Here is a 144,179-nt window from a genome sequence, read left to right as displayed (position 1 = left end):
AAAAAAAAGGGAGCAAAACTTGATGTATCACAATCCTAGATTTCAAGATATACTACAAAGCTATAGTAATCAAAACAGTATGGTCCTGGCACAAAACAAACCTATAGATCAATAGAACAGAATATACTCCAGAAAAAAATGAACACTTTTATGGCCAGTTAGTCTATAACAAAAGAGACAAGAATATACAATTGAAAAAAACAGTCTCTTCAACAAATAGTGTTGGGAAAACTGGACATTTACATGCAAAAGAATGAAATTGGACCACTTCCTAAACCATATACAACAGCAAATTCAAAATGAATTAAAGACCTAAATGTGAGACATGAAACCATAGAAGTCCTAGAAAAAAAAAAAAAAAAACATAGGCTGAAATCTCTTTGATGTCAGCCATAGGAGTATTTTTCCAGGTATGTCTCTTTTCACAAAGGAAACAAAAACAAAATTAAGCTATCAGGACTACAGTAAAATAAAAAGCTTCTGTACAGAGAAAGAAACTATCCATAAAAACAAAAGAACAACCTGCTGAATGGAAGAAGATATTTGCAAATGATGTATCCAATACGAGGTTAATATTTAAAATATATAAAGAACTTATACAACTCAATCCCCCAAAAAGCAAATAATCCAGTTTTTTTAAAAAAAAGGGCAGATAATATGAATAGACAATTTTCCAAAGAAGACTTACAGACACAAGCAAAGATGCTCAACATCACCCATCATCAGGGAAGTGCACATCAAAACTACAATGAGATACCACCTGTCAGAATGGCTAAAGTCAAGAACACAAGAAATAATAAGTGTTGACAAGGATGTGAAGAAAAAGGAACCCTCGTGCACTTTGGTGGGGATGCACTGATGCAGCCACTGTGGACAATAGTATGAACATTCCTTAAAAAATTAAAAATAGGATTACCATATGAGAGTAATTCCACTACTGGGTATTTACCCAAATAGTTACAAAAACACTAATTTAAAAAAATATGTGCACCCCTATGCTTATTGCAGCATTTTTTTATAATAGCCAAGATATGAAAGCAACCTGAGTGTCCATCGACAGAATGGATAAGGAAGATGTGGTATATACATGCAATGGAATATTACTCAGCCATAAAAAATGAACTCTTGCCATTTGCAACAACATGGTTGGATCTAGAGTGTATAGCGCTAAGTGAAATAAGTCAGAAGAAAACAAATACCATATGATTTCACTCATATGTGGAATTTAAGAAACAAAGCAAACAAACAAATAAAAAAAGAGACAAGCAAAAAAACCTACTCCCAACTTTAGAGAACAAACTGATGGTTACTGGGGGGAAGGGAGTAGGGGGGGTGGGAGAAATAGGTGAAGAGGATCAAGAGGACTTTTATTATGATGAGCACTGAGTAATGAATCACTATATTATACACCTGAAATTAACATAACACTGTACATTAATTATAGTTGGATCTTAAAAAGTCTTAAAGATGAGTTCTTTATGAATGCAACTATGTCCTACTTTTCAGAGCAGAAAGATAATGGAGGGGGATCTGTGTGGCTCAGTTAGGTACCTGCCTTCAGCTCAGGTCATGATCCCAGAGTCCCAGGATTGAGTTCCGCATCGGGCTACCTGCTTAGTGGGGTGTCTGCTTCTCCCTCTCCTTCTGCTCCTCCCCTGATCATTCTCTCTCTCTCCTCTCTCTCTCTCTCTCTCTCCCTCTGTTTCTCTCTTGCTCACTTACTCTCAAATAAAATCGAAGAAAGAAAGAAAGAAAGAAAGAAAGAAGGAAGGAAGGAAGGAAGGAAGGAAGGAAGGAAGGAAGGAAGGAAGGAAGGAAGGAAGAAAGAGAAGAAAGAAAGAAAGAAAGAAAGAAAGAAAGAAAGAAAGAAAGAAAGAAAGAAAGAAAGAAAGAAAGAAAGAAAGAAAGAAAGAAAGAAAGAAAGAAAGAAAGAAAGAAAGAAAGAAATAGAAAATGGGGTGGTGTGGCACTGTGCCTCAGTTGTACAAACTTCTAAATCATTCCTGCATCTATCACTCCAGTTCTAGGAAAAACTCTGTATAAAATAGCCTATTCAGGGGCGCCTGGGTGGCTCAGCGGTTGAGCGTCTGTCTCTGGCTCAGAGCATGACCCCGGGGTCCTGGGATTGAGTCCTGCCTCGGGCTCCCCACAAGAAGTCTGCTTGTCTCTCTGCCTATGTCTCTGCCTCTCTCTGTGTGCCTCTCATGAATAAATAAAAATATTTTTTTAAAAAATAAATAAAATAGCCTATTCATTTCTGGTTGATACTTTATTTTAGAACGTATTCATGTCCTGTAAATTTTTGGTAGCTTTTCTTTCTTGTACCAGAGTGAAGATAGAACAATAAAAGTGCTTAAACGACTATCTTGGGAAATATATAAGAGCAAGCATTTCCTCCGTGCCTTCAGCTCATACACATTTCTCCCTAATTCTCTAACCTCCAAAATTCACCTGTTGTTGTTTAAGAGGGTTCATGAACTCCTGCTTTAAAGCACATTAATATTTTCCATCCAATAAACTTAGGGGGGAGCAGCATATGCAATTTAACAAATGGTGGTTGAATGATCCTTGTCTTATGAGGCAGTAACTCTGAGGACATCACAAGACTAATCCACAGGCTGTCAGTCTGGTGAGAAATGCATGCAAAGAATTCGAAGACGCAGTATAAGAACCAGAATAGCTTTTATCAGTCGATTTCCTTAAAAGTATGAGAATAAAAAAAGTTGATTTGGAGTTAATGTGGGAGAAGGAGAATTGGGAAAACTGAGAGGGACCATCTATCACAGGAAAGGCTTCTCTCCCATCTAAGGGCTTGGGTAAGGACTGGAGATGGGAACATGTGAGGGCCAATCCAGGCAGCACCCTCTCTAGGCCTACAGCTGGGGGGACCCAGGGGAAGCAGGGACAGCTGAGAACTGAGTGCCCAGCCTGGGAGCAGAGTTGAGGGCAGAAATCCTTGGGCACAGGTATCCCAGCTTTGTGTACGTTCATGTTAAGCTTTGCTTTTACAAAGACCTGTGTTAGTACCTGGTTTTGCTAATGGAAGGAAATCTGAAGAGGGTTTTCACTTCCTGAGCATGGGGAGCCACCCTGCCCGCTCCTTCCCTGGGAACCACCCTCAGCATCCCAGCATCAGGCCGCCAGAGCTTTGAGCTGCGTCCGTGGGCATCTGTGCCTTATCTCCACTGACTTTGTGCACCTGTTAGCAAGATGTGTCCTCAGGTTGCAGAAAAACCTAAGAAAGGTGCTTTGGGGGTCTAGGAACCCTCAAAAAATTTTCCGTGTAAATTAATGGTAATTGCTTCTTGAGCTTTATGCCACTTTAGTTTTTGAAAGCGTTCATAGGAACGCTCTCCTTCCAGCCAGATAGCAAGGGAAACCTGGTACAGAAGCCCTGGAGGTGTGGAGTCAGTCAGCGGGACCTGGGATTCACTTTTCTGGAAGGTGACTGACCACAGAACCAAGACTTGGGAAGCTGAGACCACAAGTAGAGACCAGTTAAAAGGAAGGAAGTTAAAAGGCTTTTGCAACAGTCTTGGACAGATAGCCTTGGTGTGCTAGAGAGAGGGACAGAGAGGCAAGGAACAACCAGTACGAACAGCATAGAATATTCCCCAGGGGACCACCGTCACAGTAGAGAAAACGGCATCACACTAAGAGTAACAAATTGTGTTTTACTAGATTGGCTACTTAATCCCTTAGCAAGTGGTCAGTAAATATTGTTGAATGTTTCTTTCTTTCTTTTTTTTTTTTTTTTTGTTGTTGTTGAATGTTTCGATCAATTAACTGATTGACTGAATTTCGCTCATCATTATGTGCCGTGTAGGTCCTTTCACCCTCTTCAGAGTCCTCCTGCCCCAACACCACAATCCTGGGGTTCCCCACGACATGTCAGTGTGCTCAGGGATGTAGCACATTCAGTAGCCCTGTGGAGTGCTCCTTTCTCCCCTGGCCAGCCCCCCAGGGCCAGGAGTGGCACAACTCTGAGGACTTATAAGCATGAAGAACCATGAAGGCACAGAGTGGATGCCCCACCACTACAGGTACTGCCTAAGGGTGAATGTCCTAAGCCAAAGCCATACCGTAATGGAACCTACACTGTCACCAGCCACCACCCTGTGCTGTAGCTGCTATCAGTGCTAACCTTCCTGGCCTCATCCCCCTAACCTTCCTGGCCTCAAGCCCCGGCCTACGAACATCCCCCTGCCCGGATGCTGCTCTATTGCAATGGAAAGAACGTCCTCCCCTACCTGGTACCACGCCCTGGACTCTCCATGTATCCCAGGGAATGTTTCTCATTGCCTTCTTCTCACATGCCTCAGGCCCAAGTCCATAGTGAGATCCAGTTGCTCTAGGTCCACGACATGGACCACTCAAAAGACTCTAGTCACTCATCTGTCATAGAACTGAACACCATTGCATGACTCTTTTCCCTTACAATAACTCCACTTGCTTTCGGATTTGTTAAGAGGCCCCTCAGCCTTCAGCCCAAGAGACCCCTGGCAAGCCCATGTCACCATTTCTGGAGCCCTAACCAGACACATCAGAATCCCAAGACCAGTAGAGTTGAGATTCAGATGGGCCAGTCACAGCCTAAGTGTACGTGGCATCTCAGAAGCAGAACTGATAAATACCTGTGGTTATCCATATGGCTTTCCAACTACTTTTTTCCAGCTGCATAAGCCGGTCAACTTTATCCCTTCTCTTTACCTACTTGCTATTGCCCCCTGTTTTTGAACCAATCTTCCTTACATTTAGGTTAAAATGTAAATTCCTGCATATAGTACATGTGTTCAAAGTGTATTTGTGGAATGTCAAGGTGAAAAAGTATAGAGAAATTCTTCATTGGTGCCTCCTGTTCTTCAAGCTATCCTCCAAACCAGATCTTCAAATAATGTGTAAGAGAGTAACAGGATCATGGTAGAGTTGAAATCGTCATTCAGAGGCTCTGCTGAATTGAAGTGATATGGAATGGATTAGCAACAGATAAAGTACTTATTGTCTATAAAGGAAATTGAATTATTTGTTTTGATCTTGAATATTTAACTGTGTTTCCCTTATTTTTTGTTAGTGAAAGGATGGGAGCACCATTACATATTTTTCTTTCTTTTTGTTTTTTTAGAGGGGGATTTGGGAGGAGGGACAGAGAGAGAGAGGGAGAGAGAGAATCCCAAGCAGGCTCCATGCCCAGGTTGGAGTCTGACTCGGGGCTTGATCTTACCACCCTGAGGTCATGATCTGAGCCAAAATCAAGAGTCAAACATTTACCTGACTGAGCCACCCAGGCACCCCAAGAACACTTACATTTTTTAAAAAATAGTCTGAACCTCTTTCCTTCTTAAAGGACAGAAAGGTTCTGCACACTACCATAGAGGGAAGAATAGATGTCAATGGATGTGGCAAAAGGATGTCTTTTAGAAATACTTCACAGAGCCAAAGAGATGATAGAATCAATGGGTTAAACTGAGAAAAGAGAGTCAGGGACTGAAGAAATAAGGACTCAGAGCACACCAAGATTATCTATAGATCCTAAACCATAATATTTAATCTTAACAGTAACACCTTCCATTGAAAACAGTGCAGAAATCCCTACAATTACCCAAAGATGAAACTAGACTCCTACACACATACCATCTAATGAGTTCTTCACTTCTCTTGAAATTTTACCAAAATCTGAAAAAGTAACATTGGACAATGATCAGATCTCATTCAAAGAGTGACTGCATTCAGATTATGCCACATATGGGACTGTCAGCTCTGTTCCATCCTGTTGGGATAGACAACAATCCCAACTCCCAACCTGTACAACTAGGCATTGGAAGCCATAGAGCATTCAAATATGTGGCCCATTAGTCAGTAGCACAAATTCCTACCTAAAGCACGGGTCAAATGCATAAGCATGCCAGGTAAAAATAACCAGGTGTGGCTGTTCTAAATAGAGGATACTATTCAGGGCACCTATCAATTAACTTCCTGCTTATCGTTCTACTTGGAATGATAAACACTTGAGCAAAGGCAAACCAAATTAATCAATATTTGTTGAACCCATTTCACGTGCCAGACTACGTGGGTGATGCAAAGAAATGTACTTCTAAGTAACTCCAACTGAACAGAGATATGAGAAGAAATAATTGGGTAAATTGAGGAGAAAAAAAGATTTAGATTTAGTCAAATAAAATAAGAGTTGACTCCAAGTATGGGCTGCTTAAGTTCCAAGTGACTATTAAGATTTGCAAGAGTTCCAAGGAGGGGATAATTAATTCCGATTACATAGTGATAGGAATGTTTTATGAAGCAGACAGAGCTCAAGCTGGGTCTTGAATGGGAAACCAGATGGAAACAGGTAGAGAGGAGGAAGGAGCAGGGGTGGGTGCAGTCTGGGATCATCCTGCATGAGCTGCTTCCTTCCTCCACCCCCAGGGGTGTGCTCTGATCCGTCTTCACCTCCATTTTGTGATGAAAATAATAATACCTATAGCAGAGGGTTATTGTGGAATGTAAGTGTGATGATACCTATAGACACCTAAAATAGAGTTTGGGACCTACTCGGTAAAAGCTATTGTTAGTATTTCAAGGGAGGCTACATGTTGTAAGGGAAAATACAGGACTTAAGACAGGAAAGAAAGCACATGTGCATATAGTAGAAAATTTTTCAAGGGAATTAGTAGGTATTGAGGCCAGAAATAAAAGCTGGGATTAATTCTGAACCTTAGGTCATGGAGACTTTGACATTTCTTTTGCAAGTGAATTAAACAGCACATAGAAATGGAAATATTTTAGGAGCACATACCTGGCAGCAGCTTGTAGGGTGAGTTAAAGACGAAAACCTGGAGAGAGACCAGTGAGAGGACAACAGGTAGGAAATTCATTCCCTGTTAGATAACTATAGGTAGGAAACCCCATCCCTGTTAAAAATTTGAGGTTTTCAAATGCAAACCTCTTATTAAAATTCGTGTTCACCATAACACATTCACTAATGAATACAATGGAGGTATTTCTTAGAAGCCACTAGAGTTTAGCAGAAATACAAGCGGGATGTATCCCTTTATTCCCAGCTGACAGACAACCAAACTGGGTTGCATCCTCTTTGCCATACATCGTGCTGGACACTGGGCTCGGGTGGGAGTGACAGGGTCATCCTCCAAGGTGAGTGAGACAGCATTCCTGTCCTGTGCTTTGATCATCTCAGAATCTAAGGGGAGGCTAAGCAGATGCTCTTGGTCCGATGTCAAAGGGTATGGCTAAAGATCTGAGAAGGGGTCGTGGCGTGGGTTCCAGGAAAGAGCAGCCACAGGATGCCCTCTCCAGGGGGAGGGGAGATCTGACTCAAACCCTGGGGAATGCGGAGAGAGTCCACTCCCTGAAGAGGTTCAGCGTCCCTTGAGTCCCACCAAGATCAGAGTCTACCGTCACATTCAAGCACAAAGAATGTGTCTTTCCTGATTGGGAAAGTCAAATCTGTGTTACAAGTACTTCCTCCATAACGCTTAAGTCTTTTCTGGTTCTCTGCATCAATATTTTTTCTCTCTAATGTTCCAGGAATAATTCAGAGTATTTCACATGCATTATTTGACTTAATTATTGCAATAGCCTTCCAAGGATGTACTGTTCGTGCTCTCATTTTACAGATGAAGAAAAAAGTAAGATACCGGAGCATTAATTGTCTAAGGTCACAAAAAAATCGGAGTCTGGAAACAGGCATAGGCAGGCTGATCTCAGAGTCAGCCCTCTTAACCACTAGGCAACGTTGTGCATCCTGTCTTCAAAGTCTAACAGCTAGATCAGGGGAAGGCCTATGTTTGGCCTGCCACCTATTTTTGTAAATAAGGTTTTATTGGAACAAGGCCACTCACACATTTAAGTGTTGTCTGTGGTTGTGTCAAGTTACAATGGTTGAATTGAGTAATTGCAAGAGCAATCATGTGACATTTATCTGGTCCTTTACAGAAAAATATGCCAAACATTGGTCTGAATAATGCAGAGTGTTTAGTCAAAAAGGAATCTTGAGTGCAGGCAAAGTGTCTCTGACCTGATATTCTGTGATGAGCTGCAATGGGATGCGAAGGTGGCTTCTTGCTCTCTCCACTTCAAATAAGCCACATGCTTCTCTGAGCTTTTGCAGTTGACTTTCCTCATAAGTGGAATCTGTTCTGTTCCCATAACCAGTATTAGGATGGCTTTCCTGTTTACAAGTCCTCAGGATCACTGATGCCTAGTCACAGTCTGAGAGTAACAATTTGTATATGAATATTATTATTCCAGGTAGAAAACTATGTTTATATCTGCATAGAAGTAACAGGGGTGGGATGGGTGGGGAATATTTGGATCCACACAATGCTTCTTCTCAGGGCTGGACCTAATGTAGGGTAAATGGAGCACCCCCCTGGGATGAAAATTTAAGGCGGCTCCAAAAACCTCAAGTCATCAACAAAATTTTAATCCAATATTTTTAAAAACCAAATCGGTGCAAAAAGTCCACAATGGCAAATTGATATTACTCAGCCATTAGAAACGACAAATACCCACCATTTGCTTCGACGTGGATGGAACTAGAGGGTATTATGCTGAGTGAAATAAGTCAATCGGAGAAGGACAAACATGGTCTCATTCAATTGGGGAATATAAAAAATAGTGAAAGGGAATAAAGGGGAAAGAAGAAAAAATGAGTGGGAAATATCAGAAAGGGAGACAGAACATGAAAGACTCTTAACTCTGGGAAACGAACTAGGGGTGGTGGAAGGGGAGGAGGGCGGGGGGTGGGGGTGACTGGGTGACGGGCACTGACGGGGGCACTTGACAGGATGAGCACTGGGTGTTATTCTGTATGTTGGCAAATTGAACACCAATAAAAAATAATTTATTAAAAAATAAATAAATAAAAAATAAATCTTAAAAATGCAATAAATAAATAAATAAATAAATAAATTTTTAAAATGTAAAAAAAAAAAAAAAAAAAAAGTCCACAATGAAAACAACATCAAAATTTTACCAAAAGACAGAGCTGGACGTTATACTTGCCCAACTCAGCTTCCCCTAGTCCCAACCCTGTTTCTTACTTTACAAGCATTTGACACAGTTTAGTATTGCCTAGGTATTTAAATGGTCCACAAGTCTACAAACACAAACCTGGCTCTGTCTTTCGCCTGTTAAAGACTGTGGCAGGAGGAAGGACACATGTAGTTAGCATGAATGCAGAGTACCTAAGATCCCCCTTCCCAGGGAGCAGATTTTCAATTGTAGTCGTGGCAAGAGGGAGGCCTCCACCATGAATCATGAGACAGTTTCTGAAAGGCCACAAAGATGAGCAAAGCTCACTCCCACTTCCACTTCTCTATAGCACCATCTGGGAGCTGAGAAAGCTAGCTTGGTGTCCAGCAGGCTGGATTTGATCTGGGCTCCACCATGCAGAGACTGAGAGACTTCCCCTCACAACCTCAATTTCCTAAAGTAAACAGCAGGGCTGATTTTCATACCTTCCTCTTTGACTATTGTGAGGTCTAAACAGGGGGTGACTTGTACCATCGGCTGCCACCACTAATATCTTGACTCAGTGGGTGACCTCACGATCCATTCCCCCAGCTCTCCCAACTGACCCAGTTAGTTTACCCACCATCTATCATCCACCCGCTTGTCCAAGCTGGACCCCTCAGTCTTAAATTCTCCTGGAGACCATTTGCTTCTTCCCTTGATATTTAAATGTTTCTCAAACATTTGAACACGATGTCCACAGGCTTGCGTGAGGTCTTTCTTGGTCTGGACTCTGCTCACCTTTCTGACTCCATCTGCTTGCATGACACCCTCACCCGAAACTCTGCAGCCACACCCAACTCACCCAAGTCGGGCTGTCCCCACTCGTCATGGCTGCCTCTCACCTCTGACCTTTGCACACATAATTGCATCTGCCTGAAATCGATCCCATCGCTGCCATGTCCCCTGACACACCCTCTTCCCAGCGGTTGCCTTAACTCTTCTTGACTTGGTCGAAGTGTTACTTCCCCCATGAGCTTTCTATGACCCTGGCACAAACACCAGCCCCCCCTAAGCAAAACCTGGGGTTGGGTCTTCCTGCATTTCCATAGTACCTCAGGTTGCTCTCAGCCACAGCACTTAGCACATTACATAGTATTTCTCATTTACTTTTCTCTCTCATCCAGGGCCAGGAGCCATTGCTGAGCACCTTTCAGCCCCAGCATCCAGCACTGTGCGAGGCACAGTGAGTGAGTGTCATCCTGGAGCCTGAATAGACAGATAGATGTATCAGTGGGACAGAACAGGAAAAAGATGATACCTAGAGACAGATTCATTAAAAATTACATATATAATTATTAACATTATATATAATTTTATGAAGAAGAGAGCCCCTACCTATCTAGCATCATCTCTTGTTTATAAGTAACAATAGCAAGATACAGAATATTATATATTATCTGATACTAAAGAAACAAAGAAGCATTATAGAAGAAGCATTGTTTCTCAGAGAGAAATAAGTTCCTAGCCTAGAGGTGAGGGAGGTTTAGTGGGGAAGATGGGATTGAAGCTGAACCCATGCCACCTCCAAATGATCTTAGGTGGGTTCAAGAGGCAAAGGAAATAGGACCTAAAAAAATAGCTAAAGTCCTCCAGGCCCAGACCCTTATCTCCTAGGTATGGATGCTAAACGTATACCTCCCATAGCAGCAGAACAAACACAGCAACTTCAAGACTGCTTCTAGAGACTAGAAGACCCCTCTTTCCTTCCAGTGTGAAGTGTTGGCAGACAGTTACCTCCCACCAGGAATGAGTTAAGTAGCTGTCACCTGGATAAGCAGAGAATATGCCCTTGTACGGCCCAGAAAGTCCTCTGGGTGCTGAGAAGGAACTTGCTGGAACGTAGTTCTCACCCAAGAAGCAGGGTTTGAGGACCGCCTGGCAGTGTGAGGAGCATACAGACGACAGCACACATGTGCATGAGCTTGGGAAGACAAAAAAGGGGGAAGTAAATGAACAAGGAAACCGGTCTAAAGTCTGAGAATCAACTTAGTACAGGAAAAGGATTGTTGGGTTTGGTGTCAGAAAAACCTGGGATTAAATCAGGCTTTGTTAGCTGCATTTCTTTCAGTGAATTTCTTAACTGCCTCAACCTCAGTCATTCGATCAATGAAATGGGTCTAATACAGCTCACCTAGAAAGGTCGTCATGAGATATAGAAGTAGCCAAGTGTGTAGAGGGGGACCACCCATCCTTTCGTTTCTGAATGGACACGGGGGCAGCAAGCAGGTGGAAGAAGAGGACCCCTCCTCTGCCTGCCGCTGGATGGGCTGGCAGCCAGGGTTGGCCCTGACGTCCCAGAGCGGCTCCCCTCCTGCTGCTGAGTGGAGTCATCCCATGCACTCGGCATCTGGGCAGCAAGAGGTCCCCCCCACCCCCCAGCCCAGGGACCTGCCCTGTGAGTTTGCTGCACAAAATCGGCAGAAGCGGAGAGAAAATACATCGTTGTCAGAGGCACGGCCCAGGATGCCAGCAGGAACCAGAGCCTCAGAGAACCTTCCACGGAGCTCACGCTCCGAGCTGGGGCCCAGTCTCCCCAGAGACTGCCCAGCACCGCAGGGGCCACCCGCCTTCTTCCTCCCATTGGGGCCCCATTTTTGATTTCTTAAATAAGTTTCAAGAAATGAAATCTCATCAAGTCAGGGTTTTTTTTTTTTAAGATTTTATTTATTTATTCATGAGAGGCAGAGAGAGAGAGACAGAGAAAGAGAGAGAGAGGGAGAGACAAGTAGAGGGAGAAGCAGGCTTCACACAGGGAGCCCGATGTGGGACTTGATCCTAGGACCCTGGGATCACAGCCTGAGCAGAAAGCAGACACTCAACTGCTGAGCCACCCAGACACCCCTCAGGTCAGCTTATTAGGACATTTAAAACAGCAGGTGTAGACAGAGAAACAAAAGACTGCACACAGACAGAAAATTCCCAAATGGCCTAAAAGCAGGCCTGAATATTTAGAAAAGATAGAACATCCCAAACAAATAAACTCCTAGGCTTCCCCCTTTGCCCAGCTGTCTGCCCAGTGGCTCTTTGGTGGCAGCTTTGGTTCACGCTGTCGACTGGGGCAAATGTGTGCCAAGTGTGGGCAGAGGGAGATCAAGGAGGACACAGCCTGAGGCCCAGGAAGCGTGGGGGGTGGGGGGGAGCTGGTGACAGAGAGGCCACGGGAAAGGAGTAGGTGGGTGAGGTGAAGCAGTCTTACCGGCAGGACAGAGTGGCCTCCCCGGGCTGGATCCTGGGGGGGAAAGGGGGGGCGGGGGCGAAGCCGTCCGGCCGCCTAGGAGCAGCACTGCTTCTTGCAGCAGCACGTCTGCTGGCAGCACTTCTGCTGGCAGCAGCCCTTCCCGCACCCACAGGAGCTGCACCCACAGGAGCTGCACCCGCAGGAGCGGCGGCAGCAGCAGACCACGGGGACACTGCAGCAGCCCCCACAGCAGCCGCAGCAGCAGGGGCAGCAGGACGAGCAGCAGCCCACCCGGTAGCACCTGCAGGTGGTACAGCTGCCCCCGCAGCCCCCGCAGCCCCCGCAGCCTCCGCAGCCTCCGCAGCCCCCGCAGCCCCCGCAGCCTCCGCAGCCTCCGCAGCCTCCGCAGCCACTGCTGCAGCCTCCGCAGCCTCCACAGCCACAGCACCCCATGGTGTCAGTAGAGAGGACTCAGGACAGGTGAGGAGGGCGATCAGGAGAGGTCGAGGGGGATCTGATGCTGCCTTCTGGTTGGGGGACCCCTTATATACCAGCCCCGGGGGTTGCAGCAGGAAGACACATGACCACTTCCCTGTTGTGGATTTCAGCTCCTACAGGAAAACTTCAGGCTCTTCTTTATTTCCTGGCACCCTCAGCCTCACTAAGCGGCCTATTTTCAGCTTAGCCAAATTGATCTCTGTTTCACCCAATGGGACTATTTAGCAAAAGAACCTCCCCGCCCCCACCCGCCCCGCTTTCAAATACAGCGGGTCTTGGAATCCTGAGCTGGGGAGACTCATCTGCCCACTGATACTTCCCCTGCTCGCCAGCATTTTCCCAGGGGGAATTATTATTTCCTTGCAACCTCTTTTAGGAAAATTTTTTAGAGATCCTTCCAGTAGGGGAAGGAGAACATAGAACCTTAACTATAGGAGATGCGTTGTAACAGGTACCAGGGTTTCTACCACTGGTGGGCACATCACAGATCAAGGAGGCCACAACCTCTGGACCAGCAGAGGCGTGTATTTCTCCTTCCCGGGCTCCATGCCCTCCCTGCAAATGGTGAACTCACTCAGCAAATTATAAAAATCATCCTCCCTGGAGAAACCCACTGTCTCCAGATCCACCTCCAGGACCTTCACACTCTAGAATGTTGGCCTTGTCATTAGTTCTCCTCGCGTGAGTCACACGCGTAGCTTCAGCCTTAGTCACAGCTCCACTGTCCCCAGACCCTCCCTCATCTGCTGGCTGCCTGCCCAGCGTTAGCATTAATTTATAAATAACACTCTAAACCCATTACTTGCTCATATAATAGCATTTTGGGGAGGGGGGGAAGAGCTACATTTCCCCAAAAAACTTAGTGAACACGGTGACACTGTTTTATACCCTTGCAAATCTCTTTGATGTCTGACTTAATCAAAGACGACCGGATTCTCATTATCCATCTTCCATGTTTTAACTGTTGTCTTGTGTTGTTTTGGTTGAGGCGCACAAAGAAAACCCAGCCTCACACTGACACATGGTTGGAAAAAAGATGGTCTTACCAGTCTCAGGGCCCCCGTGGGTCTTTGAACCACACACTGAGGACTACCAGAAGAGAGATTTGGAAAATTTGAGTCCCAAAGGAGAGAAACTATTTAAAAATGTACCCAACTATTGACTTCAGCCTATTGGGTATAATAAATCTCTCCACAGGGTTGGTGTGTGGTATAATGATGGCTCAATGTCATTTAATGAAATTTTACTGCTTCTATGTTTAAAAAAAAACAAAAGACAAAAACCCTACTTTATGCTGCTATATTTTCCAGTACTGCACATTTTGTTCCTACTCAACAGTCCTCAGCCGGTTGCCTTTGTCTCTAAACTGAGAGTCCAGACTCACCAGTAACAATCTGGCTTCAATTTGCCTTGCAGTTGAATCTTCTGTCTGGGGCTCTAGGGTAACCCAAGGCTGCATGAGAAGGGAGAGCTTGGTATTTCACACCAGTACTACTCATAGTTAATCTTCATGGTACAGGTACTCTGCGCTGCACAGTGTATGAAGCACTTAGAAATAAGACAGAGACATTAACAGTGAAACAGGCAAGATTGAGCACAGAAGGCACTGGTGTCCACAGAGCAAAAGGTCCTGTGGGATGAAGGTGATGACACAGGGCAAGGAAAACAGGCAGAAATGGTGTTGAGTAGGAGGACAATGGTGAGTAGCCCCATCCTCACTGGCGCCCAGGAAACTAGCTGGACCCTCTGCCCTGTCCTCCTCCACACTCACCTCTCTTCTCTCGTCAGCTTGGCTCCCCTTCCTCTAGGAATAACCACTTCCAATCTCATCCCCTTTCTTCAGCTGCTCCACCAGTCCCTTCACTCTGAGAAGATACTTCCTACCGCAGAATCTATAAACCCATCCTAATCTGTGTGCTCTTTCTCACTTTCTTGCCTTGAGTTACAACCAAGGAGGTGCACGTACTCCTGTGATGGAGTACTCCTCCAACCACGGGCCAGCCCCCTCCATCTGTGCTCTGAAGACCACCTCTCTGGCCTTTTAAGTCTCCTTTCTCATGCACTTTCCACCTCCACAGGCATTTATTGAGCACTTACTAAGTGCCCACCCTATGAGAGGCACCACAGACATAGCAATGACCTCCCTCTGCTTTCTGGACTCTTCTCAGCAGCATCAAGACCTCAGGATGGCATTTCTCCAATCTTCAAACAAGAAAGCACATCTATTAGACCCAGTCTGCCTCCTGCTACTGTCTCTTGTCTCTCCTGCCCTTGACAGCCATGCTTGCAGAAAGCAATGTCCCCAAACTAGCTCCCTCTAGATGACAGGCAGGAGTGACATTTGAAAACAGGTATTGGGGATGCCTGGGTGGCTCAGTGGTTGAGCGTCTGCCTTCTGCCCAGGGCATGATCCTGGAGTCCTGGGATCGAATCCTGCATCAGGATCCTTGCATGGAGCCCGCTTCTCCCTTTGCCTGTGTCTCTGCCTCTCTCTCTCTCTCTCTGAGTCTCTCATAAATAAATAAAAACAAAATATTTTTTAAAAAATGAAAACAGGTATTGACCTTTTACATCATATACCTAAATGAAATCGTCATGTAGTAAACTTAGATATCTTACACTTTTATTTGTCAATTTTTCCTCCGTAAACATGGGGAAAAATAAAATAAAATAAGGATTCAGCCAGGATCAAGAATGTGAGAAAGGACAGCCAGCAAAATATGCATAATTATATATAATAAAATGCATTGGCAATCTTTTAACATACCGTTAAATATGTAGAAACAAAATATTACACATAATTTCACTATTTAAACATAATTACTGATAACCTAATAGCACACAAATGTATATTTAATACAATTTTTGCTTTTCCTGATCAAGAAAGCTATATATGTGTTCATCGTAGAAAATTTGAAAGATGCACAGAAATACAAAGAAAATAAATATTACCTACAATCACACATTACTGAAATAATTACTGTTCACTATAATTTTCTCCCAGAATTCTGTATATATATGCATTATTCAAAAACATAATTGGGGATGATAGTGTGTATCCTGGTGTTATTTTTTTGTTTACTATAATAAATAAAAAATCTTCACCAAGAGCTCCAGAACTTTGCCACTCCTCCCTAAACAAACACTTCACTGGATCTGCTCTAGTTCAAGTCTTAGATGGCCTCCATGTGGTTAAATCCAAAGTATGCTCTTCAGGCAATTTACAAAATCATTTCTCAGCACTAGCAAATCTCTATCTCTTGACACACTCTTATCTCTTGGCTTTGATGAGACAAGATCCTGTTTCTCTCCTACTGATTTTGCCATTCTTCCTCAGTCTACTTTGCAAAAAAAAAAAAAAAAAAAAAAAGACCATTTAGGAGGCTCAAGATTTGGCGTATATTCTTGCTTTGTGTTGCCTCTTTAAGAAAAGTTCACTTCCTTTATAGCTTATTGACTCCTTTGTTGAATACTCTAGATTTTATTATGTAGATCAACCTTCTTTCAAAATCTGATTTTTCTGAAGATGACTTTCAATCTGCAATATTTTCAATAATATTTGCGCAAATATGGGATCATCTGTTTCTCATTTTCATGGGAAGGCAGGGGGCATATCACCAGGTCTTCTGAGAATGATCTGGATAATTAGAGAGCCATAACTCTTCATCCACTGAAGTCTAGACCAATACTGACCAATAGAACTTTTGGCAATGAAGGAAATATTTTACTCTGAGCTGACCAATAATGGTAGCCACTTAACACATGGGGCTACTGAGTATTTAAAAAATGACTAATGAGGCTAAAGAACGAAAAATTCTTTACTCATTTAATTTTGATTAATCTAAATTTCAACAGCTATACATGGTGAGCAGCTACTATATTGGAGAGCACAGCTCTAGACTGATGACACCTCAAAAGAAAGGACCTCATCCTCCTTTGAATCAGTTCACCAGAAGTTCGGTAATTGTCTCCTAGATTCCAGACACTGTGTAACAATTAGAGGAGTAAGGTGAGTGAGAGATGAAACCGGCCCTAAAAGAACATAGATAGTCCATCAAAAAGAGACAGAAGTAAACCATAATAATGTAATATGGAAAGTTCTATAACAGAAGGCCAAGTGAAAAACATGCAGAAGATCAGTTAATTAAATTCCCAACACCTAGCATAATTCCTGATACATAATACAGCCAGCTCTGCTATAACACTTGTTTCAAAAATGCAAATTTGTTCCAAGGAGGACATTATGCTAAGTGAAACAAGCCAGACATAGAAAGACAAATACTGCATGTTCTTACTTATGTACAGAAACTAAAAAAAGTCAAACTCATAGAAGCAGGGAATATAAAGGTGGAAGGGGCTGGTGAGCACGGGGCGGGGAGGGCGGGGGCTTTGGGAAGATGTTGGTCAAAGGTATAAATTTTCGGTTAGATGGGTAAGTTTGGGGAATTTAATGTCAACATGGTGACTATAGTTCATATACTGTATTTTATCCTAAAATTTGCTTAAAAGAGTTAGTCTTTTTTTTCAATTTTTAAAATATTTTATTTATTTGAAAGCAGGAGGGAGCGGTAGAGGAAGTAAGGAGAAGCAGACTCCCCACTGAGCAGGGAGCTCAATGAGGAGCTGGATCCCAGGACTCTGAGATTGTGACCTGAGCCAAAGGCAGACGCTTAACCTACTGAACCACTCAGGGGCCCTAAAGGAGTTAGTCTTAAATGTTCTCATCACAAAAAGAAAAAAAAAAAAAATAGTACCTAAGTGAGGCAATGGATGTGTTAATTAACTTGTTTTATGATAATCATTTTACAATGTGTACATATATCAAATCATCACATTGTACACCTTAAATATATATGTAATTTTGATTTGTCATTTATACTTTAATCAGGCTGTAATCCTTCTCAGACCCACTTCCATAAACACACTTCACATATTTCTCAAGGTAGGGTGCCACATTTCTTAGAAAATATACTTTTAACCATATGAGTAAAGATGTTTTCTTCTCTTTCACGTGTTTTGTCTTTAATTAATGTATTCCTTTTATATTTTAGGAAATACTTTACTAATTTGAAGTCATAGAGCTCATTTTCCACATCTCCCTAAAATGTCATATTTTGCTTTTCACTTTTTGATCTTAGAAATCATCTGGAACTTATTTTAATGCATAGTATGAAGAAAGACCCTCATATTATTTGTATCGATATAGATAGCCTGTTATTTCAGTACCAATACTGAAGGGCCAGGATCTTCTCCTGATTTGTAATGTTTCTGCCCTATCCGATACCAAATTCCAAAGTTTGTGTGACTTCCTCTCTGTGCTCTCAATTCCCATCCACTAGTTCCTGTCTCTCTCAGCAACAGAATAGCACACTATTTAAATGATCATAGCTTTAGAATAAGTTCCAACATATGACGGGTGAACTTTTCTCCTCATTCTTCTCTTAAAATGTCTTTGGGTGCTTGGGTGGCTCAGTCGGTTAAGTGGATGATTTTTTATTTTGGCTCAGGTCATGATCTCAGGATCCTGGGATGGAGCTGCCTCAAGCTTTGTGCTCATCAGGGAGTCTGCTCAAGGATTCTCTTTCCCTCTCCCTCTGCCCCTCTCCCGGTTCACATGTGCTTGTGAGTGCTCTCTCTCAAACTCATAAATAAATAAATAAATAAATAAATAAATAAATAAATAAATAAATCCTTTTTTTAAGTGTCATTGACGGGCAGCCCGTGTGGCTCAGTGGTTTAGTGCTGAGTTGTGATCCTGGGGGCCCGGATCCAGTCCCGCGTCAGGCTCCCTGCATGGGGACTGCTTCTCCCTCTGCCTGTGTCTCTGCCTCTCTCTCTCTCTCTCTCTCTCTCGCTCTGTGTCTCTCATGAATGAATAAATAAAATCTTTAAAAATAAATAAATAAAACAAAATGTCATTGACATTCTTGGCCTTTTGTTTTGTCAAACATATTTTAGGGGAAGCTGTCCAGTTTTTTTTTCAAAAGTGAACAATGAAACAATGAAAAGAGACCAATATTAAAAATCTCTAAGGGTTTTTAATAGAACTGCAATGAATTGATTCATTACTTTGGGAAAGATGGACATTTTCATTAATCAGTGTTCTCCAGAGAAACAGAATCAATGGGATATATAGATATAGATACAGACATATAGATTTACTACAGGAATTGGCCCACCTGATAGGGAGGCGGAGAAGTGTTATGACCTACCATCTGCAAGCTGGAGAATCAGGAGAGCCAGTGATGTACTTTAGTCTAAATCTGAAGACCTGAGAACCAGGAGCTCTGATATCTGCAGGCAAGAGAAGATGGATGTTTCAGCTCAAGCAAAGAGAGCAAATTGGCACTTCCTCCACCTTTTTGTTCTATTCAGACCCGCAGGCACTGGATGATGCCTACACACACTGATGAGGGCCGTCTTCTTTACCCAGTCTTCCAATTCAATTGCTAATCTCTCCCAGACAGACACACATGGAAAAAAATGTCTTGCCAGATATCTGGGCGTGCCTCAGCCCAGGCAAGGGGATGCATGAAACTGACCATCACAACATCGTTTCAGTATTGAGAATTCCCATCTATAAACCCACTACATTTTTCCATGTATTTCCTCTTTTAGGTCTTTCAACAAAATTTAATAATTTTCTTTCCAAAGATCTTGCATATTATTAAATGTATGCACTATTATAATTTTGTTGCTGTTTTGAATGTTTTTTAATGACATTTTTCAATTTGATGTGTAAGAAATTTCTTTATTGCTGAAAATTGATTTTTTTTTCCCCTTTTTTATTTTCCCCTCCAGGTTTTTTTATTTCCTCTGCTATGTTAGTGCCAACTTCCCAAATGGAGACACACTATACAGCACTTCCTGGGCTTATTCAATTATAAATTCCATTTGAATGGAGACTATATATCGAATTCATTGCCTTTTTAAGAACAATTAGATGAGATAATGTCCATAAAGTGCATAGAATTAGAGTCAGATGAAAGATAAGATAAAATGCCAGTCAGGCTCTCTCCTCTGGGAGGTGAAGGTCTGCAGGAGAAGAGGGAAAGCTGGATCTCCACAGTTTCGATCATCTAATATCAATCAAAAGAATTGCACTCGTGGGCAGATGTATGGGGTGGGGAGGCACTGAGTTATTAACTATTTCAGTCAGTTCTGATTCCACTTTTGAGATAAAAGTGAATTTATCTGAAATTGAAAGAATATTAGGCCATGTGTACTCATGAAGAAGTAACAGGAAATAAGCACCCATCTCACAGATGGGTCAAAACGGGCAGGGGGTGAGTGCACACCTGGTGTGAAACCTCCAGATCCAGTATTTAAGGGCCCCTCGCAGAGGCAGTTATCAGACCTCCCTCGCCTCCCCGCCCTCGCCTCCCTGCTCACCTCCACAGAGTCCTGTCTACTGCCATCCTGGGTGCTGCACCTGCTGAGGTTGCAGTGGCTGTGGCCCCTGTGGCTGTGGCGGTGGGGGCAGTGCCAGAAGCAATGGCCTGCTGGCGGGCAGCTGGCCTCTCCCGGAGTGTGCCCAGATGGCACTTGCCTGTCGGTGAGACTCTCCTCCAACCTTCCCCGTTTGTCTTCCCACGACCTGGCAGTCAGTCCTGGCCCCTCAAGGGCTGGAAGCGGATACTCTCCTCTGTGTCACATCACAAATCGGGTAAATTCCAAAAAAGACCCTGCTATTGACGGGAGCAAAAGACCGATGAAAACAAGACACAGTCCAGCTCCTGGAGTCAATGCACATGCTGCACGAACCGAACACGGGATCATAGTTACGAATTTATTTTTGTTTTTCTGAAATCCTTTCCCTCAACCCCGATGCCTGCATGTCCTGTGCCATTCCCACGATATTCATATAGACCCAGCAGTTCTGTAAACCAAATGTGCAAACAGAATAATGTACCATAGGTTGATGGCTAAGATCTCTTTTTTTAATCTTTATTTGTTATCTTGCTATGAAAGGACCATTTCTGATCCATAAATCCATGCAAGCTAAATAAAGAAATCCTTGAGGCCATGTGGGTGGCTCAGTGGTTGAGCATCTGCCTTTGGCTGGGGTTGTGATCCCGGGGTCCCGGGATCGAGTCCCACATCGGGCTCCCTGCAGGGAGCCTGCTTCTCCCTCTGCTTGTGTCTCTGCCTCTTGCTCTGTGTGTCTCATGAATAGATAAATAAAATCTTTAAAAAAAAGAAAAGAAACCCTGTTGGGGAGAACATCCCCTAGTGTAGGAGTTGGGTCCTTTACAATCACAGGGCACTGGTCTTCATCACAGGCCAACACCCAGGGCTGCTCAAGCTCCAGAGGAATGAATAAGACCCTAGAGAAAGGATGTGCTAACCACAAGTCTTGCCTTAAGACCTATTTTCCAAAGAAAGGAATTGATGCGTCTTGCTCTATCATGTTTTGATGAACATGCCAATTCCCACGTATAGACCCTCAAAAGAATTGGATTTGCATGCCAGCCTCCACTCCAGGCAAGCAGCTCCGTCCCTGGGCATTGGTGAGCCCCTCTCATGGATGAAATTTTAATTTTCATCTTTAATCCCTGCCACAGACTATGTAGATATTGCTTTATTAATCTTTAGTTTGAATGCTCTCCTGCCTCCTAGGGGCACTCAGGATTGGGACTGGCTCCATTTCTGGTCATTGAAACTTGGCTTTCAGCTACCTGGCACCTGCTTGGGGGTTATCTGTGACCCAGAGGGCAAGGGGTATGGGCTGTAGTCTGAAAGCCCTCGGGAAGAGGCACTTCTCACCACACACTAGTTACTCTGTGCCTGACAGAGCAGGACCTTTCCTCTACTTTTGAGAATCGGAGGTGAAGAGATAGACCACAGCCATGCCCAGGGTTGTGCAGTAAAGATTTTTCCCTCTTCCTGCTGAGGTCACTTGGAATAGGAATTCCATCAGGAAGCCCAGAACTGGATATCTGCCTTTTCAGAAAAAGTATTTCATTTTGCTTTGAGGTTTGGTGTCCTTCGTGTTACCCTAAAGCCAGGGCAATGTGTCAAGATGCACAGTGAGGTATCAAGGTAACTCTGAAATAAAAATCCCTATGGGATATTCCTGAACATAAACTTTTTCTCTTTTTTTTCTTTATTAAAAGAGAAAAATCCATGAAGCCATTCCTTTCTCCAGTAAGAATCTTTCTCTCCCTGTTCACAGTCACAAACAGGTCTAGAGCAGCCTTATTTACACAACTTCAATGTCACCTCTCACCATCTGGGACACTCAGTTCTTTGAAATCAATGGGATTTTATTATTCTTCCCTAAAAGGCCTACAACTTGCCTTGGGTTGAAGGAGCATGATCCCAATTTGTGCTGTTATCGCTCTAGTAGAACAGCAGGTGTTTTACCCCAAATCCGCCTAACTCACCCCTGAAAAGGACATCTTAGGACAAATGTAATATACCTACCAATCTTCTTTAAGTCTTTCCATTTCAAATACCAATCGGAAGTATGTGGCCTTTGATGCAAAACGCTTATCACCGAGAATGATTTGTGGAAGAGTTCATGACCCGGTCATGCAAGCGCAGGCATTTAGCTCTTCCATAGAATGGCTCTGTGCTGGGATGGGTTGAGAGGCACTGAGAGCAGGATTGTATACAACTGCTGTCAAAGTTCACTGATGCCACATTAGGCCTGTACCTGAAAATTTCAGTCCCAGTTTCTTCATTCTTACTCTGGCATTTGTCTTAGAAATGGTGAAAATAATTTTGCATTTTTCAGCTTCTGAGAGCGATTCTTCACCTCATTTTCATGAGAACAAACAAAGTAAGCGTGCAAAGTAGATCTAAGATGTTGACCAAGGATCTCCCCACCCTCCCCAATAATGTTTCTGTGCATTCATGAGCGAGAAGATGAAGACTTTTGAAATCTCTGTGTGACATGGACATGAGGACCCCAATGACTCTAGCACGAATATACCTACCATGAGTGCCTGATTATTAAGACCCGGAAAGATTCTCCTCCTGTGTAACTAGGAGACTACAAGTCAAGCATAAAGAGAAAACAGTTATACAGTTGAAGAATTTAATTACTACACCTAGTAGATTTAAAAATTGGAAAGAATTAATCTACACCAACTTTGCAGCATGTCCTATATTTTGAGAGACTCAGTCATTTACCCTTAGACGAAGAACTTCCAAGTAATTCAGGCAAAAAATGTCCTGGGGCCTATTTTCTTTAGAAGGACTCAAGGTATAGAAAACCCATGCTCTCCTTTGTTGGTCCCAATGCACTATCACACCAGTACTTAATGTCTTCTATATCTACAACCGAAATCCACTCTACTTTACTATTTCTCCTTTCCCCTGGAGACCCAAGAGTAACATCCAGAAATCTGCTCCTCTAAAGTTTTTATAGACCTGAGGACAGCCATCAATCTTTTCCTTGTCGAATCTAACAACCCCAATATTTTTGCCTTGGGTGGAGTGAAGAATAAACTATATTCCATCTCAGACAGGGGCCCTGGCACCAGCAGCCTCAGCATCATAAGGGAACTTGTTAGAAATGCACATTTCAGAGAGTCTGGGGGTGGGCCCTGGAATCTGTGTTCTAACAAGTCCTCCTGGTTATTCTGAGGCATGTTCCAATTTGAGACTTTTTGACTGTGTCAATCTAGAGGAAGAAGCTAGTTTCCATTTGGAGTTGGAGTGTCATGCCATCATAATAGAGACCTCATTTGCTATTTGAATCCCATCTTTCTGGAGAAGATGTTTTAAAAGTAGAGAAGATTAAAAATTTTTTTGAATTTAAAAAAATAGAGAAGATAACTTTTTACTAATTTGCATCATCCGCTCACCTTTCGTATGCTTACTTTGCCTTGAGGATTTTCTTTCCATATCTTTTCTTAGACCCATGAGTCGATGAAGTCTATGATTTTGAAAGCAGCATCTTTTCTCACTATGGTTGCATCATCTGCTAAATTTGCACAAATATAACCCAAAATGCAGGGTTCCCTAATAATCACTCGGTGCTTCCAGGCTCACATCTCAATATATGTATTTCAACACATATACAATTTTTATATCAATAAATAATAACTTGGAACTCATTTAGTCAACTCTAATACCCAGTTTGGAGTTGGGAAGTGTGATCTCCCTAACAAGACCAAGTGTTGAACATTTTTTTCATGATGTTGGTCAAATATACAATATGAAATAGGATAGCTGTCCTTGGATCACAGCTGCCAGTCAGGCTAAGCCAGGTGTGTTTACCCTTTTCTGTGACCAGTGCTGCCATCCTTTGAGTTACATATTTTGATATTAGTTCTTAGACTAGTAAGTGAAGAAAATAGAAGCATGTTATTACTGCAGGTACATTCGGTACTTTCCAACAAAATATAAAACTCAAAGAGAGTGAAGTAAATATAGCTTGTATGAACGTTCTCTCAGGCCACCTGCCTAATTCTAAATAGAGCCAAAGAGCAAAAAATAGCAAACACAAAGAGCAGAGTGATCGCCTGAACAACAGAATCCCTTTCCCTGGAAACCGTGCTCCCCTCTTCTCTGACACACACAGACTCGCAGTGAATCCCAACCAAACATCACAAGCTTCCATGGAGGTAGAGGTGGTCTAATTCTTACCCAGATGAAGATTCAAGAAAATCAGGATTGAAATCGTGTTTGGGAAATTGCAATTCCAGGATGCGTGATTCTCTTAGAGATTTATATTTGCTAAAAGGTGCAATCTTTTACCTGAGAACAGATGGCGGGGTGGGAAGAGGGGGAAGTAGAGCAAAAAATAAGCTACATGCTAACAACAACTAACAAAATACCTGTGGAAACAGATTTAAAACAATACCATGTAAAATCACTCCAGAGAAAATGACACTTAGATATAAATCTAGCAAAACATGCCACAGAATCTACATTCTTAGAGCAGGTTACGTAATGCAGATGGAAGAAATCCTAGTCGACCTAAATAAATGGAGAGATACATCAAGTTTGTGGCGTTTGAAGACTCAACATAGTGAAGATGCCAATCTCCCCCACCTCCAAACTGGTCTGTAGCTTTGATTCCAAAATCCCATCCAGGTGTTTTTTTAAAAATAGACAAGCTTATTCGAAAGTTCGTATAAAAAGGCACAGGACCAAAAGAGCTAAAACAATTCTGAAAAAGGACAGTAAAGTGAAAGGAATCACTTTATCTGACCCCCAGGATTATTATACAGACACAGAAATCAAGACAGTGTGGAACGGGAAGAGAAACAGACTTACAGATCCACAGAACAAGACTTAGGGATCCAGAAGAGGACCAACACCGACATGCCCAGTTGATTTTTGAAGAAGGAGCAAAAGCAATTCAGAATAGTCTTTTCAACAGATGCCCACTGGACCACTTGGACATCCATAACCAAAAGAAAAAAAGAATCTCAACCTGAACTTCATACCTTATACAAAAATTAACTCAAAATCAATCATGAGTTTAAAGGTAAAATATAGGGATGCCTGGGGGGCTCAGTGGTTGAGTGTCTGCCTTCAGTTCAGGTCGTGATCCCAGGGTCCTCGGATTGAGTCCCCTCGTGAAACCTGCTTCTCCCTCTGCCTGTGTCTCTGCCTCTCTGTGTGTTTCTCACAAATAAACAAACAAAATCCTTAAAAATAAAGAAATAAAGGTAAAATACAAAGCTATAAATTTTTTAGGGAATAAAAGGACATTTTTAGAAACTAGAGCAAGGTGGGGGTTCTTTGACTTAACGCAAACCATAAAAGGAAAATCGATTAGTCAGGCCTTGGCCAAATTAAAGTATTTGCTCTGCAAAAGGCCTGCTTGACAAGATGAGAAGACAAGTGATGCACTGAGAGAAAACAGGTGCAAGCCCTGTATTCAGCAAGGGACCTGTTTCAGAATATGTAAAGAACACTCAGTGGTAAAAGAAAACAACCAATTAGAAAACGAACGGGAGACGTGAACATACTTTTTTCACCAAAGAGAATTACAGATGGCAAGTGAACACACGGAAAGGGGCTCAACAGTAATTTTTGAAGTTCCTAAAACTGAAAGGCATCCTCAAAAAAACCCTTTTTACTTATAGCTCCTTCTTCATAAAAAATATATATTTTATCAATATGTAAAACATCTAACATCAATAGATATATTAAAATATAAGTTTGATATGTGACTTTAAAATTTACTCCTTATCACATATTTCAAAATTTATGCTTATGAACATAGACTAATTACTATTATTATTTGGCTTTATGCATTGAAGTAGTCATGATTTTGAACTAATAAAAACTACTCATCTTAATAACATGCCATATGTTATGGACTGAATTGTATTCACTCAAAATTGATATGCTAATGCCCTAACCCCCAAAGTGACTATATTTGGAAACAGGGCCTTTAAGGAGATAAAATTAAATGAGATTATAAAGTTGGGACTTTAAAAAAAAAAAAAAAAGGAAAGGGGCTCAATAACCACAGCCCATTGGGGAAATGCAAATTAAAACCACAGGGAGCTACCACTACCTACCTACGAGAATGGCTAAAACACGAAATAGCGCTAACACCAAAAGCTGGTGAAGATGCTGAGAAACTGGATCGCTCACACTTTGTTAGCACGAATGTCAAATGGCATAGCCGTTCTGGAGAACTTTGGGCAGTCTCTCACAAAGCTAAGGTGTAGTCAAAGCATTCAGCACGTGCACTCTGGGGCAGCTAGCTCTCCCAGAGAAACGAAAACTCAGGTTCACAAATGTTCATAGCCTCTTCATTCATAGGAGCCCCAAACTGAAAAAGGTTTCAGCTTGTCATTCAACAGGTGAACAGCTAAACGATGGCACGTGCCTCGCCCTGGAACATGCGAAACGTTGGATGATCTCACCAGAATCATGCTGAGGGAAGAAAGCCTGTCTCAAAAGGGTCCCTACCGGATAATTCCATTTATATAATATTCTCGAGCTGCCTGGAGTCCAGGGACAGAGCACAGGGGAGGGGTTAGTAGGGGTTAAGCCAGGGGAAGCGGCTGGGTGCGATGCCTCGTGATGGAAGTGATCTGGATCTTCGCTGTGCTGTGGCCCCACGAGTCTCCACGCGTCATAACACTGCTCGGGTGTTCACAGGTGCAGACGAGCGTGTGCAGAACTGGTGAAAGCTGCCCACAGCCCCCCTACTGTGTCTCAGCTGTGGGATCCAACCGGAGTTGTGCAGGGTGTGACTACTGGGGAAACTGGGGGGGGTGGAGGGGGTGCCGGACTCTCGCCAGCATTCCTTACACGTGCCCACGAACAGACAACCATCTCCCAATAACATTAAAAAAAAAAAAAAAAACTGCTAGAAACACTTTGGATTAATATGGCATCAGGGCACAAAAATAAAAAAATTAAATTAAATAAAAATAATATATAGCATCAGGAGGAATGGGATTCCCCAGCTCCCCCGTGTTCAGCTCCTCCCTGGTCACTGGTCGGCCGCTCCCAGCCCGGACCCACCGCCCTGTCTCCCGGGCCTCCCTTCCCCTTGCACGTGCGCATCCTCTTGCTCTTCTGCAAACGTGCATCTCTTCCTCCAGCACCGCCAGCCCCGGGACCAGGCACCGGGTCCCTTTTCTGAGCTCCCCGGGTAATCCCCCCACCCTGTGGCTCCTGCCTCACTCTTCCCCCGGCTGCACCCCATCTTCTGCACAGCAGCCAGGGTCTGGACCACAGGACCTGCCTGCCGACCCCCCACCCAAGGGGGCTCCCTTTACCCTCGGGGTTTGTCGGAACCCCTTAGCCCAGCTCAGCAGGTGCCGCGGGGCCCTCCTCTGGCCCCTTCATCGGCCTCGCCACCTCCCCGCCGCTCTTGCTTTCTTCCCGAATCTCAAATACAGGCAGCCTGTCTCCACCTCAATACCTCTGCCCTCACTCTTTCTTCTGCCTGGGATTTTTTTTTTCCCCCAAATCTTTGCACAACAGACTGCTGCCTAATCTCCAGTCCTGAACTTCAACCTCACGGCCTCAAAGTCATCTGCACGGGTCCCCGCAGCTCCTAGGTTAGTTATGTTGTCGGTGAACCCCCAAGTTTTGCTGGCTAGTTGGCCCTTATTCATTTCTCTCTCCCCCCCCCCCCACCATGAGAGCTGAACCCCCTCCGCTCATCTACACCCTCGGGGCTGCGATCCCGCTGCTCATGGCAGTGCCAGGCACATGACTCGGCAAATGCCCGCTGAATACATAAAAGGAAGCTCTGTGAGCCTCTCTCTGCCCATCTCTCCTCTCCCCAGGTCACAGTCGTCTCTCCCTCACCCGGGGGGGGGGCACCTGCTTCTTACGCGATCTTATTGGCGCATCGATGCAGACACGCACAAGCCTGTTTACAAGACCTTGAAGTTTCTGAGGTCGGGAACCGTGTGCTCGGGGCTGCATTCCAGGCTCCCTCACCGTACAAGGCATCCATTAATATTTGATGAATGAATGACCTCATCATCCTCTTTGCAGGGGTTGACACCAGGTGGTCACATCACCAACAATCCACTTAAAGCCGTTTACAAGACCGGTGGTGATGGATATTGACTGTGCCTTCTGTGGGGCGAGCGGGTCAGGCACGGAAGACCTGACGCTTCCCTCCTCCTTCAAGTCCACGACTGTGCCACGTCATTAAGCTTTTGGCCAAAGACCTGTTTCACAGAAAACACACACAAAAAAGGAGCAAAGCCGCCAAACCTAAAGCACAGTTGTATCATCTAGAAATATTTTGAACGGAAACACTTTTCCAGAAGGCACATCACCTAAAGCAGCAGAGAAGAGAAATACATAATAACATACACCATAATAACAATACACCAAATTTCATCCAAATTCAAATCAGTGGTTTGCATAAGGGGTGTTCAAGTGGCCTCTGGGGATTACTAAGCTTCTGGGAGGTAACCGAAGTGGAGGATGGAACCTTGGAGAATAAAGTCATCCTAAAAGCAGACATGGCTTTTTAAAATCCATGCTATTATAAGATCACGTTAATCATCTTTTAAAGACACATTTATATAAGGGAAGGGAGAAGAAATGTGTGGGAAAGTATCAGAAAGGGAGACAGAACGTAAAGACTGCTAACTCTGGGAAATGAACTAGGGGTGGTAGAAGGGGAGGAGGGCGGGGGGTGGGAATGAATGGGTGACGGGCACTGGGGGTTATTCTGTGTGTTGGTAAATTGAACACCAATAAAAAATAAATTAAAAAAAAAGACACATTTAAACGATCCCCCAATTCATCTAGAGCTTTATTGTCATTGTGGCTTTTATGGTTTGTTATAAAAATGTATAATTAGATACAAGCAAAACTGAGCTACCCCCCCCCCAATATAAGCCAAATAAAAGAAAACCTTTGGGGTGAAGTACCTAAAATGTCTGATCTTTGTGGATGTTGCATAATACCCTCGATCCACGTGTCTCAACTAGTTTTCAACAGGCTGGAACCTCAACCCCCAGAGAGAGGCCTTGCTCCCCGGCTGCCTCCCACCCAGTCCACACCTGCAGGCCACGCTGCCCCCAGCCACTAGCCCCGGGGCTCGGTGCCTTTGTTCAATTCACCCACCAGCCTCTTGATCCCGGGACACAAAGTTTTGCCAGCAGGAGCGAGACAAGAACCGAGTGACACACCTAATTCCCTGGGACCCAACGTCTTCAAAACGGCTTTTAACTATTTTTCAAGGAGGATGTTAGTGAATATTCTTTCCCCTTTGAGTGATTCTGACACAGAACAGAATAAAGAATTAGAAACTAAGAGCCATTGAAGGGAACATAAAACAGGTGTCTGGGAAACATTGCTAACCCACCAGGAGCCAGCAGGTAAGACCAAAATCTCATCAAACGCTTCTCGGTGAGAGCCATAGGATATGGGGCTGAGTATTTCTACCCAGAAATAACCAGCGCTGTAACTGTTCATTACAATGAACTGTAGGAATGTAGGGTGGGAGGCTATGGTTACCACTGGCAGCTCCATGAAACTTTTCGAACTGGAGGTCACAAAAGAGCCTGGGTGTTGGAAGGTTGATGAACTAGAATGAGTCAAGAGGGCGTGAGAGATGGAAGACGTTGAGACTGGAGAGCTCAAACCGGGAATGGCATAGAGAGAAAACCCCAGGGGCAAGTGGCCACAGTCACTCTTTGTCTTTTCCTTAAGATGGGAATTGATGCCTTGGAACAAGCATTGAGGGGGAGCGGGGGGACAGTGTGATCTGGTGTTGTCCATACCACTGGCCAGCCCTCTGCCTATCCATGAGTCATTGAACCTCTCTGAACAGCCTTTCTTCCCTGTAAACAGTGGCTCAGACACCTCCCCCCCCCCATGGGTCCCGTGAGCGCTGACATTCTTTAGTGATGATTCAGAATGGTCCGTTTAACTAGACAGTCTTTCCCAGATACGTGCTTCTTTAGGGAAATACTCATTTGTCTAAAGAGTGTGAAAGGAGTTATTTTTATTGGATCTGAATTAAAGTTCTCATTCTTATTTGATGTGTACAATTAATGTGTGGACTTATTTCAATTAAATTTCTTTTCATGGGAATCCCTGGGTGGCGCAGTGGTTTAGCGCCTGCCTTTGGCTCAGGGTGTGATCCTGGAGACCCGGGATCGAGTCCCACGTCCCCACGTCGGGCTCCCGGTGCATGGAGCCTGCCTCTCCCTCTGCCTGTGTCTCTGCCTCTCTCTCTCTCTCTGTGTCTATCATAAATAAATAAAAATTAAAAAAAATTCTTTTCATGATGAGAGGCTAAGGAGGTAATGCTAAAATTGTAATTTAAATTAATATAAGCATATAGACCCAATTTTCTTTCTTTCTCTTTCTTCTTTTCTTTCTTTCTTTTTCTTTCTTTCTTTCTTTTTCTTCTTTTTCTTTTTTTTTTTTTTTTTAGATTTTATTTATTCATAAGAGACACAGAGAGAGGCAGAGACATAGGCAGAGGGAGAAGCAGGTTCATTGCGCGGGGCCCAATGAGGGACTCGATCCCAGGACCCCGGGATCACGACCCGAGCCAAAGGCATATGCCTAGCCACTGAGCCATCCAGGTGGCCCCAAATTTTATTCTTAAAAATTAGGTCAGACCGAAAAGAAATTTTAGACCCTGAACAAGTAAAAACTTGAAACTAGAGCAGTGATGATCACAATGAGGATAAGAGCTAACACCTATGGGGCACATGCATACATCAATCTAAGTTAATTCTGATGATAGTCCTGAAGGATCAATATCACGATCCACATTTTACAAATGGAGAATCATTCAAGGAAATTAAATAAGCTGCCAAAGGGGCAGGGCTTTCTGAGGAGGGGAGCCGGAAATAGAATCCAGATGTGAGGAATTCTACAGCTCATGTTCTTGGTTACCTTGCTGCGAACCCCAGCAGAGTCTCGGGAACGGTGGGTTGCAGAACAAGGACAAACGACACTGGGGTTGACTAGATGTCTTTATGTATTTTAGCAGTGACTACTGGCCTTGTTCATTCTCTCTGGATATAGAAGACCGATTTATCAAGGTCTATTTGAAGGACAACTAAATTTTTTCTTGACTTGAGCAATGTCAGTGCTCCATCATGTTAAAAGTAGCACATAAAAGTAACTATCAGGCTCTTTCTAAACTGGAGATGGGGCCATTTTCCATTTGCACCCAGGCTGGTCCATCCCTTCTCTCACTGCCACTTGTACTTCCTCTCCCTCCTCCCATGGCGTCTCAACCTATACCTGACATGGTGGTAATCGGATGCTTTCACTGCAGAAACATCCCATCCAGTTTCTTCATCCATGCTGTCCTGGTGTCCTATGTGAAATCTTAGAATGATCATTAACAAATGATCCCATTAGGAGTAGGCCACTCATAGCACATCACTTGAGCAAATGGATAATATTTGGTAAGTGGCTGATGGCTTCCCTCCAGGGGAAGCTGTAGAATCACCAGCAGGGAAAGCAGCCACATCCCCGGGAAATGAGTCATAGGGACCCAGTTTTATCACCCCTGGGAAATGAGTCAAAGGAATTCAATTTAGGATAACGTATGTATTTAGTTCACTTGTCTAATTGCTCAAAGGAGAAAAAAATGAGTGCCTCGGAGGCACTGATCTGGTGCTGTGGATTCAGATGAAGTCCTCTAGTCCATTAGGGAGGTTGCTTATTTGTATGACTTATCCATACATAGCTTTTGCTTTTTTCAATTTTTAATGGAGATATAATTCACCTACCATACAATCTACCTTTTAAAGTATACGATGGTTTTTAGTTTATCCATAAAATTCACTATTTAAGGTCAGAACATTTTTATCACCCTGAAAAAGAAACTCTACACCCATTAGTGGTCATTTCCCGTTCCCATTCCTCCCTCCTCCTAGTCCCAGTAACCCTACTCTACTCTCCATCTCTGTGGATTTCCCTGAACACTTCATCTAAATGAATCATAAATAGGTGGCCTTTCGTGTCTCAATTAGTTCACTTAGCATAATGTTGCCAAGGTCCATCCATGTTACAGCACTAATCAGTCCTTCATTCCTTCCTATGGCTGAAAATGATTCCATTGCCTGGTTAGGCCACATTTTATTCACCCATTTATCAGTTGAGACATTTTGGGCGGTGTCTACTTTTTGGCTATTATGAATAATGCTGTGATGAACATCTGTGTACAAATCTTTGTGCAGACATGTTTTGCATCATTTTAAATTTCCACCAGAAGTAGATGAGGGTGTGTTTCTTCCCATCCTCGCCAACACTTACCATTCTTTTTTTTTTTTTTTTTTTTTTAAATCACAGCCAAACCGGTAAGTGTGAAGTAGCATCTCATTTTGGGTTTGATTTGTATATATATATATCCCTGATGACTGACGATGTTGCACATTTTTCCCATATGGTTATTGGCCATTTGTATATATTCACTGGAGATATGTCTGCTCTGCTCAGATCTTTTGCTCATGGTTTAGTTGGGTTGTCTTCCTTTTTGTCAGATTTTAAGAGTTGCTCCAGTTTAAAATACAGAAAGGAATGCTGTACACTTTATGTTAGACTTTAAAATACAGGTTTGGAACTCACATATAAGCATATTTTTGTTCTTTCAAGTTCAGCAATTTTTTTACAAATTGACATTTAGGAAATTCAGTTCTAGCCACAGTTATCATCAAAAGGTAAGACATGCTAAAAGCCCTACCAACTCTTAAATAGATAGTAACAAAGAAAAAGTGCCAATGAACTTAGATTTTATTGTAGGAAAATAATTTCTCAACTGCCATGATAGCCAGTCACCTGCCAAGCTCTTCACTTGTAAACTGTCCACATGACTTTTTCCAATGATAAGCAATTAGAGAAAATTCTGTTATAGCTGCCTGAACTAAGATTATACACATACATTGAACCACAGGTCATTAAATTGGGAAATTTATTGGGAAAACAAGATTTTAAATACCTAAATTGTGTTCTATAATAGATATGCAATAATTTACTAAACATCCCAGCTTGCATTAATACAAATATTTTAATAAAATATCCTTATACACAAATCGGTGTGTACATATAGTGTTACCTTTTGTAAGATTTCCAGGAATAGGCTTACTGGGATTGATCTCCTCAAGATTCTTACTTCCTATTACCAAAGTCCCTTCCAAGAGATTTTTTTTTTTAAAGATTTTATTTATTTATTCATGAGAGACACAGAGGGAGAGAGAGAGGCAGACACAGGCAGAGGGAGAAGCAGGCTCCATGCAGGGAGCCCAAGGCGGGACTAGACCTCGGGACTCCAGGACCACACCCTGGGCTGAAGGCAGCAATAAACCGCTGAGCCATCCAGGGACCCCCCCCCCCCCAAGAGATTTTGCCAAGTTTGCACTTTTACATCAGGGTGTGGTCATCTTGCTTGATCTTTACTGATGGGGAATTTTTAAGTAGTCTTTAGTATTGCTATAAGCAGAAGATGGTATCTCACTGTCTAAATTTTATTTAAACTGCTAGAGAAGCTATTATTCCAAGTCCTATTTGCTGGTTCTAGTTCCTTTGGGGTGGGGGGTCAAGGGGACTTGTCTATTCACATCCTTAGTGTGTTTCTTAATTATTTAGTAAAGGAACATTTTTTCCTATTTGGAATATATTCATTGTTCAAGATCTATTCCAGAGATTAGTTTATGGGACTGCAGTTGAGCAAAGATGCTGAAAGTTGGTTCATGACTAGAGAACACGAACAGCCTAAAGGTCCCCCGGGGCAGTGGGCCAACTGTAGCCTCCTGGCCTGGCTCTGTAAGTTGTGTCACTAGCACACAGCCCAGCTCGCCCATTTATATAGGGCTGCTTTGGCTCTGCTGAGAGTGTGTGCCCAGCAGGTGGGGACGGGAGACTATTTGGCCTACAAAGTCTAAATATGTACTATCTGGTCATTTAAGAGAAGTGTGCAGACTCCTCACCTACAGAACTAGTAAAGAAATTTATGGTCTGACTAAAGGAGACAGTTATTTCCATCATTAAAAATGACTTTATATACCACTAATGATGGGGAAGGAGAATTTTCAATTATTAAAATGTAAAAGTAGATACACTATTTACATAAATTGTATACCAACCCCCCCCCAAAAAAAAACCCCAACCAAACAAAACCCCACCCCCATTATAATTCTACCCCGAATGCGGATACTGGTGATCTCAGGGTGATGAAGTTATTCTTCGGAGGGCGAGGGGTTCTTTTCAAGTTGTCTTCAGTGAGATTTTACTTTTGTGAAAATGCAAATAATTCATCTATGAAGTAACTGCTTTTAAATTTTCAAAGGTAAAAAAAAATATTTCAAAGGTAAATGGTTAGGGTACATGAAAAGATGGTTACATCATTTCTTGAAGACCATCGTAGGAACCACTGCCCCTCTTTGGGCAGCAGAGGAGGTGCCACACACAGGATCCCCATCCTTTCCACCAGTGTTCTTCTGGGCTAACTGCTCCAACGTGGACTGGCATGGTTCAGCTGTCTCCACCAAGAAACACCTCCAGTGTCCTTAGGTGCTTCTGTTCTGTCATCTGCAGAGCCTTCTTCCCTTTCCAGTGACCGGCTTCGGTGACAGTGAAAACGGTGTCCTTCAAATTCCCCTCACCCACAATACCCGCCGAAGAGAATGGCTTGCCTCTTACACACACACCTTTGAGAGCATCGCCTGATGCCTTTGTGTTTTGAGGTCAACACTGGTACATGACTTTACCAATTCTTTTTTCAGTAGATAAAATACCCTCTGCCCCGACTCCTAATTCTGAGAAACAATGAAAACGGAGTATGTTTGAACGGGAACTGAATCCAAATGTGCTTTTACATAATTTTTGGTGAGTTTTTCTTAATCTCCCTTCTTAAAATTCTCTAGGGCAATTTTAGCATAACCAACTTATACAGATTTAAAAAGCTAGATGCAAAAATTATTTCTCTTAACATAGATAGGACCTAAATCAGAGCATCTCGATCTCTTCAACGTGTACAAATGTTACAATGCAGATGCTGACCTATTACCGGGGGCTGAGATTCTGCATGGCTGACAAGTTCCCAGGCAACATGAAGGCTATAGGCCCCCAGGCCACACTCAGAGTAGGAAATGACCATGATCGTCTGTAACACAATAGGTGCAATACAGATGTTGTAGAGAAGTCCAAATTACTACTGCTTTGCAAAGGGAAGTATTTGCAACAAGTGTTTCTACACAGACACACACCCCCACACACCATCTTTCAGTCTAATGCTCTAATGCCCTGGGGACAAACTGGCCCAAGTGTTCCTAACAGCTGCTTTTCTAGCAGTATGAAATACCCACAACCCAACCTCCTCTTCCTCCTGCTTCCTTTGCTTCTTCTCAACCTTACCCCAGTCTTAAATCCTATTCTTTCAAAGGCTACCACTCCTTCACTGTCTACATTATGCAGGGTTGAATCTTTTCCTACTCTCCGGAGCCCCTTTCCCTGCCCTTATTTGCACCCATCAGACCTCCCCTGGACCCCTCCTTGGCACCCCCAACCCCCATCTAGATGGTCAGTTCCTTCAGGGGATTGTAAAGTGGTTCTGAGCACCTGCTGCAAGTCAGAGCTGGGTTCAAAGCTCAGTTCTGCTACTCACTGTACCTGAGCAAGGAAACCACCAACTCTAAGCCTGTTTTGTCTTGTAAAATACGACCTATATATAAAGTTGTGAGGATTACAGAAAACAATGTTTAAAAATCATTCAGCAATGTGGCACCAGAATAGCATTAAATGGGAGCTACCATGACAAGGACATAAAGTATTCAGTGTATTTTACATGGGTTTTTCTCACACATCACTTAAAAAGTCAAAATTGTTATGCATTTTAAAGACATTATTTCTAAATAGGAGAAACTCAAAATATTGGAAGTTTCTGAATGGCCCAGGATTGGCAAGTTCCTCCATTCTGAAATTCCAATAGTTGACTTGGGATGTTGGATATCTTATCTGGAAGATGTGGCAATTCCTCACTTCTCTCTTTGAGAGCTACCCAAACATGTTTAGTAACTGAAAATAAGGCTTGAAAGGAACTGTACTGTTCTAAAATCATAACTAATGTCTTCTATAAATACACAATATCCTTCTGTGATAATTTCATGGAAACTTAGTCTGAAATTTTATTTATAACTGTAAAGACTTTAATGTTTAAAATTCTAGGATTACACAGAATTTTATTTAGTTCTTTCAAAACCTTAAAAATTACTGTAGAAGAGCATACAGCAGAGATAACATTTAAAGACAGAATGATCAAGAAACTTCCAGAACTGGTAAAAACAGCAACCCAGACTCGAGGCCCATCAAATTCCAGGCACAAAATAAACACTTATATCCAGACACACCACAGCAAAACTAATACATCCCACAAAATAGCCATTTCTGCATGTAGCAAAAGCAGGTAAGGGAGAAAAGAGCTCGTGAGCCAGTTCCACTAGGGGATCTGAATAAGTAATCCTCTTCTGATCTAAAAAAACCCCAAACATTATGGAATTAGAAGGAATTTTAGCAGTATTGTAGACTTGAAATCCCATTACAAATGAGGTTATTCATTCTAAATGACATCATTAGCATTAGAAAGGTTCTCCTTCGTGTCTCTGTAATCCCCCAACACAGAATGTGATGAATAAAAATATAAATTTAGGTGACCTAATTAATATTTTTAAATTAACTTTTAAAACAATCCATATGTGAGAAAATGCAACTAGGAAATCCTGGGGAAAATCAACTTCACCAGGAATCAAAGAAAGGAAAATAAGATGAGGCATTATTTCATATCCCTTAAATTAGCAATCATTAAAAAGAATTCCCTCTGGCAACTGGATACTGAAGTGAAAATGGGCCACATGCCTTTCTGGTATTTGTAAAAATTAAATCAATCCCTTTAAATAGCAATTTAGTTGAGAGGATAAAACGTTAATTCTTATAAGCCATTTGTGTGATTTTGTAAGAATTTATTCCAAGACATAACACAAATGAAAAGTTATACACAGCAAGGTATTCAGTTTACATTAAATTATGAAAAATGATAAATGACCCAGATACATACAATTGCTCACTCAACAACTCCATTTCTAAGAAAACATGGTGCCCTAAGTGTGTAAAAGTGTATGTAAAATTTCCAATGTTGGAAAATTAGAAGCAATCTCAATGTTCAGCATTGGGATGCAAACCCCAAATAATGAAACATCATTGGCAGATAATGTAGATCTGTTTGAAAGAAACCCATGATATACTGAGGAAAAGATTACAAAATAGTGAGCATAGCATGATTCCACTGAGGAAGAGGTCTTTATATTTACTTATACATGGTACAGAATCCAGAAGTACTTAATATATCTACAGAGTATAGTTTAAAAAATAATTTTCCATATTTTCAGATTCCTTACAATAAGCCTATTACTTTTACAAGCAGGAAAAAATAGTAAATGTATTTCCAGTTTGGAAGAACATAGTTATGTGGGGAAAGTATCTTAAAAATTAACTGGCTAGGACTACAATGCAAGATCTGCTATGGGCAAGGAGCAAATATGGACGGGAAAAATAAAAATCCAAAACTAGATGACCTAGGATAAGAAGACTTTTTTTTTTTTTTTCACTTTCATTAATGTTAGCAAAATAGGTTGTTTCTTTAAAAATTCACTTATTAAAATTGCTGGAACCAGAAGCTTCAAAGCATGAATATAGGAGAGAATGAATTCTTAAGTCAGAGAGAATTCTACTGCTGCCACTTTCTAGATAACCATCATCTTGGCCAAACACCACCTAAATATCAACTTTTCTATCACTAATACTGCCCGGAAAGTTGTTGTGACTGCTAAATTATAGCAATTACATGAGATGCAGGTCACAAAACTGCTAATTAACAGACAGTGGCCAAAAAAACTAAACTGTATGATGTTGACACCTGGTATTTTTGATCTGTAAAAACACCCAATTTTGAGCTATTATTCTGAAACATTTAATTTCAATTGCCAAGGCTAATTGCTCTCTAATTTAAACATGTGTTCCAATGACTGAGGGGAATTTTACTTCATCATTTGGAAGAGGTCTCATTTTAAAGTTGAGAAACCGGAAGGATCTAAATTAGAGGCCTGAATGCCAGTTAATGGCAGAACTTAAGATTTGAATGCGGGAAATTGGACTCTAGGTTCTTCTACCAGAGCCCCAATCAAGTTCAGTAAAAACTGTCAGCATACCATTTAAGCGGAAGAAAAAGGGGGGAAAAAGAAGTAATCTTTGCTCATTAAATGAGACTAAAATAAACATTAGTTTTCCCGTGGGAGAAGAGGAAGTATTTCTGGTGGTCATGGTGGAAATAAGGATTCTAAGGAGAGTAAATTTTCTTCTGGGTTCTGGTGATAGTTATTAACAAAAATGATTTAAACAGAAATGTATAGGATAATCAGGATGGATACAGATAATAGTGATGGCTACCACAAAGACTGGCATGTAAAAAACTGGGTGGTAGTTTACCATTTACCGGTTAGATGTTCTATAGGTCATGGAGTGAGTAAAACCCAATTACAGTAAATCTGTCTTAAAATCAAGCTAGGTCAACATGTATCTCAAGAAAAAAACATCTTTAAGGGGCAAAAAAAAAAAAAAAAAGGTATTGGAAACTCAGTAAAAACACATCGTTTAAAAAAAGTTTCATAATGTAAAAAGTAGACAAAAAAAGTGAAAAATGTTACTAATGTATAATTAATGGAATAGAAAAGATGAAGATGGAATCAGATGCATGAGCTGTTTTACAGAAAATAATGTTATGTGACAATTAAAGAGGCTATTCTCAGATGGTACACAAATTGAGAAGTCTTTATTTTGAAAAAATTCTTCCAACAATATTTTACAATGAACAAAAACTCAATAACCATATTTACCTACTATACTAAAAGGTTTCAGATATGAATACTGAAATCAGCCTGTTACTTTTTTGTCCAACACTTAAAACCACCTCCTGCTTTAAGACTGGTCTTCATAAATGTTGGCATATCAAATACATCTTCCAAGGCATATTAAATTTGCCTTCCTGGCTAAAAGGATCTTTCTTTCTTTTTCTTTCAGACTTCTCCACAAGTCCTCTCCCTCTCCATGCTTAGCCTGAAGGTGCTGCAGTACCTTCCCTATCAGCTGGGAGAGCTGATATGGGCCCTCATAAACAATTTCAGGAAGCACATCCTGTCTTGACTAATGGTAAATGCATGTTAAGAAATCCTCTGGGCTCTAGTCTTTTTGAGGAATAAGAATCATAACTTGAAGTTATTACCCAAATCTTTTCTAAGGCAAAGGGAACTAATTTTGAAGAATAAAGTACACGGCTGTGCCAAAATAGTTTGCCATAGTAAATCTATACCTTTTCTTCTTAAATATAAGGTATATTTCTAAGCTAATGTCGATAAGGAAAGGTGCAACACCAACAAGCAGTAACAGGAAATGGCCCCAAAGCGCACTTTTAAAAACTTCCAGAGTCATGGGTAGGGACAACAGAAAAATTAAAGTGCAAAATGGGTATGAACTTGCAAAACCTTTCAATGAGCTGACTGAAAACCTTCGAAGTTCAATTAAAAAGCACAGGATTTTTCAGCTATCTTAAGATAGTCAATTTGAAGGATCCCCCAACCCCCCCCCCCCCCCCACACACACACCTTAACTGGAAGAATTTCCCTAAATAGAAGCATAAGATAATAAACAGCTGGTGAGCCTCAAAATTGGATGAGGTCTGTTTTATTGAGTTTCCAGTCAGGCAGAGTCAAGACTTAATTCTTCATATATGCACAAGGATGTTCTCAATTTAATTGTTTTTAGTAGAAAAATCTATACAAATACTCTTCAAAAGGAACATCCATATAATGAAATCCTGCAGCCATTAAAATAATGAGTTAGAGTTGGATGTGCTAATATGTAAAGATAACCAAGTTAAATAAAAAGAACCAAGTTACAAAATTGTACATTTAAAATAAGGGACGACAGCAAGAGGAGTATATATGTATACAGAGGCATATAAAATAAATGATAACATTTCTGAAAGACTGTACAAGAATACAAGAAACTATATTCCCCTGGGGCGTGGGAAAGAAGTCACAGGAAGGAGACAAGACATAATTTTTCACTTTACACCTTTTATATATTGCATAATTTTTAAAAATCGTAAGTACGTATTATTTTATAACATATATAAAAAGTTAAAGTCTTTAAAAAACCTGATTGTACCCACAGCATTCTATGAAACACTGACTGTATAACATCAGTTTACAATCCTTTGCTTCCTTTTATTTAATGGTCAATGAGTCAAAATTAGAAGGCTCCTTGGGTGTGTGCTTCCTCTCTCTCTCTCCACTCAAGATTATGGGAAAATTTAGAGTTGAGTTTAAATCTTAACTCTCATTGATTAAACTGTAGCTTGGATGACACCTAATGAAGATTCCAGAGAACCAACGACAAAATTAACCAATGAACATTTTAATCACTAATTAAAATATCTTATCCAAGATCACTTCTCCTTTTTACAAGAGCCTGAGTCACAACATTTCTCTTTTCATTACTCCACAGTCCTTTGAGTTGGACAAGCAGATTTCAAAAATACATTTAAACACATGTTGAATTCTAATCTAAGGCCATAAAATCGGCAGAATACATAGATGCTACAAGTTTGAAAAGGAACACGTTCTTAGCAAAAGTCTTCATTTAAAAGTAATACCATAAATTCAAATCCTACAGGATTCCAAAATCAGAACAATGAGGTGGCATAAGAGCCCTCTTACCTAGACACGGGATTTGCCAATTGGAAGATCTTAAACAAACATCTGAATGTTTGAGGTTAAGAAAATTGGGATTGGTAGATTAGTGGCCACCTTAAGAGTGCATGCTTTAACGCTATTCAAAATCCAAGTTTTTAAAACACTGTGCTGGTCAAACAAAACAAAACTACAGACAGAATTCAAAGTATCTGTCATGGTAGTGTGTTGCAAGCCCTACCATTAGCACAATAACTGGACTTTTTAATAGCAGGGTTTACAATCCTTGAGTCTTTCTCACCTCAGTGCTCTGTCCACTTCTAAAAGTGATTTAGTGTCCAAATACTTGCAGAATTAATATAAAACAAAAAGCTCTTCAAATATTGGATACAATCACCAATAAATTTAATGAACAAGTTGTGGAATTTTGAGCACTGCGCTGGAGCTGGCATGCAAAGGCTTGGGAGCCAGGTGCACATCTCTTTCTAACTCCAAGTTAAATGACATCAGATTGATAGGTGACATCAGCCTTAGTGAGAGTCTTTATACAACAAATATCAGTTAATAGTACAAAGCAGGGCACTTTTTCATGAGAGAAAAAGAGTCTCATTAGCACAACATTAAGAATTACATCTTGGTCATATATTCACTTATCCAAATATACAATGCAAAATTTTAATGATATTATAATGTTTAAAAATATACAAAGAAAAATTTAACTAATGAGGACAAATTCCATACAATAGGCTAATTTAACACAAATTTTAATAATGGCCTCCTTTGGAAAGTAACCTTTAAAACTGCCTAGGGCATAAACGGTATCAATCAAAGTTGGAATGTTTCACAAAACAGGAATCATTATGATACTTCAGATGCCGCTTTAGTTTAAAACAAGCTCCCCTAATTACCCCATTAATTAATTTGTAAAGTTTAAATAAAAGCCTAGTGAATAAACTGTACTGATTTCATCAAATTATGAATGGAACTCAAATAACTAAGTTTTATTAGGGACAGGAGAATTTTTAAGACTTTTCAAAAAGGCTACTTACACATAAATGTGACAGCTGTTCAATCCAACAGTGAAATATGTGCTCCCCAGAGCAAAAGCTGTCATTAGCTTAACCTCCCTATGCCTCCTCACCTTCTTTCATCCTTCAAGTATGCATCTACTTTAAGGACTGTATTATACATGAAAAGCACTTAGCAAGCATCTCATACATTTAAAGGGCTTAATCAACTATACCCCATAATACCACCACATTACTCTGAAGTCATTACTTTTTAAAAAACATATCTTCACAATGGTCTCCTAGAGATTAATTTTCTGATAGAAGTCTGAGACTGCCGGTGGAGGCCAAAGATGAGAGGAGTCTCTCTGAACACAAGTTCAGTGAAGGAGCACAAACAGATGGACAAAGGCCCAAGAAGCAAGGCAGAAGGTCTGCCTGGGGATGGAACAGTATTACCTCAAAAAAGCATATTTTACAGTATGCCAATAAGAGGGGCAAAGAAGCCAGTTTGTGGTAACTATTGTAAACTATCTTTTAAAGTCACTTCCAAAGAATTTTGAAACATTTTGTTTAAATGAGAAGCAACAGTTTCTCCTTAAAAATGAACACTGTATAAAAAGACACTGGTGGGAAAACCACAGCAAACCTCTTTCTCAAGAAGTAAACACATTCCTTTAATTGTAATAGCAGATTTTCTGAAGGGTAGGGATTTTTGTTAGAAGAATCCATTTTTCATTTAAAAGATTCAACTACAGCTAAAATTATTAACTATAAACAGCAGATAAGAAACTATTCATTTTGAACTTTTCTTCTGCAAAATATTTTTTTCACTTTTAAAATAGCTATTTGATAGCTATTAAACAATGACACAATTTCAAAGTGGTTGGAATAGTAAACAATTCCAAAATAAACATCAATAACCATGCATCAGGTCCTGATACCCTTGAAGGACTATTCACTAATGTCATCATTATTAAAATAATTTCAAATAAAAATAGAAGAGCCCAAAAACAGTATTAAAAATGTCTGCAGTTTCAACTCAACTTTCCATTTTTCCCACCAAGCAAAAGAAACTACTTGGAAGTTCAAGGAGCAGCAGGTTTACCCTAACCACACACTATTATTTTGGAAAATAGAAATTTGAAGTGTAGTGCAGTGGTTTTCAAAGTGTGGTCAGAGGACCTCAGAGAGTCTCCAAAAGCCAAGTGTCAAAACTATTTTCATAATACTACTAAGATGTCAATGGTCGGTCTCCCTCATGTGTTCACAAGTACGCAGTAGAGTTTCCCAGTGCCCACATGACATGTAATAGAAAATAACTGCAATGCCCAAGCAGCAGGAGAGTCTCCCTGCTTCTCAAGCCGGTGCTACAGGGATGTGCAAAACATAAAACAATTTTCTTCTTAATTAGTTGTTTTTGGAAGACAACTAGTTTTTATTAAAAAATTGCATTTACGTTAACATGCAATGGGTTTATTACTGTTATATTTAAATGAATGAACACGTTTTTTAAGTATCTCAGTATTAATTTCTAATACAGTTATTACTGAGAGATACAAGCTACATAAACAAAAGCTCTTTGGGCATCTTCAATAATTTAAAAGCTATGGTCCTGAGACCAAAATGTTTGAGAACTGTTAGTGCTGTCATACAAAAGCAGCCAGTTATTCTTCTCTCCATTTCCCCAACTTCCAGGAACTGTACCAAAGAAGGTGTGTGCTGGGAGCTAGGGCAAAGCACTGAGGCGCTTCTTCAAATTTATACAAGGAATTATTTTAAGGAAGAAGGTGATTGCCTAATCTCTACTGTCACAAAAATGAGAATAAAATATGCCTTTAAACTGTATCAACGATGTTTGCCACTCTAAAAGAAATTTCTTTCGAGAGCAAAGACAGGAGAGAAGATCCCATTCAACCAGTAAGCAAGAAAACTTGAAGGTCTTCAAGCCCTATCACTTTTAAGGATTTCCTCCTGTTAGGTACTCAACACACTTCTGATGGGTCTATACAGAACCAAAAGCAAATCTGAATATAAAAGTCTAACAGAAGTGGATTTAAATCCACATTAAAGCTGGATCACTTTTTCAATTTTATAAACACTCATTTAAATCAGTAAGAGTTCTTATTTAATTATAAACTTCAAGATTTACCCAGAAAAAAAATAGTCTTTAAAATTATTTTAATAACAGCTGTTTAATTTACTTATTTCTTAGATGGAAAGAAAGCCTGGTACGTTATTTGGGTAATGGCCTACAGTTATATAGCATAACTTTGTACACATGAATTGATTGGGACCCAATATAATCTAAAACACAGAAATTCAAAGACATCTCTTAAGTATTCCCTCCGTGAAAAAGGGGCAAGAGGGAGACCCCCAAACTGTACTTCAAGTATACACACACACCCCTAAACTTTTGTAGCATTCATTCAATTTTAAGAGAAGAAGCATAATGTCCAAAAAGGGGCAGAGATTTCCCTGTCTTCTTGCTCATCAAAATAGTTAAAATAAACCACACACTGAGCTGGAGATGCAATGGACAGCAATGCTTTAACAAGTCTGGGAAGCTACACAGACTTTAAGATTGTGTAACAACTCATGTAGTCACCACTGGAAAAGGTATTCAACACAAAATGTTTGAAGAAACTGATGTTCATTTTTTTTTAATAACAAAGCTTTTAAAAAAATGTTTAATCATTGTAAAGATAAAACTTTTCAAACATGTATTACATATTTGTATATGTAATTTTACCTTTTCTTGATGACACAGAGTCATAGTACCAGACTATTATCAGAACATGATGTAATACTGATGTCTTCTAGGCTGGCCTGGCTGTCCTTATACTAAATGGTCGATGGTTTTTCATGCTTTTTCTATCTCCTTCCAAACCATCACATCTGAACTGCTAGGGCTGGCAAATCAAATAATCAAAATTTCACATAAAAACAAACATACAGAGACTTTGTGACTTATGTGGGCTGCTTAAAGACATTTAAAAACTATTCCAAGTTTCTCACTTGTGTTCTGTTTTAAGGAGACTGCTAGATCACGTCTTGATGAATGAGGCATTACTGTACATAAATACTTAAACAAGTTCATCTGACTATTAACAAAAAGATATAACTAAACATTAGTATCACTGTCTTTTTAAACAAAGTATTCTATAACTTTAAGGTAACACTGGGTTCCAGTTTGTTTCCCCCCAGAAATGAACATAAATAAAAGTCCTATTTCAATAATGTTTGTCCAAACAAAGGAAAAAAAAAAAAAACTGAGGTGCAATCATGTCACAGTTAATGCATGTCTGCTTCCAATACATTCAAAGACAATATTTTTGTTTAAAAATCAATAGTTAAAATAGGACTTCTGCAGTCTGAGAGTTCAAGATATTTAAAAAAATTTGTAAATACACATACATGCAAATTCTCATATATACAAATTTTCACAAAATTAAGAAGTTGCAAAGAAATTAGAAGGATTATGGTGACTCTGACAAGCTACATTTAAATGCTTTACCACTGACATATTCCTGAATATAGCAGTCATGGTAGTTTTAATAAATTTTCTACATGGCCTTTTTATAAAATTTTCTCTTTTAGACATAAAAGTCACTAGAAGTCTTCTGAAATTCTAATTTAAGAATTCAAGATGTTCTCAATTCACTACTCGTATTTTAAGGCCACTTTGGTAAAGGCATTGCAGCAAGAACACAAAAACAATAGCATATTTTCTAATATTTATTTTTTTCACCTGCAAACTGTAGCAAAACATGATCAGCTGTATTATGCAGACAGGTATCCCTCTACATTTTTAAAGAATTTAGGTATGTATAAATAGAAGAGCTCTTTAGAAAGGAAAAATTCAAGAATGAATAAAACCTTCCAATTTTGACTTTGTAACTTTCCAGTAGCAATGGTTAAAATGATTTTAGGTCATTCATTCCAAGATATATGACAGCACCTTAAAAGTGGCTGATCTATTTCCCCAGTAACATTTCTCACATAACAGTGTGTTAAAGTTACAAATACTGATATGCACAAATAGCTAATTTCTAAGAAAAATATGTACAGTACTGCAGCATAATGAATGTGGTATCTGCAATAACTTAATATTAGCCAATTTTTAATATACATGATACCGCTACCTTTTACTGCCAATTCACAGGTTAAAAGTTGTTACTGGAGCCCTCTGTTTTGCACATATTACCTGGTGTTTAATACACAATGCAGGCTTTTTAAAGACTTCTCTTGTGTTTAAAGCTAAGATCAGTGAAACAAGACAACAGTGCAAGAGGCGGAGAGATGTAACGTGACCACGTCAAAGTTCGTTCCAGTAAAGTGTCTATATAAGGCTATAAGAAAGGATTGGTTGATGAGCTTCCTGTTGGAAATTGTCCTGTTGGTGCACCGGTCTAAAGGAAAACATAAGACAAAATAAATAGACAAGTAAAAGTGATATATGTGGGAAATTTTGAAAATATCAAACTTTCATTAAATTTTATTTAAACAATATTTAGATTAGAAATTATTTTATAATGATTGGCAATCATTTATTCATTAGTGTTATTAGCAACATAATATGATAAAATTATTAGGTGTCAGGAACTGTTTTATGGCCTTTAATATCTATTATTTCATATAATTCTGGAAAAAGAATCTAAGAAAGGACTTAGCCCTTAAGAAAATCATTTATGATTCAAACCAAATCTCTAACTCCAAGCTCTTTTCACACATTCACTAAATCTATAGCCTCTAACTCCAAGCTCTTTTCACACATTCACTAAATCTTTAGACTAAAACATTATTTGGACAAGAGAGCAGACAAGTTTCATGCTATACAAAAGCTTATTTATTGTCAGTGCTTTGATTTGTAACTGATTAACATGCATGTGCATTGTCTTTTTACATCAAAAACGGATCGTACATGATGGCTGCCTCAATCTGTAAAATCTTACACTGTCTCATCAGAAGAGCAAAGAGCATCTAGGAAAGTCATATCTTGCTTTCCCCAATTTGAAAATAACACACAACAGCTTGTAAAGTGCTTAAAATTGCATCTCACTTACCATAAAAGGATTACTAGATACTCCAGCAGCTGCAACTTGACCAAAAGGGGTCACCACTGGCTTTGTTTGCCCAAATGCTGCAAAACTTGCACCTTGTTAAAACAGAACCACCAATTATAACCCATACCTTTCAGAAACAATCTGATGCTTGTAGAGCCTCATAAGGAGTTTCAGAGAAATTCCTACCAGAGCGACAATAAAATATCGATGTTAAATTGTTGAGTCTCATGCTTTCTCAAATACCAGAGACAAACTTTCCTCTGGCATATGTAAAGGAGCTTTCATATAGCTTTCTCAGAAATGGTTAATTCTGATTTGTTTCAGCTACGTAAGCTGCTGACATTCAAAGGATGGAATTAATGATGAGCCTGTGACTATTTGAAAGGGGCTGAGAACAAAACACAAAGGCTTCATGTGAACAGCACAAATTCCTTAGGAAATATTGTATCATTATGGCTCTGCCATGGGCCTTATTTCCAGATTTTTTTTATCTAACCACAGACATTAAAAAATAGATATGCAACTGTAATTTAAGAATAATCTTCAAATCTATGGAGGATTTGCAACATCCACAATAGTTTTCTGATGCAAAACAAAAAAATACTCAAGATCTACAAGGTTTCTTTTTAAAATTTAGAGGCGTATTAGAACATGCAAGAGAAATTAATAAGAAAAACACTCGAGGAAGGCCTGGGTGGCTCAGTCAGTTAAGCATCCAACTCTTGGTCTCGGCTCAGGTCATGATCTCATGAGTTGTGATTTCATGGTTGGTGAGACTGAGTGTCTCCTCTGGTTCCACTCTTAACAGGCATCCGTTTGAAGATTCTCTCCCTCTGCTCTGCCCCAACTCATTACACAAGCTCTGTCTGTCTCTTTCTAATAAATAAATAAATCTTTAAAAAACAGAAAAAAGATAAGAAAAGACACACATTCTAAGAAAGGGCACTCTTTAGAGAGTATCGGATTCCTCCTAAGTCTATAACCTGGTCACAAAAACTTAACCAAATCATTCAGTTTTCTAAGGCCCAAATCATAAAAGGTATCTGTTTTGGGGTAGTAAACGTTTAGCAGATAACGCCACAGCATTCTCTGAACAAGCCTTTCAGTCCAAACATAAAACATTATCATAAAGGATATCTGAAGTGGACAAACAGCTAAGCCAAGTGTCAGATCTTACCATTGGGCTGTTGAGAAAAAGCTGTCTGTTGAGGGAAAGTTGCTTGGGCTGGGAAGGCAGGCTGCTGGAAGCTGCCACTGAAGCTGGTGGGAAGACTATAGGGAGCAGGAGTCCCGAAGCCCGCGGGCATGCTCATGGAGGCGGTGCCAAAGGTTGCAGCTGACAGGAGAAAGCAAGAGCTGATCACCGACACAGGAACAAGCAGGCTTTGCTCCTCATACCACATACTACTGAATGATTTCACTTGAAAAACATTACATTGTACACTAAAGGCACTTTAATTTCCAAAACACTAAGTTAATAGTAAGTTTTAGCACTATGCAGTTTAACACAATCTATAAAATGTTCTCCTAAAACCCAATGTCCAGAATGACACTAATAAAGCTATCATTTGAAATAATAAAACTTCTCGGGACACCTGGGTGGCTCAGCAGTTGAGCGTCTGCCTTTGGCTCGGGGCATGATCCCAGAGTCCTGGGATCGAGTCCCGCATCAGGCTCTCTGCATGGAGCCTGCTTCTCCTCCCTCTTCCTATGTCTCTGCCTTCTCTGTGCCTCTCATGAATAAATAAAAAAGGAGAAGGAAAAAAAGGGAAGGGAAGGGAAGGGAAGGGAAGGGAAGGGAAGGGAAGGGAAGGGAAGGGAAGGGAAGGGAAGGGAAGGGAAGGGGAAAGAGAAAGAGAAAGAAAGAGAAAGAGAAAGAAAGAGAAAGAGAAAGAGAAAGAGAAAGAAAGAGAAACAACTTCTCAAAGTAATTTAAAAATCTAAACAGCAGTCAAGCTTTTAAATCCCATCATCAACCAAGTCATATGTATACTAATATACATTGCTTTTAATTTTGTTTTGCTATATACAGTATAAGAGCTAAAAATGGAATTTTATCCACTAAGTTATGTATGTTATGTATAAGTTAAGTATGTTCCTAACAAAAAAGTTTCAAAACCTCTAAAAATAGTTCACTGAAAATAACAACACTTATAGGAGAAATAGGGTTTTAGAAGCGGGTCTCCCAAAACCTATGCAGCTTCGTAACCAATGCAGCTTTGTAACCAGAGCCCAAAAAGGGGCCAGGGTGGGAGAGGACTTTCCCTAATAAAACTACTAACACAATTAAAAGAACATGTGAGGTTCCTAATACATCAATTCGAAAAGAAATATATGGACCACCATATCTTGTTTGACAAACAGATAGACTGCTTTGGATAAGGGGTTTAAGATTAGGACTGCTGAATTATAGAGATTAGGCAAAATGCATAAACATTGAAAAGGTAGTGAAATAAGCATTCTTAGAAAAAAATAGATGCAGGGTAAATGGGCAGTGTGATCAATACTGCACTGAAATCAGTGTGTGAACAACCACTACACATGTGGTACACTGCCATCATTCCCCCACTTATGAATTAATTATAAACTAATTTGCGTTATAGAAACATGTTGTAGGGGTGCCTGGGTGGCTCAGTCAGTTAGGTGTCCAACTCCTGATTTCTGCTCAGGTCATGATCTCAGGGTTTTGAGACTGAGTCCCACATTGTGCTCTGTGCTCTGTGCAAGACCTGCTTAATATTCTCTCTCTGCCACTCCCCTACCCCTCTGTCTTAAACAAAAAAGAATGTAGTAGCAAAACAGTATTACTTATTGCTAGTAAGTATTAAAAACAGAACCATCTGAATATATGTTCTAGAAAAAGTCCCAGTAAATTAAGAGCCAATAATGGTGCTTTTAACTCAGAATACTAGCAATTATAATAGTGAAATATTGTTGGCATGCTATCAAAAACATGATAATTAACTGAATTTCTTGATTTAAAATTTTTTTTTTTAATTTATCAACAATCTCTGATTCAAGGCACAGGAATTAACACTGAAAATGTTACACAAATTATATATTTTTTTTTCACAAATTATATTTTACTTAAAAAAAACAAACAACTGAAAGTCATGTTATAGATACTACCCAAAGTATGATCAGAGGAAAAAAGAGTAGTAATCCTCATAATCCTATTGTTTATAATCTACAGTGCATTTTTTCTCAAAGAACCTAGTTAGAATGCTAAATTTTTTGAAATTACAATTGGTGAGAAAACAAGAGAAACAAGCCACTAGGAAGCAAGTCAATTAAAGAATAAGAAGCACACTGCAAGGGTAACAGAAGGGTTTCATAACAGACAACAATGCACTGACAGACTTTGACAAATCACTTTTTAAGAAAGCACTAAGAAGCGAAACTCGTATACAGTTAAGCAAAACCAAACTCCATGGAATAATGTGGTAAAATGGTTTGGTATATCGAAAGTGTCAAAGTACTATGAATTCAAACTCAAGAAAAATAATCAAAAAGGCTATTAACATTCTAATGTGACCATGGAGGTAAGCGATAATGCTTTTCAGCATTAAAGCACAAATCACCACAATCTTCACATAACTTTAAATAGAATGTAATACCGATGCCGCACATCCATGCCCACTCCATTGTTAAACATGGAAAAAACTTAATTCCACATGCAGGGATCCAGAACACTAGCAGAAGCTTCCACAAGCAGCTAGACAAATTGCCACACAAATCTAGATACAGTTGTGGCCACCTACCAAAATGAGCGTGAGGAAACACTTGAGAATGCATTGCTCCAGAAAGGCCTTATGGAAAGCCATAAAGAGACCAATGTCAATTAGCTTACGGATAACTATTGTCAGAATAAAAGTAAATTTGTTTTGTTAAAAAGTCCTAAAATTAGAACATACTGTTATAAGGTGGGTAGCATAGGAATACATAATAAAAACACATCCACAAAGTCTTTTAATTTCAATGATATTCATGACACTAATATTTAACCTGTTTGAAATAAAGGGGAAATTAGAATAATAAATACCAGTGAAATAAACACCAAATGAAAAAACCCTTTATGAAGCCCATTTTTAAATAAACACTAACATCTTTTTCATGTCAAAATACAACTATGCCCATAAAAAGATTCTGTAGGCCTCATGAGTTACATTAAAATATGCTGTTCATAGGATTATCTAAAATGACCTAGAATCCACCTTTTGCATCTAAAAAGTCAAATCTTGGCAGAGAGGACCTTAATGATGTCTGATTGTTTTATTTACAACTCTGTACACTAACTAGAAATAGAGAACTCAAGTGAACTAATTAAGTATGATCAGAGGAAAATTATTCAGTGTAGATCATTAGAAAGGTGAGTGCAACTTTCAGTTTACAATGTAATGGCTGAAAAGAGTAAAGAAAAATGCATCTTGTGCAAATCTTACCTGGCATAACTGAGGTCAGAGAGGTGTTACATATAAATACATGTAATGAACAGAAAACAAATTTAGGTTTTTAATTACTAGAAACTTTTTGTTTTAACCACCCGGAGTGGAAAGGTTTCTAAAGTATATGTCCATGTATTTTAAATTAGAATACTTAACCAATTAAATGTGGGAAAACAGCGATTGAGAGCTAAGAGTGGTTGGTTACGAGTCTTGGTTCTGTCATCTTCTAACTACAGGTTATTTAACAACCACAAGCTTCCGTTTCCTCATCTACAAACAGGGGGCAGAGAGCAGGGATAAAAGTACCTATTTGACAAAGCTGCCACAAAGGTAAATTTAACAATAATTTTTTAAAAAGTGCTCTAAGTTGTTTGCTAACAACTTTAAAAGATGTGTACTTAAAAGATACATCAGTACTGTGTTCTGAATCCAACAAAAGGGTAACTGAGTGAGAAGGGTTCTATAAATTAGGTCACTGTATATTTATCTCTTTTCTTAAAACTTCTAAGTCTCTTAAAAAATCCTGCACTAATAATAAAGGTTAAACTCTTTATAGCAGTGTTTCTCATATACATTTGGGCATAGAACCCTTTTCCATGGAGTATTTGATACCATCTTAAGAGATATGCTCTACAAAATATACTTTGGTAAAAACTAACCTTTAGTCAAGAGTGACAGTGAACCAGTGTTAACTACTATAATGATGATAATGATGACAATGATGCCCTCTCAAGCTCTAGTCCTGGATTGCTATAAAAAATTTTTTAGGCCTTTTAAACAGCTTTTTTAGATATAACCCACATTTCACACTATCTGTTCACTTAACGTATAGAACTCAAGGACTTCTATCATATTCCCAGAGTTGTAGAACCATCATCACAATCAAACTGTAGAACCTTTTCATCCCTGCCCAGGAAAATTCCATACCTCTCAACTGTCATCTCCCTCCCACCTCCCCTCCCTTCCATCTCTACAGACGTGATCATTCTGGACAGCCACCTTACAAATGGAATCACAGGTTCTATGTTATACTGTGACTAGCTTCCTTTAGTTAGCTTAGTGTCTTCAAAGGTCATCCATGTTGTAGCATGCATCAGGACTTCATTACTTTTAATTACCAAACAAATTCCATTGTATGATTATAACACATTTAATTTATCCATTCATCAGTTGATGAACATATTGGGTTGTTTCCACTTTTTGGCTATTATGAATAATGTTGCTATAAACATTGTTATCAGTTTTTACATAGATGCACATTTTCATTCCTCTTAGGTGTATATTCCTACTGAGTACAGTAAGTGGAACCTGTGGGAACAGTGCTGGTTTAAAAGAGTTCTGGGTGCAAATATTAAATTAGTCATTAATTAATTTTGAAAGTTTAAGACAAACCCATCAAATTGGTCTCCACCTGGGTAATACAACAAGGATACTGACCTAGATGCTACTAGGAATTTTTCATCTCTACATTTCTATTAACTTTATCTTCTTGGGGGTTAAAAAAAAAATCTTTAAAATCATTCATTCATTCAAATGAAGTTAGGGAAATAAAGACTATTCATTCCATAGCAAAGGAGAGATTTAAGAATTATAAGAGAATTTCATAGTAATTGAAAATTGTTATTAACTCTGTTAGATTTAAAATCTCAAAAACTCTGTAAAAAAGAATGCTATTATAGAATCCTAAAATAAAAAAGGTCTTAGGCCATATTGGCTAATATCCTAATGAAGGTTTCTATGTAACATGGTAAAAAACAAACAAACAAAAAAAGCCCCAAAGCTTTATAAATGCGTAAGAAAAATTATTATTAAAGTATGTATTTAGGAAAGAAATGTAGCAGTAAAATGTAGTAAATTTTGCACAGAACTATCATGAAATGCCCTCTTTCAAAAGCTACCTCAAATGGAATAAAATATCTAAAAGCAACAAAAAGTATTTCCTAAAGAATATTAATTTGGACATTGGAAATTCCTAAGCATAGTATGTTTATCAAAATACTGTTCATATTTCAATATTAATAGAAACAGATGTAGTTAACATTTACTTTTAAGCATTTCTATTACAACTTAAATGAAGGTGATCAATGTGATAAATCGAAAACATTTTTTACCTTGAAATAAAAATTTATGAACACAGATTTACCTTTCAATAAATTCTGTCTAGCCTAATATTAAAGATTACCTTGTAACACCTGAACATACATCATACCTTCTATATGCATGTACATCCTATGTAGAACCTTAACTTTAAAGACTTGGATACTCTACATAAAATAAGCAAAAAAAGCCCTTAACTCTATATGACAAAACCAACTTGTGGAGGTACACTCATGAAAGGAAAGTAAGAGGAAAGACTTGGCAACTATGTAGATTAATGCAAAGACCATGCACACTGATTTGTATCATCTAAATTCTCACAAAGACCCTGCCAGTAAAATATTGTTCACATTCTATAGAAAGGCTGACAATAAGGCTCAGACAAGTTAGATCAATACAAGCTTAGTCAAGGTACAATCTGAGTTTCCATCCTTCAATTGTCAGGTAGGGTTATAACAGCTATGAAAACTGTAACTATCTTGCAAACAAGTTTTTAAACACTCAACAAATGTTAGTACATCCTCCAATTAACATATAAAAAGATACCTTAGGTTTACTTCCCATGTAAATACTAAATCACAATTTGAACACAAGTCTGGCAGTACCCAAAACATATTCACTTAACTTTTCTGAGCCTCACTTCCCTCAGCTGTCAACATGTATTTGATAAGAGTTAAGAGGACTAAATGAGACAATGTACAGAACCCTATGTGCTCAGAGACATTTTACATATTCATTCCATCAAGTCAAAATAACTGCTAAGAAATAGAAATGCTATATATATTGTTAAGTGATGAATATTTCTATCGAAACACAACAGAAATTAATACAATCACTGATCAGGTACACTTGAACTAAAACAAACTATTTTTAAAAAATTATGTGTGAAATTAAAATACTTATTAAACAACTATTATGCGAGATACAAATTATGACTGAAGACATTTATATAGGAGGAAAGTTATAGTTTCAAACTTCTACTACCACAGTTCCTAATCTTGCCAATGACACAGATTTACTAATAATTACCAATTCTTAAGGCAATCATTATGTTACAAGCACCTTACTCTTTCAAGATTTCACATCAATATATGCTCTATGCTTAAGGCTTTAGTTCTAAAATTATTTGGACACGTACACAAAAACAAAGCTGGCCAACTTTAAACCTAATGGGTATCAGGCCATACCACATACACTTGGTGACACCCCAAGGTACTGTCCAACAGTTCTAGTGTTCAGGGTGATAGAAAAAGGAGAGGATTAAAAAATTATCAAGAGAAAAGACTCAAATATTATACCCCAAATCAAATCAGGTTTGCACAACTTAAAACATGTGAACACCCAGAAGAGAGAAGCACTAGAAAGGACAGGATTGCTAAGACCTCCTGTAATGAAGCTCATTTGTTCCTCGCCATCTCATGAAGAGGAAAACACAAAACAAAACAAAACAAAACAAAAAAAACCTTCTCATAAATTTTTCCTATTAAGCTTGAATGAGTAATAACCAGTAATTCCAAAACCAGACCACCAAATGAGTCAGAATTACTGTGTTCAAAAGTCCTGTTTCAGTCACAAAGTGGCTGTCTCGCCTACATGCTTGGGCTTCCTCACCTGAAGAATGAAAGCTGTGACTGAGCAGTGGGGGCCGCTAGACAACTTCTAGGGTCCCTCTCAAATATGAAAGTCCAGGATTTTATAAACTTTCAGCTAGTGTACGTCTTTATGGACAAACTCTTCCATCCACTTCCCATTCACTACAGTAAAAAAGAAAAACTTTATTTTCTGATATTCTTCCTGTGGTATCTTTGCAATAAACACCTTTCCCAAAGTCTTCTGTGCTATAATCTCTATTTCTTACCTGTCGCTCCTCTGGCATTGGTCTGAAATGGATTTGTAGAAGATGCCACAGAAGGACCAGCAGCAGCAACAAATGGATTTGTGGAAGGCGTAGCTTTAAAAAATTACAAAATACACTATAAAATCCTAAAATATTTGTATTCAATTATTAAAAATATTTGTTCATACACTTATGAAGATAGAAAATTAGAGCTTAAAAAAAAAGAAAATTAGAGCTTTATGATAATAAACTGTTGCTTTGATAGCCTTCCAGTACTTCTAAGAAAATGCAATACAATAATATATACCTGCATTTACACCAGAAACACATACCTCCAAATGGAGCAGGCACACTTGAAGACGCAGGCTGTGTCTGTGCAGAAGCACCCACTGGCACTGTTCCAAAAACATTGCTGAAAACAAATATAGAAAGAGGTCTTTTCAGTTTCTTTTTTTTTTAAAGCTTTTTTTTAAAGCTATTTATATCCTAGCAGTTCTTAAACTTTATGTCTCAGGATTCATTTACATTTTGAAAAGTTACTTAGAACCCCCGCAAAGAGTCTTTGTGTAAATATACTGTATACTAACACTATGTATAGTACAGAAATTAAAAACAGAAGTTTTTAAAAATTTCATTCTTTTAAAATTAACCATAAAGCCATTACATGCTAACGTTAAGTAGCATTTTTATGAAAAAGAACTATACTTCCTAAAACCAAAGGAACTTAAGAGTCACAATATTTTTGCAAATCCCTTCAATGGCTGCCTTAATAGAAAATCAGTCTGTTGTGGTATGTTGTTTAGGTTAAAGCACAAGAAGAAAAACTGCTCTCATAGACATTTAGCTGAAAAAACTAGGAGAATCTGAATAGTTTTTTCAGGTTAATTTTGAGTACTTCCCTTGATATCATACTCAAAATCACAGTGATAAGTTCACTAAAGGTTAGCTGCAAAATGGGATCTGAAATCGTATCAATGAACTCCTTTGCGCTCTATTGAAGTAACATCTACTAATCTATCTAGCACTTTAAATGAATCTTTTACTCATTTTATAGCATTTGGAAAATATCTGATGCAAATCTTCCAAATGTCAACAATTTCCTAATGCAAAACTAAAAAATTTATACTCATAATATCACCACTCATCAGAAACATGTGAAGCTGTCATGCTCATGGTGGAGTCAATAAATTTTCTAAATTTCTAGTATTTGCTCAGAAGTGTCAATGTTATCAGTTATTTTCCTTAAAGTGACAGACTTAAATATTTCATTTTTGAGAAGATGTCTACCAAATATCCAAATTTGAATAACCATGGAATACCAGTCTTACTTTTAAGGAAAACCAATGTTCCATAAGACCAGTGGCTGGTTCATTCTATGACTCAACCACACAAGCTGACTTTCCTCAAGCCAGCCACCATACTTTAATATGCAACAGAAACTACTTGATACATGCCTTATTTGAACACATATAAAGAAGACATTATTTAAGGGTCAAGATAGAATAAAATTAAGTTTTTTAAAAAAGATTTATTTTAGAGAGAGAATGGGGGAGGGGGGGCGGATAATCTCTCCCTGCCAAGCTCAGTGCCAAACACGAACCGGATCCCACACTCCTGAGGATCACGACCCAAGCTGAAAACAAGAGTTGGACACTTAACGGACTCAGCCACCCAGGTGCCCCAATAAAATTAATTTTCTTTACTGTTTCATTAAAAATATTTGTATGAATATGTAAATAAGTCATGGGGAAGTAATGTACAGCATGACGTCATGAAGTAGTCATATGTAGTCAATAATATTGTAGTGCATACTTGAAGTTATAAAGAGTAAATCCTAAAACTGAGCTCTGTATGGGGACAGACAATAACTACATTGACGTGATCATTTCACAACGTACACAAACATCATCAAATCATTATGTTGTACACCAGAAATTGATGTTATATACCAATTACACCTCAATAAAAAAATTAAAAAGAACATTCCTAAGAAAAACTAAATCAAGACTATCACAAGTAAAGCTGAAAGTATGGTGGTAAGAAATATAACAACTATTAGATGACTACTAGTACAGTTTGGTGTCGTGGCCTTAATTTGTGACAAAGTACTGGAAGGTCTGTACTCGCTACTGTTTCTGTGCCATCGATACAAATGTCAAATACTGAAAACACAAATAACCTATCAGAATTATTATGACCACAGTTTTAACTTTAAAGACTCCCTGAAAGCGTCTCAGGGTATCCCAAATGTTCCAAGGACCACACTGTGTGGACCACTAATATACTGTAATATAATTTCAACAAACCATTTGTTATGTATACCTACGTTTCCAGACTCTATGGTCACCTTGCTATAGCTCACTATTATGTATGTCTAACACAATCTTAATGAAACAAAATATACATTAATACTCTAAACTTTATTCTTTGGATTCAACTTTTCCTATTTGGCACACAGAAAATCAAGTACTGGATAATCCAAGTAGTTGATGTTACAATCCTCCCATTTCTCCCTAGAAAAAGTGCTGAAGGGAAACAAAAACCTAGTCAGATAACAAAAGAAGAGACAATCTGCAGGATGGAAAACAAAACGATGGACAAAGCACTCTATGATAAGTCACCTGTACTTCTAGATCTGTTTCCTTCAGAAATGTAGAAGTTACAACTATAAGAGTTTTTAAAGATCTATTGCTCTTAAAATGTGTTAAGACTTCCCGCTGCTAAGAATTCCCTCACACCAGTTATATCTGAACACAGTTCACGGATATGTCTATGTGTTAATACCAGCAGGACACTGACGAGATACAGAACTGGATCTTGGGTTCTCTTGCAAACATTCCTAAAAATGTTTATTTACAACTAAAACTACAACATGTTACTTTCAGTGTTTAGTCTTCATAACTAAAAACTGTACCTTAAAAGTATATAATTTGCTAAATGGATTCTCTGGTTCAGTATAATTAAAACTGTATATAACTCCCCATTCTGAGATGTGTACATACTCAATTACACTTCAGTGTTCAAGGAAGAGAAATAACAAGACCTTTGATTAAATAAAAAGATAAAATGGCAATTACTCAAGAATTATATTTTAATTAGCAAATTAAACTCAGATTCTGCAACTATAAAAAGATTTGAGAATTTCAAAAATATGTCCCCTGTCATTATTTAACATTGTTATTCAGAGTCGAAGAAAAAGATCAAACACAAAACCAAGAACAGTGACTGAGACAAGGTACCTGCTAGCATTACTTGTGGAAGTATATGCGTTACTGGAAGTGGCTGCAGAGCTGAAAACGCTGTCTAGTTCTGCCAAAGCTGCGTATTTGTCTGAGGATGTACTCGACTGCCCGGGAACTGAAACCACAGAACCAACAGGAGCTTTACCTGTGGCCCCAAAGCCACTCCCTTGATCACCGCCTATAAACACACAAAAACAAATTACACTGAAAACTTAGTTATATTTTCAATTTATCAATTTAGTTACGCTATCAATTTATGCTTTCAAATTTATCAACTTGTTTAAATTTTACACCTTTTTCATTTGCCATGAAAAAGGTGTAAATTTAAAACTGATTTAAAGCTAAGCAAATAAATGGACAGAACTCTAGTCTTACCTAATAAACTACCTAGAAACTATCAGACAAGATTAGTTATTATACATACTACTGTGGTAAAGACAAAATGCTCTTTTTGTAACAAAAACTAAGACTCTCTACCAATAACATGTCTAGATTATGCATAAAGAACAAATTCTCAAAGTGCTACATTAACATCTCTAAAACCGGTGCATCTCATTCAAGTGAACATACAAACTTATAAAATGCCAGACCTAACGTGAACCCATTAATAATACCATTTCCCCAGGGTTAATCATGAAAAAATTAGAGACAGTAGTTAAGAGGAAATATTTACACAGCACTTTATGTGCCAGGCACTGTTCTACACGATGGAGATGCAATAAAACATACACATCCAATCTATTACTACTATCTTCCTTCTAGAGATGACAAAGCATGGTCAAGAGATCAGGATGCAGACTCTAGTCTAAAAGCAGACCTCTGCCGTTCTCCAGCACACTATGCAATTTGCGAGACAAAATCCTGGCCTTAAGAGCAAAACCAGGTATAAAAATATACTGTAAAAATGATGGGTTTGGTTTTTTAAATACCAAAATATTAATAATAAATATAGTTCAAAATAACTATATTACAAAAACCACAATATAACCGGGAGGCTGTCAGCGCTATTAATAGGATTTGTTGGCCCTCTATGGCCTTCCAACAGGGAAACATGCTAAGGCAAAATTAAATTTTGTCAATTATTTTCTTTTAAAATTAGAAGTTTAGAAATAGTTTCTAGGCCTTCCAAACGGGCCATTATTGATTATTTCACATCCAAAATGTCCCATACAGTCATGACCATTTAGTACAAAATTTCTTTACAAGTAAAGTACAACGACCTTAAAATGTAATAAACACAACCAAATTTAGAGGACTATTTAATAAACAAATTTGTATTTATTTTGTTTAAAGCTTAATACCTTGCCCAGCACTGAAGATATTGTCTAAATTAGCAAGTGCTGCGTATTTGTCTGTAGACTGTAGACTAGCTTTGTTCGTTGAAACTTTACTAACAGCTGATGCTGTTTGATGACTCTGGGAAGTATTGAAGGTTCCAAAATCAGCACTGGAGGATTTGGGGAAGTTATCAAAATGAGCAAAATTAGCATTTACTGATCCAGCACTTCCACCTGTAACAGAATAAACAAAACACTTGAAATTTCTATACTTCTCCTAAAATCCTTTGATAGATTATATGATTTCTTCCTTAATTAAGTGTTCTATAAGTAATCCTACTGGCCAATGGCATTTAACTTGAATCATCTACATATGACTTTTTATAATTTGGGAAACTATATTTTCAAAGGCCCTGGCAACATGTAGGGTAACAAGTTTCTTTGTGTAATTATCTACCCTGAGGTGAAGAATATAATTCACAGAGGAGTAACTCCAAACTACCAGGTTTGAGACTCAGTTACTTTACAGAATATTCAGCTATCTATACACTACCATCTTTTACTAGTTCTCCTTAAATGGACTCCATAAGCAAGATGTAAAGTTATGTTATACTATAAACTCTTGTAGTTCCAATAAAGACTGGGTTGAAACTAATCCCAAGATAGAGATTTAAAATGTTTAGGAAGGGGCACCTGGGTGACTCAATGTTGAGTGTCTGCCTTTGGCTCAGGTCGTGATTCCAGGGACCTGGGATTAAGTCCCCCAGCAGGCTCCCCAGAGGGAGCCTGCTTCTCCCTCTGCCTATGTCTCTGCCTCTCTCTGTGTCTCTCATGAATAAAAAAAAAAAAAAAAATCTTTAAATAAATACAATGTTTAAGATGTACTATTTTGATCCACAATTTCTTTTTTTTTTGATCCACAATTTCTTAAAAAGTGGTCTTTGAGCTTTAGACTTATTTTAAGAGCTCATATTTAATTCCACATAATAATTTAATGTACATATAATGTCATGTGGTCCTCAGTAAAATCATGCCCTATTATATATAGTTCAAGGAATAAAAATTATAGTACACAACGTATAGTCTAAATATACCAATTTTTAAATTTATAGATCACAATTCACCTAATAATGGTCACTACTGTATATATACTGCTAAGATTTTAAAGACTGTTCTGTACTCTAGAGACTTCCCTAAAGTCCTACCAAAAGACTAAAGCCAGACTATTTCATTCTGTTTTTGATGCTACAAAAATAGTATATCATATAATTATATATTAAGTGATAATAAAACACAATTACAGGTATTTTAAAAAGCAGAAAGATTCAGTCCTATTTTAAAAAAGAGAACACACTTTCCCATCAATTAGTATTATAGACATTCTAAAATATATACTGATAAAAATTTTTTTAGGAATTAAACTCCAGTCCTTTTGAATTAAAACTAAGTAATGTGTGTTGGTATTTAAGATTGTGATCTGTTACAAGTAGCTGTTGAACAAAGTACATAATAATACTAAGCTTTCAACATTTGTATGATGAAGTTTACTTCAAATTATTAAAAACTAAACTATTAAATAAACTTTTTGTATACTATTGTGTTCTCTGAGTTTAGTTAACAGTGGAGAGAATAAAAGTGAGAATTTCAGAATGATTATCATTAGAAGATGAATAGCATTCTATAATTGAAAAATCCATGAAACAACAAAAAACATACAAATTAGTAAAAGATGCCTACTTGACAACAGAACTTACTGTTGGAAGCCTGGAGAGGAAAAGCGGAAGTAAATTCACCAAAACTGCAGCTAGATGAAAGCATTCTAAATGCTGGACAGCCAGAAATTATGTGAATGATGGAATTTAAAGAAGAAAAAAAAAGAAAATTGAAAGAAAAGGCTTTAAGACAACACACAGAGTTAAAAGTTGAAAGAAAAATAATCAGCCAAAGATCTAAACGAGGGTTCAGTGAGATTCTGAAAACAATACAGTTTATGGGAGAGCACTCATGTTTAAAGACCAATTCCTGCACTGAAAACTGTTTCCAGTCCAATCAAGTGTTCCATGATCTCCTTTTGAGTACTAGTATTTATCTTCTCAAGCTTCCTGCCTTGAAAATTACTTATATTTTTATTTCTATGGAAGCGAGTCATTAGCTTCCTTTATTCAGAGCCTAAATCAATGTGCTCTGTCAACCTAACACATTTTTAGCACTGTAAAGCTCCTGTGCATAAGAAATTTAAGGAAGATTCATATGCAGGAAATGGAAAACCCTTTGGATTAGACAACACATCAAAGAGTTTAAAAAAACACAGATGAACACAGACAAAAATAAAGATTTCAGGTTTCCCCAGAGCTTTATAAGATAGAACTATTTGAAAATCAAATAATTATAGAATTTAAGTTAATAGAATAATTTTTCAAACTACATCTAGAGAGTGTTTTGTGTTTTAGAGTAAACATTGAAGCATAATGCCAGAGAAGCTCTACCTGTAGTTTGGGGCTGAAAAGGAGAGTGACTCGCTGTGGGGAAACCTCCAAAATTACTCGAAGCACTAGACTGTCCAAATGCATCAAAGTTTGCAAAATCTGCATTTGCAGAATTCTGAGCTGTAAATGGTAAGGAACAATATATGTTAATGAATATGAAAATTATAAACGAAAAATATGACAAATGAATTTAAGAAGTTTATGAAAAGTGTCTGTCTCACAACACACTTTGAAGAGAATTCATTTAGAAATCAAATTTTAAATCATACCAATGTTTATTTAACCCAGTTTCAAGCAATTCATTAAAAAGTATCCAAAAATTTCCCCAAACACTTTTACAATGATAAATGTGTACTCAATACCCTTTGAATAACCTCCAGAATAGTACTTTACAAGTGACTCTATTAAAGGAAACACTAAGAGCATTAAGTGAGCTACAGTAAAGCAAACAGGGTTGTAGGATATAGATTACATCCTGGAAAATTCAGATTTAAGATGGTAGTAAGTGATTCATCAACTATGTAAATCCAAAATAATGATACAAAGAAGGTGAAATTCCATTAATATTCTCTTGGGTTTTTTTTTTTCTAAGTTTACAGCTATTTTACACCATGGCATATAAAAATGAAAAAAAAAAAAAAGTAGTGTACAAGGACATGATTGCCAAACAGATCAAAGATATTCACATTCTATTAGAAGCCGCCATTTTTCATACATACTAAAATTTGAGAAATGATGAAAACAGTAACATTTAAAACATTAGTGTACTTCAGACTCCTTGAAAACGACCAACTGGTATTTTCTCACTGATCATCAACATAAGAGCAAATTTTTAGACTTCTCTAAACTTAAACTATGTATCTAAATAAAACAATTCAAAAGATTTTTTTAAAAAAGGCTAAAATGGATGCTATCTTTTTTATTAGAGAGACTATGATGGGAAGTGGCTGGTATGCAGCAAAGGGAATGCTAAGTGGGAAGAATGAAAAGCATGCCCAAAAGATAAAGGTCAAATGCCATCAACATAGTTAAGTCAGCGGCTTTAAATCCTTGCAGGGAATTCTACTTCAAGGAAATTCTGTAAAGAAATAATCTTGTAGGGGCGCCTGGGTGGCTCAGTAGGTTAAGCGTCTGCCTTTGGCTCAGATGGTGATTTCAGGGTCCTGGGATCAAGCCCCAAATCAGGCTCCCTGCTCAACAGGGAGTCTGCTTCTCCCTCTTCTTCTGCGCCACCCCCCCAAAACCCCCACCTGACCCCGTTCATGTGTGCATGCCCTCTCTCTCTCTCTTAAATAAATAAAACCTTAAAAAAAAGAAATAATCTTGTAAATGAGTATTATATCCAACAGCTAAATAACTTGTGTCTTATAATAATGAAAAAAATTTAAACCTCAAATGGCCAGCAATGAGGAATCACTAGGAAACATCATACAAAGAAATATAAGGCAGTCATTTAAAAAAATTACGTAAAATACGTAGTCCATTCAAAAATGCTTATGACAAATAAAATAAAGAGGTTAATAAATTCCAAATACATTTTCATCTGCCAATTTTGTTAGCATGGTATCATGTGCATAGAAAATCTGCATTTTCATTAACTCAAAGCAGTGAGTTTTCAGATTAGTATCATTTTCTCCATTGCCTGAGTTTACTAAGCTTTTGCAATAAATATGTATTAACTATATACAAACCAAAAAATGTTACTAAATAAGGAATTTTTCCACTAACAAAGTAAAACATTATTCTAGGAAGATAATCAGGAAAATTTACATTTTACGTAATCACTGTTTTGTGTATAGCTGAAAGGGCATGACTGTAGGGGGGGGGGGAACACACCTATAAAGTAGACCTCCTTTTACTAGACTCCTGTGACACTTCTTTTCCTACGTCCCCACATCTAGCACTTCTGACAGGTGGGAAGTGTTATCCTATGTATACATATCACTGCTCACGCTTTGTTCTTGAAAACCTTTTTTAAACATGGTTGGTTGTCTTAGCTCTCAAATATTACACGGAGGTATCTAAATTAAAAGGCTGCTTATTGCTTAACAAAAGAAATTCTGTATTTTTTCTGGATACTCTGAAATCTTTTGTTATTGTTTTTACCTAACATAATAAAATTCAATTTCTTTATAAGCTGAGATTTTTTTTACCTTCCCCCAAAATAAACACAATGAAAGATATACTAATAAATAATAAAAGATCAATATATTGAAAAATATTTTGGAAGAAATATTGACACAAGTATAAATAATAAAAATAAGTTTAAAAACACAGTTACCATTTAGTAATAATCAAGTAAGTTTAGTGAAAAGAGAATCCAAAATAATCAGAGAATTCCATCCTAACATAAACACCATACACAGCCTTGGACAAGTCCCTCAATTGTTTTGGCGTTATCAGTTTTTTCACTAGCAAAGAAGAAGAAGAAGAAGAAAAAAAAAAAAAAAAAGGCCTATACTTGCAAATCCAGCAGTATGACTCTACAATTTATAAGGCAACAGGAATAAATATTTAAGAACTTCAGAATCCTCGGCCCAAAAGAGGAAAATTCCACTAAAAGACAAAATAAGTTTATATAGTCAAATATTTACTGGAAAACAAAATAAGAGAATATGGTACAAGAAGTCGTCAAATTTAGAGTGGGTTATATTTCAAAAGACAAGTTCTCAGTTTTTTGAACAATTTAGTTGTACATTTGAGAATAAATGAAATGCATCTATCCCTTGGAGAAAAAGAGATTAGGTCCCTAAACTGGTTTATTACTTACAACCTCAAATATATGTGAATATGTACTCTATAATAATAAATATTCTACATTTAACTTACATTTAGACCATTTGGAGAAAATATACACTTAACATGTTTCAAGCACCATCAGGAAATAAATCAGTTCAATGTAACCCATTTAGTTAGTAAAGTCTATTTTATCACATTTATAAACACTGGTGTTTTCCAACCAGAGCACCAAACACATTAATCAAATATCTATTCATTACAGCAAACCAACTTTGTAATATTTCTTTCAGTTTTTATATGGAGACATTGAATCTACTCAGTGTCTTCAACAATTGGTTATAGTGACTTTTAAAATTGATAAGTAATGTAGAATGAAATTTTAGAAACCACAATTTTGGAAATTAAACACTAATAAATTCAATAATACAGAAATTACTATCTAGAACCTCAAGCAATCTCTATAAAAAGAAATATAAACTAAACAGAATGTAACAAAACCTTAGTAAGGATGCTTTTTAAATAATCTTATTTCAAAAAGTACAAAGAAATCTCAATTTAAGAATTTAAGTCACTAAGTTAATGAGCCTGAATCTTGCTGAGAATTTTCTTTCATCTCCAGGGAGATACAGGTACACATGAAAAAGGAAGATTAAACATAGAGACCAGAGACAGAAACTGCCTTCATCAAATTCAGCTGACAAATACACCTTGTTTCACCTACATATTTAAATTCTTTTCCATCAATCCCAACATTTAAAGAGAACATTTCACACTAAATAAAAAAGCCTTCTTGCTTCTCTTTAAAAGAAAATCAGTGTGTCTGGTAATCTCGAACCCATATGTCCATGTGGCAACAGGGGGTTAGAACATCCCCCTTTGCATGTAGTTCCCTCCACAATGCATTATACTACTCACTTATGTTAACTGGGTGGCAAGACAATAAAGTTTAACATCCCTAGTACAAGGCGTAACAAAAATCAATGACAGTTTATAGTTATAAGTTTGTGGTAAGCTTATTACCAAGCAAAATAACTATGAAATTCTGTAAGGTAATTATGTTTCTAACTGCATAAGTACTTCTGTAGAAGATGACTTTTCCTGAACACAGTAATAATCCCACCACTGATACACTTCCTTACGTACCATCTCAGCCAGGATGTTTGGGTGAAGGGTGAAGACATCTGGCTTTTAAGTCACTAAACTATCTGCAAAATATAACAGGTTTCCTTATAAAATAATGCTAAGTAGACTGGCATATCTATATAATCATCATTTGCTATTAAAAGTTCCATCTGTGATATCAATTTGTATAGGAGAAAATTTTCACCTTAAAAAGTTTTTCTTAATTAGGGGGTGCCTGGGTGACTCAATTAGTTGAGTGTTCAACTCTTAGGTTTTGGCTCAGTCATGATCTCTTGAGGGAGTCTGCTGGAAGATGCTCTCCCTCTGTCCCTCCTTCCACTTACTGTACTCACGCACACAGTCGCTTGCTCTCTCTCAAATAAATAAAAAAAAAAACATGAAAATTTCAGGGTAACAACTTAGCTATCAATGACTTTATATTTATGAACCATATATGGAAAAATAAAGATTCAGGGTTCCTGTAAAGGCTGGCAAAAAATATATAGAATGGAAAAAGAGGAAATAAATAATTTTACAAGCTTCTTCTTGTAGCATGTGTATATATTTTTTTCACCCGGAATCAAATCATGTTTGAAAAAAGCAAAAAAAAAAAAAAAAAAGGTGACTTGAGTTTGCATTTGTAAACAAGAACTTTAGGCTAAAAAACTACTCCTCTTAGGCAACCTGGCCTAACTGACGTGGTTATTAAACTCTATCCTCACAGACTTATCTTTCCTACTATTTCCACCACATGTGGAAAAGAGACAAAATAGTTAAGATCTCTATCAATCTGATAAAAATTACAGGTTTCTTTTCTTTCTTTAAAAAAAAAAAATTCTACAATTAAATAAGGGCTACTATTCTCAAAGAGCATTTTAAAGGAGTCATTGATACTATGAGTGGGATCATGGTACAAAGCAACTTGCGGAGCTGCAATGACCTATATGTATAATGATGTCTGGCTAACGACACTACAGGGAAGAACACGGCACTAATTCCTTGAATAATGAATACTCACAAATTGTATTAAAAGACAAAAACACAAGAGAAACATGAAGTAAATTAAAAATTTATAAAAGATCTTGGTAGTTACTTATCAGTCATTTCAAATTCTATTTCAGTAAGTGTAAAACTGAGATAAATGTAAACTATTCATGTATTACAGAAGGTTCACTCTACATTCTTGGATTCTTCAACTCCTTTTGCTAGCATTCAAAAGCAACAGGTGGGGAAAAAAAAGAGTTGGGGCACCTGTCTGGTCACAGGAGACTAGCTGCCCATCTGAAGGGTGAAGGGGAAGAAGTCTCCCTAGGTTTCCTGGACTTTTCCCTGTTCAGCTAACACAGGAGAAAGGAAACTTACCACAGCCCCAACATCTTAAGCTTCCTGATTTCTTACTCTTCTCAGTATAATCTCTGCTGAGAAAGAGATCCTCTTTATCACAGGATCTCTTTTTAAAGCAAACACACATACACACAAATTACACCATAATTTGCTTCTGTGGCATGCCCTTAGAAAATACTTTAATATTTATTTTCTCACTAATATTTAAAACAAAAAGTTCCTTTAATGCTTGCTAGAAAGAAATGTGGCTGAAGCACAGCTTTCCCATAATTTTTCAAACCATCTTAAACAGTACATTTTGGATGTGTACATTTATATATGTTATACTTTATACCATTATTATCCAACTATAAGCCAGGTCTTCAAATTGAAAGAAAAAGGAGGAGTAACATCACAATCTTACAGGTGAGAAAAGAAGTTAAATAAGTTCTAAAATACAAATAGGAAATCAATTCTCTAAGTGCTAGTTTCTGTTATACTCATAAACCAGTGAAATACAAGTTTTAGAAAGATAGTCTTGAATTTTTCTTGATTATATAATTAAAATTTTAAAAATCTGTAACAAATCAATTAAAAAACATTAGCTAACTAATACCTCATATATACATGCAAAAATATAAAGCAAAGTTTCAAATGACCAAATAAAACAGCTACGAAATGACTAAATCTATTCTTAGTTTTAGTGCTCTACGTTTGGTTTGATGCTTACTCAACCATTCACAAATGCAGACAGGTAAACTTTCTATGACATACACATCAAAGCTTACTGGCATCCAAAAGATTATTTCCCATTGTATAAATACAATGTAGGCGTTTAGATCGTTTACATCATACCTTATTTAAGAAGTAGAAGGAGGCATCAAGAAACAATAATTCATTCTGATTGCAAAGCCTATTTCTTTTCACTACATTATGCCATTTCACTGTCCATTACAGTTATTTACTACTATAATTAGAAAGACACAAATGATTACATCTGTACTTCATAATCAATTTTTAAATCAATTATCTAGATAACTGCAAGGTTTATATATTCATTTTCAAAACAAAACTCTGCAACTTCTAATTTTTGGTAAAGTGCATTAAACTCTTTGTAACAAACATGTTAAATCTGGAAATAAAAAAGAAGTTGTATCTTTTAGAGCCAACCTGAAGATGCTTGCTACTCTAAAGATGGGATAATTTGAACATAAATAAAGATAATGATGACAACAGATTTGAGATATAGCAAATGTTAAATCTATGAATCCATAATGATATGAAACAAAAAACAGATCATCATTAAAATATAGTGGGGATTCAACTCATTCCGATATGTGATTGGTTATAGAATCAGTCATGTATTAACTTTCCTCTGCTAATTATACCACTGGATATCAAAAATTTTTAAAGAAATATTTCAGCTCATAAATAAAGGAATGATAAATTTAGAGTATCAACATTCTGTATCCAGGCACAAAGCATCAACAGCTCACATTACAAATCAGAAACAATTGGTATTATGTGCCTCTTAAGTGGGTAAGTAGCAGGTTGCCCCCCTCCAAAGAAAGAACCTGTAATGGATCACGAATCTAGATCCAACCATCAATTTACAGAGAATAAAGAGGAGAGGGGAACCTGTTAAGGGACCTCAGAGTGGTGCAATCAACAAATTCAGATTAAAATCAAGTAAAAAAACTCTACAGGACAAATAACCTGATTTCTTCAACAAAAGAATAACAAAGGAGAAAAATGAAATGGAGGAAGAACCCACAGACTAAGTAATATATCTCACAACTACAGTGTGTACACCTTATCTGAATAAATTGTGTGCGTGTGTGTCTGTCTGAACTGGAATGGAAAATCCAAATTGAAAAAAAAAAATAAAAAAAGAAAAAATAAAAGAAAATCCAAATTGTGACTAATGAATAATAATAAATATTATTACTATTATTTACGGAGTGATAACACTACTGTAGTTACATTTAACAAAGTTCTTGTTTTATAGATATATGTAAAATCTTAATAAGCTAGAATGTCTAAAATTGCTTCAAAATAATGTAAGAGGAGGAAAAGAGTAGAATAACAAATGAAACCAGATTAGTCATAAGCAATGAGTACACACGGGTTATATTAACTGGTCACTTCTGAGTATGTGCAATTTTCCATATTAAAAAAGTAAAAAAAAAATATATTAAAAAGTCTTTTCCCATTTTTCTTTGGAAAGAGGTCATGTCAGTATCTGACATTAAGTATAATCTCTTCTGTGATTAAAAAAGCACTACATGGCTACATATTACAACTCAACAGCTATGAGGGCCCACTCCCTCAACAACATATTTACTGATATTTAAGTTTTAAAAGAGAATGGATGTTTCTTGGTGCTATATATACATGTCATCCAAAAAAGCTGTTGGAAAAAACACTTACCTGCATGACTGTTGAAATGTGCAAAGTTAGCAAAATTGGCTGTAGCTGTTGACTGAGGTGCTGGAGCAGCAAAGATGTCTGAGCCAAGATCACTTAAAAGGTCAAACTGCTTCTTTTCCTGCTGCTGCGCTTGAGAGCGACCTACAACCGGGGACTATAAACCACATATTAACTATAAAGAGTTTCCAGTCAGACCTGCTACATTTTTATGACATTATTTTCAATTCACCAAGCTTAAAACACAGTTTAAAGATCAGATCACATAATCTTTTATTTGTAGTTTTGAATACTTTGATAGTTTTTAAAAAGCACAAATTTTCAACATCTATTCCCACATTATCTCTCAATTCTAAGTACAAAGCCAAAAGCAAAGAAATACTGTATTACAACAGTTGTTATACCTTAAACACAAGACAGACTTACTGCTAACAGAGCAATGATAAGACTTGCAGAAAACACATGCTGTTTATGATGTGAAAGAGTACAATATACTGACTTAGCCTTTCATTTTTCACTCAAAACTCTTGTGAAAACTAAGTAATTTTATTCAGATGCCCTAGTGTGTATTATTAAAAAGGGTAGGTTTTAATTCAAATAGTACTATGCCTCAGAAGCATTCTTGTGTAGGACAGACATTGCAATGCCAGAGAAGAACAAATGTGTCACAGGTCAATCAACTGTAATAAAGCACAGAAACACACACTTTTACGCCAACTTATGAAAAGACTTCCATCTGTTTAATTTTTTTAAAATAAGGTATGTTGTGTTTCAATGATAAACATGCTTCACAATCAGGCAAGGAGAAAATTTTACTGCCAAGAAATCCTTTCTTGTAAAAGTCCATCACAGAGACTATACTGCTCTAACTGAGGAGTTAAAGTCATGTTTTACTAAGTGTATGTTATACGATAGCTAACTATTAACAACCTTCCTGTAGACCTTTACAAACCTATGGCGCACATTCAAGGAAACTCTAATTTACAATAGCAAAAAAGAACAAAAATATGCACATCTTAACCAAGATTCTTTAATATATTATAAACCATTAGGATAGAATGCTATTGACATTTAAACTTATGCTACAGTCTTAAAGAATTCCCAATTTCACGATACTCACTATCCTTCTTAAGTAGAAGCTTCTACAAAGACTTGAGACTACTCACCTGACTAGGTGTGCCCTTATTTAAGTGCAGAGCTGGTGCTGAATCTCCTAAGAGAGACTTCAGTGGTTTGACCTCAGGTGTGCTGCTTGTGCTACTGGCAGAGGACCCTGAAATAGATGCATGAACTGATGCCACCACTTTGGCTTGTTCTGGAGGGACATACCTAAAACATATGAAAAATTAAGCAGACAGTTACCTAAGAAAAATGTAGCAAATACTATGCTTAAAAATAATAAACTTAATTCTCATTTTTTACAAGATTATTTCAACATTAATCTTATTTCAAAACCCTCTTAGAACTGATTGCATAAGACTGCACCTAACTGAAATACGCATTTAGCAAGGGTACTAAAGACTAACCACAAAACTTGTTTCAATTATAATTTTTCTTAGAAATAAATAAAATATAGTAACTGCTTTTTTTTTTAACAACAGAGGACCTATAGTTATTCATTACTATGAGCAGTTAAAACTCTAATTTTCATAAACTAAAGTATCATAAGATCATAAATAACATTTGGGAAGAGAGAAGAAACGAAAAACATTTATTACATTACAGTTAATAGTCTAAAATATAAAGGTCTATTACAAATCTAGGAGAATAAGATCAACAACTCAATTTTTAAATAAGCAGAAACAGTTCACAAATGAAGACACAGAAATGAAAACATTTGTAACCTTAGAAAAATGCAAATTAAAATATTCACATCTGCTCTGAGCATAAATTTTATAAATTTTGTTACTAAAATATATATATAATTAAATATATAAAATACATAAAAAGGTCTGCTCTGTGTCCCAGAAGTACAACTTTCGGAAACTTCTCTTTAGGGATTAATTGAATAATTAACACAGATACATGTACATGCATGTTTTCATAGCTAATTTAAAAAAACTGGCCCCATATCAAACATTTATCAAGAAAAATATACTCAAAGGGGAATACTACAGAGCTACTCTTGTTCTGACATGGAAAAATGTCCCAAAGACTTTACAGGTCTTTCAGGTTTGATCTCTATCATGTAAGTACAAGATTTGTAAGAGGAAGAGAATAAAGAAAGGGAAGAGAGACAGGAAGAACACAATCTCAAACATCACCAATGCTAATCTCTAGGGCTGGGATCATGTAAGAGCCTTCGTTCTATTTCTAGGTTTTGTCCCACCCTACCCTACTCCCCACTCTCCACCCCCATATTACTTGGAGGACTTAGGAGAGAGAACAGTGGTTGAGAGCATCTATGTGTTCTAGAGACAGAGTTCAAATCACAGCTCTACCACTCAACAGCTATAAAACCCAGGGCAAACTACTTTAACCCTTTGTGCCTCTGACTATTCATCTATAAAATGGAGATACAGCTATGAAGTATGACCAAGTTAACACTTGTAAAGTACTTAGAACAGTTCCCAGTACAGGTGTATTAGCTACATAAGTGTTAGCTATTATCAAACTATATAATAATAACAACACAACTGCTTTCCCAATTAATGGGACAGATGCAATATGAAAATGAAAACAGGAAGTTATGTTTTACCATAATCTGGTGTATTCACTGATGATATCCATATTTGAGTACAGTCAAGTCTTATGAAAGGATAAAACCAGATAAAACTATATAATTCAAACATTCATCTGACTAAAAGTAAAAGGGTTAGGCTTGTATAGCACAGGAAGTGAGTATGAAAACTGGTCAATTTCAAAACCCCTTCAGATCTAAGACTATAGCCTCAAGGTTTTAAGTACAGTGAGGATCTTTAGGGAGAATATACTTGCACAGTGCTTATGTCATCTTAAAAACCCACCACACACTGCTCTCTCATTACAGATATGCAGCAGCCTGAGTTCAAAATGCACAGGGTCTGGCCCGCCTGAATGTGGGTCACTCTGTCAAGGTGCCCACCGTTCGAGTGTGTATTTGTATCATTTTTATCATTACTACATTGTTTTTCTCAGGACAGAAAAAGTAAAATGAATTATAATTATTTGAGGTTTACAGTTTTTTGGGTTATGGTCTGAATTAATAATTTTATTATTATTACCATCATAAATGCAAGGAGGGAATCTATGGTTTTAAATCTATCAACTCTTACGCACACCTTTCTTTCACTAGCGGAAGATAAACTATCTGAAACCCTAGCTAAATTCTATTCAAACTAACTTTCTGAGTTAGTAAAGCTGTCGAAAAAATAAAAAATTAGGCGTTGGCTATCCAAGGAGAAAGGTCTAACTACAGGATACAAGGTCTTGGAAATTAAGACCTGAAACAATAGAAGGATAATTATACACTTCATTTTAAGAGAATCATTTATGCCACCACGTTTTTACTATTACCGTAATATGCTTTTTTATCTGCATTCATACCTAACGTATCTAGTGCCACTGAATGTAGCCCTAGCTCTGGCTAATCCTGCCTTGCAGAAGGTAGTCTCCTCTAGAGAACAGTAAGAATCCAAGGTTCGTAGAGCACATAAATCAAAGCTGATTCTTTCTAATGTGTTCACTGAATGAAGGGTAGAGATATCTCACCCATGAACCACAGCAAGTACTCCCTAAGGATTCCCTGGGTTAAAATACAGCTCCTCAGGGAAACAAGCAGCCATTATTTCCTCCTCATCTAGTCCCCCCTATTTGTGACTCCTAAATTTTCTGAAGCCCCTGAGAAGGAAATAATACACCAGTGAATAATGAGTCTTAGTAAACTGAATAGTGTTCATATAGCTAAAAATGATGATTCCAAAGTAGCTGAACACTAGCTTTAGACATATTTCCTGCTCTGCTTTTTAAAAGGCTTTACTAGCTGTAAGTCCAACCTGTTTTAACTTCTTTTTAAAAATTAACATCTGATGGATTTAGTCAGGGGAGCATAAATGCTCTCATCCTAACCAGGTAGTAAAATGACTTCTTGGGTGAGAAGTGAGGATATTTTGAGCAAAGACTTACTGCAAAATGCAATTAAGTGGATGGATTACTCCACAAGAGCTTTAGCACAGTGCATACTATATAAAAGATGCTAAATTCTTGCTAAATGAATGAATATTTTAAGAAAGAGGCTGAATAAATCTAGAATGTCTTGAGAAGCTTATAGGGCTACAGAAGGATTTGAAAGGAGGATCCCTCTAGCTTTCCAAAAATGGGTAGGAAACCTGGGAATAAGGAAAAAGGAAGGTACTCTTAGGCACAGGTGACTCAAATAGAAGTCAAGACTTTTAGAAACCAAATGCACAAAAATGCCGGGATATAATGAGTCTCTACCTACCTACATACCTAGTTCCTTATTTCCTATTTATCTAATTTTAATCCTTCCTTCTTTATGTCAGATTAATCTTACCCATAATTAATATGAATTTGGGAGTCTTTGCTCTAAATACAAACTATTCACTCACCATCTTTTCTTTTCATACTTTTCTTGTAGGAACTCTTTCACTTTTTGTGGATCCCTGAAGTCTGGAATTGCTGAAGATCTATCATCAAATAATCCTAGCCAAATCTGTTTACAGACCTTTGGAAAGAATTAAAAAAAAAAAAAGTGTTAAATTCAACATCTTAACTTAATTAAATTTTAAGGGAAAATTAGAATTCTTTCAAAAAGCTAACCTACTTAATACCACAGCTTTCAATGAGAATATTTACCACAAAGAAGCACCAAATGAATAAATTTATTTTAATATATTCCAGTATGCAATAAAATCTTAGCAAAAGTATCATAAAAAATAACACTTCATAGGGGAACAACTAGTGAAATGGGATTTAAGAGGATCTGGGACTTGCTGGTCTTGAAGTGATCACACTGGAAACCCTGAGCAAAGTCATGTACCTTTATAAACCTTAGAGTTCCTTCACCCCATAAAACAGAGGAATTAGACCAGCAGCATTTTCATGGATCTTTGACAGATTTTAAAAATCAATCAAAAAGAGGTGCCTGGTTGGTTCAGTCAGTAGAGTACATGACTCTTTTTTCTTCTTTTTGGGTTTATTTATTTATTTGGGAGCGAGAGTGAGCGTGCATGCATACATGCACACAAATGGGGGCAAGGGAGAGCAGAGGGAGAGTGAAAGAGTCTTAAGCAGACTCCCGTTGAACACTGAGCATGACGTGGGACTCAATTCAACCATCCTGAGACCATGACCTGAGCCAAAACCAAGAGTCAGATGCTTAACCAACTGAGCGACCCAAGTACTCCTAGAGCATGTGACTCTTGATCTCAGGGTCATGAGTTCAAGTCCCATGTTGGATGTAGAGATTACTCAAAAAAGAGAGAGAGAGAGAGAATATAAATCAACAACACCTGAATGAAAACTACTAGAATCATAAATGATGTGAGCTTAAATAAAAATAACAATAACAAAAATACAAGGCAGATACAACTCTAGCTTTATAATTACCTCCTATGCTTTTCCCCTAACAGCTAAAAAGTAACTTTTTAGAAAAATTACAGGCATGAAATGATGCAGAACTCAAATAGAACACAAAGAGCAGAGAATCATAAAGAAAACTGATAAGGTGGATTTCAAAATTTTAAACCACTGCTCTTCAAAAAACTTAAAAAGTATAAAGGCAAGCCACCAATTAATAAAAAGTATTTGCAAAATGTGTTAAGAACCTAAAAGAATGTGAATCCAAAGTACATTTAAAAATTCTTAAAATTCAATTATAAAAAGCTTGTCAGAATAGTCCAACTGAACACACACTTCACAAAAGATACACACACTGCAAATATGCATCCCCAAATCCCTAGTCAAGCAGAAAATTAAAATGACACCAAGACTCCACTACACAGACACTCATAGATACCACTAAATGGCTAAAAATAAAGATTAACCATATCATGTATTGGTAACAATACAGAACAACTGGAACTCTCAAGAATGTTAAAAAGGTACAACTACCTTGGCATGACTGTTGACAGTTTCTTAAAAGTTAAATATATACCTACCGTATGATCAAGTCATCCCACTTCTAAGTTTTACCCAACAAAAATAAAAACACCTATCCAGGGGATCCCTGGGTGGCTCAGTGGTTTTGCGCCTGCCTTTGGCCCAGGGTGCGATCCTGGAGTCCCGGGATTGAGTCCCGCGTTGGGCTCCCAGCGTGGAGCCTGCTTCTCTCTCTGCCTGTGTCTCTGCCTCTCTCTCTCTCTATGTCTATCATAAATAAATAAAAATAAATCTAAAAACAAAACAAAACAAAACAAAAAACACCTATCCATACCCAGGTTTGTGCACATATGTTCACAGCAGCTTTACAGATAACTCCAAAATGGAAACAGCGCAAATGTTCATCAACAGGTTAAATGGATCAACTTTGGAATATCCAAGTAGGATACTATTCAGCAATTAAGAGGAATAAACTATTGATTGAATAAACCTCAAAGTAATTATGCTGAGAAGCCAGACTGTATGATTCCATTCATTTATATTTTAGAAAATATAAACTTATCTATAGTGATAGAAAGCAGATCAGCGCACACATTACAAATGGGCACCGAAAAACTCTTCAGGTTGAGGAAAATGCATGTTGTCTTGTCACTATAGTGATGACTTCACATACATCAAAATTCATCAAAATTATATACTTTAAATATGCACAAGTTATTGCAATTGATTATTTCTCAGTAAAGCTATCAGAAACTAGTCTATAAGTTTCCAAAATCATATTATCTTAAAAAAATATTTATGACACTGTGAAAAGAACACAGTATCCTGTTTCAAAAAGTCAAATAAATATTTGAGGAATCAGAGAATGAAAGGCAGCAGCATACCTATCAATCTTACCTGCTCACTGAAGTGGGTAAGTAAAAAAGAAGGACTTTTTCCTCTATCTGTACCTCAAGCATGTTTCAAGACAACTTTTCTTATACTTCCCTCCTACTCCAAGCTCAGTACAGATACTATACACAGCATCACTGAGGCAGTGTAGCTGCCTCACACCTAAATCCTAGGCTAAGGCACAACCTTGGGCAAAGCCCAAAAAGTGCAGACTCCCAGAAAGGGTGACGCAACTTATTGCCAGAAATACTATCAACCCCGTGAGGGCCAGTTTCTCCAAAAACTATTTAGCAACTTAAAAAGAACCACACAGGACTCTCCTCAGTCAGAAACCTGACCAGTGATTCTCCAAAAATGTAATTTTGAAGGAATCTGTGGCTTTACAATTACATGTATAAAGGGATGATTGGAAATTTCTAATTCTTTTATCTTAAAAATTCCCAAATGAGAAAACAAGAGACATGGTAATCATTTGTCCAAATCAAAGAATTATTAACTGTAACTGACACAATTAGTTCAGGACACTTTACAACATTTAGTCTTTGCATTCCAAGAATCTCCATTAACTACCATATGCAAATTTTAAATTATCAACTGGTAGTGAAAAAATAACAAATATACAAATAAATAAAAAGGAGATGGGCTGAAGAGAGATCATTAAGTTACTGTCTTGGCATTCATCATGGTAATACAAAGCAAAGATGAAGTGCTTGATGGTAAACTTTATAGACAGCTGACATTAGCACCCTGTAGGCCCTGCCACTCAAAATTCTGTAAAACTGCTACAGTTCTGCTCCTACTCTCTGACTGGAAAAATCAGCTGCTTTAGGGACATCTGGGGTGGCTGAGTGGTTGAGCGTCTGCCTTCAGCTCAGGGTGTAGTCCCTGAGTCCTGGGATCCAGTCCCACACTGGGCTCCCCTCAAGGAGCCTGCTCTTCTCCCTCTACGTCTCTGCCTCTCTCTGTGTCTCTCTCATGAATAAATAAATAAAATCTTAAAAAACAAAACAAAACAAACAAAAAAACCTAGCTGTTCTGGTCCACTACAAATTCATCCTCTCTCACTATCACAGTCACTTGACATTAGTCAGTTCTTACTTCTATGTTAACCCACAGTAACTATTTTCTATATTGCTCAAAATCCTAACCATAACGGCTACTCTTGGCAGTTGAATTTGTACCTTCATACCTAAATGAAGTGGCTCTCAAAATGCATTCCCCCGGGGCACGTGGGTGGCTCAGTCAGTCAAGCATCCTACTCTAGGTTTCAGTTCAGGTCATGATCTCAGGAACAGAGGATAGAGTCCCAAGTCAGGCTCTATGCTCAGCAGTTCGATTTTCTCTCTCCCTCTTACTCTGCCCCTCCCCCAGCACATGCGGTCTCTAAAAGTAAGTAAATAAATCTTACAAAAAAAATAAAATATATTCCCCAATTCCCTGGACCAGCAACATCAGTGTTACCTAAGAACTTGTAAATAAATGTAAACTTTCAGGACCCATCTAAGACCTAAGAAATCAGAATCTCAAGAGACAGCTGCCCAGCCATGTGTCTCAAGAAGTCCTTTGGGTGACTGGGAAATAGGTCAAAGTCTGAAAACCAATGCTTTAGTAAAATCTAGGCCAGAAGATGGAAACTTCCTTTCCATTTATATACAAACACTACATATAGTTTTCAGTATTCCTCAAAATTTTGTAGTCACTAATCCTATCATTAGGCAACATTTATTTAAGAGAAACAGTGTTCCAGGGAAACATCTGAGAAAATGTCACAGTCTCTGTCTCGTTGAGACCCATTCACATTTTAGTTCCTGAAATACTGGCTTCTGTTATTATTCTACTAAATAGTAACTGCACGTTCAGGCTTATAGATTTCTTGATAGGAAAGTATAAAATTCTTTTTTGCTTGTTTTGTTAGTAAACTGAAAAGGGACTGTTTCTCCAAGTTAAAGGAGAATGGGAGAGTAAATTACTAATACAGCAAGCAGTATGGAAGCCTATGGTCATTAAGTATTACAGTGAAACCAGTCATAGAAGTTGTAGGTTTTCCTCCAGCTCCCTCTGGCTATTTAGGTACAAAGCAGTCAAGTGCTGGCTTTAATCAAGGTAAAATACAACAGAAGTTAAAAAGAAGTGGTTATAACAGACCATGGATCTAAGGTGAGAAAAACGCAGATAAGATGATGGAAAACAAAGAAGTTTAGCCTCCAGTTATACCAAAATTGTTGAGAGTCAGAAATTAGAGGGAATGTGCTGGGAAGAGAGAAGTGGAGGTGCTCAGAGAACAGGATACCTGAACTTGACCTCTGAGGGGGTGATACTGTTATTGATAAAAAGTCCAAAACAAAATGCAGAATTATTGGAGGTTAAGAGGTCAAGGAATTCAGAAGGCCAAATTATCTAATATTATGATAATCATGTGGATTATCCATGTGGATATCGAGATTGGCAGAAATGATTAACACTAGTAGAAAAAAGACATTATGTAAGGAGCTAAAATCTTTAATGAATGAGGGGTCTGACAGGTATGACTGCAATCAGAAGCCACAGCAGTTGATAAAATCTACTGGCACAAGTAACATGGGGCTGGGGGACCAGAAACCCCACTGAGGAACAAGAATGATACTTAAAAGCCACCATCTGGAAGAGCTGCACTCTTGATGGAATTAGTTTTGATAATCTCTTTGAGAGTGGTGGATAATCAGTTCTAATTATAGAATAAATGTGATGGATGGGGGGAGTTCAGAGCCTAGACTAGGGAACCAGACTGAATATAAATTCCAACTCTATTTATTTATTTTTTTAAGATTTTATTTATTCATTCATGAGAGACAGAGAAAGAGAGACAGACAGGCAGAGGGAGAAGCAGGTTCCATGCAGGGAGCCTGATGTGGGATTCGATCCCGGAACCCCAGGATCATGCATGCCCTGAGCCAAAGGCAGACACTCAACCGCAGAGCCACCCAGGCATCCCTCCAACTCTGCTTAGTCATAGAACATGCTTCACAGGGATGGTGGAAGGGTTCAATGAGTTAATAGGTGTTTTCCACTCTGGAATAGGCATGCATATATAGTGAACTTTAACTAGTATTAGTTAATATTACTTTCAGAGGTAGATTATGGAATAATGAGGTGAGCAAGGGCTGGAAAGTAGAGGTCTCCTCAGGAACACAGGAAACTATGAGTCTCCCTTCTTTTCTGCTGCAGACAGAATCAGAGTTGTCTTGATAAAATAATCTCCCTCCTCCAAACTTCTGTAGCACTTTGTACCTCTCACATGAGACTCATTACCAAGTGTCTCATATTCAAATTACTGCACATGTCTCATGTACTTTTGAATTCCCTACAATACTTAAAACAAGGGGTGGTGCCATACTGCGTGTTCAGTAAACGTATCTTTAATGCTCAAACCACACATCATTTATTTACTTTAAAGTAAAATTACACATCAGCCAATAGAATAAACTCATGAAATTGTCAGGATATTTTTTTCCTTATTCTAGTGCTAATCCACTTTAGAAGAATGGAAAATATTTTAAAGCATACTTATGAGTCAGGGTTGCCACAGAAAACAGTGGTATACTCAATTTGGCAAATTTGAAATAAGTTTGACTATTTACAAAGCACAGGGAGGCTGTAAGGAAATCATATGAGAGTATAGTTCCCCACATTGGTAATGGCAGGGCCCAACCCCATCCACTTGCAGTGAAAGAAGGCCAGGGAGAGGTCAGCAACCTTAAAAGGAAGAGGGCTACTTGAAGGGAGTTTGACCTTTAATGGAAGGATGCAGAAAGTAATACAAGAAATCCCACAGGGAAGAAGAAAATAAATATTTTAATCTCTTCCTCCTTCTCCTCCTTGATCTGCTGACCATACTCCCCCATCAGCTAAACCCAAGTGGAAGCCAGGAGTCAAGAAAACCAGTTTGTGTATCCAGATAAACCAGCTACCTGGAGCCAGATCAGGGTAAAGACCAGAGCTAGAAGGGCAGATGGAAGCTATCCAGCACAGCACCCAAACCATGGTAATAAATACACGCAGTGGAAGGAATTTAACAAACTCAATTATGGACACCAGAGATAGGAAACATCCATACTAATTCTCAATTACTCATATAAAAAAAAAAAGGAAGGGTAAGAAAACAGTCCTCTACCAGGCTTGAGAAGGAAAATAGATACGGGTAGAGATTATAGCTTTATAATCCCCTCATGGACAGCAAAATAAAATAGAAATTTGTGTGAGTGGGAAGATTACTGATTCCATGGTACGATATAATTATGGCATTTGATAATATTACCCTTAAAATAGAGAAACAATAGGAGACTTAAAGAATTGAAAATTTCATGAACAAGTAACTAATACCCACTCTTTGAAAGCACAAAGAAAAACTGAACAGAAATAAAATATTAACAGGTAGAAGTCTCAAGAGATACTATGTATCATCAATACATTATTTTGCCCTAAAAAGAAAGTTTTTTGGCTTAATTTGCCCTAAAAATCCCATATCAGAAAAATATCTCCAATACATGTTATGACTCAAGTTAACTACTAGAAAAATAAGTTATTAACATTTCCTATACCCATCCAGCCTACATTAGCATGACTATGCTAATATTTCTAGGCTGGAGGGTATTTCTCCATTATAGCCTATCTAAAGGATATATATTAATTAATAATGCTTAGAGAAACAAAGACACTATCCATAGGACTTACGCAAGAGAAACCAAGAATTCTCCGTGTATATATCTTTTCAGGACTGTACTGAATGGTTTATTCAATCTTAAAATTTGGTTTTAAAAAATGCGCACAAATTAGAACATATGCAACTGATAAGCTTGAAGAGGCACTCTCAAACCTTATGTGCAGATCACTGAGACCAGAGCCTTGGAGAACCAGACACATAAATGGATATGTGAGGGAATATGACTTATATCAAATCCAATTTATTTAATCTTAGGCTGTTGTTGTTTTTAATTTAAGCACAAACTAACTTATAATGGCTTCCTTAACATAAAAATCAAATTCTTCACAATTTTGGCTCCAAAGGAGCCTTGATAACTCTGCAGATTTATCTTCTATCATCACTCTTTCCAGCCACATAGATCTCCTATGAAAGCCTTCCCTAAACATCCAATCCAAAGGGGGCAATATTCTCCACACCAAATGTCATACATTCATTACTACAATATGGTATTTCTTTTCACCCCCTTTATTTCATAGCTTCTGAATGTAAATTTCATGACGCAGGAATCTTCTGAATCACCACTACTTTCTTCTCTCAATGCCTGACACACAGCAGACACTAAATAAATAACCTGGCCCACGAGTGAAAGCAACTTCCTATCAAGTGTTGAAATACATGAACTGCAGAAATTATATTTTCCCTTTGCTCCATCTAAAATATACATGCTGACCTAGAACATTTGGCTTACCCACTTACTCATGCAGAAGTAATAAATTCACTGATCCAAATTCTCACATTCTATATAGACCAGAGGTTAGCAAATTACACCTCACAGACTAAATCTGGCCTACGGTCTGTGCTGGCAGCTACAGTTTCACTGGATGACAGCCACGTGCACTTGTTTATCTGCCTATTCCGCTTTGTTGTGTAGCTACAACAGAGACCATGGTCCACAAAACCTAATATGTACTGTCTAACCCTTAACAAAAAAGGTCTGCCAACCCCTGATTTACCTGAAACTATGGACTTACTATAATACCATCCCAGCATCCAAAAATAATAACAATTTAAATAGGATAATAAATAAAAGCTTGTTTTAGAAGCAAGAAGCTAGAAGGGCAGATGGAATAACAGAGATGCGTGAGGAATAACAGAGATGAAACTAAAAATGAAAGAAGCCTTTCCCTGGAGGAAGAACTTTCCAAGAATGAGGAGTATCTAAGGGCCAATTTATTATATAGACCCACTCATTAGAGACTACAGGAGAAAAAGAACCAGAATAAGTTTCATGTAAGGATTAACAGGTATTTAACACTTGTTTTCTAAGTAACTGATAAGTACAAAGAAATAGAAAAGATAAAAGCAGCAAATACTTAGAACTCTAGAGAGAAATTAAATGCAGTGGAAATAGCAGTAAAAGTTACCTGAAAATATCTACGGTCTGTAAAGGAGACCAGGAGCTTTAATTCAGAAACCTACTGTGGCCACTTAGTAAAAGGCAGTATACACAATACACAGCACATTCCCATACATGATTTCATTTTAGACTGTGCTCCAGGTAGGTTTCAAAGAACAAAAACCCAGCTATAACAGTTCAGATAAAACAAGTTTACACAGGAAGCATATAGCAACACTTCAAGAAAACAAAAAGTTTATGGGAACCTGGGCTGCAAAAAGAAAACCATCTGGGACCTAGACTATCTCTCTCTGTTGCCAAAGCTCCTCTCCACACTTGTCCCACCAAACACAGTTTATCACCTCTGATTCTCACAGTATGTCTACAAAGTCACTGCTCTTATCTTAGTACACGATTTTTTTTTCCCTGTTTGTTAAGACTGCACATGGCCCAAACATATAGTGTCTTTTTGGTTTAAGTGACTCACCATTTGAATCCAGCCTCTGTGAATCTTAATTCAATTTCTTAAAAGAGGAAGGATCTGATTAGTCACCGGCCCCTAAGATTAGCTGTCCATTCCTGGTCCAGTAAGCTGTGTGTTTTATATCTTTATTTTGTGTTTTTTCCAAGACAGGGAGGGAGTCTCTCCCCTTTCTTCCATCAGCAAGGACCATGAGCATGGTAAGCACTCCCAGCCTGAAACACACCTTTATTCATGAATGTGCTTTGCAAATTATAAAAAGCTTTATAAATGTAAAATTTTTAGTGAAGTCACATTAGTTTCGAGAAAGGTTATCAATTGCCCTACTTTCGTGAACTAAGATGACATATGTAAAATTTATGTAAACAATTGTTCTTTTAACTTTGTCTGCTATGTCTTTAAAAAGCTTCCCGGTATTCGTTAAATATATCAATATCTGATTTTTCCACTGCTTTTAGTATTTAAAGTCCTTATACATTTAAATGTTAAACAGATAGCTATATTTTCTATTAATTTTTATGGTATTCTCTTGTGGCTTTTTTATTGTCTACTCCCAAGTATATACATCCTTAAACACTACAATTTAGTCTGTTTCTAAGCCACAAAATAATTTGTTTTACAGAAAAGTTGCAAGTGTAGTAAAAAAGAACTCCCACATACCCCTCACCCAAAGTCTCCAATGTTAACATTTACTTTACCATTCTCTCTTGAGACAAAATCTTTTCTGAACCATTTAGATTTGAACCTTCTCTTCCCAAGTGTGTATCTCCTTAAAATAGGGGCATTCTTTTATATAATCATAAGCAAAATTATCAAAATCAGGAAATAAACATTTTGTTTTATTATTATCTAATCCACAGACCAGCCAATTATCTTAATTATGTCCTTTATAGCAAAAGGAAAAAGTTCACCCAGTACAGAATCCATAACCATCTTGTTGCCTTTAATCTGGAACAGTTCCTTTATGAACCATCCCTTCATGTGTCTTTGTTTTCATGGCCTTGACATCTTTGAAGAATACAGGTCAGGTATTCTGTAGTATGTTTTTTTTTTTTTTTAAGATTGTATTATTTATTTATTAATGAGCGACAAGAGCGAGAGAGAGAGGCAGAGACACAGGCAGAGGGAGAAGCAGGCTCCATGCAGGGAGTCTGACGTGGGACTCGATCCCGGGTCTCCAGGATCAAACCTGGGCCAAAGGCAGCGCTAAACCGCTGAGCCACCTGGGCTGCCCAGTATGTTCCCTTTTTTAGGTTTTCTCATGACCAAAATTTATGTCACGCACATAGGTCATGTTGTCTTTCTCAGTGCATTATATCAGGAGACACATGATGTCATTTAGTCCCTCCTGGGTGATGTTAAGTGACATATGCCAGATTTCTCCACACTGAAGTCATGATTTTCCCTTTGGGATTAATAAGTATCTTGTAGGGAGATACTCTGAGACATTTTCCATATTTTTACTGTTTTTGCACTTTTAAATTTTAACTTTAAAATATTTCTGAAATTTATTTTAGTATATTACGTTAGTTAACACTCTACCTGACTTGCCCTTTACTGAATAACCAATCCCTTCCATACTGTACTGCTGAAATTCATGTATTTTATAATAACTTGATACACTTGATATATATTAAGATTACAGCATATCTCGGGATATAGTCTATAGATCTGTGCCTATTCTAGTTTCAGACTATTGTTATTACTGCATTTATATTGCAAATTATTGCCTATAAGCACAGATATATTTAGTATGTAAGTAGAGCCAATCCTATTTACTCTTTGGTTTACAAATTCTTCTCAGTTACTTACTTCTTTGCTTTTTTTGAATGAACTTTAGAATCACCATCTAAAAAGAAAAAATTCACACCAGTGTTTTGGTTTCAATCATTTACACTTAACTTGTGAACCTCTTAAAGCACAGCATTCTCAGTCCCAAAGATAGTTATGAATCTTATATGCAAGACTGCCAAGAAGGAAAGATTAAACCAAAGGTTTTCGTTTCTCTCCAAAGAGAAAGTTTTCAACTTCTGTATTTTCCAGAATGTAACCAGAACAAGATACTCAGCAAGGAAGCAGAATGGGCAAGTTAGCCTAAACATATTTCCTTTAGAACTGAATATGAAGAACAATTTTATGATATGATATGAAATAAGAACTATTTGTGGATTATCAATGGTTTGAGGATAGATAGCATCAATACCAGTAAACCACCTCCAACAAGAACACTACTCCAATGTTTAACTCAATCTATGGCTCAATGATAATAATGGATTTGTACTGACACTTGTATTGTCTGGTTGTCCTGGTGACTGAAGGCATGCATTTGCCAGGCAGCTGACTGAGACTGGGGATGTAGACTCGGGCTGAGGAATAGAGAGACTAAGGGGCCCAAATGCAAAACAAGCCTCTGAAGTAAACCTGATCTGAACCACATTCTGTAAAAATTAATGATCAGAAGAAGAAACATTTAGCTGTCTTTGAACATTTGCAAATACAAGGATGGCTCACAGGCTAATAAAAAAGGAAACAAAAAGGAAAAGGAATATTCAAGCAAAGCTCTTCTAAGCAGAAATGAGGTTTGAAGAAGAGTTGAGGTTTTTAAGTAAGGTTTCCAAAACAGATTATCTTAATGTCCAAAGGGGACAATTTGAGCATCAATAAGAATAACTACAACAGAGAAACACATCAAATAACTAATTTCATAATGGTATCAAAAAACACACACAGCTAGTTGGTCACTGTTGGAAGATGCTAGGGAACTAACTCATTTTGAAAACAAATACTGAGAAAATAGCTTTATCTGCACTACGTAGTTTTACTGTGCTTTAAAAAGAATAAAAGTATTAATGTAAATGACATTTATGAAAATTGCTACATTTTCTAAAACCAAAAATATTAGTGAAAAAAGTGGCACTATTCTACATCTTTGCAGATTTCATTAATACCGGATTAAACATTAGACAGTGGAGATTTCTCATCTACTTCTGGATCTTTACATTATATAGCTTCTGGAAAAGTCTCCTGTTTACTCAGGAGAATGAAAGTAAAAATAGCAAATCAAGTCTTTAAATTATTATTAAAAATTTCTGACATTACAGAATCCCTGAGAAGGTCTCAAGGATCCCCAACAGGTTCCCAGATTTTACCTAGAAAACCACAAAGTTAGCAATCACCACTTTACAACCCCAAATTAATGGATGTAGGAATAAAGAACTGCAGCAACAGCTGCTAACCACCTCCCCCCCCAATACAATGTCTACCCATGGAATACATCACCCAATCTATGAAACACTGGATCTTCCCCATTCTTCAAATTAAATATGAATCTATGAAGCTACTAGATCCAACTATCAATTTACAGGTAACTACAATGACAGAGGACTACTGACACTATCACATGGACAGAATCAGCAAAATCCAGACACTGGAAACTACTAAACAAAAAACTGGGTTGGGAGAAGGGAGGAGCAAGAGAGGAGAAGGAGAGGTGAGGGGGAAGAAGGAAAAGAGGGAGAGAGAATAGGAGTAAATAAATGGAGGGGAAACTTACAAAAAAAATAATTTAAAAAGGCAAGCAAAGCAGGTTCCACTTCCAGTCATGTCATAATAGCTCATATTAACACCCAACTCTCCAACAGATGACAGCTATAAACTCTGCACACACAGTGCAAACTATCAGAAGACACTAAAGAGCAACCACAGCAAACAGAAACTGGAGAGGAAAACTAGGGATTTGCTGTTTTTTTTTTTTTTTTTTTTTTTTTTTTTTTTTTTTTAAGATCATCACTAGAAGGCAGGACCCAGTCAGTATGAAGCAGAGCTTGTGGGATCCCTGGGTGGCGCAGCGGTTTAGCGCCTGCCTTTGACCCAGGGCGTGATCCTGGAGACCCGGGATCGAATCCCACGTCAGGCTCCCGGTGCATGGAGCCTGCTTCTCTCTCTGCCTGTGTCTCTGCCTCTCTCTCTCTGTGTCTATCATGAATAAATAAATAAAATCTTTAAAAAAAAAAAATAAAAAAAATAAAAAAATAAAAAAAAGCAGAGCTTGTAAAACTCAAACAGAAATCCACAAATCTTAAAAAGGAGATTGCTGCAACCAGAGCAACTGAAAAGTGAGAGGCAAATCCAGGAGGGAGAGAGTAAGAGAATAGGAGGCACAAAACTTGCAGGACAACTCTGCCCAGATCTACCCAGATCTCTGGCTCACCCTTGACCTAAGCATGTGTGGGGCTGACTCCAAGCAATTAGAGACTAAAAGAACAGAGATTTTAACTGGTATCCACCATGAGAAGCAGAATTTGCTGAAGTAAAAAGTGAGAAAAAGAAATAAACAAAACCAATACCTTTTGAAGGAACAAAACGGATTCCAGAGGCTCTACAACCTACCTTTTCCAATATTCTGGATATAATCCAAAATCACTAGATTTATACAAAGAAACAGCAAAGTGTGGCCTACAATCAAAGAAGCAATCAGCAGAGACAGATCTGATCTGATCTGATATGATATGATATGATGAAGACTTTGGAATTAGCAGACAATGATTTTAAAGTAGCTCATATCCCCATATGTAAGAGTTTAAAATGAGTAAGACTATGAAATCTTAGAAGAGAAATAAAAACTATTAAAAAGAACCAAATGTAGAGTCCACAACTGAAAAATACAAATTAACTCCAAATAAAAAACTGGAGTATGGAGATAACAGAAGAGTCAGGTAGAGATAAATAGAAATTATCTACATCTGATGACTGGAGACTGAGCTGAAAAAAGTAGTTAAATAAATATGAACACATAAATAGAAATCTGAAGAATGAAAGATTGAGAAAAAAAATTAACAGAGCTTCAGGGACCTGTAGGACAATATTAGAATGTATAACATATGCAGGTGAAGTCTCAAGTGGAGAACTGAGGGAGAATAAGGCAGAAAAAAGTATCTGGGAAAAAAAGGTCAAAATTTTTCCCAATTTTAAAATAATTTTGGGTGCACCTGAGTGACTCAGATGGTTAAGCGTCTGCCCTCAGCTGGGACATCATCTCCAGGTCCTGGGATCACGCCCCAAATTGGGCTCTATGCTCAATGCTCAGCAGGAGTCTGCTTCTCCCTCTCCCTCTCCTCCACCCCCCCCCCCCGCCCCCTTCATGCTCTCTCAAACGAATAAGATCTTTAAAAATAAATAAATAAACAAAATAATTTTGAGACCAAACTAACATTCACAAAGCTCAGCAAGCACCAAAAAGTATAAACCCCCACACACACATACTTGTAAAGCATACATAGGTACATCATAGTCGTACTTTAGAAAACAAAGAGCTTCAAAATGGCCACACTATAGAGCAACACAATATAAATATCAGATAATACACTCTTTTCAAAGAAGGAAACAGTATTACCAAAGGTAAAGAGAGACATTGTGTAATGACAGAAAGACACTTTTATCAAGAGGACATAGTAATAATAAATATGTTGGCCCGAACAAGTTTCAAATAAATGAAACAACAGGGAAAAATAAACAAATCCACAATCATTAGTTAATTGCTCTATCAGTAACTAATAAACTATCTAGACAAAATCAGTAAAGCAGACCCTACAAGAGCTGAACAGCATTATCAGTCACAAACTTATTATTGACGTTTACAGAACACTATACCCAACAACTTCAGAAACACATTCTTTTCAAAAGCACATAATATGCTCACCAAGACAGACTGTTATGTGATGGACCATAAAACAAGTCTCAAAGAATAAGAAAGGGTTGAGAGAACAAACAGAGAATGTTCACTGACAAAAACAGAAATAAATTAGAGACTAAGAAGAGACAGTAAGAGACATAGAAATAGAAAAACACCAAAGATGAGGAAATTAAACAATCACCTCTATATAATCCATGGGCCAAAGAAGAAATCACAGGGGAAACTAGAAAACATTTTGAACTGACTGATAAAATACAATATATCAAAATTTGTGCAAAGCAGGTAAAGCAGAGGATAAAGAGAAATGTATTGCTTTAAAATACTAGAAAAGCTGTCAAAACAATTTTAGATTCTGCCTTAAGCAAAGAAAGAGCAAATAACACAAAGCAAACAGAATAAATGAAATAATTAAAGAGAAAAACTGTTATAGAATCTATACACATTTAAAAGAGGAGCTCTCAAGTTTATGTCAATAAATATGGTAACTTAGATGAAAGAGGCAAATTTTCTGAAAAATCCAAATCATCAAAACTGATACAAGAAACAGAGCATCTGAATAACCACAGTGGTCACTTTCATTTTCTGCCCCAGGGACACTCAGATCCCAGCATTCCCTTCTGTCCTCAAGAGCCCGTTCATCTCAATTTGAGCAGCTGGCCAAAGATGACGGAGTCATCCACTGCCATGTTAAGATTCCAATACTTGGTGCAGAAGATGCCAACAGAGGAAGGAGGAAAAGGGACAGAAGGGAGGCAGCCCAGGCTTGGTCCTCATGCCAAACAACAGTAGATCTCTAACTGGGACATATAAAAACAGGCAATAAGCCAAATTTGAGCAGGGGTGTGGGGAATAGAGTTTGCCAACTCCTAATTTAGCCATGTAGAGGAATCTTCAAAGGAAGGGAAACCGGAGGACTTGCGCTACCTGACCTCAAGATTGACTGGTGTGGTACTGGTGTAAGGGCCAATGAATAAATGAATGAAACTGAACAAAGAGCCCCGAAACATACTCATACTTACATGGTCATTTCATGTTTGACAAAGGTTTCAAAGCAATCTATTGAGGTAAGTGTTTTTAACAAATGGAGCTGGAACAATTGTATATATTCTAAGAAAAATAGAAACCTCAACCTCTAACATACCATATATTAAAATTAATCTGAGATTAATCATAAATATAAATGTAAAACATAAAGATTTCAATGCTTCCAAGATAAAATGAGGTTATTATGATTTGGGAGTAGGTAGAGATTTCTTAAAACAGCTGAGAAAGCTGTTCACTATAAAACTAAAAATTGATAAAATTCATCAAAAAGACAAACTTCTGCTTGTCAAAAGACATCAATAAGAAAATAAATGAGAAAGCCACAGACTGAAGGAAAATATTCACTAATCATAGAGAAGAATAAACAAATTCTGATCTTCAGATCTTCTATTCATATAATAGAAAAGTATTAGGTAATAAAAAAGGAACTACATGTGTTCACAGGCACAACTCTCAAAAAAAACTTTTACACAAAGAAGCACACTTAATTTAGATTTATGAATACAAATAAAAACCAAAACAGTGGTTGCTTCTGGATGAGGCAGAGAGTAAATAAGATGGAATGGCAAGGAACTTTTTGAGAAGACAGTCAGGTTCTGTATCTCTGCAGGGGTCTAGGTTATCAAATTGGATGCATTTATCAAAACTCTTCCCAAGGTAAGATTTTTACATTTCAGTCTATGTAAATTATACCTCAAACAATTTTTAACAAATACTGAATTCCAACTAATGATATCCTAAGATTTAAGTGGTGATATGAACCAATGTTTGCAGTTTACTTTGAATTTTTTTTTTTTTTTTTTGCACTTTACTTTGAAATGTAAGAAAAATATAAGATGGATGAGCAGCCCCAGTGGCTCAGCTGTTTAGTGTCGCCTTCAGCCCAGGGCATGGTCCTGGAGACCTGGGATCGAGTCCCACATCAAGCTCCCTGCATGGAGCCTGCTTCTCCCTCTGTGTCTCTCCCTCTCTCTCTCTCTCTCTCTCTCTCTCTCTCTCTGTGTGTCTCTCATGAATAAATAAAATCTTTAAAAATATAAGATGGACTAATAGACAGATACACAGATATGTGCTAAAGCAAACATAGTACAATATTTACTGTACCTGCATAAATTTCCCACTTTTATGCATATTTGAATTTTTTATAATAAAATGTTACAAGGTGGAAGGGGCAGAAGGTAGGCAAATGTGGCCATTATGCTGTGGCTTTGAGCAGCCTCTGCCCAAGATGAGATCTTGGGATTCTGAAGACAATATAGCATGTAGCTCAACCTGGCAAGCAGAGCCACTACTGCCCCACCACACTCACACTTCTGGAGACCCCCCCCCCCCCCCCACCTGCAGTAAGACCTACAGCACCATGCTGTAACAAGTTCTGCAATGGAAGATGACTGCTCACAACCACCTTATCCTTGCAAAGATCCTTGAGTCACAGGCCAGTAGGAGACTCAAGAATTGGTGGAGCCCATGGTCCAGTAGAAGACTGACAAGATATCATCTAAAACTTTAAGCAGTTCTTGCTGGGCATGGCCTTTGTTTACTCCTACCCAAAGTTGATATTGCCTGTGCAGGATGGCTTGAATTTCATGAAAAAGAACAAAGAAATCTTCAATATCATTCCCCAAAAATACCAATACCAATTCCTCAAAAGTCTATGCTATGGCCCCAGAACCTGTTTCAACATTCTTCTTACCAATTCATAAAGTACCATATAACCAGATGGCATCCTCTGCTGCCAAGATGAATGCTAGTGGCTATACTGGAAACCAAACAGTTTTCCTGCTCTGTAGTAAGAACTAAACATCAATTGTTAGAAGGCTATATATAGCAGCTGATGCTGGGGCAGTGGAGGAGACATAGGTGAAGGACTATACCTCTGACGTGTACCACTTGGACACTTGTGCTGCAGGTCTGACTGTGAGGCCTAAAGTCATCTGAGCTCTTCTGTTTCTCAGAGACTTAAGATGGCAGGGCCCCCAGGCTACAGGGTATCCAGCCCCATTGGGCTGAGGCCCCCACAATCCTAATGCAAAACTGGCTCTATCCCACAGACCAAGTGATACAGGCTCCAAACCATAATCATCTAGTCTCTGATCTCTTATCAGCAGTACAGTTTCAAAACCCATATTAACCACTCACTGCATGTGGACCTTGTATCTTGATTTATACAAACTCTTAAGAGAAGGAAAAAACTGAAATTTATGAAATAAAAGAAATCTGAATAGTGTCTAGATAACTAGATTATTATTAATTTTTATGGATGTGAAAACTCTATGTATTGTGAGAATATATTTTTTAAAGTTCTTATTTTTTTTAGAGATAACATAAGTTGATGATGAACTCATAGGTCTCAAATTTGCTTCAAAATAATAAAAAAGGGACAAGACCATAGTTGGTGGAAGTCTGTTATATTATTCTATTTACTTGTGTAAATATATGAGTATCTCCATAACAAAAAGTTTTAAAAGAAACAAAAAAGACTAACAATTTCTATTTTTAATTAGATCCAAGGAAGTTTTTAAAAAGATAACACAATGATAACAAGAAAGAAGTAAACAAAAAAAGCGGAGATAAGAGGAGGCTAGAATGACTGAGACAATTAAGCTAGAAGGAAATAATGTGACCTGGGGTACCAGTGCAAAAACAAAGTTAAATAAATGCTCAGAACAGTAGTTACAAACTAACATCTACCTCCTTCTACAATACTATGGGTTTTCAGTCACCAATCAAAAAGACCATGTTACAATACGTACAAAACAAAGGTACAAAACAGGCACTTCTCACAGATTACAAAGGAAAACAAAGCTGAGGGAAAAGTAGTTTGCCCAAATGACAGGATTCATCTTATTAGTGGTGGTGAAATCAGACCAAAGATTATTTTGAGTCCTAATCTGGAGGCTTTAGTTGCTAGAGTGGTTTTCTCAAATGACAGTCTACAGCCCTCAGCTTAGAATCACAGTGCAGTTCCGGCCAAAAATGCAAACAGACAGTCCTTTGCTATACTCCACATCCAGGGTTAGTATCTCTGGGGAGTAAAGCCCATGATTTTTCACACCTACCTACCTACCTACCTACCTACGCTACTACAAGTAAATCCAATGAAACCCACATGAACCTAAAGTTTCCAACTCCCTTGGGAGTAACAGTATTCTCACTGTTTTAAGTGTAATGAAAAAGTATATAAGATTATGCCACAAAAATGTCTATACTGTTTTAAGGGTAATATAGCCAATACAGAAGAAACTACAAGAGCAACAAAAATAAAATTTGTGTAGGGGCGCCTGGGTAGCTCAGTAAACTAAGCAAGCAGCCAATTCTTAATTTCCACTCAGGTCACGACTTCAGGGTCTTGGGATAAAGCCTTGTATCAGGCTCCCTGCTTAGCAGGAAGTCAGCCTGAGGTTCTCTCCTTCTCCTTGTCCCTCTGCCCCTCCCTCACACTCACTCATGCACACACTCTCTCTCTCTCAAATAAACAAATCTTTAAAGAAAAATTTGTGTGGTATCTTATAGGGAATGTGTGTGCATATATAAATTTTTAAAGTATGAGTGAGGTTTTTATAGTCCATGTCAGCCACAATACTCCTGGAAGACTTGATAGGAGAGTAAAAATTTTATAGGGCTTTAAAAAGATTCACAATAAATAAAACAACATGAGCAAAATGGCAAGAAAACTGAAATAGAGAGCATATCTGGAAAACAAAACAGCGATCGCTATAGTTAAAACATTTCTGCTAGGAATGAAGCAAGAAAAAGATTAATAACTAAGAAGGTTATAAAAGGATTCATACTGAGAACTGAAAACTTCGGAATGCCATAGACCAGCAGTTTTCAGCCAACTACCTACAGATCAAATTGTGCCACTGGCCTGCTCCTGCACTGCCCCTTAACCTAACAACAGTTTTTAAATGTTTAAAGGATTATTTAAAACAATTTTTTTTTTCAACAAGGATATGAAACAGACTGTATGGAGGTGGCCCACAAAGCCTACAATATTTATTGGTCCTTTACAGAAACAGTTTGCCAACCTCTGCTAACAACACAGTAATTGTAAATTCTGAAGTAATGAGTTTGTAACTTAGCTCTACACTCAATAATGACATTTAATAGGTTGTTACTAAAATAAGAGCCAATTTTTGCTATTATTATTTAAGCTCACCATAAAAGTTAAAATACTCCAAGTTTAAATACATAAAACAAGTATTAACATGAATGATACTTTTGTATTCTATGAAAACTAAAAAATTCCTCCAATAAAACCATTCTGTGCAGGGAGTAAAAATATTGATAATCCTACTCATATAACTTCTATTATCTTAGATTTTGATTCAATAAACATCTGCATATCTACATTATTCAACAAGAATTACACTAGGAACTTTCGTAGGTGGTCTGACCTCAAAGTATTTTATAATACAAAGCTATTATTGTCACTACTATATAGTTAGTAGAAATGGAGTCTCAGAGGCATCTTGTCCAATGTTCTCAGCCTGCCCAGTCCAAATCCTACCCTTTCTGCATAAGACCACTGCACCTCAAGAAGTATCTAATAAGCTATCAACTTCCCTACAGAGTTACAGGTTGGGTAAGATTGTCTATCTCTTAATAAAACTACATAAAGAAATGAATACAATACTTTGAAACTACATGATATTTCCATACACTGATTCACGATACAAAGGTTCACTGTCTTTGCTGATAATGTCCCAAACACGTTCTGATGTTGGCTTTCTACTTTTCAGAGTGCACGATTCTATATGGAGAACCAACTTCACATACTATAGTTTACTATAGTTTACAGGACAGGATCATTTAGGAAATAAACCACTAGTGTTCTGTTTAACCTCATAATAGGTTAGGTACATATAACATATCATAAAATGATACCTGCATAATCCAGCAAAACTGTCAGAGAATGTCAATCTGGAATTTTAAATTTTTTCAGAAACAAAACTTTTTTGTGTGTGATAGTGCTTGCTTCTGGTTATAAATAGCTCCAATCTCTCCCAAAGATGCAATTTAATTGACCCAAAGCTCTGAATAGCTTGTCTTATAAAATAAGGCCTATTTAATCATAACTTCCTAAAAAATACTATGTCTCCCATACTCTCAAAGTATCTACAACTCCCAACTGAAGCCCTTTCTTATTCTTAAACCAAAATGGAATTGACAAAATGGTTTTTATTGTCTCTCTCCCTCACTAACCACTAAGCTTTACATAAGGGCAAAATCATGTCTGCTTTTACTTCTGACATTATCTCTAGCATCCAAAGGACAGTCCCTGGTACATAATAGGTGATTAAGAAGTCTCTGCTTCAAAAATGAAAAGTCAATCCATTTTAAATGTTAATAGAGGGATGCCTGGGTGGCTCAGCAGTTGAGCATCTGCTTTCACCTCAGGGCATGATCCTGGAATCAAGTCCCACACAGGACTCCCTGCATGGGGCCTGCTTCTCCCTCTGCCTAGGTCTCTGCTCCCCCCTCCCCCCTCTCTGTCTCTCATGAATAAAGAAATAAAATCTTTTAAAAGAAATGTTAATAGAGAAAAGAGTACCTTACTTTATGGGTTTAAAAAAGTTTTCTTTTAAGCAGTAGTTTCTTGGGTTATTTTGATAATCTAACATAAAGATAATTAAATATTGTCAATCAGTGCATGGTTTCATTTCTACATGTAGATTGTATGCCTGCACAGCATCAGTAGTAACTCTTTTATTCTCAGCCCTAGAGCATAATTAAGAAGAGTTAATTTGCTACCAGAAAAGAAAAACTGATGCTGCAAAATAAAATTACCAATAAATTTTCTTTTTATTTAATTATCTATAGCACTGATCACCAGCCCTCCTTCCATTAACTTTGATAATCAAAAGTTAACCCGGTAGTGAAATTCTTTCAAACTGAGGACCATAAATTACCCACAATATCTAAAGATTTTTTCAAGTTAACATCACAATGTGAAAGAAAGTATTACAAGATATGTGGAAATTTTTTATAAAATATTTTACTTTTTTAAAAAAGTCAAAATAATTTCCTCAAATAATAAATACAAAGTGTTTTACTGCAAAATATTTTACAATATCTGCTATGCCATGTTCTACAATGTACTAATGTACATATCTGCTCCACCAAACATACTAGAGTCTGAGAATACGAAAGTAATATTCAAGTATTTTGTAAACCACATCTGTAGAAACTAATGATATACTATTATAAATATCGAGGATATCCTTGATATATGCTTATAAATAGTAGTAATTTTATTTGCTTACCACAGCTTACAGACCAATTCAGACGTACTTTAATAAGTCAAATACCGGAAGTGGCAATGCTCTCAGTTTTGTGATTTTCCAAAACCACTGAACAATTCTTAATATAGTTCTGAATGAAAAATGAAATCTTCCCTAGATATATACATGTGCTAGGCTGCTGCACTGATGGTGAATTAAATGGTTTCCCTGTATCTGTGTCCTTTACCCTGCAACTTGGCAGTCCTCTCCTACTCTTTATTCTGAATTTGGCAGCATGATTTTCTTTGGCAAATTGTTCACAACTTAATGCAAGCATTAAAACAGATTTAAGTTATACATACAGATGACTGTAAACAGGTTTTCCCACATATAAATGTCTGGAGGAACATTCAAAGCATGTGGAATGTAGGTTAATCCCATTCAACACACTGTTAGTCATCCAACAACCACTGCACTTACCTGCTTAAGCCCGCAATACCCCAATCATGACAACCAAATATGCCCCTCAGAACACTAAGCCCTCCAGAGGAAGAAGATCCCAGACAGCTGTCAATTTACTCTTTTAACTGGTGAAACACTCATCTTCTACATGACCCATTCATGCACAAGATGTATGACAGCAGTGCCTTTTAAACCCAAAATACACACGATTGAGTATGGTCCTTTCCAAACTACTGAAAAATGACACACAGTAAGAATATGGCAACATGTTTTCAAATGAAACATTAAGATTTGTATACTTTTCTCCATGCATGTTATACTAAGATTTAAATGTTTAAGTAAGATAAACTAATAAAGCACCTGCACTTGAAGTCTATGAAGGTTTTAGGTTGTGCTAACCATCCTGCACTTCATAATATCAATCCCCATCTTCCATGCATCTCTCAAGTTTTTAAAAACACAGATACCATTAATATTGTTAAGAATTAAATATATCGGGGGATCCCTGGGTGGCTCAGTGGTTTAGCACCTGCCTTCGGCCCAGGGTGTGATCCTGGAGTCCCGGGATCGAGTCCCGCATTGGGCTCCCTGCATGGAGCCTGCTTCTCCCTCTGCCTATGTCTGTGTCTTTCTCTCTCTGTGTCTCTCATGGATAAATAAATAAAATCTTTAAAAAAAAAAAAAAAAAGAATTAAATATATCTAGCCCAATGCTTAGATTCTAAGATATTCTTAGTGATGAAAGAAACTATGTGCATCTGCCTTAACAAATATATACAAGGTTGGTATATTGTCTAACAGTATGAATTACGATAATTTCCCCTTTTCTTTGTGTACTGTATTTGCTCTGCCTTTAATATCTTTTCCTGTCACAGGGTACCTGGTTGGCTCAGTCACAAGAGCATGTGACTCTTGATCTCAGGGTCATGCGTTCAAGTCCCACATTGGGTATAGAGATTACTTATAAACAAACTTAAAAACAAATGAACCAATATCTTTGTGCTAGCTTAGGTTCTAACTATTTTACCTCTATGAGATCTTCCCAATACTCTCCGTTTCACCAATAAAAGTCTCTCCTTGCATATTACTTCTGAAGCTTATTTTTAGCATTAATTAACATGCTATCACTGTTACACAGATCTATCTCCTTAAGCAGACTGTAAGCCTTCTGTCAGCTAAACCCATGAGAAACGTCTGTAACTAAATCTGTAGTACCTAGCACAATAACTGCCCTGTGAGTGTTTTAAGTGACCTATTAATTTCCATGACTCCTTTTAGGATTTGAAATTCAAAAAAAAAAAAAAAAAAGGATTTGAAATTCATGAACCTATTCCAGTCATCTCTAAATTTATTTTTTTTCTACTTTTTGATATGAGTTGCCTAAAATCAAGTATTTTCTTGTATGTATACTAAATTTATTTTGATGTCAGTCTTAGTGACTGCCATATTCGACAAAATGGTTGAACCTTGAAGAGACTATGCTAAGTGAAATAAAATAAGCCAGTCACAGCAGGACAAATACCGCATGATTCCACTTACACAAGGTATCCAGAACAGTCAAACTCACAGAAGCAGAAAGTAGAATAGCAGTTACCAGGGGCTGGGAAGGCAGAGTGGGCAGTTGCTATTCAATGGGTATATAAAGATCACTTATGCAAGATGAGTTATCGAGACCTAATGTACAATTCTATCCCTCTATATAAGAATACTGCGTTGACACTTAAAACTTTTTTAAGAGAGGAAACCTTACGTTAAATGCTTTTAACACAATTGAAAGTTCCTTCAATCTTAGTATTTGGAGACCAATCTTCACCTAACCTTAGCTACTTCCTGACAGATACAGATGTTTTTACTTACTTCTCCAATGGACTGCTATCTTTTTAGTTATACTACTCTGACTTTATCTACTATCAATAGACAATTAATCTAAACACAGAAAAATATTTATTTACGACTTCATATTCTGATGTCCAAAATTTTGCATACTAGGCCAACACTCTAAGAGTACAATTAAAAGTTTGCTTTGCTGATCTAATCCCAAACTTCATAAAAACAGTCCAAATTGTATTTCAATCAGTAAATATATTATTCTATATGTTCAGCCATTACAAATCTTCTGCCCTTTCCCCTAGGCTTTAGATTTTCCCACATCAGTCTGGAACTTGATTGTGCAAAATAATTTCTTATCAGCAAAATAGTGTGCTCTGTGCTCACTTCTCTAAACCACATATTTAAAAATATTTCATAATTTTGAATGTATACTTCTTCATTGTTTTAGAGCCAAAAACACACGTGCATAACAAGAAGGCAAGCAAGTTTAAGATATTACTATAAAAATGTTAGAGAGGGAGACATCTGGGTGGCTCAGCGGTTTAGCGCCTGCCTTTGGCTCAGGGCATGATCCTGGAGTCCCAGGATGGAGTCCCACATCAGGCTCCCTGCATGGAGCCTTGCTTCTCCCTCTGCCTATGTCTCTGCCCCGGTGTCTCTCTGTGTCTCTCATGAATAAATAAATAAAATCTTAAAAAAAAAAAAAATGTGAGGCAAAATGCAAAATGTTAACATATATCTTCTCAGGGTGAAAAAGACTACACTAATAAAATCTTAAAACAACTTTTTTTTCTTATATCAAAAAAACACAAGCAATAGTATAAATAAATTATTTCCTCTCTATGAAACAATGAAATAATGGTTATTAATTAGAATGCATGGCTCATTCTTATCCCCAAATGCCCATTTTTCTGGTCAATTTTATAGCTTTCTTTCAAATATTAGATCGCCACTTTTACCAACAGCGTGGTAAAAACATAGAACTAAAAACAAGAAAGCATACAGAATGAAACTACTGGAAACCTATTACAGCAGTCAGAAGGAAAAAGCTACTCTTCAAATTCTTACTGGGTTGTCCTTAAGGCTGGGCTGTCCCCAACACTGCCAGCCTCCTCCAACCTACCCAGCCTCCTCCCCACCCAGCACTGCCAGCCTCCTCCTCCCTACCCAACCTCCTCCGCATCCAGCACTGCCAGCCTCCTCCTCCCTACCCAGCCTCCTCCCCACCCAGCACTGCCAGCCTCCTCCTCCCCACCCAGCACTGACAGTCTCCTTCTCCCTACCCAGCCTCCTCTGCATCCAGCACTGCCAGCCTCCTCCCCACCCAGCACTGCCAGCCTCCTCCTCCCCACCCAGCACTGCCAGCCTCCTCCTCCCCACCCAGCTCTGCCAGCCTCCACCTCCCCACCCAGCACGGGCTCAACATGAAGTTCAGCATATAATAAAAAGGCAGGAGGGGAACTCAGGTAAAAGCTGATCACACAACGACCCAACAGAAGTTTACCACAAAGTTCATTCTCTTTCTCCTCTCTCTTTTGGTCTTTTAAAGCAAGCACTAGCAGTTATTCCAATACTAGATGTCCTCCAAAAATGCCTTTTACATTCAACATTGATGAATTTTAGATATATGTTTCACCTCAGGATAAAAGTACTTAATTAGATATTTAGTAGATATTAATTCTAAGTACATTATCAAATAGTACATTCTAAAATACCTAAATATAGAATACAAAGATAACTTTTTAGACAGTGAAATTCACCATTATAAACAACTTAATAAATCTTATTAAAATGCCAAAAAGTTAAAAATTGTAAAAACACTTACTTCATTTCCATGTTTTTGCAGGAATTCAATTTCCTGTTGTGTGAATGTTGTCATGGAGATAGATTTCACCCTGTGTGGTGGATTTAACCCTCTCCTAAAAAATAAAATATTTTACAAATTTACTATTATGTATCTTAAAAATTTCACATCAATGTAAAACGTTTTTAACTAGCACATTTAAACGTGGAACACTGTTCACTCCATAAACTAAAAGTATTTACAATTTAATTTGAACTATTAATCCTCACAATAGATATGTCCAAGTAAGTTAAGACTCACTAATGATACATTTAAATATAAATTCAGATAACTATCTAGTTAGGAACACATCGCACCTGTAACACCTGAGCTTCTAGGAAATACAAATACTGCTTTAGTGTGTTTCTAAATGGAAGGAGTAGATTATGTAACATCTCTATGGTAAAGAATTCAAATAGTAACCAATTAAATATTTTCACATTTCCTAAGCAAATAACAATGATTTGTTAAGTTTTGAGCTATACAAATATTCCAATCAAACAGCTATTGCCTTTAAGCTTAAGGCCGATTTGAAAACTGAAAACTAACCCAAGAAAACTGGAAATTATTAACCCTTAAGAATGAAGTCTCACCTCTCCTTCAATTCAGATAAAAATTTATAATAAAGGACGTTTTCATCACCTCAGGAGGCATATAAGTGCTCATGAGGAACTGAAGGGACATGAGGGAATTCGAGAAATACTGAACACATGATTAAATGTTCTTTTACAACTTTGAAGCCTTTTCTGTATAGATGGCCTTAAGAGAACTCTATCTCTAAATTTACTGATGATCTTTACAATGCACGTAAAAAACTGAATACAAATGCACTCAGAGAAGAGTAAAAAAACTACATTTTGTCCAACTATCAGAGTAGCCTACTCTACTACCCACAAAGAGTTAAATAATCTATGCAAAGTAACAAGTAATCTATGCAAAGTTTCATTAAATTATGTTTGAGTCATGTCCTCTGCTAAAGGCCTCATTTGGAATCCAAGTTCTAGAATAGATTATTAATATTTTTACATAATATGTCATACTCCTCTTGCAATCATCCATGCTAATTGATTTAACAATGATGCAAAATAATAAGTGAATGAAAGGTCTTTCAAAAATAATCTGGAAACATTTTTGAATAATTAAGTATGGTGTGTAATAGTCCTAGAAATTCATAAAATTTTAAGTCAACAATAAGGGAAATTCAGAATTAACAGAAGGGTCCTCAATTATCATATTCCACTCCTCCTCTCTGTCAGATGGTACATCTTTCAGATCATGCTTTGGATTATGACAAAGCATATTATCTGTTTCATATTTTGAAAAGGGAAAATGTTAAGTTGGGTTTCGTTGCTGTCTTATTTTTTTTTTTTTAAGATTTTATTTATTTACTCATGAGAGACACAGAGAGGCAGAGACACAGGCAGAGGTATAAGCAAGCTCTATGCATGGAGTCCGATGTGGAACTTGATCCTGTGACTCCTGGATCATGCCCTGAGCCAAAGGCAGACACCCAACCACTAAGCCTCCCAGGCATCCCTGTTGTTTTAAATTTTAAACTAATTCATTTACTTTTAGTTCTTGGGTTAAGTCATAAGATACAGAAATAAAGATTGCACAGTAGAAAAAAATGAACACAGCAATTGCATCTTCATAAAACTTTCAAACTTATCAAGAAACAACTACAGAACAAATTATTTTCAAGTATTTTTGCAATCACAAATTAAGACTTTAAAAGTCTCTTGTAGGGGCACCTGGGTGGCTCAGTTGCTTGAGCATCTGACTCTTGGTTTCGGCTCAGGTCATAATTCAGGGTTGTGAGATCAAGCCCCATCCCCAGCTCTGCACTCAGTGAGGAGTCTACTTGAGATTCTCTCTCTCCCTGTATCCCTCCCTCCACCCACTCGCATGCTCTCTCTAAAATAAAATAGATAAAATTTTTAAAAATAATAAAAAATAAAAATAACTTCTAAATTTCCAAAAGGGAAAATTTAGGAAAGCCATTATTCATTTAAAGCAGTACACTTTGGGACACCTGGATGGCTCAGTGGTTAAGCATCTGCCTTCAGCTCAGGGCGTGATCCTGGAGTCCTGGGATCAAGTCCCCCATCGGGCTCCCTGCATGGAGCTTGCTTCTCCCTCTGCCTGTGTCTCTGCCTCTCTCTGGTTGTCTCTCATGAATAAATAAAATATTTAAAAAATAAATAAAGCAGTACAGTTTGTTTTCCAAATCATCTGTATCATGACAACAAGACTAGATTCACCATTTTCAGGGAAACTTATTTATGATTTGCATCTACATCCTACCTTGTTCCAAAATAACTTAAGAAGGAATTAACTTACTGTTCTCTTAAATTCCGCTACTCCCTCCCTCTCACTTAGCAACTTACTCTCTCCTTAAATTATCTCCTTTCTTGTTCCAGCCAACCATTTACCTTTCCACCTCCCTTACAGTATCCTTTTTAAAAAAGGAAAAAGCAAAGCAATAATTTTCTAAATAAGGAAACATCAAACACTATTACAACGGTATATGTTATGGATAAGAAATTTTGAAGCTAAGAATTATACCCCTATCATTAAAAGAGGAAACCCCTGATTCTTTTTTAGTTATATTATACAAATGTAATCTATATACACTGCTATATACACTCATGAGAGCAGTGCAATGTATAGCTTATTTACTCACAGATCTCAAAAGGCCCTCTGGTATCATGGGGTCCAATTTACACATAAAGGCATTCATATTACTTAAATAAGTGACAAAATTTTGAACTTATGAAACAAATACAACCAGAATGAACTCATAACCAAACTATGAAACTTTTTCCCACTTAACAAGAACACTTACTACAGGAATTCTTCGAGTGAGCTGACTCAGTGCATTTAAAATAGGACTCAATTTACACAACTGGAAGACACAATTTTGCCAGGCCACAATAATTATATAAATTACATAATGTAAAGGAAATTTTACATTAGTTCATTTGCTTTCTCTAATTGCGCTTTTACATTTCATTTACTCAGGCCAATTAACTATATTCTCAATGCAAGGATATACAAGGATTCTTCCCCACTTAGCTTCCAAAACCTTTATATAGACATTACACGTTTATAAAATAGTTCTGTTAAAAAAAAAAGTGGTAAGTCCAAGTGAAAATTAATAGCTTCATATACTATAAAATAGGATAAATTCACCAATTTGTATCAAGTCAAGAACCTCATTCACACCTTTTGACCTAGTAGTTACCTTTAACAATCTGTTCTAAAGAAGGAATCTGAAACATAGCTAACTAATTACATACAAGATGTTCATCAAACACTATTCATAACAGGAAAACATCAGAAACACCTCAATATCAAAGGGGAAGTGATTAAATAAATGGCAATAACAATGTAAACATTAAAAAAAAAATGTAAACATTATGCATACTTATGGTTATGTTTTAATTTTTTTAAGATGAAAATTATATTCTCAGAACTACATAATATCTGCAAAGAAAACAAACTAAATACTCCCAAAATGTTAATAGTCCTTGCATATAAATGATAGGATAGGATGATTTTTTTCTATTTATAATTTTCTATTCTCTACAAGTTTTCCACGATGAATATGCATTATTCTATAATAGGACAAAGAAACAGCAAGAAATAACAGAGTCCAACTGACTAGTGGCAGTAGTCAAAAATTTTGGACTTTCGGTCCTGGCTATATGGATGTGAATGTCTGTGCTGAAGAATTAAAGAAAGAAAATACAGGAAGGAGAGAACAATTTTCCTTTCTAAGGCTTTCTTTCAATTTTTCTAAGAAAACCTGCAAAGCCTTTCCTCCCAAATATACCTACCAGCATCAACACCTTATCTCTACGTCTCTAAATAAGGGTTTTCTCGACTTTGGCACTATTGACATTTAGGGTCAGGTTAACAGTTTATTGTGAGGGGGCTGTTCCATGCATTGTAGGATGTAGAGAAGTATCCCTCCCAAACCTCCACCTACTAAATAAATACCAATATCATCCTCAAACCAGTAGGGACAATGAAAAATCTTTCCAGATGTTATCAAATCTCCCCTGGGAAGCAAAATCCCTCTGGATGAGAATCACATCTCTAAATATGTCATATGTTAATTACTAAGCAGAAGAAATTACTGGAATTCCTTTGGATCTTTAGTGAATATAAATCCTACTTAGGTTCAATCTTCTACAAAATACCCATTCACCCCACAAATAACTAAAAAGTAAATTTTCCCATAAAGACATTATTTTCAGAAAAATAAAAAACAGAAATGAGTATTTTCTATGAAATGATAAATAACAAAATAAGTATACAAGTTTAAAATTTTTAGTACATATTAAATTTAAAAAGACTATGAAAAATGTCCACAAAAAAATAATCAAAAATGGAACTCTATTGCGTCAAGCATGCTTAATACAAATACGTGGGCAAAATATAAGTTAATAAGGCAGAACAAAATTAATATTTATAAAATAGCTACACTGCACATTTAATCTCATCCCATTTCTACCTTGAGTCTTGCAGCAGACTAGATATTCTGAAAAGTCTCCTCTGCTAAAATATGATAGCTACTCCTTAAGTTACAAAACAAAAAAATCCTGTTAACATATTGTTGAACTTTCTAGAAAGTGGAAAAAAAAAAAAAATCTCTAAGGATTCCCCTCTCAAAAGGAAAAAGAGACAAAAACTGAGCTGAAACCAGAAAAGTGACACGTTATATACACAAAATTTAGTACTGCTCAGAAGGCAAATGCCAACCAACAATACCTAAGACAAGATGACAGAGCTAAACCTGAGACAGACCTATTAAACCTAAGACCCTGGGTGAGAAATAAAGCTGCTTCAGGCTGTAGTATCCCAGGATCCCAGCAGAAGAATATGCAAGTTGTTGGAAGGAATGAACTTCCAACTAATGTTATCAAAATTTGGAAAACTTAAGGGCAATAAAAATCACTACACAACAACAAAACATGACACTGAGCTTGTCAGTAGAAACAACATCTTCAAATATACCTCTCCGAAAGACTTTAGACACTAAAGTGATCAAATATACAAAATAGAAAATATAGTATATAGGAAACATTAAAATAAATAAAAGATGGTATAAAAATAAAAAAGACGTGGGATCCCTGGGTGGCGCAGTGGTTTAGTGCCTGCCTTTGGCCCAGGGCACGATCCTGGAGACCCGGGATCGAATCCCACGTCAGGCTCCGGGTGCATGGAGCCTGCTTCTCCCTCTGCCTGTGTCTCTGCCTCTCTCTCTCTCTCTCTGTGACTATCATAAATAAATAAAAATTAAAAAAAAATTAAAAAAAAAATAAATAAATAAAAAAGACGTGTAGTTACCAGAATAACTATTCAACTTTAAAAGTCAGAACTTTTAGAAATGAAACATTCTAAATGTGGAAATTAAAATTCAACAAAGCAGGTAAAGAGCAGTGTTGTGTTTTTTGTTAAACACAGCAAAAGGAAAAATTATTGAATTAGAAGATAGGAAAAAAACAACCCAGAGGGCAGCACAGACTAAGGAGAGAGAAAAGACAAAGGAAAAAAAAAAAAAGGATACGAGAATATCTAACATATCTAATCAACATTCTTTAAAGATTTATTATTTTGAGATGAAGAAAGCAAGGTGCACAGTGGGGGCAGGGGGGAGGGCAAAGGGGGAGGGAGAATCTACAGCAGACTCTCCCACTAAGTACAGAGCCCAATGAGGGGCCAGTCTCATCACCCTGAGATCATGACCTGAACAGAAAACAAGACTCAGACACTCAACCAACTGAGCCACCCAGGCACCCTAAAATCAACACTCTTACTTTTGAGAGCACAAATGAAAACATGAAAAGAAATGATATTTGAAAAGATCATGGCTGAGATTTTTTTGGATCCAATGAAAGGCATGCATCTACAAGTAGAAATTATAGTTTATCAAAAACAAGATAAATAAAATCCACACTTAGAAACATTTTGTTGCAACCTCAAAAACATGATCTTAAAAGCAGTCAGAAAAGAAAGACCAAGAAAACAAAATTTGACTAAAAGTAGACTTTTCGATGGAAACCAAAAGATAACACATTATCTTTAAGTAGTAAGAAAAAACTGTGAACCCAGCAAAACGATCTCTGAAGTATAAAATCAAAATAATATTTTCAGATAAACAAAAACCAAGAGTTTATCCCAGGAGGTCCTCACTAAAATAATAGAGTATAGAAGAAGAATGACCCCAGGAAGACTGAAATGCAAAGAGGTAAGGAAAGAAACTGGTAAACACCCTTAGATAAATCTAAACAAGCAACATCTGATTTTAAAGTGTTCAATTTATGAGGAAGAACAGACAAATTTAATGTTTCACCAACAACAGCCCTTAAGTGAGGGTACTTTGTATTTTTAAAGACCTTGTATTATGAGGGGAAAGTTAAAATACCAATTAACTCTAGAATGTCAGTATGGAGAATTTTTTTTAATTTAATATTTTATTTATTTATTCATGAGAGACACAGAGACAGAGGCAGAGACACACAGGCAGAGGGAAAAGCAGGTTCCCTTCAGGGAGCCCAATGTGGGACTTGATCCCAGGACCCTAGGATCACAACCTGAGCCAAAGGCAAAAGCTCAACAAATGAGCCAACGAGGCACCCCTGAAGAATAAAATTTCAATGATGACCATAAAAGTACATGGAATTTACAACTTCCAAACCAGTATAAAAGGAAAATCAAAACAAAAAACTGCCATTTTTTAAAATAAAATTAAGCGTACACTTTCCATATGACCTAGCAATCCCACTCTTATTTACTCAAGTGAAATGAAAACTTAAGTTCACCAAACAAATCCGTATATAAGTATTTGGAGCATCTCTATTCATATGAATCAGAAACTGGAAACCCAACTGTCCTTCAAGTGGGAAACTGATAAATTCACAAGCAGCAGAATGGAATGCTAACTACTCAGCACTAAGGAGAAACAAACTATTGGAATATTGCAACTAACTTGGATTAATCTTAAAGGTACTACTCTGAGTGAAGAAGGCAATCTGAAAAGGTTACATACTTAAGATACAATTTCCCTGACATTCTCAGAAAGAAAAAATAATGCTGGGAGAACTACAGGTAGTTGGCAGGGGTTAAGAACAGATAAGGGTTAAGTAGAGCCTTCATGGATGGTGGAACACTTCCATGTTCTAACTGTGGTGGCAGTTACACAAATTTATACACGTTAAGACTCATACAACTGTATACCAAAAAACTTAATATTGATGTAGGTTAACCTAAGAAACAAAATACTAGAGTCTTGATTCTGTTATTATTCACAGTAAAATCACAATTTTTAAAATAATGAAAATAAGTTTTTTTTCATCAGTGGAGCTACGTTCTCCACCTACCAAGTTTGACCATTTAATTGAATGAAATATAATCAAAACTGAATTATTTACCTAGTTATTTTCAAGGTGTATTCGTGGAAGCTGGCGCCACTTCCCTTTTTCTTTTTTGCTTAAGTCTAGTCTAGCCATCATGTGAATTCAATGTTTATAAAACATTTTACTGTAATGACATTAGTCATAACTATTGGATGAAAGTGTTGGACAAGTAAGCCACATCATTTTTATAGTGCCAATATTGAAGTACCACCCATTCCAGATCCTAAAATACACATTTTAAGTCTCCAATTTAGTGCAAAAAAAAAAAAAAAAATTAAATTAAATAATGACTCATTTAATAACAGCAGTATTGATATTTTGAAAGCATGTTTGCCAGTTAATTGGTTTCAAGAAGTTCCAAAGTCACCTACTGGTAGAGCCCAATATGCTTTCACAGTATAATTAAGTCATATGCAGATCCCCAGGAGCTTTTATTTTAACGACCACCACCCAGGTATGACTGTAACCAGATGGTGTGACTCATTCCGTATGTCCACCAGTATGCTACTTTTAACTATGCTTTAAACAATCTTGCAAATAGCTATTTCCTCAACTCAAACAGCAATGTATGTTAGATGAATAAGAAAGCCTGTTTAGTTTTATTAATTGTTTTTCTCCTGCTGGGAGAGAAACTGGTTAAAATATTTTAATAGACTGGAAATTTATGTGGTTGCTGATCTTGACATAAAGTAATAAAGTTAATTTGACATTTAGATCTATCCCAATCCTAATTATTTAGTAAAATATATTAGATATAATGTTTAATTCAGAAAAATTATACATTTAAAATCTACAAACAGATGAAGGATGCCTTTAACAGGATATCAAGATTCTACAAACTGTTGATGCCAAGGCCCTATATGTACTGGATAGTCCAAAATATCAGTCTATCTAGAACGCAACTTTAAAATACTGAAAACACACATACGATATAAACCACATCTGCTATTTTGGGTCTGTTTATTTTTTTGAAAGTCACAAATACTACAATGTAAGGTCCTTGTAACGGGAGACATCTAAAAAATAATACTCGAGGTAACAATTTAAACCCAATTAAGGTGTCCCAGTTAAATGTGGACAACACCCCCCCACACACAAAAGAGGGAGTGCCTGGGTAGCTCAGTCAGTTAAGCTTTTGATTTTGGCCCAGGTCATGATCTCAGGGTGGTGAGATCAAGGCGTCCCCTAGCTCCAGGCTCTGTGCTCTGCAGGGGGCCTGCTTAAGATACTCTCTCCCTCTTTCTTTCTCTGCCCCTCCCTCCCTACCCTGCTCATGTGCTCGCTCTCTCGCGCTCTCTCTCTAGAAAAAAAAAAAAAAAAAAAAGTGGACAAAACCCAAGAATGTCTTCACAAACCTCTCCAAACTTCACTGAAATGAAAGCAAAGGAATAAAAAGGCATTAACCCACAGAAACAGCAGGACACAAAATAATGGAGGAGACCAAAAGCAAACTCTAGTTCTCTACTAACAAAATTTGGAAGATTTAAAAAGTGAACATACCAGCAGTAACTGACTGCAACGTAAAGAAAAGCAAAACAGTAGCTTCTTCGGAGAGAAGCCAACTGGAGGCGGATTCCCATTACAGAACCCCTACAAGATTCACAAAAGGAATTAAGGCAGGTTGGGGGGGATTTACACAGGGTCAAAAATAAACTCCCAGTCTCGCTACAGCCACAAGACTAACCTTACCAGGCCCTAGGCAGAAGTCTGAATGAACATTTAATCTGTAGAAATTATTCAAATAGATTCTAGACTCAGGCACAGCTAAGAACTGTTATTAGGTACCCTGCTAAAAACCGGGGGATTAACTGAGACCCCACATACTGAGTGATAGATTATGTGCCCCTAGTCTCCTCCCTAACTTGGATCCTAGAAAAATGGCAGCCAGGCTTTTTTAATCATCAACAAGAAAGAATACCGGAGAAAACATCTCTGAACTAAAAAAAAGCATAACTTACAAATCAATGAGTCCAAAAGAATGGCTACAATATTTAACAAAAGACCTAACCAAAATACCTCAATGTACAGTTCAGAAGAGCACCAATAAAGATCACATATACTCCCACAGCAGGAGGAGGAAAATGGGGCACAAAGAATCAATAATAAGAATAGCATCAAGAGGTGCCTGGGTGGGCTCAGTCAGTTAAGCGCCTGACTCTTGGTTTCAGCTCAGGTCATGATCCCAGGGTCCTGGATGAAGCCCCATCTTGGGCTCTGAGCTCAATGCAGAGTCTGCTTGAGATTCTCTCCCTTTGCCCCTCCTCCCCACACTTGTGCATTCTCTCTCTCAAATAAATAAATCCTTTGGGGAAAAAAAAGAATAGCATCAGACTTCCCAACATCAATACTGAGGATGTGATGATGAGTAAGTGCTGCCTTAAAACTTTAAGAATAAAGTATTTCCACCTTATGAATGGGGACAAACTATCAATTTAAAATGAGGGCAGAATAAGACATTTACAGCCATATACCTCTCAAAACGCTATCTCACTGACCTTTAATCAGGAGGTTAATGGAGATGTGGGGATCCTGGAAAGAGGGCCCAACACAGGTTAGACATGAAAAGAATTCCCAGAATGAAGGCAGAAGAAAAGTCCCAGGATGACCACTGCATAGCAGGTCTAGAGAGCAGGATTTCCAGACTAGAAGATGAAAAAGTACCCAGAAAAGACTGATCAACCACAAAAACAAAACAAAACAAAACAAAACAAAACAAAACAAAAAGGCACCTAATGTGTCTGATCATATAGAAAGAAGTATTACGCCTCAGTCAAGAGACTATCTGGGGATGTATTAATGATATGCACAGGAAAAACAAAGCAAATGAAGAGAACTATACAAGTACAAACTTCACGGGGTGAAAGGTTGTACAATTAAGAAAATAGGAGTAATATACTGTATGACTCAGTTGAGAACAATATGTATACTTGCAATAAGGCAAATACTAAATAATGATTTAACCAACGACTGTAATTAACGTTATAAGGAAGAGGTAGAAACAGTAGGTGGAAAAGGAGAAAGCATTAAGAGGACCAAATCCTTATCTTCCTCCTTGTACAGTAAAAAAGTCAATATATAAAGCCAAAACTGAAAACTTTTAAAAAATTGCTCTAAGTATGTTAGCTAGAAATACTAAGGTAAATATAGAAGGAGGGCATAGACAAGAGTTCATGGTCACTGTCTGGGGCAATCAGAAATGGATGGAGGTAACAGGTGACTACTGCTGTTCATTATAAGCCTTTTGCCTCTTTAAATTATATGCATGTACCCTTTTGATAAAAATTAAAACTAAATTAAAATTAATAAAGAATGGGTATAAACAATTCTTGCTCTTCAAAACTAAATTTAACTGACAAACACAGGTTGTTTGTTATCTTTGATGAAAGATACCTATTGATGTTCAATAGGTACTTTTTGCTGAATTATCTACTGAACACAATTGTTCAAAGTTAGAACCAAGATTCACTAAGAGATAAAACTTTGAAGACAGAAATGAGCTTCCACATCTTCCCACATTATTAGTCCCACTGATTTTAATACCCTCCTCATCAAAGAGCTTGCACAGTCTATTAAGAAACGGGGGGAAAACAAGATTTTTTAGAATCTGACAATAAGAAAAATTCCTCTCTTCCTTTTGTAAATATGCATGTTTCTCTGTAACTTCCATACACTTGTCTCCTACCTACCTCTCCCTCGAGAATAAATCATAATATTACCTCTTCCACATACAGGCCTTAAAATTACCCAAAGATAGTGACATATGTACAGCTCCCCACAACCGCTAGTCTTTTCTTCTTGAAGCTAACAACATTTCTAGCTCCTGAACTGTTCTTTTGATACACAGTTTTAAATCTCCTTAACATCCTGATAAAACTCTGTAGAGCATGCTACAGTTAATGTAACTCTTCCAAGAAGCAACCAGAATAAAAGCAAGACGTAATTATGACTCCCCTCCCTCTAAAACAGTATAGTACCAATCAAAAAGAGACTACTACATCTTACTCAGGAGTTTTTGGGGAAAAAAATGTGTTCTAACTTAAAAGAAAAAAAAAAAACTATCATTCCTCATATTTTGAACAATTCAAACAAGTTTCCCATCCTTATTGTAACATTAAGTTAATGAATTTCATTCTTACCACACCGAATCAGGTATCTTTAGGGCAAGAGCTCTCACGTGTGGACCTGTAAAGGATGTCACAAGGAACATGCTACTAATCAAAGTACTTGAAGTTATGAATGATTTCTCTTTTTTATATATATTAACGGAATCCATGATGGGTATTCCTCACCAATTATCACTGTGACTATATGAAGTTGGAAATGCATTAATGAGTCAAGAGGAAAATGGGAAGGGTGACAGCACCAAGTCCTGAATATCTCCATAGGAGTTTCTCAAAAATATGAGCATTAAATAAATTTAAAAAAAAAATTTAAAAAAAAGGGATCCCTGAAGGCGCAGCGGTTTAGCGCCTGCCTTCAGCCCAGGGCGCGATCCTGGAGACCCGGGATCGAATCCCACGTCGGGCTCCCGGGGCATGGAGCCTGCTTCTCCCTCTGCCTGTGTCTCTGCCTCTCTCTCTCTCTCTCTCTCTCTGTGTGTGACTATCATAAAAAAAAAAAATAAAAATAAAAAAATAAAAATATGAGCATTATGCATATTTTAGAGAAAAAAGTGAAAATATGATGGCACCATACTACATATGCTTAAGAGTGTTCCCAGGACAGAAGATGCACTACAGAAGAATCTCTCTTAATCAATTTGCTGGATGAATCCATGTTTCTCCTCCCTGCTGAAAAACCTACAGTAAATGCCTACGGCACATCAAACATACACAGCTAGGGGTCTCCCCGCTGCTCCTTCCAACTGAGTTTTATGTTTATCAAGAGCTGTTTAATATTATAACTTGGTAATACAGTTGGCAGAGTATTTGGTAAATACATAGTTGAACTGACTATTTTGTAAAATACTGACACGAGTGAGAATATTTTTTTCATAAAAACGATTTAGGGACTTAACTAAATTCAGTTACTATGAAAAGGTATTATTTACCTGTAGACAAGAATTGTAAAAGATTGAAAAAAGATCTAAAACAATCCAGCACTCGACTTGCTTTAAAAAGTAGCTTACAATTCTAAGAACTATAAACATAATGTGAGCCTGGGCTGTATCAAATGGACAAAGAATCTAATCTGTGGAACCACATTCAAAGAAAAGTACTAGGTGTTACATTAAAAACTTTGGCAAACTAAAAATTACATGTTAAAATAAAAAACCTAAGTACATAAAAATACACATACACACACACACAAGTAATTGACTTCTTAAATAAATCTAATCACTATCAATCCTACATGCACAGGGTAAGAGGTTTTAATTACAATTCAGATATAGAAAACAGCAAGAGAATTCATTCATGGCAGTATAGATGGAACAAATTCAAAACAGTAAGCACCAAATTCCCATTACACTCACAATACACAACAGCAGTTTCTGAATAGAATTCAAAGTTACGAAAACAGAAAGTTAAGAAAAACTAAGTTCCTTTAATTTCTTTTAAAAAGTTGGGGATTCCTGGGTGGCTCAGCGGTTTGGCTCCTGCCTTCCGCCCAGGGCGTGATCCTGGAGTCTGGGATCAAGTCCCACATCAGGCTCCCTGCATGGAGCCTGCTTCTCCCTCTCTCTGCCTGTGTCTATGCCTCTCTCTCTCTGTGTCTCTCGTGAATAAAAAAAAAAAAAAAAAAAAAAACTTTTAAAAATAATTTCTTTTAAAAAGTATAGCTATAAAGCAAAAATGAATGTACATCCATAATCTGCCCTGCTTTTAAACTCCAATGAAGTTAAAATCTACCATCTGAGTTCCCAAAATACAGAATTCAAAACAATTTACAAAAATTCACAGGAAACCTTTACACATTTTTTAATGGTAGAATCAACATTAGTTCTGGATCCCAACATCAACCAGGGTATCACAACAAAGCATTAAGAACGTGCACTAATTTTACAATTAAAGCTGGGGGGGGGAGGGAGTAATAACAGTACTTTCCTCATAAGATTTTTACTAAAATCACACCTGACACACAGCTAGCACTCAATAAATGTGATTAATAGTTATTATTTTTTCTATTTCAACAAATACTTTGTTATATCCCCGACACATGTCCTAATGCCAGGAACTTCATATTCGCTTAAAAAAAATTCTAGCCTTTATAATGAAGAAGTATCAAATAATTTTCCCACTTAACAGTAAATTAAAATGGTACTACATTTTCAAAATACCTTATCAAATATAGCCACTTTAAAGTACTTTAAAAATTTTTAAAAAGGAATTAAAGATATAAACCACTGCTACTGTAACCTCATGAGGTCCTGAATATTATAACGGAGCTCCAAAAGAGTATTTGATTCCGATCCATTCTAATGCTAGTAATTGTATAAAAACAAATGCAATGCCTTTTCATCTTTCAAGTTAAAGTTCTTACAATATTCACCATAAGTCAAAATGTACACAAAATAAAGTGCAAGTGTATAAACTTTAAATCCCCATTTTAAATACTCTGTCCACATAAAATAGCTGGTATTGAGACAAAGTGTTTCTTAAATTTTATTTATTTTATATAAACCCTCTCTAAAAAACTTGTGACTCATTTTTAAAGATGAACAATTCTTATTTACTGATTATACTGATGTTAACTAATATGGTCTAAAACTGGTCTTTAAATCAACTAAAAGTTCTTTAACCTGAAGGCAATGTTTTGTTGTTGGCTATCCATTCAAAATTTTAAGCATTTCTGTAGCTAGAACCAGAAAGAAAGTGACAAATTAATCTTACGATACCCCATTCTAGCTCAGTAATAGATAGTATAACTGCACCTACACTTAAAGTTTCACTATCTGAATTTAGTTATACACTCCGGATGAGCACCACACAGGCACATGACAGTGATTGGGAAAAAGATTTTCTGAGTCTAGTAATATAAACAATAAGATGCCTGTTCAATTTGCTTAAACAAAGATACTGCTAAATTAATGATAAAAGGCATGTGACTAATCTCTCCAATTTAGAATTCATAAGAGTAAACACCATTTACTGTATAGGAGCATTTTCTAAACAATCAAGTTTTCCCAATGGTAGCTAGAGGACTTATACTCTGTAAATCCACTGCTTAGCTTTACCCTCTCATATAGTATATGCTCAATAACCACTCAAATTGTACCATCTAATCCTCATATCAACCTTAAGCTATGCATTGTCTTCTTACCACAAAAGACACTGAGGCTGAAGAGATGGATCCAGGTCAATGGGCTCATGATGGCCTGGATTAATAAGTCCTAAGTCACAAAACTAGTGGCAGTGTCAGGATCGGATTTCAAACTTATATTCTTCCAAGCTACTATATTATCTGAATAGCAAATATATAATAGTTATTAAACTCAATAGTTACTTCATTCTTCTCAAATTATTTTCCTTTATTACTGCTTTTCAAGGACAGAAATCCTTGGGTGCCTGGGTAGTTCAGGAGGTTAAACCGTTAGGCATCTGCCTTCAGCTCAGGTCTTGCTGATCTCAGGGTCCTGGGATCAAGTCCCACAGCAGGCTCCCTGCTCAATGGGGGGTCTGTTTCTCCCTCTCACTCTCCCTTTGCGCTCTTCACGCCCCCCCCCCCCAGCTCTTTCTTTCATATAAATAAAATCTTTTAAAAAAACAAACAACAAGGACAGAAATCTTTAGGAGCAACTGTCCCTTCAATATTTCTGCAGTAGACATTTGATCCAGCATCTATTCCTTCCTTCCCAAGAATCCCAGATTTCTGATTTGAGAACTTTATTTGGCGATCTTTGTTGTTCCAATGAAGTCATTGTAGAATATGAGTCCAATCAGGGCACTGGTTCAAGGTAGCAGCTATATGACCTGAGCAAACTGCAGAACTTCCAGAAAAGTTGGGACACTGACATAAATTAAGGCAATATGCACCCCAGCAACTGGAAGCAGTCATCTCTGGATGAGAGAAATCTAGGCAACGTCGTTAAGCCATCGGAAAAAGCCTTTCGTAAAACAAATAGGTTTTGGGTCACATCTGAAAAATCCAACCTAACCTATTTTTTAAGGGTGCTTTCTCATTTCAATGTCTTTCACATTACTGTTCCCTACTCACGGTATATCCTTTCCTCCTTGTTAATATCTCCTATCTACTGGGCAGCTATTTCATAGTAGGCATCAAGTGAGATGTTGAACACATGTTATCACTAATACTGAAAATTAATCTATACCTAAAAAATCCACAAAGTAAATTTCATCCTCACTATTCATGGATGAGAAAATTCAAACTCAAGCTTGCAGACTGAGCTGTTCAATAGCACACAGCTTAACAAGCAGAGCCAGGATTCAAGACCAGGTTTATCTAGCTCACAAGTACTTGTTCTTTCAACTTGAAGCAGCCAGTCACATGGATCTTGTCTTTAAAGGAAGGTCTTTGCTCAGACATCAAGTCTTCTGTGAAGCTTTCTCTATCCATTTACATACTTCAGAGGTAGCTCATTTAGAGAAAAATATTACAATGTATCATCACTGTTTACATAGTCAGAAGGCAAGCTCTTTAAAGATAGTAGGATCCAAGGTACACCAGTGCCTCCCACAATGTATGACATAGGCCAAGCAAGCAATAAACATTTGTAAAATCACCAGTGAATGAAGATATTAAGTCCTGTCTATTACAGATTAAACTCCTTAAAATAAACAATTGTCATTATACTAAGATATCCTTTTACATAGAATGTTTCAGAAATGTGGGTTTTAGGAAGAAATTCGTAAATATTTCTTAATCTTATACATTTGCTGTATAGGCTAAACGTCACCCTGAAGAATCACAGAGAAATGTCAAAAATTCAAAACAGTAGCTATGTACATTTTTTTCAAACCAAGTATTTCATAGGTACCAAAAGACCTTGTTTTTAGGATACATTTATTATGCATATAATAAAAATCAAATACACTTAAAACAGTGGTCTGTTGGTTTCATTTTAGAACCAAAGTTGCCTAATCCGTGGCACTTAACTTCATATGGAAGTGTAAAGCAGGAACCAGAAAATCTCCTAGATCCGACTCATTTCTATGATTCTGTTGTGACTCAGTAATTTATTTATTTATTTTTTAATATTTTTTTTTTAATTTTTATTTATTTGTGATAGTCACAGAGAGAGAGAGAGAGAATGAGGCAGAGACACAGGCAGAGGGAGAAGCAGGCTCCATGCACCGGGAGCCCGACGTGGGATTCGATCCCGGGTCTCCAGGATCGCGCCCTGGGCCAAAGGCAGGCGCCAAACCGCTGCGCCACCCAGGGATCCCTGTTGTGACTCAGTAATAACACTAATTGTCAGCTTCTCAGAGTGCTTCCCTGACTAGGATCTGAGAGTAACCTCTCAACAAGGGCTCTCCTATCCTACTATCCTAGCTCATACTTACCCGGACATTTTTCTCATTTACTTATGTATTATCACCTCCCCTAGTACAACGTAAGCACCAAAGGAGCAGAGATTTTCCTGTATCCATCAGCACACCCCAAGGCTTCACACAGAAGGCACCCAGTACATGTGTGTTGAAGAAACAACATTCGCCAAAGACTAATAACGCCTTGTTGCCCAACATGAAGAGAATAAATAAATAAATAAATAAATAAATAATAAATAAATAAATAAATAAATAAATAAGCAAGCAAGCAAGCAAGCAAGCAAGCAAGCAAGCAGATCATGCACTGCCGGGCACGTCCTGCATTTTCCAAATAGGAGTTTTCTAATACATTATGTACTCTGTCTCAGGATTAATCTGACAACGGATTTTTTTTTTTTTAAGGGCGGGGGAGGATATAATGGCTAAATTACTTTATTTGAAAGGAATATCACAGAGGAAAGAGCCCAAAAGTCGCTGTTTTGGTCTAACACACGCTTCAGGGATATTTAGTGAACCGCTTCGAATACGGGAGAATCAGTACGGAAAAGCAACTTATCCGTTCCCAAACCATCTACAAATTTCTTCCTAAAACCCACATTTCTGAAACATTCTATGTAAAAGGCTATCTTAGTATGGGGCGATTTCACAGTCGCGCTGTCAAACAAACCCTTGGCGGAGTCTGCGCGCACAGCAAAGGGGGAAACACAGCATCCCGGGGCAGCGGGTCCCCGACAGGGCTGTGTTCCCACCGCCTGTGCCCGTTCGCCGCGCACCGCCGGGCCGGGGAGCTGTCGCCCCTGCCGAGAAGTCTTAGCGGCCGTCGCCACCAGCGAGCGGACAATGACACAGCTTCGGGCCAACCTCTCCTTCCCACTGAAACTTTCCCCGAAACTCAAAGGACGTCTCTTTGGACCCTACGAGCTAAAACCCCGCAGGGCCTCCACGTCTGCTCCTCGGCCTGCCTCGGTCGCCAGGAAGCCTCATCCCAACTTTCCACCCACCCCCCCCCCCGTCCCCCGCCCCGGGATTCAAACCGCGGCCACCAAGACATTTCAATCCCCCGCTAGTCCCCGAAGTGCACGCGCTCTCCCAGTGACCTAGGTGCTGCCGACCCGAGGGAGGAGGGGGATGGGAGTTAAAATAAGGAAAAAGACAAAAAGAAAAAAAAAAAAAAAAAAAAAAAGAGCCCCGGCTACGCGTCCCTGTTCCTCCCCCCTCCAGCTCCGCCGTCCCCCGGGCGCCCGGCAGGTGCCTCGCTGGGGACCCCCCCGCCCCCCGCGGCCCAGCCTCGCCCCGCTCCCTCCGCGCCAGCCCCGCCGGAGAGGAGCCGAGGCCCGGGGGAGGCGGCGCCGGGGCCCCGCGGGGACCAGCGATGCTCGCCGCGCCGCCTCCGCCCACGCCCCGCCCGCTCCGCGCCGGGCCCCCCGCACCCCGGCCCGCCGGCCTCCGCCGCCCCTGCCCGCGAGCCCGCGCCCCAACGGCCGCCGCGGCCCGAGCGCGCGCCCCCGCCCCGCCCGCCCCGCCGGCCCCGCCGGCCCCGGGCAGGGCCCCCGCCCGCCGCCCGCCGCCCGCCGCCCCCACCCGCCCCGCACTCACAGGCTGCCCGAGCAGGACGTGCACACGAACGAGCCGACCGTCATGTTCACGTAGGTGGGGCCGCGCTGGTCGCAGTCGAAGCACTTTCGGTTGTGCGGGAGGCCGGTCATGTCCCGCAGCATCTTCAGGTGCTTCTCCTCCTGCTTCCGCTTGGCGCTGGCCGCCATGGCCGCGGCGCCCGGGGCCGGGAGGCCGGCAGGGCCGGGAGCGGGAGCGGGAGCGAGAGCCGGAGCCGGAGCCGGAGCGGGAGCCGGAGCGGGAGCCGCAGCCGGAGCCGCAGCCGGAGCCGCAGCCCGAGCCGGGGGCCCGCGCTCCCACGGGCCGCCCTGGCCGCGGCCGCCGCCTTCCGTCAGCGCGCGCCGCCCGCGCCGGGACCCCCCCCGCCGCCTCGGCTCCACTCGGCTGCGCTGGGCGCGGCGCGGACGCTGCGGGGCGCGGGCGGACGGGCCGCACCAACCTGCCGGGCCGGGACAACCGCCGCCGCCGCCGCCACCTTCCCGACTCCTCCGGAGGGGGACAGAGGAGGAAGGGGCACGGCAAGAGGAGGCCCGCCCCGGGCGGCCCGAGGCCAAGTGGCGGCCGGCGCCCCCTGCCGGCCAGGAGGAGCGCGCTCCAGCGGCCGCGCCGAGGCCCGGCCTGGAGCGGGGGCAAAGGAGCAAGGATGCAAAGGCGAGGGATGCGGGCGGGCGGGCGGGCGACGGCGCCGCTGTGGTATCGCACGGCTCGCGCAGCACCCGACTCGCCCGACTCAACCTCGTCCCCTGCTCCCAGATCCCCACCCACCGCGCCCTAAAAGGGGCCCTCTCCTCCGGAGCCCGGCCTGCCTCTCTCACCACCCTGGCCTTCCTTGGCACCTGCACACTCCCCACCCCCCATCCCCACCTACCCCCCCCCCCCACACACACACACACACAAGCTCCCTTCTGACCTTCTGACCCAGGCCCCTTGCCCTGATGTTCTCTCTCTCTCTCTCTCTCTCTCTCTGAAGGTTTCTAGACCCTGCCAATATCCACATTTTGGACTTGATTGTTTTGGGGGTTTTCTTTTTCTTTTTTTTTCCTTTTTTTTTTTTCTTTCTTTTTTTCTTTTTTTTTTTTTTTTTTTTGGTGTGGGGATATAGCATTGAGGGATGTTGCACACAATCCCTAGCCTTTAGCCACCAGATGCCAGAACAATTCAAACCTTCCTCAAAGCACTCCCCCCCCCCCCCCCACCCAGCCCCTGTGCCACATGTGGAGACATGATAGATGGATATGTGGTCAATACATTCGGGCACTTCCTTCAGCCCAACCAACGTATTTAAAGAGTTGCCATCCACCTTGCTGAAAGCAGCCCTCCATGAAATCCCTGCGTTGGGTTTTCTTCGTAGTTCTAGTTGTTCGAAATCCTCCTTCTTATGTAGGGTTGTCTGAGTGTTGTCTGGGATCCACCCCCCAACCCCCGCTGGACTCCAAACAGCTTAGCCCCAGCATGTTCTTTACCATTCCACCCTCTGCCCCTCCCAGAGCTGGAAGCGAGGCGTTCAGTGTCTCATTTAATCTCTGCAAGATCCCTTTGGGGTAAGCATTACTATTCTTTCCATTCTCCTAAGTCTGGAAGCTGAAGCCCTGGGGGGGGGGGGATTTAAATTCAGTAAATTTACTTTATTATGAAAGTAAATTTCATACATACTGGAAAACTGAGATTCCAACCCAGACAGACCATAGAACCCAAATCTCTTCATCACTCTAAGCAAACACAGCCAGCAGGATGTTAGAAAGCATCCCTGCCCCTCATGTCCCAAAGGAGTACAGGGAGACCTGGAGAGCTGAAGTCCCAAGATCGCTCAGCTGGGGAGTGGGAAGGCAAGATTCGAACCCACATTTCCTAATCTCCAAGGCCAAGCCTTAGACCTCCCATGAAAGTGAAGGGATGAATCGCCCAAGAGGGACTTCATGTTAGTATAATACTATCAACAATAGCTAAATATTACAAGAAAGTGATCAACAGGTTTTGGATTGGTCAATAGATTTATTTTTGAATTTTCTTTTAAGGAATATATTGAACTCCCATGAGACCATGGCCCACCTTCAATAATTATCAGCTAATGGCTAATGTGCTTCCTACCCTCCCCATCCTCCCATCCCTCCTTCTATTATTTTGAAGCAGATTGCAGATAGCATACCATTCACCTGCACACATGTTACTTTGCGTTGCTAAAAAAAATAATTTTTAACTGAACCATGATACCATAATGGTATCAACTAAAAAATTAATAACTAAAAAATTAATAATTCCTTAAAATCATGAAATATCCCATCAAGCGTTGAAGTTTCTCACTGATGTTTAAAAAAGATTTTTACAGCTTATTTTAATCCATACATTGTCGTTGGGTAATATATGGGTTATAAAGTCTATGCATTTCCCCTCTATCTCCTTTGCCTCTTGTAATTCTGTTTTTGTTTTTTGTTTTGTTTTGTTTTGTTTTTGGAACTGGGTCCTTTGCCATGTTGCTTCTCACTCCTTATGTTATTTAACACCTTTACCTTTTCTAAAAATTTGTGGTTGTGTCTAGTTCACTTGTTTCCAGTTCAATATTTTTTTGTTCTTGGCAAAATATGATGTCTTTGTGTGCTTCCAAATCAGGCGGCACATGAGGGTAGGAGTGCGAAGGGGGTCCTTTCTCCCTTTTTACGATATTAGCAGCCATTGATGATTAATGTCTAGATTCCTTGGTTTATTAAGGGTTACACAGAGGTGATAATCTAGCTCTGTCATTCCTTCCCCATTTGTCAGTGGCAATGTTTCCATAAAGATGAACTGCATCTCAGCTACTATCTGGCACAGTTTATGTCAGAAAGACAGGGTAAATGTTAGATTCTTTTCCTTTATTCCCAAATTTTCCAGAGAACATATTGGTTTCCTATCACCTTGCAGTGGTGATCAATATTTTTGTCAATGTCATTACAGACTCCAGAAATTAAATACAGTTGACATATTTTGTCTCCTCGGTGCTCACATTGTTTTCTCACTGGCCTTTGGGAGCCTCTTAAAGTTGGCTCTTGAGTCTTTTGGACAAGACCCTTGACCTAAGGTCATCTGGAGTGCCATGACAGCAGGGCCCTGCGCTGTTTAGATGACAGCCCTGGAATGTCCAAACCTGGACTGATCAAAACAGAGGCTTACTTAGCAGCCCCTGTCCAGATAAATATAAGACACGCAGCAGACTCTTACTCATCACCCACAAACGTGCTTAACCCACAGCCAATGGCTTGTTTCTATGTTTGTGATGCTCCCTTGTCACTTGTATGTTTTCTGGTTGCTCATCTTTCCATGGTTTGTCATCTGATAAATGCCAAAATCAGAAGGCGTGGCTGCAGCACCTTGTACAAACAGTTTAATACGCGGTTGTTTCATTATCGTGTTGTTTAGAGAAGCAGGAGAAGGTATTTCCAGAGTATCCATCTGTAGGAAGGTGGAGTTCAGGTGACGTCCAAAATATTTCCTACATGTAAAGCTGAAAGTCCATATGGCGGGCTGAATTTTGGCCTTTTCGTACTCTGTGTAATATCAAAGCAGGTTTCTACTTTTAAAAATCCCAACGGAGGTTTGCAGTATGTCAGGACACACTATTTATTTACTGAAATTTCCTTATCCCTCACATGAACGCGCAAGGAGGTATCATTATCGTCACTTTATATAGGAGGAAACTGAGAGTCTGAAAAGCCGGCTTGCCCAAGGCCACGCTGGAAATGAAGCAATAGGTTGGGATTCAAACCCACGTCGGGCTGCACCTCACCGGGCTGCACCTCACCAGCTTCTACTTCCAGTAACTGAATCCTGGCCCTGCTTATGAAGCAGAAATTACCTTCAGAGATGTTAGCACTGCAGCCAAAGTGATCTTTCAAAATGCTAATGTGACTCAGACATCCCCAGTCTCCTCCCTGCCCCCCCCCTTAAAGCCTTTCAGTGACTTCCCACTGCTCTGAGGCTGAAAGAAAAGCCCTTTGAAAGCGGCCTCCTTCTTGCAGACCATGCTAGCCCTCCCCATCCTGCCCCAGCTCCAATGTGCCCCAGGCATGACCCTAAATCTCCACCACCCTGCTCCAGCCCTACTCCCTTCTCAGGGTTTCATATTCCCTTCTGTCCCACCTCAGGGCCTTTGCACATGCATTGTTGCTTCCAAAAAGAGTCTCCCTCTCTTTTCCTTCTCATCCCTTAGATCCAGCTCAATATCTGGTTTTCAGAGATCCTTCTCTGTCCCTCCTAGTTAAGCCAAACCCCATAGTAGGTGCTCATAGTAGCATGTACCTCTCCTTTAGAGCACATGCTGCTGTGGCTATTTACAGTGCTTTGTGATTTCCAGTTAGGGTCCCTAGCCCCCCCACTACATAGTGGACTTCACTCAGGAGGGGCTTAGGTCTACGTTTGCTCACCATTACTCCTCCAGTACTTAGCATGGAGCCTGGCTCTTAGAAGGGACTCAGTAAATATTGGTTGAATGAATAAATTAATACAGCAGTGGGGAGCCAGAGAATAAAGCGTCCTTCAGTCTTATGCAGTGGGTTCTGCACTCTGTTTATCACTGTCTCTGCTGTTTTGGCTCCCAGAATGATTACAGCTCTGTCCAAGCTACTATAGTTTTGTTAAAGAACTTGCAAATTCTGAAATCAAACCTCTTGACGGTAAGAATCTAAAACCTGACTTGCTTAGAGGCTCCTGCCTGTCTTATCACCAAGGGTGACTCAGAAAATATCCTGAACAAACCCTGGCTTTGGAGAGGCCCCAAGGAGCCAGCAACGGAGCTGCCAACTCATCCTAGGCTACCCCACCCTCGGCGCCTGGAGGCGAGGCCCAGAAAGGAGGCCCTTCGGTGTCTTACCAGACAGCAAAGCAGGACAAGCAATAACAAGTATGGTAGGATAACTAGAAGTGGCTTCCTTGCCCAGAGCATCGGAGTGGGGAGGGGAGGGCTCCCCATTCAAGAAGAACTCAAATTTAGACTTAACAATAATCTCTAACTGAGCTACCCATAGGGTCAAGGAGAACCACCAACATAATAGAAGATCCTGGCAGGCACGCATGCATGTCCCATGTGATCCTTGCCACCTGCATGCAGCAGGCCCTAAAATCATACTTTTTTTTTTCCAGATTTTTATTTAAATTCTAGTTAGTTAACATATGGTGTAATACTGGTTTCAGGAGTAGAATACAGTGATTCATCACTTACATACAACACCCAGTGCTCATCATAACAAGTGCCCTCCTTAATCCCCAGCACCCATCTAGCTCTATTCATACTTTTAACAAGTCCTGGATTTACTTTGTGGATAACACCATTCACTTGTTTTCTTGGGTTGCTTGGGTATTAAAAGGTCTGATTTGTTAAGTATAATTATTTTTAAGCATATCACAGTTTTTGTGGCCCCATTTAGACATCTTTTCATGTTCTAATATACTGGGAGCCTTGAAAACACTGAAGTGGCATAAACCCTCTCTGAGATGAGTGCCACGTCCCCCCCACTCCCCACCTCCCTGCCCAGCCCCAGCTTGAAGCTCTGACCTTTCAGAAGCTCCCGCTCCTCCCCCAGACACCCAGTTTCGGGCTGGTGAGCCTGGTCTGTTGGAGAACCTCGATCCTACATTCTTAGGGTCCTCATATCTTCCGTTCCTTTAGAACCCCCTGATGCGCCAAGGCGATTTCGATTAGCAGAGGAGCTACTGGACAACAGTGACCATTTACAATCTAGGAAAACTGGACCTGGGGGTTTTCCCTTTTCATTGACAACTTCCCTCCTTTCCAGGTTCTGGCCCTAAAACAAATGCTACTTTTTATGGCCCATTTACACAGTGTAAAAGGCCAAGTGATGGTGGCCTCATTAATTCCCCTAGGCCCCCGGGTTTCATAGAATGAATAATCATAGGGCCTATGTATGAAGCACCGTGGAACAATATTCAACTCAATTTTTTCCCCATTCTTCTGTTGATAGCGCCTTCCTTTAGCTGTGGTTTGATTATTTTTAACCTCGCTTGCTGATGCGCTTTTTAATTTGCAAGAAGCAGTGAGATAGAAAAGGAAGAGGGGAAAAAACCTACAGAAGACAGGCAGTCAGTGCACACTTCCTGGAAACATCAGTGTGGTTTCTGGGTAGTCTCTGCAGAGAGCGCCAAGAAACTAGACACCTGAAGGATCCATGTCCCTCAGCACCAGACAGTCGCCTGGCTTCCTTCTCCCTAAAGACAGCCAGGATAAACAAAGAGGCTGCTGAAGCTGCCCCCACAGCATCCCAGTTGCTGAAGACCTTCTCTTCTGCTGGGATTCCTTTCACTGTGTCCTTCATGAGCTTTGTCTCACCAGCCAAACTCTGCTCAGAGAGCAGGGATCCAGTCATAACCTGTGTCTCGAGTTTGCCAGGCCATGGAAGGAACATGCCAGTTGGTTGACTGATTCAATCCCAGGCCATTCTAGAAGCCCAGAATAATTGCAACTAGACTTCAGTTATCCATTTATCAGAAAGGCATTTTCTGGACTTTGGAGGGAAACCAAAAAGACTTTTCAGCCTTCATTCATTCATTCATTCATGCATGCATGCATGCATGCATTCACTAAATATCCAGTGGGCACCTACCATCTGCCAGTCACTGTGCTAGACCCTGGGGGATTCCGCAACAAACAGGTCAGAAGTCCCGACCCTCCTGGAGCCCATGCCCCCACAAGAGGGAGAGCAAACAATAAACACATTAGTAGAAATGGACCAGGTGGTGCCAAGTGCTCTGATGGAAAATGAAGCAGAGTAAGGGAGGGCATGTGAAAGGAGGTGGTGAGGGCAGGCCCAGGGGCAGGTGACACGGGACAATTCTGGGACTTGGGAATGTCAGAAATCATAGGCCAAATGGCCTGTTACAGACGCTCTGCAACTGCGCAGCTTCCCTTCCTCAGACTGTGCCAGGATCAGAAATCCTGAGCCGCCCTGCGCCAGTGGCCTCTGGAGACCTGGAATCATCTTCTTCAGAAGCCAAGGGAGAGAGAAAAGGTCCCTGCGTCTGCAGCAGCAAGAGTCTCAGGGTAAGAAATGCTCCATTCACGTCGTCAATGGAACGTTGTTCTTGCCCATTACTGAGGACAGAAAGGGGACCTTCCCTTCTGGTTCAGGGGAAAGAAAGAGGCCCCTGTGGGGAGAGAAACCTGCTCTAGTTATCAGAAAAGAAACACCAGCGGGGCCTCTGGGACTTAGAGCCCTCCGTTTTGATGGGGTCAGATGGAGACATTTCAAAAGTGGGTCTCTAAAAAGACTCCTCTTCCTTTGCTATTTCTCACCTGAGGCTGGCAGATGGGTAATAGCTCCTTGTACACCAGGGGGTGAACTGAACACAAAGGAACTCTCTGGAGCCCGGCTGAATGATGTCAGCATCACACCTCACCTCCAGAAGGGAAGCGATTGCACAGAATTCCACTGGTGATATCTCAGTAATGATGACTAACATTTCCTGGCCCCAAGCAGTAAGCCCTACGCAGAGCATGCGCTGCAGAGTAACCGCAGGAATCCTCACACACAGCCTTTGGCAGGTACCTTTCATTGTCATGCCCATTTTACAGATGAAGAAACTAAGGACCCGCCCCCAAGTTAAGGACCTTGCCGAGTTAAGGACCTTGCCAACGGCATACAGCTGGGAAGTGATGCAGCTGGGATTTGCAGGTTGGCGGTTTAACTCCAGAGCCCATGACTCAGCCTCCAGGGTCAGCACCACATCATCTTGTGGGATGCTCTTGTCAATCAAACCCGTTCCTACAGGAGAGCAGGAAAAGCCAGGAGGTATGTACGCTTTCCTGCTCTCGATCTGGCCCCTGAGGGTACAAACAGCCTGACCGTCACTAGGCTGCTTTAGCCTGTGGTTTCTTGCCCTATGGGGAGGTTGCCTTCCCCCCGCCCCCCACCCCCTAGAGCTTCAGGCTGTGCACTTGAAGGACCTGTCTTCGCTCAAGAAGTTATTTAGGTGAGGGAAATTACCCAAAAAGCCACACACACCAAGCTCCCACAGTAAAAATGTCCTGAATGTTCATTTAGGTCATGGTTGCCAGACAGATTTGTCCTCACTGAGTATGCGTGGCGCCAGAGAGCAGAGTCCACTGTGGAGGTTGTGGGAGCCCCTGGAGCAAGTTTACCTAGCCGTTTTTATCATAGGATAACCTACCACTTTATTATTAGTCATCATCCCAGCCCTGGGGCTACTGATGATTCAGAAGGTTGAAGTGAAGACTGAATGAGGTGCTCTACCCAGCACAGCACCTGGCAGTTCTGTAAACCCTACCGTCCTTCTTCTTCTTATCTTGAATATGCCTACTAATTCCCTTTCCTTCATTCGCTGTGTGTTGCTTGTTTAAGGTACCAAGTCAACCACAGCTGCAGCTTAGCAGCAATTTGCTAGAAGCTGCTCTAAGTGAGCCCCCCCATCCCCCTAGATGTGTGGCTACTCTTCAACCCGTACCACGTCACACTCTGGTTGGTGGAAATCACGTGTGGTCTGTAAGGGCAGTCGGTGATGTGCATGAACAACGGCGTCTTGCTCAGCCCACACTGGCGCTTCATCTGTTCTGAGTAAGTGTCTGGCCATATCTGGTCAAATAGATTCTGCAGATGACATGTTCCAAGCACACCTAACCATAGAAGCTACGCGCGCATTCATTGCTGTTCTATTTGGAGGGGAGAGAGAGCATGCCTGTCTGTGTGTGTTTAGGAAGTGGTGAGAAGTTTCTTGAAGCAGGCCTACATCTCCTCTGTGTGCCTTACACAGGACGGCAGGGCAGTTATGAGCACGGTTTCTGGGTCAGACTGTCTGGATCCCAATCCCAGGTTTCCCCCTGGAAGCTTGAGCAAGTAACTTCACCTTTCTGTGCCTCTGTTTTCTCACCTGTAAAATGGGAATGATAGTATCACCTACTTTATAAGATTTCTATGAGGATTAAGTGATTTAATATGTAAAAGCACTTGAAACAGTGTCTGGCAGATAGTAAGCACTCTACAGGGGTTACGTATCATTATTATATTCCCTTCGCCTCCCATCAATCACTTCACCTACAATTCAGCCAACGTAAGCAAGCAAATGTGTGTGTGTGTGTGTACACATATGTACTGGCTTCCTAGAACATTCTTTTTTGTGATTGTTTCATTTGTTTTTTTAATATCCTAAGTACTACAGGAGTACAATCTCTCTCTCTTTTTTTTTAAACTTCAAACAATGCTTGTGTGGTGAGTTAAGTAGTGTCCTCCATTCACCTGGAACCTCAGGATGTGATCTTATTTAGAAATAGGGTCTATCAGGATGCCTGAGTGGTTCAGCGGTTGAGTGTCTGCCTTTGATTCAGGGCACAATCCTGGCCCAGGGATCAAATCCCACATCAGAGCCTGCTTCTCCCTCTGCCTGTGCCTGTGCCTCTCTCTGTGTGTCTCTCATGAATGAATGGATAGAATCTTAAAAAGCAACAACAACAAAAAAAGAAATGGGGTCTATGAAGATGTTGAGGACTTCAAGATGAAATCATCCTAATTTAGAGTGGGCCCTAAATCCAATGACTGGTGCCTGTATAAGAAGACAAGAGAAGGGGTGCCTGGATGGCTCAGTTAGCTAAGCCTCTGACTCTGGATTTCAGCTCAGGTCATGCTCTCAAGGTCATGAGATTGAGCCCCACATCGAGCTTCATGCTCAGCATGGAGTCTGCTTCTCTCCTTCTCTCTCTCTCCCTCTACCCCTCCCCCAGCCCACTTGCTCTCTCTCACTCTCTCTCTCTCTCTAATATAAATAAATCTTGAAGAAGAAGAAGGAGGAGCAAGAGGAGGAGAGAGGAGAGAGGACACACAGGGAAGAAGGCCATGTGACAATGGAGGCAGACATGGGGGGGGGGGATGCTGTCATGAGCCAGGGAACACCTGGGACCACCAGAAACTGGAAGATGCAAGGGAAGATTCTTCCGTAGAGCCTTTGGAGGGAACAGGGCCCTGCTGACACCTTGATTTTGAGCTCCTAGCCTCCAGATCTGTGAAAGAATAAATTCCAGTTGTTTTCAGCCACGTAGCTTGTGAAACTAGCAGCCCTAAGAACGAATACAGTCAGTAAAACCAAAGTTCCCCTGGACCACAGCCAGGACAAGGTCTGCCGCCACTGCCTGTTCCTGGGTGCCTCGGGGACTGTGTCCTGTCTCCCAAGAATACTGCCTCTGATTCGTGACCTTAAAAGACAAGGAGATCCTCTAGAACGATGTCTCCTCTTTTCATAACTCAAGGCTTTCAGGGTAATTTTAACAATGCTACTTCCTCTTTCTCCCACAGGTTACGTTTTTGGTCTACCTCAGTCATTTTCTACAAAGTTGATTAATATAGGTCCTTTAATATTAAGATGGGTCTGTTCTCTGTAAGAACTGAAAGTTGCCCTTTGAGGAGTGCTTTGTCCCATCTTGCAGCTGTGAGCATGAGACACAGTGATCAATACAGAGGGAGGGATCTTTGATGCAACATTTCAAATGGAGAGAATATTAGATATCACCTCTGCCTGTGACTCTTACCAGCGTGGGGGTTACAGCTCCTTTTGATACAAGATGCCAACTCTCCATCTCTTTTTTTTTTTAATTTTTTTTTTTATTTATTTATTATAGTCACACAGAGAGAGAGAGAAGCAGAGACATAGGCAGAGGGAGAAGCAGGCTCCATGCACCGGGAGCCCGACGTGGGATTCGATCCCCGGTCTCCAGGATCACGCCCCGGGCCAAAGGCAGGCGCTAAACCGCTGTGCCACCCAGGGATCCCTCCATCTCTTAACTATGCACTGAACATATAAAATATGATCTCAGTCCTGCCCTTGTGCCTCGGTTAAAATCCCTCTTGTTTTACAGTTGAGGATCATCAGCCTCTGAAAGATAAAGAAAAAAAAAAAAAAAAAGGCCTCAAAGGAATCTGTGGCAGATCCAGGAAAAGAGCACAGGTTCTCCATGACCCACCATCTCATCTTTCTGTCTCTCAGTCTGAAGACCTCAGTTTGCCACCATAGGCGACAAACATGGGGAAGAGTCCGCCGAGGGAGAAGAAGCCCTGAATTGATGGAGTCAATGGCCAGAGCAAGGGGAGAGTCCAAGGTCTACAACCAGGTGGTGGCCAGGACACCACAATGGGTTCCCAGGACCTGGCATCCTCCACTCTCCACCGAGGCCAAGACAAAAGAAAAGAACTTTACATTAAAGTAACAAAGCCTTGGATAATGCAAGGAGAATTTATTTTACATAACAAATCTTTGCATTTCTGAAAGAAGTTTATATAATGTCCTCTGCAAACCTCTTAAAAATAGAATAGCACCTCATCTTTCTAAGATGATTTAAATGTAGACAAATACGAAGGCAAGAGGACGGGCTGGTCAGGAATGATAGCTACGTGGTCCGTGGGCACCGCTTGGTACCACGTCTATACCAATACCAGATGTGGCTTCAGAATCCTTCACCTCAGCTCTCCAGAAGTTACTCCCAGTAGGCAATGAGGTCTGCAACCTATTTGCCATCCTCTGGCTAAATGATCTTCCGACGTTGTTTCTAGTCTCCTGTGAGTAGATATTTCCCTCTACTCCCATTTAAACTTTCTGATGGCTTTACTTGGTTCAGCAGAGACCTAGAGCCCTCCCTTTTTAGGACAGGGATCTCTCTTAGGATTTCTTCTAACATCTGTGCTCCTACATTCTCAGTCATGTGAAAGAATGGAGAAGGCCCTAAAAATTCCTTTTTTTTCAAGATTTTATTTATTTATTCATGACAGACAGATAGAGAGAGAGAGAGAAAGAGAGAGAGACATAGGCAGAGGGAGAAGCAGGCTCCATGCAGGGAGCCTGATGTGGAACTCGATCCCGGGATTCCCAGATCACACCCTGAGCCAAAGGCAGATGCTCAACCGCTGAGCCACCCAGGAGTCCCGGGCCCTAAGAATTCTTGCTGACTTCCCCATGTTTGCCTGGGCTACAAACACAATTCCTTAGAAGTATCAAATTCACCCTTAACTATGGCCCTGAAGTCTTGAGTCTTGGTTTTTGATACTCTCTTTTGTAGCAGCACTCTCTCTCTCTCTCTTTCTTAAAAAAAAAACAAAACAAAAACAAAAACAAAAACAAAACCAGATCTCTCTCTCTTAAAAAACAAGAATGAAGAAGATAAGCTCCATGTATCCACTGGACATGGAGTTCAGATACATCGACTACCCCAGTGGTGGCTCCCTTTCTTGACACTGTTCTTGGCTTGCATCACTAAGCATTCCAGAACTACTTCTGCAACTTCCAACCCTGTGTTTGCCCCAGTGCCCCCTTTGACTTGATGATTTGTCTTCTGTGATATAACCATACGGCCCCCTCAGGGGACTACCGAGTCAACTTAAATGTTCCACCCAAGTGGGAGAAGCCACGTGCTAGGAACGTTGCAGCCAGTGTTGGGGAGAATGGCTGAGTTTTCCCTTCAAGACATGGAGAGCGCGAGAGAGGGGCTGGACAGGATGTGGTACTGTGTTTTGGGTCTTCTAACTCAAAGTCTTGATTAAAACAGTGTGAACCAAAGAGGTTTGCATACTTTCTGATAGGATTCCTGTTTCAGAAGTCATTTGTTTTTTTCCGTTTCCACACTCACCTTCCTCCACTGTCCATTTTCAACCCAGTGCTAGAGGGGTCTCTTTAAGCTTCCAGATCATATCCAGTTGCCAGTCAAAATCCTGTATTGCCCATCCCCCATCCCCACCTCTATTCCCCTGTCCGCATGGCTCCTCCTCTTCCTCTTTTTGCCCCAGCCCCTCTGACCTTGCCCACATCAGAAAGACACCAGGCTCCCACCTGGGGCCCTTACTCTTGCCCTTGCTTCTGCATTAAACTGAATATTGCTTGGCCAACTCCCTCACTTCTCTTGCTCCCAGTTTCTCCACAGAACCTGCCTGTTTGACCTGCCTGCACATATGCACACCCTAGCCTGCCATCCCCATGAGCCTACTCTCCTTTTTGTCTTTGTTTTTATTTCCCAGAGCACTTCTGAACTTCCTAGGTACTATATCATTCTTTCTTATTATGTTTACTGTTTATTATCTATCTCCCATGAGAATATAAGCTCCAAGAGGACAGGAAGCTCTTTCACCAATTTTCTTTTTCACTTATGTATTCCAAGGGCCATGAATTGTGCTAGGCACTTAAGAGGTTCTCAGTGAATATTTGATGCATAAATGGTTGAATGAATAAACCCATGAGTGAATAAAGCCCTTGTTCTGGGATGTATACTGGTTAGTAACAAAAACATCCCCTCCAAAAGGTTTCTAAAGTAAAGAAGTGGAGGGAAAAATCAACGTTGTAAAAAGGCTGAACACAAATAATAGCATTTACTCTTCTCCTTGATATATTACTCACTGGTGGTATCTACCTATCTTTATAGGAACAAAACTGACAAAATTTCCAGTGGGTAGTTTGTACAGTTTTTTTGTTTTTTGTTTTTTGTTTTTTTAACCGAAGAAGTTCCCACCAGATCTTGGGTCTTTGGGGCAAAAACCAAACTGTTGCCTAGATTGCTCTAATAGAACGTTAGGTTTCTCTTCATTGGATGGGAAGCAGAAATGTGCGTACAAGGAAGTGACTTAAAAGTCATAAATATTTTGCCCAAAGAAAGATGCTTTTGTGATTGAATGATGGAATAATTTATGCTAACTACCTTTCAGTGACTCTAATTTTGTATGCAGAGGTGAGCTCATGTAATGAGGAGCCAAAAAGCCTTAGCGAGACACACTCTGGACTGTTAATGAAATGCCAGGCCCAAGGGTAACTCTAAGGCGGTATAATGTATTATCATGTATTATCATGGAATAACCATCATCCCGTCCAATTAACTTTTGCAGATGAAGCAACCTTGAATCTAAATGCCAACAATATTGGGCTATATAAAGACATCATGATTCTCTTTGATACAAAGTCTGATGCCTGAGGCCCGGTGAAATTGTAAAACTCTGAATCTGTCTCACACAAAATGACAGTACAGACTAGATGTACTCAGAGGCCTTATGCTCCTTAAGGAAAATGTACGTTTGTGTAGCAGTTTGTGTTTTAACAACTAACCACTGTTTCTTGTTCCCTTCACTGTACTTTGCCGAAGTTCTTTACACAATCTAGATGCCGATGTGATTGATTAGACACGAACACCATGGCATTCTACTGTGCAGGCATAACAAACCTGTAAGTCTAACCTTTTAAAAAGCTATACGTAATTGCTAAGACTTGATGAGAGGGTACACTGGAGGAGAGCTTTCCAGATGAGTCTCTGGTGAAAGTCCAAGGTCAACAGCATTTTATGGACATAGCAGGGGTTAGCCTTGGATTCTTAGACTGGGTACCGTCCTAAGAAAACCCAGGCCCTATGTTGAAATCTGGCCCGGATTTGCAAAGTCTGGAACCCTCCTTCTTGCTGCCTCCAGAGTCAACAGGCTCCATGCCAGGCCATTCTCTGTGACCTCTCTGTGGCCACTGTGCCAAGCCTGAGCCCTCTGGCCTTTGCATCCTGAAGCTTCTCCATCACACACCATTTCTTTCTGACTGTTCCTCTTTCTCCTCTTTACATGGCTGCTTCTCAGGAGAGGAAGATTCTGAGATTTTTCTGTTCAACAACTCTGCTCCTGTACTGTTTGCTCTGTCCTTACTCCCCCTTCCCTCTTACCTCCCACCTGCCCCCTGGCCTGTCCTGTGCCAAGATTAGGAGCCGAATAAAGCTCAGGCACCTGGCCACTCAGGTGGTTAATGCTCTGCCCCCAACCATGTGTGGGACTTTGGGTTAGCCACCTCACTTCTCCATGCCCCGATTTCCTTGTTTGCAAAGTGGATGACAACTTTTATCCATGTTTTGGTGAGTCTTCAATGAGGTGGTCCATGTAAAGTGCTCTGAACAATGCAAGGCACATATTACCCATTGCTACCATTACCTGCAAATGCAGAAATGTATGTATCCTTCAATCCTCTGGCCAGATTGCAATCTTATATGAAGCCTTGTCAGATTTTTTCAACCAGAAATAATGGTTCTTGGTTCTTGTTTATTAATTTGAAGCCTCGAATACTAGCCTGGCCTTTTTCTTACACCCCTTGGAGTGGTAGCATTACTGAGCAACTAGATGTGTCGAGCCTAGGGCTCAATATTTCATGTGTATCATCTTATTTGGTTTTGAGAAGTAGATATTACTACTTTCATTTTCAGTCAGGGAAACCAACATCCACAAAAGTGAGATTCACAAAGCAAACATGACTAAACTCACATGTCTTCTCAACTTCATTTCTGGATTAACTGCCCTCCAATGGCAAGGTCAGCATCTCTTACTCACTTTCTCTGTCCCTCATGGAGAAGGTATTTAAACATCAAGTACTGTTGATTTGAAATGAATGTATGGTTCGGATACTGGACAGTCTGGTGGTATAAGAATTGGCATTTATCTCACATTGAAAAACATTCTGATGCATGTTCACGTGTTATTAAAATCTTGCAACAATTTTAGGAGATATGTATTATTGTTGCCTTGACTTCTCAAAAATGCAACTGGAGAAAGAGAGGTTAATTGGCTTTCCCCAAACCAAATTGCCAATAGTGGCAGAGCCAGGATGCCAATCCAGGTGTCCTTCCATGTGCTGCCCACTAGAACACCATTGCCTTTTCCCCAATACCATCTGAGATCCAACCGATGGCACAACCTTGGAGACAGAATAAATGTTACATGAATTTCAAATACTGCAAAAGTGGCAATGACCACAAATTGGCAGAAAACATGAAACAGTTTTGCCAGAGTTCAGCTCTTTAAAGGAGGAAGACAGAGTAACCCCATACCAAGCCAAGTTAAAGAAATCTCATTCTCATTCTGTGGGAAGAAATATTCAGCTCAAATAGTTCCTTTAATCCAATTATCAATTTATAGAAAGCAACAAGTCAATGGATTTAGGCACTCTACCTGTCGTACTTCCTAAGCCAAAGAATTCATTCCTAGAACATTCTTTCTCATCTTGCAGGAAGGTCAGGCATGGTGTCATTTCAACATCTCTCCTGCCATGGCACCCCTACAAACAGACTGGACTAGGTGACGTAATTGTTTCTATATTTCTAAATATGAATGAGCAGGTTGGTGTGTTATACAACAGAGAAAGAAAAAGAGTGGCTGTGTCTTTAGCAACATGCCCCATTTCAAGAAGCAGACCATGTTTACTAGGAAGTTTGTTCATCACAGATCTGTAGAAAGAAGGGTAGCAAAAATGCTGATGCATGTTTGCAAAGGGAACAATTGCAACATGAGTCCGGGGAGTTGAACTAAAACTGATATTTGCCTTTCTTCACCTGATGGGGTTGGAGGGGAGCTTGACCCCATTCTCTTGACCTCCAGGCTGATTTAATTAGGGTAGAACAGATTTCAACAAGGATAGGGTACCTACAGGGCCATATACTGCACAAGTTATATACTAAATGCAGTGCCCTCAGCCACATGGTATGAGAAATAGAGCAAGGAATCAGAGATAGAGCCTTCGCTGGAAGGATTTCGTGTATAATAGGAAAGGAAATGTAAATGACCTCAAAATGAGACAGAAAGTGAAGTGTCACCAGAATGGTGAGATAATATGAGAAGGCAGCTCAAAGGAAGGTGCAATTGCCCTGGTCTCAAAAGGATGAGGGATAGGAAAGTTCATGGAGGAGGTGGCAGTGAAGATGGACAGGCTTTTGAAGGCACTTGGCCCTGGAAAGAAATACCATCCCAGACAAGGGAAACAACCAAGACTAATGTTGAGAGAGGGAAAATCCGAGAGGCAGTCAGAGAATACAGAATTTCATTTGTTTGTAGAATAGGATGCTGGAGATGGGCAAGGTTTGGAGGGCACTCAGCCCTGGGAAGCAAGACCATCCCCGACAAGGGAAACAACCAAGACTAATGTTAGAGTGGGAAAATCCAAGAGGCAGACAGAGAATAGAGAATTTTATTTTTTGTAGATTTTTTAATAGTAAACTCTATTAATGAGGTTCAGTAAACATGGATGGGGGTGTTTTTCAAGAAAGGGAACCTCTTCTCAATTAACCAGTCCCTTGTCTGACCCTTTCTTACCTCTCCTAGCAGGAGAAGACATTTTAAGATGCATCAAGCTACATGGCTGGTGCAGCCAGTCGGCCACCCACTAGGAAGCATTTCATGGAATAACGTTTAGCTTTGACAACTGAAGACCTGCCTGTGGTTCATATAATATAAAAAGTTCTGCAAGCTACAGAGAAGACAGCAAAATCCATGCTCCCTTCTTCACAGAGCTTGCTAAGGCAGCTACTTGATTTTCAATGTTCAATTGCACATCAGCGGTACGTAATACTTGTACTGACACATCCATGCCTCGTACTTGACTTTACAATCCAGATGTGTTGAATCAACTTTTCTTATATCTGTGAACACCATCATGGAAAAAGAAAAGGTGGGGGGGAGAAAAGAAGAAAGAGAAAAACTGGTCCCGTGTCTCAATTTCTGCATTTCATAATTCAGCAGAATCGAGGAGGCATAGTGTGATCTCTCTCCCAAAAAGGAAAGAAGGTGTTTTACTGCCAAATTGAATATCTAGATTTGGCTGTGATTTTTAAGCCACCTGGTTGCATATTTCAAGATTTTTCCTTTTGCGACTGTATCTTAGCTCCATCTATATACGAATATGTGCCGGCCCTCACTACCATAAAAAGGCCAACTTTTACTGTGCCTCGAATCTCTAACATTTTCTGCCTTATGAGAAATGGACACTGCAATGTTGTGTTTGGCCCAGGCTACTAGAAAGAAAGAAAGAAAGAAAGAAAGAAAGAAAGAAAGAAAGAAAGAAAGAAAGAAAGAAAGAAGAAAAGAAAAGAAAAGAAAAGAAAAGGAAAGGAAAGGAAAGGAAAGAAAAGAAAAGAAAAGAAATCTTTCTTCAGGAGAATTTGACCCTGTTCCCATTGTTTTCTCAGCATGTTTTCAGCATCAGCACATTGATTATGCTGTCATTAGCCAGAATCCTGAGACAGGAAAAGATCTATTAGGTCATCAAAGCCCAGTCCTAAAGCAGGCTGATGTCCCCTGGGAGAGGCTGTGACACGCCGTCTTAGGCAAATGACCAAGGAACATGAGGAGGCATGTGCCATTTTACCCTGCTACAGTTTTTAATTTTTTTTCAAGTTTCTGAAATAACTCCCGGAGACTGTCCATAAAACAGTTACACTGCTCTATTTAGGTTAGAGGTTCTCAACGGAGAGCGATTCTGCACCCCCCACCCCACTCCCAGGAGATGTTTGGCAATATTTGGAGACATTTTTGGTTGTCAGGGCTTGGGGGGAGGAGAGGCTGCTACCGGCCTCTACTGGGTAGAGGCCAAGCGATGCTGCCGAACATCCCAGATTGCCTGAGGCAGCTCCCCCTCCACCACCACTAAGAATTATCAGGCCCCAAATGTCATTACTGCCAAGGTTGAGAAACTGGTCAAGGTCTTTTCCTATGCTTTTTTTTTTCTTTTTTCCTGCTGTCTAGCTGTTCACTCAGCCCCAAGCAAAGCAGATTCCTTGGCTTCATGGCTTCAAGGAATACACACTATTCTGAAATAAACCATTTTAAACATTTCCTACTAATCCTGGCTCTTAGTCCCAGCTTAAGCAAGTATTAAAAATCATACAGAGAAACAAAAGCATCTTCTCTAGTTGTTTCAAGAGACGGATGATTGAATTTCATAAGACTTCAAATCAGGTAATTGACTCTCAAGAGCCTCAAGGAAAAAGAAACCGTCACACATGCCTAAATTATCAGAGCTGTACCGTTCATCAGAAGCTTGTATTTTTGTTTCTCCATATTATTCGAGTGTATGCTTTGATAGGCAAAGTAGATCTTTAAAGTCAAAACCTTAAATGAAACCCTATTGGTAGCAAGCAAGTATCTCAGGAGTCTCCAAGAGATAACCCTATTGCCTGCCCTTACCCCAAATCATATCCAGCATTCATTCTCCTTTAGGAAGTAAAGAAAGGAAAAGAGACTATAAGCTAGGATGGAGCAGGAGCATAAAGACAAGGTAAGGAAAGGAAAGACTAAACAGAAAGGAGAGACATAACTGAAAGTTTTGTGTGTGCAGGTTTGGAAGGACCTTGGCAGCCCAAAGGTTCCTGGTTAGCTCTTCAACCTCCTGTAGATTTCAATCCTACAGGTCAGGAGAGGTTATAAAGAGAAAAAAAAAATGGATAAAACAATTTACTTAGGAACTGTTACCAAAATACTAGCATCAAAAAAGTAAGCACTATTATGAATACATTGGCTTGAGGTTATCATTTGTCATAATATTTTTGCTTGCTTCGAGTTTCTGGTTTGGGAAATCTAATTTGAGTTTATATTTTCAAAGACCAAAGAGTTGTTACAAATTCCACGTTAGCTCAGATGTTTTGGAAGTATGAGGAGCAAGCCAGATCCCCTGCAAATCCTTATGAAACTCTTCGGGCTCCAAAGCAGAATAAGCAGTGCCCACGTGAAGCATTAAAGCCCCTCCCTCTGTAACCCATTAAGGAGTCACTCTTTCCTTGAAATTATGCCTTGATTATGACAGCCTTCCCCCTCCCCCACCCCAAACAGAATCAAGGTTGGGCTTTTCTGCACTATTGGGCTAACTTGAATTAAAATCTGTCACTTGCATTCAGTTACAACTTTGTTAACATTTCCTAATGAACTGTGTCTGATCTTCGGGCATTTTCTGGGGTATTTGTGACAGTAGTGCAGCTAAGGCTTAGTGGAGACTCCTTGGTGATGTTTACTAATTTATTTTTTAATTCTGTTTTGTTTAAATTAAGTCAATTAACATACAGCGTATAATTCATTTTAGAGGTAGCGTTCAGGGGTTCATCAGTTGCATATAGTACCCCGTGCTCATCGCATCACGTGCCCTCCTTGATGCCTGTCACCCAGTTCACCCATCCCCCCATGTCCCCTCCAGCGACCCTCAGTTTGTTTCCTACAGTTAGAGGAGTCTCTTATGGTGATATTGAATACATGAGACATCTTCATAAAGGATAGAGTCTAGAATCTTAGTCCTTTATTGTTATTAAAAATCAGTTGCCTGCAATCCTCCTCTACTGAATGATGCTGCCCAGGATAATTCAAACCCGAATTCTTCACAGGGAAGACAATAGCAGGGATCATAAGGGAACCAAGAATCAAAAAATCCAGCCCCAACTTTCTCCATAAACTCACTTAATAAACACTTAAGTACACTTAATAAACTCTTTTCTTTCTGTTTTACTTAATTTCTACAAATTGCAATAGTCATTTAAGCTCATGGTGAATGGAAAAATGCCTACCTCACAGAGTGGTAGCGAAAGCAAAATTTCCTTTCCCTACCTGCCCAACCTCCAGCCTCATTGCTCAGAAACGGGCACTATTAATAGTTTCTCATGTGTTCTCCTAGAAATTTTCAGAGAGGAGAAGAGAGAAAAAAAAATGATTTTTTTCTGTGCCCCAATTCCTTGTCTCTCTCTCTCTCTCTCTTTTTTTTTTTTTGTTTTGTTTTATTTCCAGAGCTCACAGTACTTTATATCACCATTAAATCTTTACCAGGCCAGTCCCATAAATGTCTCAAGCTATTCCAAATACATGAGAGAGATAATTAGAGAAAATAATCTCTTAATATTAGTGGCAGACTTTAAATAACATTGTCCCTAGCCTTCGATGGGTTCTCTATTTATCTGCTTTTAATCCAAGTTCCCAAGTTCATTTGGAAGTTTGTAGCTGTTTTTCCTTAATTACAAAAAGGGCTTCACTTAGTGAAATGCAATGGAGCTTTAAACTAAAAAACGTTGATCCTGCAAATCCAAGGGGAGCTCGTGGAACTAGGATGTTCATTAACAGCCACACAGACCTTGAATGTGTTGTTGCTTCAAGACGCAGGACCCTAACCATCCTCTTTAAAATCCTAAAACAGGAATGCATCATTCTCTCAGCTATCTTCCTGGCTGGCTTCCCGTTCTCCCTGAACACACCTTTCGCCTTTAACCTTTGTGCTTTTAAACACATACCAGAAAGGCACCACTTTCTCTGGGCCTGCCCCTGAGGCTCTTTGTGGAGTCTTTCTGGCCTCTAGTCTGCTCTTAGAGAAACTCACCAACTTGACCCAAGCCTCAAAGGGACTGCCACAGGGTGACCAACCCCTGGCCTCCTGTCACCTGCCCCACATTCTCTGGCTTTCTATCCCCTTGGAATCAGAGCTCCACCCAAGTCATCTCTCCCCCAGCCTGGGCATCTCTCCCTGTGATGTTTAGGAGTAACAAGCCCCATCTGGCCCTAACCTGGGGCCTTTTAGCATATAGCATCACGAGCAGAAAACATGAGGAAGAAAGTTCCTCTCTTCTCTTAAATCCAAATCCGCCCAGAATTTTAAACTCCTGGTACCACCTCATTAATAGAAATAAAACTGAGTAAATTTGCAGAAAGAGAAAGGCAGAAATAAATAGCCCCTGAATGAAGGGTTGATAGGGAGAGAGCTTCCATCATCCCACCTGAACCTCAGATTTCCCCCTGGCATGGGTGGGGGTGGGGAGGTGGTGGTTGGTGTGTTCAGAAACCCAACCCTGTTGTCAGCAGCTGGTTTGGCCATGCCCAGTGAGCAGGCCGGGTGAGCAGAGAGCTGTCCTCAAGTCTCCCCTGTCGGAGGAGAAGACAAGGTCTTTCCTTTCTCCCTCCAGACACTGTCACCAAGGATACCAAGCCCAGGACTTCTCAACGTTTGCCTCCAAATGAAGTCAGCCCACAAGGGTGACAGAGCAAGGGAATCTAGTACTAGGGCTGTAGACCCAGCCACCCCGACCACACCATTCCGACTCTCCAGGCCTGTGAGCCAAGGCAGCGGCTCACTGTTTAAGCCGAGGTTAAATTCAAGGTCTGCTGCTTGATGCCCAAGGCATTTGGAATGATATTAAGAGAGAGAAGCCAGCATCAAAGGAACAAACACAGACTTTTCACTCCACAAACCATACTTTGTCCTCTTGGGTGAAGTAACTGCTTTGAAGGAAAAAAAAAAAAAAGCATACTGTGAGTATGGTATATGTGCTGCAATACCTTATGGTTTCTTTGAATTTCTGTACAATTTCTATTATGTTTGTTTAGGCCTGTTTGTTTTGTTTTCTTTATGGAATGAAGACTCAATCTGTGTGGGTTTTTTTTTTCTTTCCTTTTCATTGAGAAGCCCTAGAACACAGCTAAATGTATAATATTGACAGTATCAATAAGAATAACGATTGTATTCAAGACACTGGGCTCAATCCAGGGGTCCGAGAGGAGGTGTAAAGAAAGATAAATAGACTGTGCTAGATGTAAGATGCTCCCATTCTGACTCTATCCCCACAGAGTCATGGAGAAAGAGCAATTAATATAATTCTAACTGACAGTAGTCTTGACTGCAGGTGACACGTGACCTGAGTCTTAACACGCTCTTTATTTTTTTCAAATAAAGGAACTTCCAACATAAAAAATATGGAAAATTACATAATCCGCACTCGTGCACTATTTTTATAAATACTAAAATGTTGCCGTTTTTGCTTCAGATCCACTTTTCTAATTAAACTTTTTATTTGGAGATTATTGTATATTCCCATGCAGTTATAAGAAATAATACGAGGCTCCCCTGTAACCTTTACCCAGTTTCACCCCATAACATCTTACAAAACTATACTATAATATCACAAGTAAGTCACTGACACCGATACAGTCAAGACCCAGAACATTTCCATCACCCCAAGGATCCCTGATGGTGCCCCGTTATAACCCCACTAAACATCTTTTCCACTATGACCTCTCCTTAACACCTGAAAACCACTCATCTGTTCTCTGTTTCCATACTTTCATCACGTAGCCATTGTCTTGTAAATGGAACTATATAATTTGTGACCTTTGGGGACTTGCTTTTTCACTCAGTTTAACTTCCTGGAGATTCATCCAAGCTGTTCTGTGTGCTAGTGATTCTTTCTCTGTTGTTGTTGAACAGTCTTCCAGGGTACACAGCTTGTGTAGCCCTTCATCCGTTGAAGGGAATCTGGATTGTTTCTGGTTTGGGGCTATTATTGATAAGCATTATTATCATTGCTACAAACACTCATATACAGAGTTTTTTTGTGAACTTAAGTCTCTATTTCTTTGGGATGAAGGCCCAGGAGGGCAGTCACTGGGTTGTAGTAGTTGCATGTTTAATTTTTTTTTAAAGGATTTTCTTCATTTATTTATTAGGAGAGAGAACAGGAGCTGGGAGAGGGGTAAGAGAGAGCAAGAGAGAGAATCTCAAGAAGACTGAGCACTGAGCACGGAACCTAATGGAGGGCTTGATCCCAGGACCCTGAGATCATGACCTGAGACAAAATTGAGTTGGATACTTAACCTACTGAGGCACCCAGGAGCCCCTGCATGTTTAATTTCTTATGAAACTGCCAAACTCTTTCCCAGAAAGGCTGTACCATTTGAGATTTCCATCAGTAGTTTGATGAGTGCTCAAGTTACTCTGCATCCTTGCTTAGCATCTTGTGTTGTCACTATTTTTTAGTTTAGCTCTTCTGGTCATTATTTACTGGTATCTCCTTGTGGTTTTGATTTGCCTTTTACCAATGACTAATGGTGTCAAATATCTTTTTATATGCTTCTTTGCCATTTTAAAAAAGATTTTATTTATTTATTCATGAAAGACACAGAGAGGGGGGCAGAGACACAGGCAGAGGGAAAAGCAGGCCTCCTGCGGGGGGGCCTGATGTGGGACTCGATCCCAGGACCCTGGGATCACGACCTGAGTCAAAGGCAGATGCTCAACCACTGAGCCACCCAGCTACCCTGCTTATTTGACATTTGTTTATCCTCTTCTGTGAAATGTCCCTTCCTGTCATTTGCTCATTCTTCCACTGGATTGTTGTTTGTTTTCCTGTTGAGTTATGAGAGCTCTTTGTATATTCTACATACTAGTTCTTTGTCAGGTATGTGGTTTGCAAAGGTTTTCTCCCAGTCTACAGCTTTTCTTTTTTATCCTCTCAACAGGGTCTTTGTCAGAGAAAGAATTTTTAATTTCATGAAGTCTAATTTATTAAGTTTTTTTCTTTCAGAGATTGTGCTTTTCTTTTCAAGTGTAAGTACTCTTTGCCTAGCTCTAGATCCTGAAGACTTTCTCCTCTGTTTTCTTCAAAAAGTTTTATAGCTTTCCATTTTACTAGGTCCATGATCTGCTCTGGGTTTTTTATAAGGTATTTTTTTTTTAAATAAGGTTTGAGACTTAGGTTGGGGTTCATATTTTTGCCTGTGGATGTCCTAGTGTTCCAGCACCATTAAGGTGACATTTCCTCCTCCATTAGATTGCTTTGCACTCTTGTCAAACATTCATTGGCCATATTTGTGTGGGCCTATTTCTGGGTTCTTTATTCCATCCCACTGATCTGAGTGTACTCTTCCACCAATACTATGCAATCTTGATTCCTGCAGCTATATAATATGTCTTAAAATCACGTTGGCTACTTCCTCCTTCCTTATTCTTCTTTTTAAAAATTGTTTTATCTATTCTGGTGCCTTTCCCTTTCCATATACATCTTAAGATAATCTTGCCTAAATCTATAAAAGTTCCTGCTGGGATTTTGATAAGAATTATGTTAAAACTGTATATAAATTTGGGGATAATCGACATGATCATGATGTTGAGTACTCAAGCCATACACACAGTGTGTCTCTCAAAGAAGTAGAGCTTCTTTGACTTCTTTCATCAGCATTGTGTAACTTTCCACACACAAGTCCTATACATGTTTTGTTAGATTTATACCTAAGTCATTTACTTTTCTAAAGCAATTGTGACTGGTATCATATTTGTAATGTCTGTCCACATATTCATTGTTAGTATATAGAAATAAGATTGATTGTTATAAGTTTATCTTGTATCCTGTGACTCTGCTACACATACATATTAATTCTAGGAGATTGATTGATTGATTGATTGGTTTTTCCCTTGGGATTTTCCACAATAGAAAATCATATAATTTTCATAGGGACAAATTTCCTTATGTGGCATTATTTCTATTTTTATTAATGCCAGTGTAACTTTTTATTTCCTTTGAGACAACCTCTTTGGATCATCTTGCAGTGTGTTGTTTAGTTTCTAAGAGTTTAGAGATTTTCGTGTTATCTTTCCATGTTTGATTTCTAGTTGGATTCC

The 144,179-nt window shown here is 39.0% G+C and overlaps 2 protein-coding genes across 9 annotated transcripts in view; both read right to left on the bottom strand.

The window, feature by feature from the left end:
- The window catches only part of LOC119877511 (homeobox protein Hox-A13-like), an 11,944-nt gene extending 2,085 nt beyond the window's left edge, over positions 1 to 9,859 (bottom strand). Inside the window, exons 1-3 of the mRNA XM_038573024.1 lie at positions 9,833 to 9,859; positions 6,791 to 6,827; positions 5,632 to 5,673 (exon numbers count right to left, since the gene is read on the bottom strand). Of these exons, the coding sequence (XP_038428952.1) occupies positions 5,632 to 5,673; positions 6,791 to 6,827; positions 9,833 to 9,859 (106 nt within the window). The remainder of the gene's footprint in view (positions 1 to 5,631; positions 5,674 to 6,790; positions 6,828 to 9,832) is intronic.
- Positions 9,860 to 39,827: 29,968 nt separating this feature from the next.
- On the bottom strand, positions 39,828 to 119,219 carry AGFG1 (ArfGAP with FG repeats 1). Of its 8 annotated transcripts, none has more exons than XM_038574020.1 (15): positions 118,989 to 119,219; positions 100,505 to 100,598; positions 74,488 to 74,603; positions 71,107 to 71,269; positions 69,944 to 70,097; positions 62,330 to 62,449; positions 61,598 to 61,669; positions 59,868 to 60,077; positions 58,564 to 58,744; positions 55,657 to 55,736; positions 55,346 to 55,438; positions 50,707 to 50,754; positions 48,123 to 48,281; positions 46,946 to 47,037; positions 39,828 to 46,291 (listed from the first exon to the last, which is right to left on the bottom strand). In XM_038574020.1, the coding sequence occupies exons 1-15, from the start codon at positions 119,153 to 119,155 to the stop codon at positions 46,232 to 46,234; spliced, it is 1,809 nt and encodes a 602-aa protein (XP_038429948.1). In that variant the 5' UTR covers positions 119,156 to 119,219; the 3' UTR covers positions 39,828 to 46,231. The 8 variants fall into 8 exon arrangements, with proteins under 8 accessions (XP_038429948.1, XP_038429953.1, XP_038429955.1 ...); XM_038574025.1 differs by lacking the exon at positions 118,989 to 119,219 and adding an exon at positions 117,408 to 117,430; XM_038574027.1 differs by lacking the exon at positions 118,989 to 119,219 and adding an exon at positions 115,207 to 115,427.
- Positions 119,220 to 144,179: the final 24,960 nt, after the last annotated feature.

The sequence above is a fragment of the Canis lupus genome, chromosome 25 (assembly GCF_011100685.1).
Source record: "Canis lupus familiaris isolate Mischka breed German Shepherd chromosome 25, alternate assembly UU_Cfam_GSD_1.0, whole genome shotgun sequence".
Lineage (NCBI taxonomy): Eukaryota > Metazoa > Chordata > Mammalia > Carnivora > Canidae > Canis > Canis lupus.
The sequence above is the reverse complement of the archived record's forward strand: the minus strand, read 5'-3'. Positions and strand labels throughout refer to the sequence as shown.

Coding starts and splice junctions, on each gene's coding strand:
- AGFG1 (XM_038574020.1), bottom strand. CDS start 119,155: ATGGCGGCCAGCGCCAAGCGGAAGCAGGAGGAGAAGCACCTGAAGATG. Junction 71,270..74,487: donor AAGTATGAAAAGAAAAGATG/GTGAGTGAATAG, acceptor CATATGTTTTAG/GTATGTCCCTCCAGAACAAG. Junction 62,450..69,943: donor ACATTTCAACAGTCATGCAG/GTAAGTGTTTTT, acceptor TACCATTTACAG/CTCAGAATTCTGCAAATGCA.